Source organism: Mytilus trossulus, chromosome 5, assembly GCF_036588685.1.
Source record: "Mytilus trossulus isolate FHL-02 chromosome 5, PNRI_Mtr1.1.1.hap1, whole genome shotgun sequence".
In the NCBI taxonomy this organism is placed as follows: Eukaryota; Metazoa; Mollusca; class Bivalvia; order Mytilida; family Mytilidae; genus Mytilus; species Mytilus trossulus.
Genome location: NC_086377.1, coordinates 63,132,475 through 63,254,388, shown reverse-complemented (window position 1 = coordinate 63,254,388; position 121,914 = coordinate 63,132,475). Strand labels below are relative to the sequence as shown.

General features: G+C 31.9%; 4 protein-coding genes across 6 annotated transcripts in view; all 4 read right to left on the bottom strand.

Moving 5' to 3' along the window:
* Positions 1–21,484: 21,484 nt before the first annotated feature.
* On the bottom strand, positions 21,485–50,641 carry LOC134719790 (uncharacterized). Its single transcript, XM_063582751.1, has 2 exons — positions 50,543–50,641; positions 21,485–21,958 (listed from the first exon to the last, which is right to left on the bottom strand). Exons 1-2 carry the CDS (start codon positions 50,562–50,564, stop codon positions 21,666–21,668), a joined length of 315 nt encoding a protein of 104 aa, XP_063438821.1. The 5' UTR covers positions 50,565–50,641; the 3' UTR covers positions 21,485–21,665.
* LOC134719032 (uncharacterized) lies at positions 24,321–35,365 on the bottom strand. Of its 3 annotated transcripts, none has more exons than XM_063581957.1 (5): positions 35,351–35,365; positions 29,064–30,849; positions 27,890–28,087; positions 26,026–26,187; positions 24,321–24,997 (listed from the first exon to the last, which is right to left on the bottom strand). In XM_063581957.1, coding segments are annotated over exons 1-5 (2,727 nt in total). In that variant the 5' UTR covers positions 35,353–35,365; the 3' UTR covers positions 24,321–24,418. The 3 variants fall into 3 exon arrangements, with proteins under 3 accessions (XP_063438027.1, XP_063438030.1, XP_063438029.1); XM_063581960.1 differs by having other exon boundaries at positions 35,269–35,361; XM_063581959.1 differs by lacking the exon at positions 35,351–35,365 and having other exon boundaries at positions 29,064–31,250.
* Positions 50,642–52,751: 2,110 nt separating the features above from the next.
* On the bottom strand, positions 52,752–106,620 carry LOC134718174 (uncharacterized). The gene is made up of 13 exons (XM_063580664.1): positions 106,590–106,620; positions 94,117–94,160; positions 91,257–91,341; positions 78,527–78,654; positions 71,304–71,394; positions 65,248–65,393; positions 64,786–65,034; positions 60,021–60,176; positions 55,794–56,106; positions 55,226–55,405; positions 54,341–54,621; positions 53,525–53,631; positions 52,752–52,768 (listed from the first exon to the last, which is right to left on the bottom strand). Exons 2-13 carry the CDS (start codon positions 94,134–94,136, stop codon positions 52,752–52,754), a joined length of 1,773 nt encoding a protein of 590 aa, XP_063436734.1. The 5' UTR covers positions 94,137–94,160; positions 106,590–106,620.
* Positions 106,621–116,746: 10,126 nt separating this feature from the next.
* The window catches only part of LOC134718173 (uncharacterized), an 11,041-nt gene continuing 5,873 nt past the window's right edge, over positions 116,747–121,914 (bottom strand). Inside the window, exon 2 of the mRNA XM_063580663.1 lies at positions 116,747–121,914. This exon is cut by the window's right edge and continues 1,347 nt beyond it. Coding sequence (XP_063436733.1) covers positions 117,905–121,914 — 4,010 coding nt within the window. The 3' untranslated portion in view covers positions 116,747–117,904.

Below are 121,914 nucleotides of genomic sequence, written 5' to 3'. Positions count from 1 at the left end.
TATATATATATTTTTGGAGAGCCCAGGTGGTTGTGTGGTCTAGCGGGACGGCTGCAGTGCAGGCGATTTGGTGTCACGATATCACAGTAGCATGGGTTCGAATCCCGGCGAGGGAAGACCAAAAATTTGCGAAAGCAAATTTACAGATCTAACATTGTTTGGTTGATGTTTAGACGAGTTGTATATATATATATATATATATACTGTATATAATAATACTATTTGTTTTGAATCAATCAATCGCAGTGTACAATAAAATGCAAAAAATTATTTAAAAGACATTTACAAACCAGGATAGCTGTATGCGCCTGATCAAGCTAATTGTTAGCGTGAATAAATAAACTGAATATCAACACAGCAATGTTCTTCTCTCTCATGATTCGAACTAATGTTATTGGGATATCGATAAAACATCACCTGCATTGTGTCAATCGCTCTACATCTATCGACCACCTAGACTGAACTAATAATTCAGTGTTCAGTGGCCTAGTGTTACCTTTCCTCTTAGGTAAAATCTAGAGTTGATACATAGAACATAGTATTTTAAGCATCAAAATGAAATTGATTGTAGATAAATTATCTGTCCTCAATTATCGTATGATGCAGTCATTGAAATAAATATTTAGATAAGTACGTCTAAACAAGTGAAATTTCTACGACGGATCCATCCATTTACACATCAGTGAAGGTGAAACGTGGTTGTAAAACACTACTCTCACTATCAGCACAACAATGCGAAAACAAATTTTTGTCCTTCCCTCTCCTGGATCCAAACTCATTCTAACGGGATATCGAGACAATACCGCCTGCCTTATGTCCATACGCTCTTAACCACTTGGTCGCATAGACTGAACTTATAAGGTATCCGATGGGCTGTTATTACCGTTTAGTTGAATTACATTACTGTCTCAGTTGCGTAGTATTTTATGCTTATTCGTGACATACACATTTGCAATGCAATAGAAAAAAAGACCTGCAGTATTTGTATAGGATATTGTTTATTTTGAAAAAAACTCAAAAACATAATTATGTGTTTACTGTCAATTTTATTTTAAGAAAACATAAAATGTGTTGCTAGCATTCCATGCATTAGTTTTGTTTGCATCTACATAAATGTGTTTTTAAAAGTCAGCATAAAACTTCCTCCTAGTATGTTTTTGATGATAAGATCCGTTTAGCTATTTGAAGTGTTGTCTCGTTTTTAGTTGTAACAAAAATTTCACAACAACTCTTTTGTAAACCAACCAAAGCTATCTTGGTTACTTAGTAATACATTTACAGAGCTTTTAAAAGATTTTCGTTTCTATCTATATATTTATCTATCCATCTATCAATTTCGTAAATTAAGATAACTAGTTCAGGTTGATTTTAGCGACCAAAGCTTAACAAGTTATCAGTCGAAGAATAGATTTGTCAAAACCGATGGTTATAGTTATCAAAGGACATAAGGCTTATAATTTTACACCACAGACGCGTGTTTCGTCTACATAAGACTCATCAGTAAGCTCAGATAACAAATTTTGAAAGCCAAAAACAAGTACAAAGTTGAAGAGCATTAAGGACCAACAATTCAAAAAAGTTGTGCCATACGGCTAAGGTAATCTATTCCTGCGATAAGAAAATCCTTAGTATTTCGAATAAATAATACTTTTGCAAACAGTAAAGTTATAAAAATGACCATATAATTGATATGCATGTCAACAACGAAGTGCTGACTACTGGGCTGGTGAAACCCTCGGGAACGAAACTTTCACAATCAGAGTCTTAAATTATATGTAAATACACATAACATTTACCGAGTTAAGTTTGATTATAACATTTCTAAATTAATTCATAATTTGCACTTGTGTGACATGTTTTTGAAATAATTCCAGAACGTGATTTCAAGGAGACTGAAACACAAGGAGAAACATACTTTACACGCCATTCCGCAGGCAAAAATATGCATTTATTATAAACATATGTCATAAACGCATAAATTATTTTTTTGCTAAAACAAAGACAAAGAAATAATACAGAAAGAACGTGAAGGACAAATTGGAGATACATATCAGAAGTAAACAAACCCAAGCTTCTTTAATTTAGAATGAAATTAAACGAGATCCTGTTACCCCCCCCCCCCCCCAGTCACAAAAAGCCATGTGCAAAGAGAAACCTGTTAACTAATGGAAGGGGTACAGAATAATGTCAGCAAAAACAGAGTAAACATAAACTACTTAATATAAATAGGTAGAAAGCAAATAAATAGAAATGTTGAAGGTTTGTTTTAAATGGATGGGCAAGTCACGCACTTATACACCAGATTTGATTTTTATTACCGAAAAGCAAGATTTTGTCATCAAATCTGATTAAAGGGATTTATGTCGTTCTTCATGTGAGAACCATTTAGATTTCATATGCAGATGAGTATTTTATATTAAACAAGGACATTGTGATTAATGGCATAAAACACAGCTACAATTTTTGTACCAGTTCAGTCATTGACAAAAAGCTGCAAGTGGTTTAAACGCAAATGTAACAGTTTTCAATGAATACATCTTGTTGTCAGGTAATTTATTATTATGAACATATTAATGATACTTCATATGAACACAGAAGTCATTAGTATTGGGCTGGTGATTGGTAATTAATGGACATAATTGAAATAGTAGTCTTGAGATAGAATATCATAATAACTATCGCCAGTCTGTTATCTCGTGTGAGTTATTCGTTTTTTTTGTTAAGGCTAGAATGAATATTGTAGCATAACCCTTCATTTACCTTTACGTGAAAGATAACTATCTATTATTGACAGATGTTAACCCACTTGTTTAACGTCAATCTTTTGTTTTACTGTTTGTTTTCAGTTTCATTATCTTTCAAATTTAGAGTATATTCAACGTATTACTTTTAATAACTGAAAATACAAATGAAAGGTTTGGGGTTCAAACATGTTAGCGTGTTCTTGAATTGTTACATTATTCTTCGGTCCGTGCATGCAAATACTCGACTTCCTTTGCTGATAAAGAATTAATAAGAAATTATATTCTGAAAGTGCTTTATTGACATATCTTTACAATGGATATCCTCCTTTACTTGCACTTTAAAACAAAATTAAGACTGTAAATGACTAAATTTTCTTAATCTTGCCGATTTCCGTATATTTAATGCGACATTATTCTTTACTTATATTATTTCTCGTATTTACTAGTAATATATAAATGATTATGTGATTCGCTACCGTGGAGTTGACCAGTACGTCGAATAAGGTCGCTCAGTCATTTTGAAATTAAAATTCCAACTTACAGTAACACATTGCTAAGGCTAAATAGAGGGATGTGACCGGAATGTCTGTTCGCCAAACGGTTAACTAAGGACCGACTGCAACCATCCTGTCGGGTGTTGCCTTTATATATCCATTTCTCGATTGTCATTCAAATCTGCATTGTCATTTCAGAATTATTCATAGCTTTTTGATTGATTTAGAACCACTCACTTTTCAACCAAACATATTTTTTTGTATAATTTCGTGTCGGTCGTATTGCAAATTTCATTGAATAGCCATATACCTTGTTTACAGATTTGGATACATCCAATCAATTTTTAAAATAGACAGTAAAAAGAATATGGCATAAAAAATACAAACTTTTAACTATTAAATATACAAGTTCTACGTCAGACATCGTTAATTTAGTGCATTTAAAAGTTTATTAGCCAAAAATGGTCCCAAAATTTCTTTTCACCCCCTCCCCGTTATTACATGTTTAAATATTTAAACAATCTTTACAAACTATACCTTGAAATCAATCTGTTTGCTATTGGTCACTGAATTTGGTGGAAATTTGACCTGTATTCGTTTATCTTTTGAGTTTACAAACTGCATTCCTTCTACTAATATCTCAGTCGTTTCCTTGATTGCCTGAGTAAAAATGCACAACGATTCGATTTTGTTCGTTTCGAATCGACCTTTTTTTCCATTCTACAAAAAATAATACTTTTCTATTATTTAAAGTCATCACGACTAATAACCACGTGAAATGATGTATGTAAACAAACGCTGTAGGTACGTATTCATGAACCAACAAGTTTTTTTTTAAAGGCACTACTGTTCAAAATACAAACTGTATATGATGCTTGAAAAAAACCTTAATGTTGTCTTTTTTGTTGTTCCTTATCGTCATGTTGCTAGTAGCATTTAGACTAAACACCTCAGAGTTTAAATTTTGGGTTTGGGCGTTACTGATGAAAGTACATCTAAAAAAGAGCTTCGGTCATGCAATTTATTCAGACATTTGTTAAATAATGTAACTGTTCTGTGGGATGTGAAAATTCCCAATCATTGCATTCTTTTTAATGTTCGAATTTAAAAAAATATAGTATTACGACAAGTGTATTACGATATTTCTCCACTCGAGACAGTTAAATTTTATTATTTAAAGCGCGAGGCTTGCCGAGCCCTTTAAATAATAAAATTTAACTGTCGAGAGTGGAGAAATATCGTAAAAAACGAGTTATAGTGTCGGAATCTGTTTCTCTAATGCCTTTTATCGTTCTTTTTCAAAGATTTTCAGAAAATTGTGCTCTTTATATGCGACGTCATCAGACAAGGTCGCCTTTTTTCATGACGTCACAATAGGAAAATTGAGAAGAAAAACAAAACATTTTGACGTCATAATCAAATTTCGACTAATCATTTGCAGAGAACAGATTTTTCACTAGTGAGGAGAAATATTTTTCCCACACCGGTCAGGAAATGTGAAAATAACACAAAAAATAGAGAATTGATGTGTAAAAACGCATGCAGTCAATTTGAATTGCTGTTGTATGAAAACACTTTTAAGGTAGATCATCAGTATGATTTTTTTTAAGACAGAGTTTCTTATACTTTGCCAAAATTAAGATTTTACTTCACTTTAATAAAAAGTATAATAAAAAGTATGGGTCACCGTGCTATTTTTCAAGCTATGAGTCGTTGAAAATTGCCTGAATTTGGTTAGATTGGTCATGAAAAAACACATTTGCGTGTATAAAAAAAATTCTACAAGATAGAATTTTAAAATAAATTGTGAGAAGATAGGTTTTATCATATGTTTTAAGAAAATAAAAAGAAAAAATGGTGTCACCGAACTTGTTTTCATGCTACAAGTAAAAATCAAAAAAAAAATCCCTATTAGTCAAGAACTACCGACCTCCGACTGTTATACAGACATTCCTAGTCAACTAATGTGATAACGCTACTGGAGTTCAATACACCTGCCACGTTTTGAATGTAAAGTCACATAATCTTGGTGACCTGATAGTGATACTGTAACAGTACTTGGTATTAAACCCCTAGACTACCATGCACCCCATTAAATTCCATAATGATTGATGAAAGTATTAGGCGAGTCTTTCTAAAGGACCGTCTGTATGAATAAATTAATAATTAACATGTATTCACGGTTTAAAGTTAGTTATTCTTTACAAAAACATACCGCTGCAACGTGAATGTCATAGAATTTCCATTGGTTTTGAAATCTGACTCCTGCTTTGTACTGGAAATATTCATGACCAATGTCTTTAACGGGCGGAAGCACCACTTCAACTATCATACTTCCTCTCTCGGACCACAAGCTGCAATCTAATGGACTGTTTGGGGTTCCGTGTTGATGGATGTGTAATATGTGCGTTGCCAGCATAAATTGCTCCGGAAAGATATTGTTGTTTAATACACCAATCCGTTCATCCATTTCCCATTGTGTAACTTGAAAATTGATCCCTCGCGGGATATACCCAATGAGTGTTATGTTATATTCAGTCTCAATTCTGTACAAAATATGAATGCAAACATGTTTTTAATCATGTTAGAGCTTGTTCAAGATATTTGTTTTTCTTAAGCATGATCGTCTTTGGCACACCTTTTTGAAATTGTGGGTCCTCATTGCTCCCCATTTTTGTACTTGGTTGGGTTTATAACGATTTTAATCTGAGCCTCATCGATGAGTCTTATGCCGACTAAATGCTCGTCTGGCGTATTATTTTATTATCTTGGTACCTTTGACAACTATTCACTATGTTTTTAATATTATTTTTAAATCGGTACTGTAATCGAAAATGTTGCACAAACTTGATACATAAGTTAAAATCTATATGCATAACCTTTCAAAATATCGCAGTAGAAATTTTTTGTTGCTCCTTCGCCAGGAATCGAGTCAGGCTACAGTGATATCGAGACAATACCGCCTGAACTGTACCCAGCGCTATAGAAAATCTCTACCCCAAGACTGCACAGAAACTCAGCTTTTGGTGGTCTAGTGTTACCTGCCATCGTCAGTGACCAGGCTTGGGGTCAATTACATTTAAAATGTAATTAACTAAATTACACATAACATTGCAAAAATGGTCAATTACTCTAATTACACATTACTTTTACTTTACAATTACTTTACTAAATTAATTCATTAAACTACACATTACACTTCTTCATAACTGTTTTTTTTAACATTATAATTCGTTTTATCATTAGAGTCTGGATAATTATCTTTATTTTTATTTTGTATTACCAGTTTTCTTTATTCTTTATATTTTAGCACCCCAATATTACCTATTCTTTTTCTTTTTTGCCTTTTATTCTGCAATATTTACCCGTTATTCTGTATTCCGTAAAACACCAAAAAGACCATCCATTACGGACAAGTATTTTAAAGAAAATTAAACGTTGTAAAAAAATAATTTGTTCATTATCAATATGTACATGTTTAAGACAAATACTAATTTAGAGAAAAAACTTTGTTAGTACATGAACGCAAAAATTGTAAAAACATAAAGATAGAAATCATCCTATTATGTCTTGAAAAGAGATAAAATTGAAACAATATTTGTTTTAAAACTGAAAGTTTAAGGGCATATTGTGTTACCGTTGTCCGTCTGTCCGTCCCATTATGGATATATATATTTTTCCGCATAACTCCTCATACAGTTTGAATCCTAGGTAGTTTTCACTTTGCTGTATGTTTAATAGTACAAATAATAGAGGTGTGCTTGTGTTCAGGGGTTTGCTCTTATGAGTGATAGTTAAACTTTGTATTGTTTTTTGGGAACCAATTCGTATATCTCTCCAACTATCTTGCATGTCATCTGTTTGCATAATTTCTCCGTTCCGATATATGATTTAGCCACTTTTTAAAAAACAGATAGATTTACTATCGCGTTCATTTCCGCGTTAACGCGAAAGAATGCGCATCTTCTATTTTCGTCAATAGCAAACGCAGATTGTCATCGTATTCTGGATACACTGACCTAAAATATTAATTGATAAGGTACATCAAAATTAAATGAACAACTGGTCATTTTCGATTGACATATTGCCTCGTACCCTATGGATATTTCTAACTCTCTATGGATCTGTATGGGGTTAGTAGCGAACCATATACATTATAATAACGGAGGAAACACGATTTTTATTCATAATTACTCAGCACCAAAATTTGCTTGGAAAATGTGGAAGCCCTCCCCGGGATTAGATGTAATTCTACAGTCTTTTTTAATTTAATATGGTTTAGTAACGTTCATCAATAAATGGTGAAACAGAGGTATTCAAATTAGTTGAACAAGAGGCCCGACGTAACAACCTTTGTCTTATTTGAATTATACCAAAAATCACTTTTAGCATAAATTTATGACAAAACATATTCATTGTGTAATCATCGTATTTATGCCTCTCAATAGTTTATTTCAATAATAGCAAGGAACATGAATTTGAAAATGTGATACAAATAACGAAGAAATGTTCTGCTGACTTAAGAATGAGGTTGTGATTGCGTATATCAAAGGGTGAAGATTGTTGTTATTAGGACAATATTCAGAAACCTTTAATTTTAGATAACCCTGGTGTATAAATTATATTTTGTTTAATATGTTATTTCAAAGTTATCATATCAGTATATTTTATACATATACCACACATTATCGTGTATACAATTTGCGTACAGTAATATGAAAAAAAAAACAAAAAAACAATGAATCGTTTAGTTTACCTTCGCCCTACTGTTTGTGCAAATCTAAAATCTTCTCCTTGCATTTCTGCCTCTTCCTCAATCTGTTTTTAGTTGGTGTTAAAAACACGTTACCTGCATTTGAGATAAAATAGAATATGTGTTGATGGAATAAAGTTGTTGATTCGATAAGATAAAAGAAATGGAGAAGGAATATGCAATTTTTATACATCACTTTTACATTTGCATCTTCCTAATTCGAAAACTCAAATTCTTATTTGTAACCAATGAAATATCTACGACTGAATAATGCGTTTGCATTATAACAAGAGATTAAGAGAAAGAAAAGGAACATATTGTTCCTTCTTGAAAAAAAATCTTACTTCAGCTCCCTTCTTTTCAATTCGTATTATGGAATCTGTTGAAAAACAAGTATTGAATTTGAACACAAAAGTACTTCTTACAAACATGTGAGAAGAATCAATTGATCCTTTAACTTATGACATAACTTAAAATATTCTAATTTCAATTTATGTTACATCAATTTCAGTTTAAATTGTTTTCGACAATTTGAAGGAACTTTGTTCCTGAGTTTTGAAATCTGAAAATTCGGTTAAATCCGTCTTTTTTATTTTTTATGACAGAAAAAAAAATATTCAACATGTTAATTCAACTTTTTCACAGGTTAATAAACTTTTTTAATATGTGTTTTTTGTAACGATTTATATTGAATTATAAACAGGAACAGTGATACAAAGAGTCGATGAAACACCATAAAACAGATGAGCATGACCTTATTACTAACTAAACAGACAAGGAGACTAATATCACTTTGCGAAACCCTAAAATGAAAACATTTTACCAATCCAATATGTACTAAATGTGCACGTTTTTCACTATGCTTATAATGTAAAAAAAACCTGTAATCTTTCACAGATGACACATTGACAGTGGTTTGATGTTTCCTTCCTTCCTGAAACTAGATAAGTGCACCTACGATGTACTTTTTACCATTTTGACTACGTTTTTGATCAGGAATATTGGTCATATTGATGTTACGGTAAGAAAAGTGAATATTCAAACTTATGGCACAATGTATAAATTGATGCGAATATTTTGAATTTCGCGAGGACATATCTGACTCGCAAAGGTTATCACTTTATGCACATATCATGCTGTGCTGTAAGAAACCAATACATCGAAGAATTCTTTTTTTCCAAACATAGTTTAATTATTTTTTCTCACTGAGGAAGTATTAAAAAATAGAGTTCAAAATCAAATATCTTTAAACAAGGTTATATAAGAAGAGAAAAGAAAAAAAAACGAGAAGAAAGATTCAAGCCGATAAAAGAACCCCAAAAAAACATTTTACGGGTGTTCTTAGGTGAGGTTTTGGAAATTGGTGTCAAATGTTCGGACTAATCGGTATTTTTCCATCAATACAAGGTGAAATATTTTGTCCCATAACACCAATTTCTCTTTGTATAAAAGACTTTAATAGCTCATAAAAAGCCTTTTTCCTAAATCGAAGCAATTTCTTAATTTTTGTCCTTTGTATTTGATACCCAAATAATACCAATACCAGTAAGGTAAAAGTCCGAGTCAGCCTTTTCCCGCTTTTTTAAAAACTCAAATATCTCGAAAATGAGTTCTATGACCTATCAATATTTTTAACTTATTTTGTTCCTTAACTCATGCTCTTTCAATGTTTAGTATCAATTTTAATTTCTTGATTTTTTAAATTTCACATAAGTACATCCTTAATTTCATAATATTGTAGCCTTTCTATCTTCCACTAGGTTTTAAAGGACAATAACTCTATATTTTACAGGAAGTTGAAATGCGCAATGCAATCACAACCTTTTTTCCCATACACAGTCAATACTTGCTTATTTTCACCTTTAATTCTGTTTTTTGCATCTATTTGTTATATGAGGTACAATCATTGTATTGAACACAATAATTTCTCTTGGCCGCATAAATTATTTATAATGCACAGTGATGCACGTTGACTGAATATGAAAGTGCATATGTAGTTGTCTCCCTTACTAGTATAATCAGTTTCAAAATGTTCATTTCTGACCTCTTGATAGAAAATATTTAATTTTAGTTTACAACTATAATTTTTATCTTTTTATTTAAATATTTATATGGTGCTTATTCAGTACATATTTGTGAAATTTAATAGATATTGGTATTTTGTAATCATTGGTTAATAATATTTATCAATGCTCTTAAGTTTAGTATTTGCATCGTTGCAAACTATTTATGACCTCCTTTGAGAAACTTATAAGGCCTTTACATTAGATATTATATATATGACTATTCATATGTTAAATTGTATGAGGGCTTTACCACATGATAAAATGTGTACTTGAATAAGTTATATATTGAAATAACTGGTTTTTGGTTTTAATTTACTTAGATAAAAGATAGGAAATGCGACCCTTACCATTTTTTTAAAATGGAAATATTATAGTCTTAAGGAAAAATAGAATGACATATCCCCCCCCCCCCCCAATAAAAAAAACGAAAAAAATCTCCTACCCCCAATTTTGTTTAATTTGAAATCTCAAAAATTATAAATCCACAATAAAAATATGACATGATAGAAAGTTTTGTGGTCCTATAAAAATATTACTAGAAAATGATTTTGTTCTTTGCTAGATAATTGATGTCAAAGAAAAACTTTGTTGTTCCCCTTGTATTCATTTGTTATTTATAAAAAGAATGAATACTGTTTCTCAGGTGTGCATGAATATATAGTCAAATATTTTGCTCTAATTGTAGATATCTGTTTTAAAAAACAAATTTCATTGTTTTATATTCATACTTACAAAATTAAGTAGAAAGGCTACATATTGATACTAAAAATGTCGTGATGTTTACATCATATACATGTACCTAATTGAAGTTATTTACTTTCATAACAATATTTATTGTATTAAAGCGACAACCCGTAAAATACGAAGTTTCTTAGAAATGTGCATCAAGGCATACAATAAAGGCCTATGGATATGTGTAACGTTTTACATGCAAAGTACATTTATCAAAACATTAAACAGTATACATGTGTTGTTGCCAATTGAGATTTATTGTACAATATTCCTTATCTAACAATCCTGTCCGCCATTTGTTTATGTTACAGGTTGCATTTCTGTAAATATTGACAATGCATTTTCCCATTGGAACTCCTTTTATGGCTAAAACTGTACCACTTTTACTATGAAGGTTTGAAAAAAATCTTATTCTAGAATTGAAAGTTCACATATGCACTACAATTTTTTTCAAAGGTCAAAATATTGGGTTGTGCGGCATATTTTCAACGTTTATATGCCCTGAACTTTTCAGAGTTTAAACTAACACTTATTTTCTTAACTACCCCTACCTCGAATGAAGGGTTACCAAAGATTTTAATATAAACAATATGCACATGTATATTTACTGGTAACATTCCCAAGTTATGTCTCTGTGAGATGGAACACAGAGAGCATAACTTGGAACCAGTATGAAACAAAATTATTTTCCTAAGTATATGCTAGATCTCACCAATAGAGGCGTGGTTTACAAAACAGCTGTATTTACAAAGTGTAATCTACTTAATGTTGTATTGAAAAAGCATTAAAAGTGAATTGAAACATGAGAAAAACAAAACAAGCACATTTGCTTACACACTCATGATGAAATACTCGCCAAGAGATTTAATTTTGAATGCAACATAGCAATTATGTTTTATCTTGCTTCATGTGTTGCTATTTGTCAGTATTTGGGCAATGATTATTCAAGTTTGTATCTCTATCAGTGAAATATATTATGATAAAGTCGTTCTGGTATTTCCCACTTTATTATGATCGTTATAATTTGGTATATGTTGACGGTATATCTGTAACTTATATTTAAAGGTTTTTAATTGAAGGAGGTAAGATAAGCTTGTTGTATGATACATACTATGATTAAACGATGTAATGTGATTTCCATCCTTTTTCAAGTCAATATGTACATTGGTTGTATACGAATTATAATTTGATAAAACTGCTGGGTTAAAACTCAAACCAAAAGTTAGAACAGCTAAAGCTGTTACAAAAACTCTTGAAACAATATGATGTATCACTTGTCAAAAAATTGCCATTTATAAATATGTTTCAAATATTTATAAATATGTTTTAAATATTTTTCAGTGATGTCATGCCATGGCTTTGTTTGAATTTGTTTGTTAGCTTTTTGGTCATGAATGTTTGTCTCTAATATTTAATTAACTGTGCATTTGTATTCAGATATCGCAGACCAAATTTATTCCTTCATTGTGTAATCATACGTTTTTAGCTCACCTGGCCTAAAAGGCCATGTGAGCTTTTCTCATCACTTGGCGTCCGTCGTCGTCGTCGTCGTCGTCGTCTGTCGTCGTTAATAATTTTTCAAACATCTTCTCCTCTTAAACAACTGAATGGATTTGAATGAAACTTAGCATGATTGTTCCTTAGATTATCCTGCACAAAGTGTGTGCTTCGATTTTTGATCCGTCAAAAAACATGGCCGCTGTTACTTAAAATAGAACATAGGGGTCAAATGCAGTTTTTGGCTTATATCTCAAAAACAAAAGCATTTAGAGCAAATCTGATATGGGGTAAAAATGTTCATTAGGTCAAGATCTATCAGCCCTGAAATTTTCAGATGAATCAAACAAACCATTGTTGGGTTGCTGCCACTTAATTGGTAATTTTTGGGAAATTTTGCAGTTTTTGGTCATTATCTTGAATATTATTATAGATAAAGATAAACTATAAACAGCAAAAATGATCAGCAAAGTAAGATCTACAAATAAGTTAATATGACCAAAATTGTCAATTGACCCCTTAAGGGGTAATTGTCCTTTAATGACAATTTTTCACAATTTGTTCATCATATTTGCTAACTTTAAAAAATCTGCTCCTCTGAAACTACTGAATGGATTTGGATGAAACTTAGCATGATTGTTCCTTATATTATCCTGCACAAAGTGTGTGCTTTTATTTTTGATCCTTCAAAAAACATGGTCGGCGTTACTTAAAATAGAACATAGGGGTCAAATGCAGTTTTTGGCTTATATCTCAAAAACGAAAGCATTGAGAGCAAATCTGACTGGGTGAAAATGTTCATTAGGTCAATATCTATCAGCCCTGAAATTTCAGATGAATCAAACAACCCATTGTTGGGTTGCTGCCACTTAATCGGTAATTTTAAGGAAATTTTGCAGTTTTTGGTCATTATCTTGAATATTATTATAGATAAAGATAAACTGTAAACAGCAAAAATGATCAGCAAAGTAAGATCTACAAATACGTTAATATGACCAAAATTGTCAATTGACCTCTTAAGGGGTTATTGTCCTTTAATGACTTAACGTGAAATTTTTTCACAATTTGTTCATCATATTTGCTTTAAAAAACTTTAAAAAATCTCCTCTCTAAAACTACTCAACCAAATTCAACCAAACTTCAACTGAATGATCAGTAGGGTGTATAAAATAAAGTTTGTGCTTTTTTTTTTATTTCGTCAAAAAACATGGCTGTCATGGCTAAAAATAGAACACAGGGTAAAATGCAGTTTTTGGCTTATATCTCAAAAACTCCAGCATTTATAGCAAATAAGACAAGAAGTTAAAGTATTTATAAGGTCATGGTCTACCTGTCCTGAAATTTTCAGCCGAATTGGGTAACTGGTTCTTCAGGTATAATGCCCCTGAATTGATGATTTTAAAGAAATTTTGCAGTTTATGGTTATTATCTTGAATATTATTATAGATACAGATAAACTGTTAAATCAAAAATGTTAAGCAAAGGAAGATCTAAAAATAAGTCAATTTGACCAAAATTGTCAATTGAGCCCTTAAGGAGTTATTGCCCTTTAAAGACTTCTTTCACAATTTGTTCATCATGTTGACTTACTTTCAAAAATCTTCTCCTTTGAAACTGCTGTATCAATTTCAGCCAAATTTAGGCTAAATGAGTTTCAGAGTATCAAGTAGGGTGTATAAAATAAAGTTTGTGCTTTATTTTTTATTTTGTCAAAAAACATGGCCGTCATGGCTAAAAATAGAACACAGGGTAAACTGCAGGTTTTGGCTTAAATCTCAAAAACTCCAGCATTTATAGCAAATAAGACAAGAAGTTAATGTATTTATTAGGTCAAGGTCTACCTGTCCTGAAATTTTCAGCCGAATTGGGTTACTGGTTTTTCAGGTATAATGCCCCTGAATTGATGATTTTAAAGAAATTTTGCAGTTTTTGGTTATTATCTTGAATATTATTATAGATACAGATAAACTGTTATAGCAAAAATGTTAAGCAAAGAAAGATCTACAAATAAGTCAATTTGACCAAAATTGTCAATTGACCCCTTAAGGAGTTATTGCCATTTAAAGACTTTTTCACAATTTGTTCATCATGTTGACTTACTTTAAAAAATCTTCTCCTTTAAAACTGCTGTATCAATTTCAGCCAAACTTAGGCTAAATGAGTTTCAGAGTATCTAGTATAAATTTTATATTTCATTTCCTTGTATGTCAAGAAAAATAGCTCCTATGGCTAAAATAGAACATAGGCGAAAATGATTTTTTTTTTGCTTTTGAAGAAAATAGGACGATTCAAAGAACATTTGAATAAATTGAAAAGCCAAAATAATCATTGATGAGAGATTTAACCAAAAAAAATTCAGGTGAGCGATTCAGGCTCTTGAGAGCCTCTTGTTTGATTGAGTTAAGGTTGCCAATTGATATTTTATATTGTGTTTTTCTATGTTGTGATGTTATGCTATTGTTTCAGAAAAAGGGAGAAGGTTTGGATCCATTAAAACGTTTAATCCCGCTGCAAATGTTTGCACCTGTCCTAAGTCAGGAATCTGATGTACAGCAGTTGTCGTTTGTTTATGTAATTTATACGTGTTCCTCGTTTCTCGTTTTATTTATATAGATTAGACCGTTGGTTTTCCCGTTTGAATGGTTTTACAGTGTAGTAATTTTGGGGCCCTTTATAGCTTGTTGTTCGGTGAGAGCCAAGGCTCCGTGTTGAAGGCCGTACTTTAACCTATAATGGTTTACTTTTTAAATTGTTATTTGGATGGAGAGTTGTCTCATTGGCACTCACACCAAATCTTCCTATATCTATTCAAGATTTGATTTTGATACTAAAACTGTTTAAAGTATTTCAAATTAGTGGTTTTCATTAAAAGCTGTTATCTTTAATCACGATGAAAATATGAAAACAATATTAAACGCTGATTTATCTGTTGAATGGGGTGGCACATCCAAACGGATACAATTCATTAATATATACTTCTTTTTAAAATTAAGCTTTACTGACCTGAACATGAGGATTATGCTTATTTCTGTATTATGTCATGTTCTTATTAATATTTTTTGTCTCTTCATTATGTCTGTGCGTTTTATATATAAGTCTACTTACCCGTATTTCTAGCGATGTTATAACGCCAGGTTGTATATAATGCTAATATAAGTCGAATCATTGATTTGTATTCTTTATTTAAATTATATAAGGAGATAATTTTATTGGTTTTTGCAACACTCTTACCACTTTATTAATAAACCTGAATTTTATTCCTCTTACAAGTTGGTAAAAAGTAAAGCTACACCATTCTCAGTCACATTTGGCCACTCCAAGTCAAATACTTTAAACCGCGTCTCAAATTTTTATGTGTTTATTGATACATAAAATAAAAGGTATAAAACTTTAATTTGAGATTTTAAAGGTTTTTTTTGTGAGTTTATGCAGTGTTTACACAAGGCGATGTTGTCTGCCAAATACTTAGTATAACGCAATGATATAAGGGATCCAAAAATCAATAAATTCATTAAATCTTTATGATGACAATTCATTGGGGGTAGTAAACAGCCTATGTTATAATATTTAACACCACGGGAACAACTTACTGTTCATTTATCACAGTTTAGGACATTTTATTTATATGAAAGCATATTGTCAGGGTGGAAAAAGCTAAAAAAGCACAAACCCAGGTTTAAATCTCTAAATTTGCAAAAGTTGACTTTTTGTCCCGAAAAGATTGAAACGTGACTACTTTCATTTGATTTGATCAGTTGATACAAAACAATCAATTTGTAATGGAATTTCACCACATTGCTCTTACCGAGACAAAAATAAAAGTTTATTAGAAATCTTTTGTTTTGTTTTATTCTGAATCCTTAGTCAATTTGAAGTTTAAAACAGCCTATCTGAGCACAATAAGATTTTTTTTTACACATATAACAGCCGAATTTAAACTGACTGTAAAGCATGACTTTGATTGAAAATACTTGAAAATTTCATTTTGGACTACATGAACATGATGAACATAAATTTTCAGTATCAAGATAAGGTTTTGTTGATTTTTCTGTGTTTGGTCTACTATTTTAACATTCCACAATTTTCATTATGAGTCTAGTAAAAAATCCAAGGCATTGAAGAGTCAAACAATATTGACCCACCATTTTCACCCGGTTTCATAAATTGATCAAAAGTGTAGTCATAGTCATTTAACTGTTTTTATTTACTATTAATCAATAAAATATAAGGTATAAACCTTTCATTTGTGATTTTAAAGGTCGATTATTGTGAGTTTATGCAGTGTTTACATCAGGCTATGTTTTCTGCCAAATACATTAAATCTTTAAGATTACAATTCATTTGGGGTAGTAAACAGCCTATGTTATAATATTTAACACCACGGGAACAACTTACTGTTCATTTATCACAGTTTATGACATTTTTTTTTTATATGAAAGCATATTGTCGAGGTGTTAAAAGCTAAAAATAGCACAAATTCAGGTTTGCGGCTCTAAATTTGCATAATCTGACCTTTTGTCCCAAAACGATTGAAATGTGGAAACTTCATTTGATTTGATCAGTTCAGACAAAACAATCAATTGTTTTCTGATTTTCGGGTTTCACCACATTTCTCTTAAAATATCCTTATTTGTTCAACCAAATTGTTCAATTTTCACAGCATTCTAAATATTTTACCTTAAGTTCAACTTTATAGAAACCAGGTATATCCTGAAATCGACATTTTATTCATGCCAATTTTCAATAAAATCAACGGTACCAATTTTGTTGCACCAGATGCATCTAAAACCTTCTAAGAAAAAAATGACCTTCGAAAAGAGGTACTCCAAATATAATCCATGCTTTTCTGGAAATCTTAAATTAGTATACTGTGGAACGCATTAATCTCTAATTTTACATGCAAACTCAGAGACAAGTAAAATTTGGCTCAAAATAGTCTAAATAAATTACTCTTTCGCCAAAAGTTTCATATCTGCAAATGTGTTGGTAAGTTTAAGTAATTAAGGATATCAAACAAACTATTTTGTTTAAAAGTAGAGCAACTTTTTAAATTTGAGGGAGTAATTGGTGGTCTGACACCTAAACTCATTGCAGGTGCGGTAAACAAATTCTTCAACGGGCCTTTACTGGACGATTAACAGATAAAAAAGACGATAAATAGATGTAAAACGGACATGAATTGGGGCGATAACGGATACGGTCTGAATATTTATATAAGGTTTTGATTATTGAAATCAGTAACAATCAGTAACGGTAAAAAGAGATTAACGGAAAGTATGTTTTTTGAGAACTTATATGATCATTATGTTTTTGTTAAAGGGCGAGACACACTATATATAACAAAAGAAACAAACCATGAGTACACTTATACTTCTTCGGAGTTTAACCTAAATAAACTGTCAAAGATATCAATTTATATATGTACATACACTGAAAAAACTTGTTTAAAACGACTTGCATAAAAAAGTACAAAAAAAACTATAATTTTACTAAATTACTAACCTCGATTTATAGTATATCCATGTAACTAAAGTTGATAATCTATTATTGAATTTGAAAAGGATATTCCCTGAACTATGTAATGTTTAATCGGATAATATGATTGGTAAGTTAAAATACATTAAATCTGTTTGAAAAAAACCACCAATTGATATACAGTAAAATTTATCACACTTATAAATTGCTTATTCATACAAGCGGATCATAATTGTATTTTCTTCATTAATTTTAAAAGTGAACATACGTTTATAAAGTAATAATAACTAAAATAGTTTGACTTCAGAAAATCACAGTTGGAACTTACACTAGCTATAAGATCAAGATTCATTGTTTTTATGGTGTTAATATATAATTCAATGTCTTTTTTCTAAATAGCTATAAAAAGAATAATTAGCGAATTTTAATTAGCAATGTACCTCAAATTGGCATTGGCTACCATGGAAAAATGATTTGTATGTCTTTGATGAGTTCAACATTTTACAACAACTGAAAAATAAATAAAAATGAACTGTTATAGGCCAATAGAGTATATTTGTCATAATTTTCGAAACTAATTGCTGATAATTAGTGTCTTGTAGGATATTAATATAACCTTGTTAAAAAACGTACACATGAATTAAGTCTTTGGACTTGTTTTCACCATGCTAGTAACACATGTCGCTACAATGATTGTACATAATCTAATTTTCTAAACTACGCAGCTTGCGATTTGGTATAATGTCTGAGGGAGTAGTAACATATGCTTCTAAATTATCGATAATGTTTCCATCAGATTAAACTTTCACTTATACAATGATGTGTTGTTTTACAAAAGAGTTTCGAACACGAGACATATATTAGCCTTAACTTGATATATGTGACGTGTAAAGCTGTTATCGAATATAAATGGTGATTTGTGTTTTTCTATTGAAAAATAGATTTAAATTATGTACTTGGATTTCTACATACATAAAAGTTTAGTGTTCTAAAAGTTGGTGGGGTTCGTGTTGTTTATTCTTTAGTTTTCTATGTGGTGTCATGTGTACTATTGTTTTTCTGTTTGTCTTTTTCATTTTTAGCCATGGCGTTGTCAGTTTGTTTTAGATTTACGAGTTTGACTGTCCCTTTGGTATCTTTCGTCCCTCTTTTCAAACGTTTCCAACGCATTCGAAATAAATTTCAAATTTGTTTATAATTGACAAGATATTTGTTTTGATATTCTTATACATCTAAAATCTTGTAAGAAACTATTGATAGTGTTCTATCACTGAATATCCTCATTTTAGTCAATACTTGCATCTCATATATCAAAGTGAACTACTAACTAGAAAGCCTGCTTCATACTTTTATATTTTACTTAATATTGACACAGAGGTAAGGTTTCATACTGAAATTGATGACAAGGACACTTAACCAATCGGATGGGGTTAACACATCTAAGTTGATACATGATGCTCGTGTATGTTTACACTACCCGGACTTCATACATAAGAGTGTGCTCCTTATGAAGAAACTACTCAAACAGTATTATGAGCCGGACAACTAAAATTGACATTGAGTTATTTCTATGTATACCATCACTAGATCTAGACGATGGGTCTGTGTCTAAACAATTTGTTGACCACGTCTCTGATTGTTCACTGTTCAATAGTCACACGTCCATTTAGCGAAAGAAAAATAATCTAGATCACAAACAAAACTACAGGAAACACATCATCTATAAGAGTAAAACAATGAAAGAATAGAAACAATGAACTGGTACAAAACAAACGCAAACATACACGGAAAACGAACTATTTGATAATATCTGCCAAATTCCTGACTTCATAACAGGACATTTCAAGACAAAATGGTTGATTGAAAAAAATGGTCAAGAACACTCTAATAATATATTAATAGAGCATAACGTTTTAACCAAAAAAAAAACAACAGACAACTTCCCATTTATTTTCGACAATACGCCACTACATTACAATATACTTATAAACTGTGCGTCACACTGATGTATCAAAGCAACAAAACGTCATTAGTAAGAAATTATTACAGTATGCTTTATCCTGAAAAGTGGTATGAATTTAAAATGACATAGTGAGAGGTTATCTGTTGCTTTTTGTTTAAAGTTGACTCAACTTGCATAAAAGCTGATGACATAGTATATTCTGTGTTGCTGTATCACATAAAAGAGGGACGAAAGATGCCAGTCAAACTCATAAATCGAAACCTTGAGAGCCGTGGTGTTGTGGATAATGCATCGGACTACTAACACAAAGGTTCCTGGTTCGATTCCCGTTCGGGATGAAAATTTCAGGAACTCAATTTTCGACTCTCCCTTGACACCATTTGCGAGTATGGTCTTGAGAATACAATGATAGTCCGTCGGAAGGGGACGATAAATGGCTGACCCGTGTTAAGAGAGAGCCATATCTCTTGCACGTTAAAGACACCCTTGTAGATTTCGAAAAAGAGTAGGCTAATGCCGCTACAAGGCAGCACTCGCACCCGCAAAGTGGAGAGGGAATACTATAAGTTGCAAAACTTGTTTCCAAATCCACTATAAATAAATATGATTAAACTAAATCGAAAATAAATCGACAACGCCTGGCTAAAAATGAAAGAAGATAAACAGACAAACAATAGAACACATGACACACCACAAAAAACTAAAGAATAAGCAACACGAACACTACCAAAAAATATTCCAATTCATATGCAATTTGAAGAGTAACATGAAAAATGGCTGCCATACTTTTTTTTTGATGTACGGAGTCATTAAAAAAGTCTTCAACAATAATATAACATCGCTTGAATTAAAACTCTGTTTATGCATTTATTACCGACTACTCATTTTTTTGTTAACAATGATGTACATTTTTTTCTATATACACTTTATTGAGTAACAAAACATCGTCAATATATTTCAAAGTGAAATAAAAGAACTAGGCAGGATGCTATTTCTTATTCTTTAAAACTGCTGGTTCTAAGAAATGCTGTCTCATATGACAAATATGACTTGTCCTGTATACGTGAACATAAGATTGATAGTCTATCAGTCTTCTGTCAAGTTGTTTTCTTATATTGCAATTTATATTAGATAACAATGTCTGCATGGATTAAATTAGGTAGTGTATATAGAAAACTATTATTAATTCCTAAAAGTAACGGTGAGTGTTGAATATATTATAGGAATGGGTTAGATGTTGACTAAAAATTTGGATTGATAACAAGTCTGATATGAAAGGGATGTTATTGTTGCACAAGGAAATACATAAAAACTGACTGTTTTGCAAAAACGTTGACTTATGTTTTCAATTATTACTTTTGAAGTGTTGATTAATTCATAGCCCCGCTAGTGCGTATCTAAAGTATAAAACTGCAGTTGTGAACTCAGACTCTTTTATCATTTTTTATTACTGGACCCGCTAAAAGATGTTGGCTTTTGTTCTGTGTTACAAATGTGTGTAAATTGTTCACATTTCGAATAAGATTGTAAGGTGAATTCGTTTCAATCTTAGAGAGCAGATAACAATATAGGAAAACCGCCGAAACGAATTATTTATTTCTAATAACTTTAAAGTAATACAGACAAAACATTTAAAAAATGTAAGATATTTAATAGTTTTTTAGGAATCCGAAGAAAATAAATGTTATCTATTAATAAAATTAAGTCCTACTCAAATGAGTACAATGATTTGTTTGAGTATAAATCTCATCACTGCCTTTGTCGTAACAAACATTGGTTAAGTTAAATTGAATATGTAATGGCTATTATCTACACTAAATAATGGAACACAAAATGTTCTTCAAATTGTTGACACAAATGATAATTGTTTCTCTCTTTAATAAATCGTTCTTTGTTCCATTGAAATTCACATGTGCTGATTGGTTGATTTGTTAAATGTGATTAAATTGTGTGCAAAGGCTGTTTGTTGGAATGTAAGTATTCCACTTTCTCAGCAAGCTCTTCTTCTCCAGCTTCCTTCAGCGCCTCGAGAATAAGACGTAACTTGCTGTTCTGTGATTGTTGATCAAGTGCAGTTTGCAATATTTTAAGATTTCCTAACGTTGTATTTCCATATGTCTGTCGCAATGTTTCGTACTGTGATACTGGGATATTCATGTGAACCCAGACTGAAAGCATTGTGTCAGGACTCATTTGTTTAGATAATGATAATAGACCCTTTTCTGTGAAGAAATCTGAAATCAAAAGAAGACAACTTTAAGTTTTACAGGCAAGGTATACACATTTGATATTGATGTTATACAGTAGTGCTGCTAGTTCTTGCTTAAACGATGTGTACATTATGTATATACAACTCGTCTAAACTCGTTGTTGGGTTGATGTATAGACGAGTTGTATATATATATATATGGCCACCGAAAGCTCTTTTTTTGAGAGCCCAGGTAGTCGTGTGGTCTAGCGGGACGGCTGCAGTGCAGGCGATTTGGTGTCACGATATCATAGTAGCATGGGTTCGAATCCCGGCGAGGGAAGAACCAACAATTTGCGAAAGCAAATTTACAGATTTAACATTGTTGGGTTGATGTTTAGACGAGTTGTATACACTACAAAATTCCAAAAGTCTGAAAAGACCAGTTTTTGTCTCGATTTGCATGAACTTTTACTCGACATTCTCGTTTTGTATGAAATTTTTGTAAAAATTCTCGACAAAGTCTTAATTTGTCTGAAATATGTATTTATATTCTCGACATTGTTCTCGACTATCTGTATTGTTTCTCGATTTTTCTCGACACTTTCTAGACAGTCTAAAATGTGTCTTGATTTGTCTTGACCTATTCTCGACTGTCTTGAATTTGTCTCGATAAGTCTTGACATATTCTCGACATTCTTAATGATGTCTGAATATGTCTCGACGCATTCTCGACATTCTTAATGATGTCTGAATATGTCTCGACACATTCTCGACATTCTTAATGATGTCTGATTATGTCTCGACACATTCTCGACATTCTTAATGATGTATGAATATGTCTCGACACAATCTCGACATTCTTAATGATGGCTTAATATGTCTAGACTCATTCTCAACTATAAATTTCATCTGAATTGTGTATCGACGCAGTCTTACAGTCATAAACACTTTTTTGAGCTGATTTGTTTTCATTTCTATTATGGCTTAACTAGACTTAAAGAATTAGAATACAATATCACAATGCAATTTATAAAAACAACAATTTGGTCAATAATTGTTTATTAGCCATATAAACATTGAATATTATGCATGTAAAATGAAATATGTCTACAGTATGAGTGATTTCAATCATTAAGCACTTATTTATCATATGTATAAATTAACATTTGTAACCCATATTTAAATAGGTTTATATTTAACCATACTCACATTTGTATTTGTAACATTTTCATACCAATATTAATTTTTGTTCTTATCAAAATATTTACATATAAACATTTTAATACAAAATATTTAATTGCCAAAATTTTGTTTCAGTAGTAATAATTTAAGTGTAACTTGAAAAAGAACAGTAAATTCTAGAAAGAGAAATAAAGCAGAATAAATATCCTGTACAATGTTTGTAATTTGAAAGCTCGGAACTTTTTTTTTTCAATTACAGAAAAAAGAAGGATGTGAAATGTGTGTTTTGGTTTCCACATTTTGACACTACGTTTCTGAATTTTTATAGAAGTCGTTATCCTCATTGCTTTTTAAATTGATAATACTGACCGAAACCAAATCAGGACATAAAATTGAGTGTCCAAAAAATAAATCAAACATATGCAAATTTATATAAAAGATATAACAAAAAACTGAATTCATCAAATATGGGTCCACTTTCTACATGATAACTTTTAAAAAGTACTCACAATGTTAAGGCAGATCATATGTAAGTTTCCTGAGATTCATTTTTTTATACTTTGCTAAATTGAAGATTTTTATATGCTCTTTTAAAAAATATAATAGAAAGAATCGGCCTCTGTGCTATTTTTAAAACTATGAGTCATTGAAAAATTGTAGGATCATGCAAAAACACATTTTTGTGCAAAAAAAAAATCTATGAGATAGAACTTTCATTGAAAGAAATTGTGAGAAGATAGGTTTTATAATATGTATAAAGAAAAAAAAAGAAAAAGTGGTGTCACTGAACTGCTTTCTTGATACAAGTAAAATTAAAAAAAAACTCTCAATCAGACCAGTAACTTTTTTTTTACTAACGGAGTTATCTCCCCTTAAATGGCTCAGTTGAAAAAAAATGTCTCTAAAACACAAAATGTATGGTATTTGTTTAAATATTTTGGATAATGCAATAATTATCTACCTATTGAAGGAACTCATTAATTACAAATTACTAAGAAATACTATAATAATATTAAGTCTTATATATTATTATTACCATTTTTTACAGGTGAAATACAGGTAAATGCGTTAAGGTGCAATGATTATTTTGGAAAAGTAATGCAAAAAATGTTGGAAACGTAATACACCCTTTGAAAGGAATATCTCATAGAAAATAGCAAAGTTGACTTCCATTTAAAAAATCTCTTTTTATCCACTTATTTTTTTCTTTTGAAAAACTCGTTCTATATACATCAAGAAAATACATAACAATGTACCTTTCCAAGTATATAAACTATTTATCTACTTCATACAAAATACATGTACATGTATAAATGCATATCTAAACATTTAAAAACCATATTTTATTGTCTTCTGAAGCAAATACAACTGGATTGCTTATTTTATCAAAGCTAAATATATGTGTGTCAATCTTTCTGTCATCGGTGACCAAGAATAGTCCAGATTGTTCGGGAATGGGAAACATCTCCAATTTTACCCACATGGTAGCTTTATCTAGATGGTTGTGTTTGAAAATCTTAGAAATTGTGCCAAAGCGACGGTTTGTCCTATGCGAAACACTAACACAATAGTCATGTGAGCGTGATGCTGTCGTCTGATGCTCTGTTGTTGAGAAGAAAATTTGTCTTTTTAACTCGGCATCCTGTCTTTGGCTGAACTTAAGATATGTGACCACTGGGTCTATGTCAAATAACTCATAATTTTGGTCATATATATTATTGTAATTGTCTTTTAGAATTGATAGATCCTCACTTTGCAATATGAATCTTTTCGTAGATGCTCTAGATATATCTTGATGGTGAATGGAGTTTACTTTTTCTGCCAAGCGACACAGACTTGTTTGTCTGCTGTAATTTATAATTTCACCACTCAAAATATTGTGAGAGCTCCAATCGTATATCTGAAATATGAATTAAGGAAATTAATTTATGCATACTAGAGTAAGTGAATGAGATGTGATAAATTGTATCTTAACAAGGCTGTATTCCTTAACTCTTGAAAGCCAAATCAGCAAATTGTATATAGATAATGTTAAATGCTGAAAACCATCACACATAGGGTGCTCATGTGAACCCTCATATGCAGTATCTCAAGAAAAATGCGACAACCATATAAATCATGTCTGTCTTGTGTTAGACTAAATACATATGTGTTGACTTTTAAACCTGAAGCATTTGTTTACAACTGTCTTAAATAAGGTACCTGGTGTTCAGTTGTTGTCGTTTGTTGATGTGGTTCATTTTTCTTTTCATTTCTCGTTTTTTTATAAAAATTAGACTGTTATTTTCCTATTTTAATGGTTTTACACTAGTCATTTTTTGGGGCCCTTAGTAGAAGTTGTTTGGTATGAGCTAAGGATTTTTGTGGAAAACCGTTCTTTGGTCTTTAATGGTTTAATTTTAGTGATAATTATGAAAATGCAACACACAATATATCTTGCTAATATGAACCTTGATTCAAATTTCACCAAGCATTTTTAGCGTATTGTAAGGCAAAACATAGATCCCTACTTATAAAATTTCATTACACTGCAACAAAATGCTTTGACTATCACTTGTCAAGGTGTAAAGTACAAACAAATATCAAGTCAAAATCTTAAAGAAGATAAAAAAAAGGTAGAAAGTAATGATTTGAGTGAATTTTCAAAGTCCAAGGACCATAACTCTGCACATATTGTTTTCATAGAATTATTCATCTTTCGCAGTACATTTTTAATCCCAAAATGAAAATTTGATGCAACTCAAAACGCCTTCATTTTATAACCTATCATCTTTATATAAGATGTTGTGGTCTGCTCGTTGTGGCTCATTATTGAAGGTCATACAGTGATTTATAGTTTTTAATGTTTTCGTCTCTGGTGGACAGTTGTCTCATTGGCAATCATACCACATCTTCTTTTTTATGTTATTCAATTCTGTTTTAACTTACCCGGTATGTCTGCATCACTGTTGATTCTTCATGTCCATGTTGTAAAATTTGTCTGGTCACCCAACTGTTTGCTCGTTCCAAAGGATAAAGCCATCTATCATACAATGGTCCATAGTCTTCATAACCCTCTGGGATATGATGTAGCAGGTGTGTTGTGATATTCTACAAATAAAAATATTTTAAACAAATGAAAAATTATAAATTCATACAGTATTATATAGTACTACATCTGAAAAGAAAATTATATAAACCTTAATTCTGACTACAGTACTGACACTGGTTTAGTGTCTGTCTGTTATGATGTTACTGATGAAACTTAACACATCAGCTATACACAACTCCAGGATGTGTGTGAAGGAAATTATTGCAAGGGAAATAATTGAATGTGCTTATTTTAATTGATATTGCAACAAGCATCATGTTTAATTATTAACATCAAAGTCAAGTGTATCCCAAACTCTGTCTGAACGACAAAATGGCAGATAAAAAATCATTCGGACAGACAGAAATTTTGAAATATTTTGTTTGAATATATGTACAAAAACCCAGATTTCTCTTTCGGTCAGACAAACCCTAAAACAGTTTGGCACAGACTGAAAGTCCATTAATTGGTCACTGAGAGAGTTGGCTTTTTGAAATTATGTGACATCTTCTTACGTTGCATTTTTATATCATTCCGCAATTTATCTGCCCTTTAATCGTTTTTTTTTTAAATTATGTATACATTTATAAGGGTGCTACTGCTATAAACAGTTTCATATAAACAACAGGGGTTATTCCCTGACTAAAAATAACCATGGAGGGAAACCCCTGTTTATTTACTAAATTAATGCTAAAGTATCATGTTTTTGTATTAAAAAAAGATAATTAGCTTTCAATTAAAAAAGGTTGAATATTGAAATAATTTTAAAAATTATATTAAATATACATGTTTTGAAGGCAGGCAACACTGTAAACATCCTGTTTTTAGGCAGTGAAAAATTAAAACATATTTGCAGCCACTGTAGCTGTTTTCGGAGCAGGAGACCGTACTTTTCAAAGGCCTGGTTAAAACCTATAAATTTCATACAGTTTTGATTATATAAAATGTGCACGTCTGTATGGGTATGAACATAACCTGATTTCAGGTTTTTTATGTTCAAATTAGGCTTTTTTTTAATATGATAAAAGTACACTTTATATCAAGGTTATAAGAAGCTAGAGAACATTCTGATTCCAGTGATATCTAGTTTTATACAGGTATCTTTATAAATCAGTCCACCACTAAGGGTCACTTATGCATGGCCCCTCAAAATATGACATCATAGAAAAAACTGTTGATAGCACCCCAAGTACTTAAAATAAATAGTGCCTGATATTATTTGTTTAATTCAGCTCTCTAAGCATACTTTTGGAAAATTAGATCATAAAAATATACTAATTCTTATGAGGCAAAAATCTACAATCTGATTGAACAATTACAATTAAGGCTGTAAATAAAACTCCATATACCTTAGCAGCTAGTACATGTAGTAGTAAGCAATCTTTAATTATGTGCAGAATTTTTTTTTAAACTGTTAAATTAATTTAAATGGTTAAAACAATCATGCGTTTTTTAATCAATAAACAAAATATCTTGTTTCAATTCGTTGTTTTTTTATCATTTACATTTCCTAGGAGAGGCATCAACAAAATGTTTTGAAATCTTATAAGAATTAACTTTATTTTGGTTGATCAGGGGTGTACGGATATTAACTGTAAGCCTCCTGCTGTAAATTGTGTGAGATAATTAAAATGATAAAGTAGATTATTATTGTTTACTTGATTCTTTCAATTGCAAATACGGATGAATATAGAACTCATACATCTAAGTAGATAAACTAACCTGCAAGGTCAAAGGAAAATCCCTTTCAAGTAACACCACTGCTGTACTTGTGTCTTCAATAAGTCCTTGAAGCTGCTCAGTTGTGTAGGATGGTTGTGTAAGTCTTTTGATCACTTCAAATAAATTGAATAAGGTTTCTTCTTGTGGCTTTGCTAGGAGGCCTCTGATACACCATGCTGCAATATTCTTGGTTACGAACTGAAATAAAGTATTTTTCTATATGAATATGAATAAAAGGAGAATATTCACTATTATTTGAGTTTGAATTAACAAATGTTCTAAAAAAAAATACTTATATCATACAAGTATCTGTCATGACTGAATTAACTGTACTCTAATAAACCCAATACAATATTTACACATTTGACTTTTATCAAAAGTTCAAAATAATTTTTTATCTTTAATGACATTTATAATTGTCATAATTGATATTTTCAATAATTCTCAGTTTAGGGAACTTGACATATTTGTAATTGGTTTCCTTTAAATTCTATCTTCAAGTTAATCATTTTTTTTAGATCACTTTATTGAATATTTCATAGCATTTGTGCATGGTAACTGCATTTTGTTAAAATACAAAGATTCAAAGCATTTGGATGAAATGATATATATTACTAGATATATAGGGCATACTTTCAGTATATATATATATATATATATATATATTGTTTGACATGCACACGTATAAAAATTGCGGTTTTTATCCAACGCAGTCATAGGTTTGAACGTAGTTTTCAATTTAGACTCGTTTATATATATATATATATATATCAGAAATAAACAAAAGTTATACTTTTTTCCAGCTTTCAAATAATTATAATATTATCTAAAATTATCATTAATTATGAGTTATTATTCCCTCCCCTGAATGGTTGCTTTGACAAACACTAATTTTGATCATTGAGAAGCTCAATATTCCTTTAACAACACAACACTCTAAAATGTTTCGTCGATTTAAAAGAGTTATCTCCCTGTAGTGTAAGGTACCACCTTAACCTTGCATTTTGGAAATTTTGTATATATATGAATTAAACAGGATTTTTCTAAATATTGCTAAAATCTAAATTGCATTTTAGTCCCCAAAAAAAGGTGCAATAATAATTGCAAGCAATAATTTCTGAACTTACAGTATTCATATCTAATTCATTAAATAAAATATTTTTATAATCAATACCTGTTGTTTGCCATGCATTGTACGCAGTGTCCATGCTCTGGTAAAATGGTCAGCAGGAGTATAATCAAAGCCTTTAGGGTATTTAACACTCTTTGCTCTGTTGTCAGCTAATTTAACATCCTGTTTTGTTAGTAACCAAGGAGCTGCTGGTAAAGGAGGCGCTTTTGGTGTTGGTTCAGGAACAGCTGTATTTACAGATGATTTCTTTGCCTGTTTGGATGGTCTCTCACATTCGGTTGTTGATGATGATGGTCTTTTTGGCCAGGTTTCTTTAAATCGATTATAATCTTTTTCGCACTGGCGAACTTTAGGTCCATCAGATTTGCCTGTTATCAGATCAAGAATGTTGCTGATGACATCTGCTAATGTGTGCATGCCATCTGGTTGCATCTGATGCACCCTGTCAAAATATGGTAGGCGATGAAGTGGATGTATCCCTTTAAATCCAGTTTCTTTTTGTAGTTTACATTTTTGGTTATTGTTTTTTTTTTTGTCATATTCTTTTCTTATTTCCATTTCTTCTTCCCTTGAATATGCTTGTGGTTTGGGAGCAACCTCTTCAGTTTTCTTGGCAAATAATGTCTTGTCTTTCCGAAATGGCGAATCTGTGGGTAAAAACTCTCTGTTCGATATGTGCAATACTTTATTCACGGAACTGCTATGGACACCTGTATCTTTGCAGAAAAAACAAGCACGAATAGCTGCTTGACCAGAACAGTGTAAAAGTTTAGAAAAAGCTGGTATATCACATAAATACTGTAATAAAGCAATCTTTACATTTACTGGTGCATCTGTGTAGGCGTCATACAAGTTACATTCAATGTTTGATAAAAGTTCATCAACTAAAACGTTAATATAAGGGTCCAGTGATTTTGGTTCTTTTCTACCATAGCCTGGAACAATACCTGCCAACATCATTGGTCCTAAAATATATCGCATTTCTTGTGGGAGTGTTATCCAGGTGATGATGAGAGGCCATATTGACTTCTGGACTGTTTGGTTCTTATTTGGATTCACACCATCAGCAAAAAGAGCCAATGGCACACAGTTCTGCTGTTGCTGATCTTTGAAGACTCCATCTGTCATCTGTTGTCGAAATATATTGCCATCTGTGTAGCTGCTTAGCCGGCCAGTTGTGTTAAGCTTGTTGGCATAAAGAATCTTTGCCAGGTTCCTAGTTCCATACCAACGAACTATGCGTGGTACTATAGGCATATATTGGAATGTTTTTTTGTTCCTGTTGTTTGAAAACACCAAACTTTCATTACAGTCTGGACAGGCAAGAATGGTACTGCTGATGGGAAAAATTTTACAGTCATTTGTACAGCATTTAAATTTTTCTATTGGCATCAGGTATGGTTGAATAATAGTGACAGCTTCACAATAAGTGGATGGCAGGTTGTTTGGTTGTGGTAGAACACACTTTTCGTGGTGAAGATACTGTGACAAAGCTGTCTTTGACATTCCGTTATTAGATGAAAATATGAATAAATGTTCGGCTATGGCATCTTTTACAGTTCTATTAGTTCCTTCATGAAGTAACTGATTTAAAATTAAAGTTTTTTTTAAAAGTTCCTTAGACTCTCTTACAATCTCAGGTTGTTCACTATGAGTGTCTGATATTTCAGCATGGGTGTTATGGATTTTCTTTGAATGAGCTCGGAAAGTCTTAATGTTGACAAATTTTCCATTACACTTTGAACATGTGCATTGTCTCTTCAAGTTATCCATTAAGGTGATGGTATGGCTGTATACTTCATATGACAAAGATGTTGATGATGTCATCCTGCAATAGAGAGAAAAAATGACTGTAACTACTGCAGTGGTATATGGATCATGCAAATGACTTGAGAATAAAATAGAGAATTTAAATGGAAAATGTGTCCAGGTGACAACAACCCGATCAAAAATAACAATTTAGTCCAGTAAATCTAGCATAAATTTGACCCAAACCTGAAAGTAATTGCAACAGAAGATTCTAAAGTTTTAATCTTTAGTATTATACCCCAAATATAAACAGAAAAATTCCCATAAATTTTACTCAAGGAAGACTTAAAAAACTCTTACAAAAATGGTAGAAATATCAATAAAAATTGATACAAAATGATAATTTTTCCGCTTCTATTCATCAGAATGTATTGATTCTAGATTTTTTAGCGGTCTTTAGAGTATAACAAACAACTCTAAAGGTGTTTTCATATCTTTTATCAAGCTATTACCTAGATTTTTGTAATTCATTTTTTTACCATTTATTGAATTTTTCAACATGTCAAGTGGTCCGAGTACACAGTTATTTCGTAGTGCATTTCTTTTAGATAATAAATGAAAATGAAAAAATCCCACCTGCGCTTTCTCAATGATATTTTACAGTGTGCTGTTCTACTTTTGGGACAAATTATATCAAAATTATAGAAAACTTCATCAGCTCTTACTCAAAATATGGACAATTTTATGTTAAGGGGGTCTTGAAATGTTTTGACAGCTTCTGAAGTGCTGATTTTTCACCTTTTTCAGCTGAACCTTATCACTACTTAACATTAATATTTATGACCCAATTTTTTTTACAGTGTCATTTCATCCCCCAACTTGCTATATAAGGCATAAAGCATGGAGAAATAAATTTGGAAGGGGTATAACAAAAATTGACAAGTAACACACTGTCCACAACAAGGACTACATTCGTGGACAACGAAAAATCAAAGGACGATAACTGTGTACTCGGACCTAAGTTAAAGATTCTCAAATTTAATAATAAGAATTAAGTATGTTGTCTTCTTTTTGTGGTTTAAAGTTTCTTTAGACAAGTAAGATGCTGAAAAAATATAATGTACAGATGTAAATAATACCAAATTTTCACATTATTTTGTCAAAATGGTCAAAGCTTCAAATTTGCAATTTCTTCAATGAAAAATGCACCAAAAATATAAAACTACCCATACCACTTTGGTTTTGTACATTTCATGAGCAGAAGATTATATAATTAGTCAAATATCAACTTATAACCCCATCAAAGTATCATACTTTACATAAATTTCAAGAAAATCAACCAAAAACTGACAAAAAAAAACTCATTTTTGCAGAGTTAATCCCTTTCTAATAAAAATGCTGATTTTGAGTTTTCCTCAAGTTAGATTTTATAGGACTTTTTTCTGTGTATATTTGGGACATATAAAGATTAGAATTAAAAAAAATCTGTTGCAATTAGTTTGAGGTTAAAATTTAGTTTGACTGGACTAATTGAACCAAAATTATAAACTGAACTTTAACCATTAAATTCCAGTGGATAGGATTCACGTTTTTATACAAGTTATAAACAAAGTTTATAATTTAAAAACACATTTGGATCAAGACCACAGTGTATCAGTTTTTAAACAATCTTAATCTTCTTGTCAATTATTTTAATTGAAAAACAAAAATTATATCAAAAGATTTTTTTGTTGATGCATGCAAGGATTTGTATAGTTAGTCTAACTATCAAATCCTTGATGCATGAGATCTGAGTGTTTCTTGAGAAGACAACTAGCCCATATTTTCCTGTTTTTCATTAAAAATGTGGAAAAATTTGTAATATGGCCTTAATCTAAATTTTTTTCAAACATTTACATATTTTTTCTTTAGTGGCTGTTATGTATACATACGGTTACCAATTAATGAGCTTTTAAATTTTAAGTTTATAATTTAAAAAACATTTGTGAAAAAAAATTGGAACTTTTTTGTAAATTATTAATTATGAAGGATTGAAGTGTTATGTTTAATAATACATGTACTGGTTTGTTTAATATAGAGTAGAAACATAAACAAAAAAAAGTCACAAAACCTCAAGGAAAAAAAGTCATTTTGATAAGATATAAAAAAAAATAATTATGAAACAAAATTAAAAAAATCAACCTACTAAATTGCTATACTAGTTCTGGTGCTCTTGTCATGGTTATGTGCCATATGAATATAACAAGGTAAAAATCATGGAAATATGCTTTCTAAAGGTTAAGCTTAAATTTGATACTTTTTTAATTTTGTGTAGAATTTGAAAGTAAAATTTAAGTTATAATCTAGCTTTTCTTGGACATAATGAAATTAAGTGAATCTCATCATCCACAGACTGACTGTGGATTTTCATAGATTACCAAGTCTTTTGATTCTGTTGAATTAATTTTTATTTGACAAATTTTGCAAATAAATTGTTTCACATAATCATATATTAAAGAATATTACTGGTTAATAGGACTATAAACTTTAAATTTAATAGTACTATTTAAAAATGTAAACACAAAACCGCTTTACATATAATGCACAAGGATGCAGGAAAATAAATAATTTACATTTATATATTTATTCAAAAACACTTTAATTATAAATATAAATGTATTATAAACATAAAACTTCTGATTGTTATTAATGCATATCATTAACATTGCAAATATATTTGTACACAACATTTCAAATGTATTATACATAGTAAAATAATTAAAATGTTGTTTTGATAGCAATTAGGAAAAACAATCCAAACATTTAATGAATTTGCAAAAAAACTTTCATCATTTGAAGTTTCCTATCAGGATATATTCGAATGGCTTCACAAACCCAATCATAATATTAAAAACACAATAGAAATGGCATTTTCAATTTACAAGAGCCATATACATGTCAGCTTGGCATTGAAGCCATGTTCATCGTTATTATAACACCTGTAAAACTTCAAATAGAAAACACAAGTAGATGTTTAACCAATCAATTATCATCTTTTTAACCTTATATAAAAAGTAAAACTGAACACTTGCACATTATTGTTTGCTTGTCAACATGGAATATCAACGTCACTACCAGCCAACCTTTACACATCTTAACAATGTGAGAAGTAACAACCAGATAATGCATCAATACCAGCCAACTTATTCTCTGCCAACTAGTAGTAGATCAACAAGTCAGATGTCATACCAGCAAAATACGGTGAGTTGCAAATACACTATAGTAATTAGTTTAAATAATTAACATGTGAACAATTAATATAAGGCATCAAAATCTGTCTAGTAAAGTTATTTCGGTTTTTTACTAACTTTCTTAAACTTTACTTGATTTTTATCAAACTTGGACAGAAGTTTGGCCCGAGAACACAGTTATTTCATAGTGCATTTCTTTGAGACAATAAATTCAAATTAAAAAATCGCACCTGTTCTTTCTCAAAAATATTTTTACAGTGTAGGGTTACTACCAGTGAAACAAATAATATCAAAATTATAGAAACTTCTCCCAGCTCTAACTCAAAATATTGACAATTCTGTATTAAGGGTGTGTAAAATTCAGTTTGACAGCTTCAGACGTGATAAAATTTGACCTTTTAGAACTGGTCCAATTCACTACTTATCAAAAAGTTTCAGCACCAAATTTTTTTTGACATGAATTACATCCCCCTACTTAATATTTCATGCATTTAATATAAAGAAATAAATGCAGTCCCCTTGATAATACTAGAGCAAGGAAAATTCACATAATTTAGATTAATTTAAACTTTAGAGATAAATTTGTGATCAATCCTACAGTAGATACAATAAATTTTACAATTTTAATGCATCTTTGGAATTGCAAGTTTGAAAATGATGAGTCTAAACTGATTTTGATGAGTCTGGGACTCATTCACTTGCCTTAGAGAGAACCCTGATAAGATATGCACTACAAGTATAAATAAAAAAAATCATTGAAAAGCAGGGGTGGATTAAGCGGGTTTTACATAGGGCACCCCCCTTTTTGTGGGAAAAATTTATTGCTTATATAAATCACTGAAGCATGACTGATGCAGGGACCCTCTTAGTTAGTCAGTGGACCCCCTCTTGTGAACATTTCTAGATCTGCTACTGAAATGGACACTTTTCTTTTCACTATAAATATTGACTAAATAAATAACTATGCTGTGTTTTGTGAGGCTGCAACCTTTTGATTATCGGGAGGGGGGATTTCAATTCAAGACAAACATCTTTTTTCTTTGGCAAAAACAATCTATATTTTTGGGGACTAGTCCAAAATCAATTTGTTTTCTTTCAATTTTAGCATCATATTACACATAGTCATAGTGGCAGCTGCATGAGGATGCAACATACATATCCTATTTACTGGTCTAAAACAAATATGTTTTTCTCTCCAAAACATGTAAACAAACTTATAACCACCACCCCCCTCCTAATCAAATGGTTTGTCTTAAGTGCAACATTACCATTTCTATTTTCACCTGGATAAGGAGGTTAAGTTAGAAAAGGCTTTGAAAAACAAATGAAGAAAATCTCTAAAAATCCTACATTTATCCATCTGTCCAGAGACATTGTATTATATGTCTCTGATCTGTCTAATCAATCTGTCTGTTTGTCAATGTTCACGAGATTGGCAAACACAGAAAAAATGTCACATGATACAACGTTTCAACCTTCACCTTGAATCAGCTTCTAGCTCTGTCGTCTAAACGACATGCAGCTAAGATGTCAGACAAAATTTCCTGTTTATTAACCTTTTTGCATAATAAGATGGGACTCAGTTATTTCAAAAAAGGTAGACAATATTCAATTGTTATAGTCACTGATAATTATGTGAGGGACTATCCACTAGGATGGGGGAGGGGGATGATTTTTCTTTAAAAAATTATCATGGTCAAGCAGATGACAAAAAAATATATATATTTATGAGAATATATTCTTAAGCCAGTTTGTCCCATGCCGTTAATATACAATGTAAGTGTTGAATATAGAAAATAAATTTGAATAAAGCGCCTATAAGGGACTGTGCAATATTTATATGAGGGTTGGGCTAGTGCAAACATGGACGGGCACATATTTTTTTTAGGCGAATAATGAGTGGGGTGAAAAGTTGATTAACTAACATATGGGGGGTGCACACTTTTGAGGGCCCTCATGGGGTTTTTGATTATGTGATTACTTGGCCGTTTTTTTAATGATTATTTGATTATTAAGCCAAATATTTCATGATTATTTGATTACCTAGGACTGTATTTTTAGTTTATGATTATTTGATTACTAAAGATAAGCAAATATTTAATGATTATGGGATTATATTGGCAAAAAAATGGTGATTATGTGATTACTAGGACCCTCCCCCCCCATGAGGGGCTCAACTTTTTTAAAAACCCTTTCATGTGTGCATTTTAATAAAACAATTAAATCAATTCAATTCTATTCAATTCTTTATAACTTTAAGCACATTATGCTTATCAGAGCAATAAATACAAATACATTTCTATAACACAATATGACATAAATCAAGAGTGTAAAAGATTATATTTTTTTAAATCAAATTGAATAACAGCACTTTAACAAATCAATGAAGTGAAGATGATTGTTAGTCCATATACTTATACATTATCTGAATGCATTATGTTTATAGGTCTAAATGTTCTTATTTATTATACACATATTTGTTATTTCTGTGAAAAAAATGAAAGAAAAAAAAGCACAATTGAATGTAAACCAATAAAACCTAATACAGAGCTTCAATACATTTTTGTGTGTTTTTGTGTCTTCAACTTCAACAAAAACTACCTTGACCAAAAACTTAAACCTTAAACTCCCACTTTCATTTTCTCTGAAAAGTTGACCATGAAATTGTGATCAAAAGTTTAATTTGGCTTTGAAATTGGAAAGATAATATCATAAACAACAAGTGTACTAAGTATCAAGTTCAGCTTCCTTAAAAAACTACCTTGCCCAAAACTTTGACCTGAAGTGGTGCGAGCAAACTCACAGACGTACTAACTGACGGACAAAGGAACGGAGGCACAGACCAGAAAACAAAATGCCTCTCTTCTATTGTAGGTGGGGCATAAAAAATATTAAATTGCTTATAGTACATTATTATTAAGCATTGTCTGTAATAAATAAAATATCTGAAAACTAAAAATGATGTAAATTAAACATAGCATAACGTATGGTAAACAAATGCTTAAACAGAAAATAATTTCAATTGTATTATAAACAAGCATTAGCCTTTCAAAAAGGGCTAAGTGCTCTCGCTTAGTAGATTAATTCATTTACTAGAATAGCCACATGCATCAATCAACAAATTTTACTACACACGTGAGGTCAAAAGTTATGAAGTAGTATTTATCATTTAAAGTTGTTGTTTACTCCAGAAGATTTACCTATTTTAGATAAAGTTACCTGTGTAAAATTAAATTCTTGAGCATTAAAAGAATGTCAACGTAATCTATGGTACAGCTGAATTATGTCCCTTGGGAGTATTAATTTCCAACAAAAGTCCTTGCAAACAGTTGAAATGAAAAAAATGTATATATGCCTGATATAAAAAAAAAAGATAGAAACTACTAAATGAAGCGATATTGAAATATTTGCTGAATGAATTGCCAAGAATGTGAACAATTCTTTACACAGGAGAATATTAATTCTATCCAAATTAAGCCTCAACTCAGGTTGGTCTCTATTTTTCTTAGATGGACAATTTAACATTTCTTATTTTAATAGATTATGGCTATAGAGAAATATCCAAGTGATACATTTAGGGAATTACAAAGCAAATATAAGGCAAATAACCCAGTTAAAATATTTGTTTCTCGAAACAGTATTAATGTTCTCAGTGAAACATTTCTATACTTTGTGATAAAAATCAAATGTACTTAGCTTCAAAAAAGTAAAAACATAACTGAAGTCTGATGCCCACGTCATTTAACACCAAATTAATGAATATTTATATAATATTTCAAAAGGTTTCAAAATTGAATTTGGAAATATACACACTGCAGATGACTCATAGATAGATAAAAAAAAATATTGTACCCTTGGATCCAATCACAGTGTTCCTAAGTTGACTTCCTTCACAAATATTAAATCTTTATAATATTGAAATATATGCATTTTAGTTGAAATATCAACTCTGATATGTACATGTATTATTGATTTCGTAAAAAAATATCATATGTGTACTTAAGTTTTTTTAAGCAGGGCAAGGACTTTTTTCCCATTAATTAAAGCCAAGCGAGAACTTTTTTTAATAATAAATATTGACAGGCATAATTTTCTTTATATTTGCTCCCAGCAAAATCACACTAGTGTTTCAAAAAGTAGTATCTACATTGTATTATCATATGGTGGAATTAAGTCGACAATTAAACATGAAATTCAGAAGTGGCATTATAGTAGACAAATATAGTGTTGCAAAATCTAGTACTTTTTATATCTTTTTAACAGAGATTATCCCATCTGTACCATCTCCCTTTTTCCAAAGATCTTTCTCAAAAGTCATAATTATTTATTAGCTTTCTCTTTTAACAATACATACATGTAAACATGTTGTGCTACTTTTTTCTTTCACAAATATTTTTTTTACTCTTTGGTCGGGTTGTTTTTCTGTGACATTCCTTGTTTCCATCTGTAATTTTATTGTTATTGACCTCATCCTATTTCTTTATATAAATCTGATTTTTTTAAATTTTCAAACAATGTATTATGATAATTTGTGTTGATAATTACTTAATACAAACAACTAACAAGAATGAAATTAAAACTCTGAGATGGGGAAATATGAACTTTTTGTTTAAAGAGTATATTTATATATATATAGTTAATTACCTAAATAAACATGATAAATAAACTTAAAACTATTTTGTCCAGGGTAAAACAGTTAAGATGGTTACACTAAAGACTGGTGTCTGTGTAAAAGGTGAGAGATGAGGGTCTATAGATATAGGAAGATGTGGTGTAAATGCCAATGAGACAACTCTCCATCCAAATAACAATTTAAAAATTAAACCATTATTGTAAAGTACGACCTTCAACACGGAGCCTTGGCTCACACCGAACAACAAGCTATAAAGGGCCCCAAAATTACTAGTGTAAAACCATTCAAACGGGAAAACCAACGGTCTAATCTATCATTGATATTAACCATTTATATCTAAAATTAATAAGGCATTTTGCAATAATATGTCATTATAAAAACAACCATTTTTTTTCAAGAAACCAGTCATGGTTACTTCTAGTACAGGGGTACTTCTAGTACAAGTTATTTGTGTCTACTTATAAGTAAATTTTGTTAGATTTAAATTTCATTGTCGATGAAATTAAACATACATGTTGAATAATGACATCTGTAAACATATGGTAAAGGACAGACACTCATGTTTGATAAAAAAATCTTAAAGAAATTAAGATAGTTTGACTTTTTTTTACTTGTATAAGTTCAAAAATTTAATGTCTATGGTACATACATGTAACTAAATTAGCCAATAAAATAATATATTAGAAAAATTAAATAAAATACACTTGTATCAAAGTTGTATGTATATTTTTAAAAGTACACGTATCTTACTAATTAACTTCTTTAAATAAATAAAATAAAAGTAACTTGTACATGTATGTAGTACTCTTGACTGTGATATTTCTGTACATTTCCACATCTTTGGCAAATAACAATTTCTTAGTTAATTATTATTGTTCTATTACAAAGGCAAAATACTCAAATAATTGCTATGACTAAGATAATAAAATAGTCTATCAAAAAGGATGTCTATGCTCAAGTCTTAATTTACTGAATCTTTTAAGAGTTCACTGAAATTATTATCATGTTTCCATATTTTATTATGCATACAAAAGTGATTTAATTTACATTGCAAATTTCTTATTTAATTTTCAGATGCTAAATCCTTCCTCTCAAGACATAACTATGGCCACACTACAGAACTTTAATACACAATCTGACAGAGGAGATCAGCCACCAAAATGTGATCTAAGATGCAAGTGCTGTGCTGTACAAATGGCTTTTGGACTAGTGTGTGCCTGTAATCTGACCAAAGAAAGTGTTGGTACACAGACTGATATTTTAGTTCTCAACATGACTACTGAAGACTACTTCAAACCAAAGACAACTGCCTTTAAGCTATTACAGGTAAGACAATTATGTATTTTATATTTTACTAGACCTTTATTGAAGAGTATCAGTTGAACATAATAAAAGTAATATTGCATTCTTGTATAGACATGATAGATGTAGTAATACTATCATACTTAGAAAAAATATAAAAAATTAAGGGTCTGTTCTAAAAAAAAAGTACTTTTCTTTTCTAAACTAAATTCTAACCAATATCTTAAAAAGGAAATTTGTATTAAAGACATTTATAATCAAAAGAATGTTGGATTAGATATTGTCAGATGTGATCTTAATATTATTTATTTCTATTAGAAAGTAAAACAAGTCTTATCATATCAGAAATATCCTCTCATACATTTAGAAGTGATATTTTCAAACTAATGAGTTATCAGTATGATTGATAATGGTCTATGCATTCGTTATAGAGAGTGTTCAATGAAAGAAAGTAACATATTATTATACTGTATTAGTCTGGTGCTAATTTAGCATGATCAAAACTACCATTCAGAAGCATACTACAATTTGTACATTGTATATCAACAGAAACAACACATTTAAAGTTGAAAAGATGATGATCAGCCTGAATTAACCATAATCAGAAAATCTTAACATTCAGCAATTATAAATATATCAATTTATTAATGTTTTCCCCCCATTTTCTAGCATTTAAAAAAGTATAATTTAAGTTTTAAAGTTATCCAATAAGTGTCAAATTATAGATTAGCTTTAAACATTCAGTGGTAGTTCAGATACATATTCAGGACAAGCCATGAAAATGAGAAATTTATCAATTAGAATTATTCTTATAGGGAAGGTAAATGTGACTGACATTGCCTAGCCTTCAACAATAATCAAATACTTCATCAGTTGTTCGACCTGTTAGTCAAATGCGTTTTGTTTAAGTATACATTTTCATTTTTTTGGTCTTTTGGAAAATGTTGTTTGTGCTGTTTTTAGACCCTTCTACAACGAAATTTGTTTTACATGCACACATATACGAATTGCGGTTCTTATCCAACGCAATCATAGGTTTGAACGTAGTTTTCAATTTAGACTCGTTTATATTTTTTCGTTTGAGCTTGTATCATATTTTCCCACCGGTTTATATGATCCGTTCATCCATTATTGACTCTTACAATTCAAGAGTCGATCTAAAAATGAGGATACTTTTTTTTTAAATGAGGGTACTTTTTTATGGTCTTTTTAATACCGTTTCGATCCCTAACATCACTGAAGAGACAATAATTGTCGAAATCCGGATCTGGTGTACTAAAAAAATATTGACACCGTATGTTTGTGGCATAACATTGTGGCCACAAGTTAAATTGTTTTTCTGTTTAGTATTAAAGGACGATGTATGATAAGTGCAGTATTTGGCCCCTTTGTATGCAAAAAAATGAATAACAATATCTGGGGCAAAAATGACCACAAACAGTTACTGAAGTTTTATATTTTGTTGAAATAAACTTATTTTTCAAGTTTTTGTAGGAAATCGATTATAAATTATACTATGAATAAATTATAAACGGGTGTCTATACGGAAAATCGTACTTTTCTGACTCTACTTTGAGTGATTAAAATATGAGCGCAAGTGAGAACATGTAAAATACTTTTTCACTTTTTTGGTCTTTTGGAAAATGTTGTTTGTGCTGTTTTTAGACCCTTCTACAACGAAATTTGTTTTACATGCAAACGTATAAAAATTGCGGTTTTTATCCAACGCAATCATAGGTTTGAACAACTCGTCTAAACATCAACCTAACAATGTTAGATCTGTAAATTTGCTTTCGCAAATTTTTTGGTTCTTACCTCGCCGGGATTCGAACCCATGCTACTGTGATATCGTGACACCAAATCGCCTGCACTGCAGCCGTCCCGCTAGACCACACGACCACCTGGGCTCTTAAAAAAAGAGCTTTCGGTGGGCATGTGTTACCTTTCCACGTCAGTTTTAATCTAGCGGCGTACTACAGTACATGTATATATATAAAAGACATACATATTTTGTATGCAAAAATGTGAGAGCAGTTAGTCTTTCAATATTTTTCATTTCTTAAAATATTGTATGTATTTTTTGATTTCGAAAATGCATTAATGTATTTTTCTTAAACAGTTTTAGTCTTTATTACACAATGTTATTTTATGAATTTATGAGTATCAAGACGTATATTGTAACGACAGTTTAGTTAAAGGCATTTTTAGTTACGTTGCATCTTTTCTGTAACTGTAACCTTAAAGTAAACGTTGCAAAATTCGGTGCTTAAGTGACATACAAAAAGTAACTGTTCTAAAGTGTATAATTCAACTTTAAAGAAGCATTATTTACAAAAGTCATGAAACAATAAAAGCCATGAAAATGCTGTATTTTTATAGATTCCAACGACAACTATAAATATAACTACTATGTTAGGACGTTCTACAGTTAATTAACTCTTCACAAAATGACAAGACATATATTTTGCATGAACGTATAAAAAGTTCACGAGCAATAATCTAAATAACATGGTATGACATATGAAAGGATATGATGTAGAACTGAATGTATTTCATTTGTCTGAAAAAATAAATTAAAATCACTAAAAATACGGAACTCTGAGGAAATTCTAATCGGAAAGTCCATATTCAAATGGCAAAATCAAAAGCACATCAATCAAATGGATAACAACTGTCATATTCAGGACTAGGTATAGTCATTTTTTATATGATATAGTCTTTTCTAAATAGTTTTATTATTATTCTGTAGAAGAAATTTACTTTGAAAAGTACCAATGTAAGGATATATATTTATGATGAGGCATTCCATGTGTGACGGTTATTAAAGAACCTTTAGAAATTTGTCCCAAATTTGCAATGTTATCGACTGAAGTCTCATTATACATGTTATAAATAAATGGATACTTGATTGTTTGAAAATACAATTATTGCAATAATAACAGTACATTTTATAGTCCCTTTGTAGCATTTTCAATTTTATCATTTTATTTTGTCTTTTGTTTCCTTTTCCTTTATTGGACCTCTCGTCTAAACGTATATGTGATTTATTCTGAGTCCCAGATAATTTCATTTACCCCTTTTACCCTATGATTTGGATTGTATATTGTTTAATCCTTAATATGACTACTTCTTCACGTTCGTGTATCATTTATATCATCGTGTATCATTTGTAACGTACATTGAAGGTTGCATTTCTGTAAATATTGACAATGCAATGTCCCATAGGAACTCCTTTTACGGCTAAAACTGTACCACGTTTACTATGAAGTTTAAAAAAAATCTTATCTTAGAATTGAAAGTTCATATGCACCACAATTGTTTTCAAAGGTCAAAATATAGGGCTGTGCGGCATATTTTCAATGTTTATATGCCCTGAACTTCTCAGAGTATAAACCAACACTAGTTTTCTTAACTACCCCTACCTGGAATGAAAGGTTACCACATATTTCAATGTAAACAATATGCATATGTATATTTACTGGTAACATTCCCAAGTTATGTCTCTGTGAGATGGAACACATAGAGCATACATGGAACCAATATGTAAAACAACATTAATTTTGTATGAATATTCAAGATCTCACATCTAAAAAATTTTAAATGGGATACCATAAAAAGTGAAATAAGAGGCGCAATCGTCAAATATTCGAAATATAAAAACATGAAATTACGGGAAAGAGAGTCCAATTTAAAAAAAAACACAATACGAAATTCAGAAAACTCTCTCTTGTACGTATTTAGATAAAGATATAAATAATCTTTTGATTGAATTAGACACTGTTAAAGAAGATTTAGAGCAAATAGTAAATAATCAAACAAGGGTGGCTACCATAATCACCATACGATCACACGCACAGCACTGCGATGGCAATGAAAGAAATTCAAAATATTTCTTATCATTACAAAAACGCAATTATAAAAAATAAATGTATAAACAAATTAGTTGTAAACGACATTGAAATTGTCTCACAAGAAAAATTCTAAACGAAGAGAGACATTTCTATGAAAATTTGTACTCATCAAAAGAAGACCCTGATAAATATTCAGGTGATTCTAATTCTTTTTTATTAAATTTTATTCCTAAGCTTACAGATCTAATAAAGAATATATGCGATGTAGATATTTCAGAATCTGAGTGCGTTAAAGTTTTAAAAACATTTAAAAATGATAAGAGCCCTGGTATAGACGGACTTACTGCTGAGTTTTACAATTTTTTTCTGGATTGATATAAAAAAAAATATGTTTTAGAAAGCTATGAATATTCCTTCGAAACCGGAACCCTCTCAATAAACCAAAGACGGGGTCTTCTTTCTCTTATTCCAAAAGAAAAATAAAGATAGAACACTCTTGTCGAACTGGCGTCTCCTTTCTCTCTTAAATTTAGATTATGAATTGTTAGCCAAAATTATTGCGGAAAGAATAGATACATTGGTGAAAATCTACGACTCATTGCTGATATTATATTGTTTATTACTTTAAAGAAATATCCAGGGCTTATATTAAAGGGCGATTTCGAAAAGGCGTGTGATACTCTAAAATGGAAATTTATTAAAAAAGCATTGGTTTGTTTTAATTTTGGTAGCAATTTCCGGAAATGGGTCTTAACTTTATACTCAAATATATCTAGTCTTGTCGTTAAAAATGGATTTAGTTCTAGTCCATTCACAATTGAGAGAGGTGTTCCACAAGTGTGTCCTTTGTCTCCTTTTTTATTATTTATTTTGGCCGTTGAACTGTTGGCAATAAGTATTCGTAAAAACAATCAGATATCTGGTACACAAATTGGGGATACTGAAATTAAAATTTCACAGTTGGCTGATGATACCACTTGTTTTTTTAAAAGATGTAATTTCCGCGCAAATTTTATTAGATTTTTTTAATGGTTTTAAGAAGTGTTTAGGATTAAAAGTATTTTTTTCTAAAACCGAAGCAACATGGATTGGAAGAAATAAATTTAACAAAGAAGGTTCCCTTCCTATTAAAAGAGGGACGAAAGATACCAAAGGGACAGTCAAACTCATAAATCTAAAACAAACTGACAACGCCATGGCTTAAAAATGAAAAAGACAAACAGAAAAACAATAGTACACGTGACACAACACAGAAAACTAAAGAATAAACAACACGAACCCAACCAAAAACTAGGTGTGATCTCAGGTGCTCCGGAAGGGTAAGCAGATCCTGCTCCACATGCGGCACCCGTCGTGTTGCTTATGTGATTACAAATCCGGTAAATAGTCTAATTCGGTAGGTAAAATTCATGAAAGGGAAGGGGATTGTAGTTACGACGTAAGGAACATATCCGATATCATTTGTGAAACGGTTATTCCATAACGATCAACCAACTCGTGATTGCGTCCGTAAAATTTACGAAGGGATGATTTCAACTTCACCATTTGGAACTCTTGGTTTAAAAGCTTCCTTGTGAGCAGTAACCCTCTATCAAGAAAATCATGATAGGAAATGCAAGCACGGGAATATCGTATCAATTGGGAGATATATACCCCGTATGCAGGTGCTGCTGGAATGTTGCTACTTAGAAATGGAAAGTTCACAATTGCATGGAAAGCTGAAATCATCTCTTTTGTCGTAAAGTTTTGTCTTCAACCGACCCTCATTAAATGGACAGATGGTTTTAAAACCTAAGGTTTAAAAATTAATGCTTTTGAAGATATGGTTTGTTCTAATTTAGATACATGCATGCATAGAAAAAATGGAATCAATAATTAAACTGTGGAAGATCAGAAACCTTTCCTTGATCGGTAAAATTGTAATTCTCAAATCACTTGCAATATCGAAGCTTATTTATGTTATTTTATCTACTCATGTACCAAAATCGTATTTAATTAAAATACAACGGGACATTCATAGCTTTTTATGGAATGGTAGTACTCCGAAAGTTAAATCGGCAGTTATTCAAAAGTCATAACGAGGGGGGGGACTGAAAGCCTCAAATTTTGAAGTACAGCTGTTATTCATTCGTATTATGTGGGTAAACAGATTTCTGTGAGAACATGACTCCAAATGGAAACATGTTTCCATAGCATTTTGCTCCCTTTTTGATTTAGAAAATTTGTTTATGAGCAGAGGTGAATTTGAGTTTTTAAATTAAAAAGCACCTCTTTTTCTATATTGAAGAGCTATCTGCTTGGAAACGTTTCAAGGGTATTTTCATCCCGTTAAATGCATTTCATGTTAGAAAAGAATTTATTTGATTTTTACAGATCTTGGTACATGAAAGGCATACGGTTCATCAATGATATTGTAGATGATAAAGGCGAATTTTTGTCTCATGACGCTATAAACAAAAAATATAACATGAATGCCATGCGCGTAGCTACGTTTACGTCCAAACTCCCGGGCGTACACTTGATTTTTGGTTAAAAAAATATTTTAATCTCAATGATTCAAAAAGATCTGGTTTAAAGCACATCAGTCTTGTAAATCTTTCCTCAAAATCTTGTAACTGCGAACAAAAGCTGACGAAATTTACTTTTCAATCAGATGGTACCGTATATATTATGTTTTTATTTTCTGTCAGTCAAAGTCTTATTCTACTTGGAATTCTTCTGACTTTCCTTTTGTTTAAAGCAATTAATAATCAACTGAGATTCGATGAATGCTTTGAATTTTATCCAAGTATGTGACATCTATTCTATGTCGCGAAATCAAGAAATAGCGATCCTAGATTTTGTAGATGGCGTCAACATTAAGGTTTAGTATGTGGTCAACTTTTTTTGTAAAACATCATGAAGTGTATCAAGAACATAATGAGGAATTCAAATTTTTAATGTTCCCCCTATTTTAATGATAAAAAGAATTTATCGGTAATTAGTATATTTTCCCTTTGATTTTACTGCCGTATATTTTCGAGTATCAACGTACTGGCTGTATCACTAAAAAGATTAGGCAATACATTGTGACACGTCATAACTAACGATAAACAGAATAATAGGTAGTTTCGTTTTTGATACTGACTATATCATATGGAATATCTCAACTCGCCCTTACGGGCTCGTCTAGATATTCCACATGATATATCAGTCAGTATCAAAAACGAAACTACCTATTATTCTATATTTCTTTTTGCAGTTAACAAGTAGATAGAATATGTGGTTAAAGTTTGTTACACTTTAATCATTTTGTCAAAACCTTATCGATTTTTATGAAATCTGGTAGAAGCGTTGTCTTTTGAAAATTTACATGTGGCCTCACGCCCTGTTGTTAATATTTTATACATGATTAATTTAAAACCTTCAAATATTGACGTGAAACTTAGACAGAGGATAATATTCAAGATCAAGAAAAAAAATCTGAAGCGGTAATCCCAGCCTCGAGAACCACGGTTAATCGGAACTCTTTATGAATTTTCATAATGCACCTTAATATCTGTTCCGAGAACACAGTTACATGTATGTCGTAGTGTATTTCTTTTAGATAATAAACGAAAATAAAAAAAATCCAACCTGCCCTTGTGCGCTTTCTCAATATTTTTTTTACAGTGTGTAGTACTATTTTTGGACAAATTATATTCAAAATAATAATAAACTTCGTCGGCTCTAACTAAAAATATGAAATCTTGTTTACAGCTTCCGAAATGTTAATTTTTAACCTTTTTTAGCTGGACCAAATCTCTACTTTACTTTGAAATGCATGAAACAATTTGTTTTACAGTGTAATTTCATCCTCTTTCTTGTTATTTAGTCATTAAACATGAAGAAATAAATTTGAAAGTAGTATAAAAAGATTGTCAAGTAACCAGGTAACACATTGTTCACACTATGGGCTACTTTCAAAGGACGATAACTGTGTTCCCGGACCAATAGTCTATGTTTAACTTGCTATTGACTAATTTGTAATGACCCCCATCACGCACCCAATTCTGGTAGATTTTATTATCTGGATCCGATTGGTGTCTTTAACCAACTCTCCGAGGTTAGGGCGTACACTTAAAAATAGTCTCGCTACGCCACTGAATGTCACTTTTGTAGACATTCTATCTATTTTAAAAGCTTGCTATCCCACGTAACTAGAAAGATTTGTTATTACACCAACACATGTTACCTAACAGCAACTCATTTGGATTCGTTTTTGAGCATGAGAATGTAAAAAAATGCCTTTCAGTAAATTATTTGCTAAAGATATATATTCACTTATTATCGATCGGGGAAGTGTTTCTCCTATTTCACAATAAAGATGGGAAGAAAGTTTTAATATAGAAATTAGTGACGAACAATAGAAAAATATTTATTCACTAACTTTCAACTGTACTACAGAAAGCAAACTAAAAGCTTTCCAATATAAACTACTACGCAGAATAGTCTCATATAATTATTTTCTTGAAAAATATAAACTTTCTTTAACTTACGAATGTGCAAGTTGTAAAGAAATAGAAACTATAGAGCCTAATTTTTTTGAATGTACAGAAATAAAACAATTTTGGAGAGTTTTCAAATTGGTGGTATTCAGTTTTTGGAGTAAAACTATTTTTGAATAAAGACAGTGTCATTTTTGGTGAATTGAATTCACAACTTAGTTTTAAATTGTTGCATTCTACAGGCAAAGTATTACATTAATTATGTAAAGAACACACCATTACACAAACTGTTCATATCTGTGCAAGCTTTTCTTAAATTTTCGCAAAAACGTCTAGAGATATTAGAATATTTATTAATTTAATTTTAATATGGTTATATTATAATGTATTCCAAAGTATTCTTAAGAAGTATGATATACTGAGTATTCACACCACTTACTTGTAATTTTTTACTATGTCTTACTTTCATGATATCGATAGTATAACAAAGCCATAGATGCCATGTCATTCACTTATGTCTTGCAAAAATGTATGTATGCACTGTAGTTTGAACACCAAAAAGATCAATAAGAAAATGAAAAAAAAGGTCAAGGTACGTCCAATTTTGCATACAGTAGCTGTATTAAGTTGTCTGATGCCCTCAATTACCGTTTAAATTTACTGTGATATACAGTCTGTCAAAGTTAAAGATCTGAGCAGTCAGATGAATACCTATCTAAAGACATTTCACTGGATCATTCAATTGAAATTATGCCACCTGCTTTAAAAAACATTTCTGTATTGTCTTTTGGATGATGACACATACGCGGCAGTTAATAAAAAGTACGATATACCTATTAAAGATACTGATTACATACATATGCACATGTACAACACAAACAAATAGGTTAATGTATTAGAAATCTAGGAATAGGAGATGATTAAACATTTTTGTGGCTCATTTTTAATTTTACTTTTTAACTGTGGAGTGCTACCTAATTATACTAGTAGCACATTTCAGTATAGTTAGTCAGTACTCTTATCATATTTGATTTAGTGATGTAAATGAAATTTGCTGTATGATCCAGACCCAAAATATTGCGCTACAATAATAAAAAAAAAAAGATCTGCCCTATGGTTGTCTGATCTTGATGCGGTTAGCAGACTTTCAAACTAACAGGATACCATACGTTTTTATGTACAGTTTATCATTGGACTTTTCTATGAAATTAAAAATACGTCAGGTGTTATATTTTCCCCTTACTTCAAATATTTTGTTACGGATCATTTATATCATATTTGCAGATATATGTTTGTAAATACGTGCAATCAGTTAATACGGAGGTAATATTATAAGATGATGACTGATGTACCCATATTTTGATTATTTTATTTATTGTGTCTGTTTAGTTAACGCATCAATGTAAATATAACGGCATTTAATGAGACTGTCATCAAAGTGAGAGGGTTAGAGCTATAAAACCAGGTTTAATCCACCATTTTCTACATTTGAAAATGCCTGTTCCAAGTCAGGAATATAACAGTTCTTGTCTATTCGTTTTTGATGCGTTTTGTTATATGATTTTGTCATGTTATTATGGACTTTCCGAATTGATTTTCCTCTAAGTTCAGTATTTTTGTGATTTTACTTTTTATAAGATTTAAATAATGCAAGGGCGTCTACAAATATATTTGTGTGACTTAATGGTTGATTTTCAAAGACTCCGAGAGAAGACGTTACGTAACATGCATTACCGTTTAAATTTTAATAATACTATGATAGAAATCATTTTTCACGACAGTAATAAAGTATTCCTATATTCCTATTGTTTCGTTTTTGAATTTGTTTTGATTCGATTTTTTTACTGGAAGTATCCGTCATTTGAAATTGCACCTTAACCTTTGACCACGATTTTAAAAAAAAATGCACAATAATTTCTTTTGACGACTGGGATATTTAGAAAGTACACATTCTAATCTTTCCAGTGAATTATAATGTAAGGTAGGTGCATTAAAAATGTAAATCCGGCTCTCAAATCACTGGCCTATAATATACAACACATGCATTGTATTTCTATGTTTTATTTACCATGCTTGTTAGCCGACAAGGTCATTTTACACGTTTTGATAAACAATATACTCTAATCATTATAGTTGCCAAGTGTATCAAACTAGGTCAAGTAGTTCCAGAGGCAAATATTTTAAATCATTGAATGCGAAAGAAGACGGGCACAGAGGTATAAAAAAATATGCGCAATTAATGATTTGGTATGCGTGAGTTAAAAGAATAGATACGATTTTAGTTTCTTACTTGGCGTGATGTTTACTTGCATCCCTTTGTATTCTTCTTCCCCTTCCTTTTTGGTAGACGATTCTTTGACAACAGATTCTTTATAACCGTATGGTTGATTTTGAAATTAGAAATACATAATATATATCAAACCAAACAAATTCGACAAGACAAACTGATTAACACTTAATCTATTCTTCTTTAAGTAATGAGTTTTTGTTGCCTGTGTATTAAAGAATGGAGATGTAACATTATAATCAAAATATATTTATTGTCTATTCTGTTACAGGGACCAAATGCGGAAGTTATTTAGTATGCATAATTCATTTCAAGAGAAATAAAATACTTCATTTAAATTTTCTTGGCGGACTTTAGTCAAATTGGTTTTATAAATACGACGAAGGGTCTACACAATCTTTATCAACTTTTTAATCATCTTTTGATTTATACCTAAAATATCATAAATGTTTATTGAAGCATTTTAATTTCTGCCATTAAAATGTTGATATGAAAACCTGGCATATTGAAAGAGGACAGTAAGATTTTAAGGTAATTTCGTTATGATACGTTGAAGAAAGCATTTTGAAACTACAAATCATGTTATCCTTTCCTTCAATTCTATTGGGAAAGCTACTTTGTCAAGTTTGACAGAGTAAAAAATACAAAATACTCAAAACTTGACAATTCTTGTTTCTCAGTTTAATTTTCTCAGTTACCAAAACATTTCTTTTCACTCCAATAATAGTGAAGATAAATATTAATAATCTTCTTAACTTCAACCTTTAACTTTTAACTAAGAGGTGAAATATTTCAACTAGAAAATGAGAAACTCAATTTTTTAAAAGTATGAGTTTAACGTTATATTGACTTTAAAAACTAGGAATATCTGTTGAGAAGAGAAATTCATCAGCTAGAAAATAAGAAAAACTATTATTTGAAAAATAATATAATAAGATTTGTTTCTCACTTGCCTGTAAAAGAATACAATTTTACTAGAAAAATCTTAAACCACAGATTCTAAACAATTTTGCAGTTAAAAACTTGTTCTTAAACATTTTTTCAGTTTGACACGTTTTTATTTAACAATTTAATAGTTGGAAGCGTTTTTATTATGCCTTGTATTAGTCAAAATAGATATATACTTTTAAAAATTATTCGGGCCAAGAAATAACCATTGTTTTGTATACAATACACCTAATCGCTATTTATTCCATTCCGGTTCTAAAATTACACAACTTTTTCATCACGATAAAGCTATCTGGTACCCTGTTTAAATAATGCACCATACATAATACTTTTTAATGAGACCTGTTTAAACTACCTTAAATACTTAAAAAAAAATGTTTTTACTTCAATTTTAATTTCGAAAAAGTGGATCATACTCTATCAAAAGTTTCGTAATGGTCACTTTTTAAAGTTTATCCTCTCTCAGCTCACTACTGATCACCTCCATTTTCAACGGCATGACCCAAACAGAAAGTTGTGTAAATGACTGTTTTCCAGGATTGGACTACATAGCGATAAGGTGTATAGCAGTGACATATTGAAATTTGCAACAATTGTTTTCTCTTGAGTTTGAATTCATGTGATTCTCTTAATTTATTTTTGGTATTTCTCGATTTATATCACTTGACTGGGCGGGGTTTAACTGGTTCGCTTATCAAAAGACCAGTCCATATATAGATAAGTGTTTTGGGATAAACTCATTAATGAAGTGTCCAGCTATGGCCATTGGTCTTGTTAAAATATGTAAACACTATATGTGTATTCGCAAAGTAAATAGCGAGACACAGTCGTTGATTATCACGGAGTTAAAAATAATGTAATGATTGTCACATTTTAGAAGTTGTGGATATTAAAGTATCACAATGGCGATGGCAGTTGCAAATTTTGCATACATCGTAATTCCTGTAAAAAACGTTTTGATATAGTTTCCTTTCTTCCTTTTATTCCGAATGGTTTTTTTGTTATGGTGAGGGAGAGGGCTGGAGGATAAGTTGCAAATGGTACTTCGACCTTTTTTGAATACCTTTATTGAACAGCAAAAAACATGTGTTTAAAGACTTTCCTTAAAGATTTTACTTGATGCATATTATAAATTTAACATAAGGAATTTTAAAGTTTTAAGTAACAGATACAAATAAATCACCACCAGAATTATCAAAATAACTTCCGATTTAAACCATTTTGTTTTTATACGATAACTTTAAAATAAACTCAGTTCTTGTGTCTATCCGTTTGATGACACTGAAAGATAATAAGACATCAATAATAATTAGTAATAGCAATTATCCTTATCACACACATCTTCAAATAGACTGTCCGTATGCAAATTAAAACGTTAGCTCCGCCCGATCAGTTGAAATAGCATTGGTTATAGGTATATCACCCTACGTTTTTGATGAGGTTCATGTTAATCAGTTCTTGGTTTTCTATGTTGGGTTTATATTTTCAAATCACTCTCTGAGTCTGTTTTATCAAACAGAAGACGCGATTATTATTATTATTCAGAGAACAGATGCTCTAATTTACTTGATATGAGAAAGTTAAAAAGAAGTAATACTATTTTATATAGCATGCACACATACTCATATTACCTTTTACTTTTGGAGTTCGACCGTTTTTCAACGGATTGACAGCTTGTTTATACCTTTCAGGATCATAATAAATCTCATACAGAACGTTCCTGTCTACTCGAAGGGATAATATGCCATAGGGTACTCCACCTCCTCTCAATTCAACTAAGAAATGAGAAAAAGTTGTCCCTCGCAACTGGGTTAAAAGACAGCCTTGGAATTCTTATGCGACTCTCTTTTGGTATTTTAAACCTCCCTTTTACTTCTACTGTAATTATAGTACTATTTGGAGTTAGGAAAAGGTCTCTGCTGCTCCATTCTGAGACTAAATGGTATCCATTATTTTTTCTTTTTTCACAAACTTCTGAAACTCGTTGTATTTCAACACACTCGAGCATGATTGGAATATTATAATTTGAGATTTTACCAACAAAAAACAAAATTTTGCACCATTTTCTGAACCCATAAATCTCTGGAACAAAATATTCTAAGCTTGAGGAGATTTGTGGTCTTGTTGTTCCTACACAGCCATATCTGAAAAATTATAAATAGAAAAACACAGAAATAAATATGTTGAATGTATTCAAAGATATATTCAAGGATCCTTTATAATTGTGATGGAATAACAGAAGTTTTACCTACGAGATGTATAGTTTCCAATTTCGTGTTAGAAAATTGAACGATTTGTTGTTATATTTTGGAGTATAAAAATATTGACCTAAGATGATTTTTATCGAAGCGGGTACTACTAAAATGTATACACGTTCAACGGTTTCGCAACCACATAAAATTATAGGAAGAAGGATAAGAACAAAAAACACTTTAACACTACACCAATTAGATTGTTGGTTTGTTAGTGCATTGTTTGTTTTAGTATTGTCACAGATGCACGGACAATCATAGCTGTTGCATTAAGTAGTTTTGGGATATAACTGAATACAAACATTTGTTTTTTAATATATCAAACATCGGCTTCTGTCAAATTTGTGATTTTTGTTGCTTTCTTATCCACAACGTCTAACATTTACTGCACATTCTTGAATTTAAATGCCAAAAATGTTACAAATGTGTTGTTCGTCTTTAAATGAAATAATATTAAAAAAAAACAATGCGTTCTCTAAAAATTGATAACAATCATAATTTTATATCTTTTGGGTAATACATAATGTGTACATACCTATTTCGTTTGTGACAATTTACAAATTTGTACCGTTGGCTATATCGAATATTGATAAAATCTTACCCACTGAACGAATTGGTTTCAAAGCAAACTAAACCGTTGCTTATAACAGGCTGTATATCTGTTACTTGAAACAATCCATTATCATTCCACTTTAAAATTTTGTAGTTGATATACTCAGGCTCATGACATAAATCGGAGATGATGAAGAGAGGTAGTTGAACCTTGAACATCTTCTTAAACTCCATATGCACTGTCGATAGACCAGACGTAATTGCATATACTTCTTCATTTGGTGAATCGGTTATTCTCTCTAATATGAAGTTGGTAATTACTGGGTGTATCTTTTCAAAGAAAAAAAATTCCATATTTGTAAATTGGTGTCATATATAAGATTTGACTGATCAATTTTATAGTGTGATGTTTTGTTTTGTTTTTAGGCAGTTCATTTTTTGAAGAATTTCTTTTTTGTTAATTGTTTTCAGCAATTTGATTGTTGGTTGGTCAATTAAGATTGAACACACGTGCCATGTCACAGAATAAAACTCACAACCTCAGTATTGACAGACTAGTGTTCTAGTACTTCGACTACTTAGACAATTCGGTATCTTATATAAAATATATTTCATTATAGAACCAATCATCAACCTTGTTTGAACATCTCAAGAAGAAGTCATTACAACACACAAACGGTAATTTGATAGCCAACTTTATGTTTTGTCATGTTATCAACAAGTAATATCATAGAAACATTTAACACTGATATTCGTATGACATAAATAAATAATTTGGTCAAAGGAGCATCATATGGAAAGAGCTATTGTGATGTAGAACATTTAAGTAGCTCTTTAATGACCATACATACCGATTATTTATGGAAAAAAGGTTTAAAGAAAACAAAAAGTACGTATACGATTTAGGCGAATAAATCTAGTATTTAACAGTTACCTTGAACGACAATTGTTCTTCTTTACTGACAGCATTAGGGGGAAATGTGACTTGTATCCGGTTGTCTATTTCACTGATGAATTGACTACCGGTTGATAAAACGGTACTTTTTTCTTGACGTACAAAGGATAACACACAAAATGATTCAACTTCCTTGACTTTAAAAACCATATACATATCCTACAAGTGAATATACATATAAAATATATAAAATCATTTGAAAAAGAGAGGCAAAGTTGCAGTTTCTATGCTTGACCTTTCGATAATATCAGCATATTTAGACATTCAAAACGGCAATATAAAAATCCCTTACAGATCAACGCTAACAAAATGGAAACAACTGTCATATACCTGAAATGGTTGATTTCTGAAGCATTATTGTAAGATTTTATTTGCATTCGGTGGTATATTGCAGCAGATGAATTAACATGTTTAACTATCGGTTGAATATCTCTTATTCGAATGTATGTCTGATTCATAAAGAAATCATAACATTTTCCAAACATTTACCTACCCTACAATTTCAGTAAAAGAACTCTTATTGGGTTAACCTTGGTGTATGAATTACCTGACAAATGCAGTCGATAAGCCTCCAAGCGTTTCCAAATTTAACTGCTCCTTTGTATTCGTAATATGAATTATATTCCATCGGGCGCAATACTTTCAGCAACACATCATTCACGACTCTTTTTTCATTCCCATGAGAATTTCCAGCAGTAGATTCTTTTATGTAGAAGATATCGGTGTCTAACTTAAAACCATCAGGAAAAACTTTACTCTCTACCACTTTCAACCGTTCATCTGAATCCCAGACTTCAACGTCATAAGACAAATTCGTTTGAGACATGCTTTCAATGATTATTCCGTATTCATTTTGAAATCTTAAAAAAAACAACATATGGGGGTCAATTAATTTGTATGGTCTATTCAAATTTCAATTTCAGAAGGTATTTTTTTATTTTTTAATGTGTTTTGATTTCAACTTAAGGTTGAACAGTAGATGGGCTATGTCACAGTTTTTTATAAAATTGTGTATACAACCATGGCTTTACTATAGCTGAAAATCGAAAAAAAATTAGTTTATAGCTTATATCATCTGACATTTTAATGATTGAATTCTATCAAAAAAGGTGAACATTTTATAGAAAGCACATAAAATCGTCAAATAAGTCTATTTAAATATGTGTTAAAATCAGCAAATTTCTATTTTCTACGACATAAACTTTTCTTAAAATACTATATGTTGTTGATTCGTCAATTTCCGTTTCAATGATATAAAATAATCATATGATCACCGACTTCGTGTTTTATCTTATAATCAATCTTTGACCTAGTGGTAGCGAAAAACGTAAAAAAATAACGTTTTACGACCCGCAACGAGATGAGGTTACGATTATTTCGACGTTTTAACGTATTTTTCATAGATAACATCACTTTGAAAGAGGAATACCGTCAAAAAGAGGTCAGTAGAACTATCATTATTTCACATCATTAAAAAGGAGATTTCTATATCAACAACATATGTTTTTTGTCGTTTTGTCATAAATCAAAGCGATATAACACTAGTTTCTGTATATTCATATCAGTTATAATTCCACCTTATGTTATAATGCTGTATTTTGATTGGATAAGAAACATGGTATTTTTCACCAATTTCTATATATTGAGATTTTCTTTTCTCTGCCGGGGTATTTGCCATTAGGGAATTCCATGTGCCGGGGTATTTGCTAGCAAATACCATGGTAAATGGGAAATACCCTAGCAAATACCATGGCAGATGGGGAATACCATGTCTAAAAATAACTCAATGAATTATTTCTATTCTAATATGACAAATTCATGGTCATTCTAAATATATGGTTGCAGATGAAATATTTAGGATAAAAAGTATCATTATTGAATTTGGAGCGAATGACGTAAAAATTCCGGGAATGACGTCATAAAAAAAATTCAACGGAAATGAATCGTCAACCGGTCACATAAAACTGGAATCCACTTGTTTTACGCTTCACTGAAACTGATGAACAAAGTGAAGTAGTCAGCCGAGAACCAGCTTATTATCATAAAAAGGGAGATATATATATATATATATATACAGTCAGTTGACTGTACATTCAAAAAATGATAAGAAATGATTATACAGTCAATGCAATTTGACTGCGCAAATAGCACAGCTACAGCGTATACAAAAATTATACATTCAAGTCGAAATTTCATATGATACCTGATTATAATAAACTTTCTGAGGTGGAACATTCGGTGGAATTAAACAATTATATCATGCTTACAAGGGGTATTTGCCAAAAATGCCGGTTTCGAGGTAATCAAATTTCCCTCGCCTAACAGCTCTGGAAATTTGTACCTTTCAACCGGTATTTTTGGCAAATACCCCTTGTAAGAATGATATATTTGTATAAAATTGCACGCCAAATTACAAAAACGCACATCTAGATCTATCACATTAAACTATATCGACGAACAGTACAATACAAAAAATGGCAAATCTCAAGAATATTGACGAATTCAAGTCTAAACCTCCAGAGTCCCAAAGCATATACTATCTGTCTGGCCGCGTTAAAATTTGTGACCTAAATGTTGCCAAAAACATTTTCTTGCAAAATATGAGTCGAAATCCATCCATTGGAAAAAAATGTTGGATACTGAAATTCAAAATATTGATGGATTTGGTCGAGGATATTGCCAGGCGAAGAGTTAAGCCTCGGTCACACCTCACCGGATAAGACGAACGGACGTCTAACGGATGAAAATAAAAGTTGTCCGTTTACAAAATTGTTATCCGTTGGGAGTTCGTTGATGTACTGACCAACTAAAAAGAACGCCTAACGAATGCATAACGGACGTGCAACGGACGAGAAACGGAGACGTACCGAATAAAACGGATGTCGAAAGTACATCCAACGGATGAGTACCGAATAAAACGGACACCTTACGAAAACGTAACGGATAAAACGGATAAACAAGATATACGAAAAAATTATAGGCGACAATGATAATACATGTAAATCGCAATAGTATTAAAAATGTTCTGTGTAACTGGTTTTGTATTATTTTTTGTCTGATGAGTTGAGCCTTTTTGAACTGATTTTTATAGTTCGTCCTTATGTTGTACTGATACACCACTGTCCCAGGTTAGGGGGAGGGTTGGGACCCCGCTAACATGTTTCACCCCGCCACATTATTTATGTGTGTGTCTGTCCCAAGTCGGGAACCTTTATTTCAGTGGTTGTCGTTTGTTTATGTGTTACATATTTGTTTTTCGTTCATTTTTTTTTTACATAAATAAGCCCGTTAGTTTTCTCGTTTGAAATGTTTTACATTGTCTTATCGGGGCCTTTTATAGCTGACTATGCGGTATGGGCTTTGCTCATTGTTGAAGGCCGTACGGTTACCTGTAGTTGTAAATATTTGTGTCATTTTGGTCTTTTGTGGATAGTTGTCTCATTGGCAATAATACCACATCTTCTTTTTTATATTTGGATTGTTCTTCAAAATGCCCTTAAAGGGCAGTATCTGACCTGAATAACAGCTGCTTGATTGTGAAGATGTGCCCTTATTCTAAGATCGAATTCATGAACCTTACGAAATCTAATTGGAATTTCTTACGAGAAATTTTCAATTGGCATTTACCCGTTTCAAATCTGTTCATCATCCGTTTTATTCGTTATACGTCCAGTAGAAGTCCGTTTCACATTCGTTCAACATCAGTTTTATCCGTTAGAAGTCCGTTGGTGAATTTATCTGCCAGACCTCCAACGGATGTATAAAGGACACGTAACGGATACAAAACGGAAACGAAACGGACGAGTACCGTAAAGAACGGACGCATAACGGACTTCCAACGGACATTTTATCCGTTGGACGTCCGTCCAAAGTTTTGAACATGCTCAAAATTTTCCACCGGACAAAACGGACGTCGACGGATAAAACCGACGCTTAACGGACATGCAACGGATATGGACGGACGCCTAACGGATAAGAACGAACGTCTCACGGACATGAACGAATTGAAAAAAAGTTATCCGTTAAGCGTCCATTCGAGCTATCCGGTAAGGTGTGACCGAGGCTTTAAACGCGATTATAAAGACTAGATACGTTTCCCAAATACTTAAAACCTGGGGTTCATGTGGGTATGTCATTAGCTTTCTATATTTTGCCTTATATGCTATTGCTGTCTGTTGGTCAGTATATTTTCGACTTGTTAGTTTTAATGTTACTTAGCCTTTGGTATCTTTCGGCTCTCTTTTACCAATATTGGCAGATATACATGTAAATGGATTCAAATATTGTGGTTGAGTGCCAAGCAATTGTAGTAGGTAACCGTACAAATGTAATCATTGGTTAATGATGTAGCTAATATGACGAATCTGAGAAATGCGTTATATTGATATAAGAAGATGCATGTATAACGACAGACCTACAGTTCTTTGAGTTTATTATGACGTCAGGACGGCAAGTATGCAATATAACAATGCATCAGCTTCTAAATATCAGAGGATACATATATATAAATTCATACATGACAAAGTGAGAATGTGTTTTCTATAAACAATAAGAATGGTTTGGAAGACTCATATACAAAGCGATACTGGAATAATTTTCCACAGAAAAAAAATAAAGAAAGGCGTTTATATTTTAAAACCGAATAGAAGAATTATATAACATCCAGAACATATAGGTTTGAATAATCCAAAAACAAAAGTCTGTTTTTTTCTTTATGTTTTGACCAACCTTTTGCAACCACTACTATTTTCGTTAAATTCGTAATTGTTCTTACTTTTCTTTTAGGGCGAAAACATTTTCTGTGTCATTATCATTTTTCTTTTCAGTTATAATTCCCTCATTGTGTAATAGCTGAAATGCTGGATCATTGTCTTTATGGCTTCTTCCATCTGCTTGATGTGCCTCTTCATTGTTGTCAATAACTTTTGCGCTGTTGTTTAAAATATTAGGGAATAATGAACAACAGATTAGTTATAATGATACTTTTATCCATAAGCAAAACACTACATGCAACTAAAACTCATTTACCATTGTGGGTACCAACGAAAACTTATGAATCGGTTACGTAACGTAATAGCACTAACAATCGGCTAATAGTCGAGTTAAACTAAGATTTAACCTCAGACTAATTGCAACTGCTAATGTTTTTGTTCTAATCTATAGCTTTATGCCCTTTATATACAGAGAAAAATGTCCCATATATTTCTAATTTAAGAAAAACTCAAAATCAGCATTTGTAATTTCCTATGGAAATTAACATCGGAAGGGGAGATAACTCTTGCAAAAATGAGTCTTTTTTGTCAGTGTTTGGTTGTTTTTCTTGAAAATTATGTAAAATATGATACTTTGATTGGGTAGTAAGTTTGTATTTGACTAAATAATATAATCTTCTGCTCATAAAATGTACAAAACCGAAGTGTCATGGGCAGTTTAATTTTTTTGGTGCATTTCTCATTAAAGAAATAGCAAATTTAAAGCTTCGTAACCATTTGGAAAAATAATGTGAACATTTTGTAATGTTTATATCTGCATATTTTTTCAGCAACTAACTTATCTAAAAGGATTTTAAACCACAAAAAGAAGAATACATGCTCTTTTTTTTTTTATTAAATTTGAGATTCTTTACATTGACATATAGTTGTTAATGTTTGTGTCATTTTGGTATTTTTGTGGGTAGTTGTCGCATTGGCAGTCATACCACATCTTCTTTTTTATATGTTGAAAAATTCAATAAATGGTCAACTAATGAATTACGAAATTTAGATTATAGCTTGATAAAATATATGAAAACACATTAAGAGTTGTTTGTTATAGTCTAAAGACCGCTAACAAATCAAGAATTAATACATTCGCAAAAATAGAAGCGGTAAAATCATAATTTTGCATCAATTTTTATTGGTATTTCTGTCTTTTTGCAAGACCTATCTCCCTTTTCAATGCAAATCTTCATAGGAATTTTGAATGATGATCTTGTTAGTCTTCCTTAAGTTAGATTGTATGGGACTTTTTTCTGTGTATATTTGGGGTAAAATGCTAAAGATAAAAATTTAAATTACTTTCGGGTTAGGGTAAAATTTATGCTAGATTAACTGGAATATACGCAACAGGGGACATAATTCCGCTAAATCGATGAGAAAAACAATTTCTTTGTGAATTCAATCAACAACTGAGTTCTTTAAATTGAGCATATTGAGGAGGAATTGATGTTTGGTTTTTTTTTTAGAATCGATATAAGAATTATCATCCGTATGGCAGGATTACATCCCCTATGGCTAAACCGATTGTTATTACTATAACACTACTATATCAATAGCAACGACATTCTTTTTACAGTCAACCATAGAGTGAAACTGGTTAGAGAAACATTGTTAAATTGGCATTCGTTTTTTTTGTGAGGTCACTCCTGTGGCCATTAAGGCGTTGAAGAGTGACCTCACAAAAAAAACGTATATTCCTGTCAGCCAACACTTCAGGTTACCAGATCACAATCTGAAAGATTTTGATCACATGAAGATCCTTAAGCTTGTGATCGAACAGGATTGTACATGGCAAAATAGGCAAATCAACCAAAACTTACCTGTGTCATTACTGATCTATGTTTACACCTTATACATTATATATCAGTATTGTTAAAACTTTCGTCACCGACGAAGACCATTTGTTGAGCCAAAATATTTGCCATTATCGTATAATTTATATCATCTGTTCAGTTTTTCAATCTTTGTGCGATGATATTCAACACTTTTTAGTGTTTTGTTTTCCATCTTTTTATCGGTATTGTAATACAATCTTTGAGACTCATATAATTTTTCCTTTTTGTGTAGTATTGTCAATTTTGAAGATCAAATACCTATTAAGTTTACTGGTTGATAGATTATAATAGACTCTCTCTCTCTATTTATATATATATATATATATATAAGTCTGACAACTACTCCAAACAGTGTTAGAATTAGATTTTCTACTGACAAATTTTTGTTCGTCCCTCAGCGGGATTCGAACTCGCACCTTTGATACACAATGTATTTTTTCAGACTTATATAAATATTTGTATTAACCATGTATCTCTATCACTCTGAGATCCAGTGGGCATATATATTGTATGGTTTATCACTTGTTTAGACTTGTTAGTATGATATACTTATTTCTAGTGACTGTATAATAAAATGCATCATGATCCCATATGATATATAAAAATTGTTGAGTTAGATTACTGACAAATGAAAAATACATTGTGTATAAAAATAATAATATAACATCTACACACGCTTAAAAACACGTGTCTCATGTCTATCTGTAGATTAGCCTTCCGTGAAAAGGTAACACTACGACTATTGAAGTTATATTTTTATAGTGGATGTGGTCGAGTGGTCTAGAGCGCTGGACATGAGGCTAAGCGATTGGTGCTGTAGTGTATCAAAGGTGTGAGTTTGAATCCCGCTGAGGGACGAAAAAAAAATTGTCAGTAGAAAATCTAACTCTAACACTGTTTGGAGTAATTTACAGACTTATATAGATATTTGTACTAACCATGTATCTCTATCAATCTGAGATTCAGTGGGCATATATATTGTATGATTTGTCACTTGTTTAGACTTGTTAGTATGATATATATATGATGGATAAATCTGTTGTAGATACTAGTGCTCGGAAACAACAATTTTGTATTTTACTTGCAGGTTGACGATACCAGTATATGAACCAAAATGCCACCTTCTTTTGCCAACATTTTCATTGGGAGTCTCGAAGAACGCATCCTTCAGAATGAACCATACAAACCCTTGTCTTGGCTCCGTTATATTGATGACATCGAAATCAAATGGAACGAAACTGCAGAACGTCTGCAAGGATTTCTCGATTTCTGTCACAACTTTCATCAATCGATAAAGTTCACATCTGAAGTTTCAAATGAGAAAATTGCGTTTCTCGACACCACCATAACTTTAGAAAACAGAGTCATGACAACCGACCTTCACGCAAAAAAAACTGATTGACACCAATTTCTCTCTCCGAAGAGTTGTCACCCGAAACACTGCTCCTGGAGCAATCCGTACAGCCAAGCCATCAGGTTAAAACGGATTTGTTCATCGGAATCAAAGTTAAACCATCGGCAGCTCAGACAGCAACTCAAGTCAAGAGGTTATAAGAACAAAAATATTTCAGAAGCTTTCGGTAAAGCAAAAGAAAAAGTCCGAACAAACCTACTTGCATACAAAGAAAAGACGGCCCAGACAAATAAAATCCCGTTTGTTGTTAGCTTTCATCCTCACCTGACAAATATTTTTTCAATTGTCCACAAACACTGGCGTCTTATTGAAAATAATCCTTCCTTAAAAGAGATTTTCCCATCACCTCCCATAATGGCTTACCGTAGACCCAAAAACCTCAAAGATATTCTAGTAGCATCCAAAGTATCTTAACAGGAAATATCAACAAGCACAGTCACAAAGAAAAAATACAACATATTTATAACATCAAATTGCAAAACGCAAAATTGCATAATGTTCTAACGTGTGGAACTTGAAAATAACAATATGTTGGTGAAACAGAAACACCATTTAACATCCGACTAAATAACCATCGGTCATTTTATTCAAAAGAAAGGAACTGTCCGATTACAAGACACTTTTTAAGAGCTGGACATGATTTTGAAAACGTCACATTTCGAATCATTTAGTAAAATCAAAATTGGGATACACAAGGAAGACAAAAAAGAGAGAGATTTTGGATGCACCAGTTACGAACTCTTGAACCTGATGGATTCAATGAGAGAGACGAAAACAGATTTAAAAGCAAATCAAAACCATAATTGTCTTGAAATAATACAAATTGATATATAGAAATTCATACAATTAATCGAACATCTATAAATGTGTTAAACTTTTATTCCAACTTCATGTAGCTGTAGCTACAAACAAATGTTATGCAACATCAATCAATATGTTACACTTTCCTTCTACTCTTGCATAGATTAAGCTTCAAAAATATGCTTTGTCATGCATCCGATTTCACCTTGAGAGATGCACATGTCTGATGAAGCTAATTTGTTTAGCAAAATATTGCGTATTTCTTTTTTAACATCTAATAGAACTTTTTAATGCGAGGATTTTGAAATATGTGATTTAACTTTCGAGATTGGATAATTCCGATAATTCACGAGTATCTATGTAAGAATCTGTTTCCTAAATGATTGAAAAAAATCTATTTTTTGTTAAACGACAATCCCCAAATTTGTCATTTTCGTTAACATTTATAAGCATATTCTAATTCATCCAGTGATCAACGGTTAGGACACTTAAACTCATCCAATTATCTTCTGAGATCACCGGCAACCACACATTGATTATTTTATTTGTATACAACGGGTGCAGACAGAGATACATTGTCCAAGAATTAGAGAATTTTGTATACACGTATTAGATGATAGAAAAACAGCAGGTTAACATAAACATCGTGGCCATAGAGCACAGTGACTATAGCTATATTATAGTTAATCTAAATCACATGTCATTTCATCCTGTCTAATTGCTTTTACAAACCTTTCATCAGCCGTATTGAAATTCTCATATTTGCTTTGATTATCTTCTAGATTTCCATCCACTTCACTCAGATTTTTGTTTTTCAATTTTTCTACATTTAACTCTTTTTCATCATTGTCCAATTCTGTGTCATTAACATTTGAACTTTTCCTAATATTTTCCCTCTCGTTTATACTTTGGGTTGACTGGTCTAATGGTTCTTCATTCTTGTATTCATAAGGTCTACTTTTATTCTCGACTTCGTTAAAACTGAATGAATGAAAACACACATTTGTATTCAATTTATAGATGATAACCTTTAGCAATGAACGTGTGATAAACGTCAATATTTTTAATAAAAAAATGTAAACAGGATAAATTTAGGAATAAGGATGAGACTAGCAGTTTTTTATTGCATATTCAACAATTGTGCTGTAACAGTTACTAACAACTTTTCTATGTAATTTTGATATTTAAACCTACATGCTTTGATTTAATTTGGATAGCATAGATTCAAAAACACGAATCTCTTTCAATTCTTTTTCTAGTCTCTTCTTTAAATCTTTAATGTTCTCCTCAATATGCTCTTTTGTCTGTTTTTCTTCATTTAGTGATAAAACTGGGAGGTCCTATAGAAAAATATAATGCATCTGATTTTTAATAAATGCAGTTAAAACGACAATTAATTAACAATGACAAAAAATACATGTGACACTTTAGATGTTTTAGATTTATGTGAGCAAAACTACTATAAAACTACTATTATGTAACGTCAATAACTAACAACTCTACAGATTATTCACTGCGCATGTTTCACAAAGAGTCAAATTTGATAACGGGACAGAATTTTCTATCAAAGCCAAAACGTATCCAACGATCAAATCTAAGAAATTAAAGATCATATATATACCCCACATAATTGAAATATTAATGGCAGTGTTCAGATAAAAAATAAATAGTTGTTTAGCTCTTTAATTGTTAAATTCGCTAGATATTTATCCCAACAATATGTAATCTGTGTTATAAAATATTGTTCTACACATTATTCGAACTCTTTACTCTTGGACATTGTTGCAATATCGCCTGACCTACTAGGCTATATGAGAAGATCGAAACACAGTACATTTGAGTTATTTATTAGAAACTTTAAAGTGTTCAATAGATATTTTCAAATAAAACGCTGCTGACACAAGGGATCAAACCTGTATATTCTCGAACTAACTATGTATTGACTAAAAATGAAAACAACACGTTATTAATTTTATGTGCTTTTCTGGATTTTACCTTCATCAGGAACGCTCACAACCTAATATTTAAAAAAAAACAAGGATGTATAAGAATCGAAACAGTTGAAAAGTCAAAGAGGACCTTACAAATAACCAAATATGTCAACTAAGAACAAGAATCGAATTTATGTCTTGGTAAAATATTCCTTGAAATTTGAAAAAAAAAACGTTTGATTCTTTTTTTCTTTCTTTATAAAGTAGAGATTCTGTTTTAACCATGATTTTTCATTTCCCAAAAACAAGATATAGATAATGAATGGGATCCTTTAAAATAATAGCTCTGCTACGACATCCTTTTCTTAACAAGTAAAAAAATCTGAGTTTTAATTTTAACTACCATCTCAAACGTTGTATATTTTTCGATAAGTGTCTTTATTCAATTAGATAATTCAATCACGGATTTTACCTTCTTTTTCAAACGCCATCTTGTTATCTCTGAAGTAAAATGTCTCGATGTCTGTATAACATAATCCCAATGCCATGCTACACTGTGGGTTTAATAAGAATATTTGTTTTGTAAAAAGTATTATTCAATATTAACAAAAACTACACGTAATGGCCTACTATGACCACCATGAATCATCATTTCATAATAATTACTAAGTAATAAAAGATATCAGCTTTATATATCAACGAGTATGCAATTCATACAAATAGATCTTCAAAACAAGCTCATCAGCTAGATAACCAGAGCCTTTCAAGAGTCTGAATCGCTCACCTGTAGTGTTTTATTCAAGATTGTTCCTGGTATTCATATGATGAAATCATAATCTTTCAGTCAGTTTAACTGAAGTTTGGAGCTGACATGTCAGTTAACTGCTAGTAGTCGGTTGTTATCTATGTATTATTGTCATTTTGTTTATTTTCTTTGGCTCCATCTTCTGACATCAGACTCAAACTTCTCTTGAATGGAGTTTTAAATGTGCATATTGTTATGCATTTACTTTTCTACATTGGCTAGAGGTATAGGGGGCGGGTTGAGATCTCATAAACATGTTTAACCCCGCCGCATTTTTGCGCTTGTCCCAAGTCAGGAGCTTCTGGCCTTTGTTAGTCTTGTATTTTTATTAAATTTTAGTTTCTTGTGTACAATATAGAAATTAGTATGGCGTTCATTATCACTGAACAAGTATATATTTGCATAGGGGCCAGCTGAAGGACGCCTCCGGCTGCGGGAATTTCTCGCTACATTGAAGACCTGTTGGTGACCTTCTGCTGTTGTTGTTTATATGGTGGGGTTGTTGTCTCTTTGACACATTTCCCATTTCCATTCTCAATTTAATTATCATTCATGGCAATTAGGAAAGGTCAGATAAAAAATAAATGAAAAGCAAATACCATGAATATGAAACAGAATAACAAATGAAAACCACTAGCAGGAATAAAATTTGTGTAAATAGATTTCCTATATGTATCAGTGTGTTTTTTTATTCCACATTAGCTAGAGGTTCAACATTAATTGGTGATAGGTGTATATCTCACAAAACTGGTTTAACTTTATATAGATACTTTGTGCATGTTCTAATTCAGGATCATTTACGTAGCTTTTGTTAGCCTATTATGCATTTTCTTAGTTCCTATCTGCTTTGAAGTGTAGTGACGTCCACTTTTGTTGGTACTAGTATACATTAATGACTAAGGCCTTGATCAAGCCTGCTTCTGTTTGTTTGATTATCATAACTATAGTTTGTGTCAAAGGCCCATTGATGGCTTTAAGCTATTGTTGTTTTATTTTCGGGTTACTGTCTCTTTGACATATTTCCAGTTTTACAAATTGTGTAAACATGCCTTTTAAATGCAACAACTCGTTAATGGGTCAATTGACAATTTTGAACATTTGACTCATTTGTAGATCTCACTTTGCAGAATTTGTTTTACTGTTTATAGTTTATCTATGCTCGAAATGCCTTATTTTTTGAGATATAATGCAAACACTGTATTTTACCTCTGCGTTCCAATTTTACATGATTTTTGTCGAGCCTTCGACTTTAGTCGAAAAAGCGAGATTAAGCGATCCTACACAAATATTCACTCTGTGGTTAAAGTTATTGAAATTTTAATAACTTTCATAAACTATACTGGATTTCTACCAAACTTGGACAGAAGCTTGTTTATGATCATAAGATTGTATCCAGAAGTATTTTTTGTAAAAATAAAATTCCATTTTTCCGTATTGTACTTATAAATAGACTTAGTTTTTTCTGCGTGTAACATAACATTCACTCTGTGGTTATAGTTTTTGGAATTTAAATAACTTTCTTAAACTATCCTGGGTTTGTACCAAACTTGGACAGAAGCTTATTTATGATCATAAGATAGTATCCAGAAGTAAATTTTGTAAAAATAAAATTCCAATTTTTCTGTTGTTAACTTAGTATCCAGAAGTAAATTTTGTAAAAAAAATGATCCATTTTTTTTCGTATTTTACTTTCAAATGGACTTAGTTTTTCTGCCGGAAAACATTACATTCACTCTCTGATTAAAGTTTTTAAAATTTTAATAACTTTCTTAAACTATCCTGGGTTTGTACCAAACTTGGACAGAAGCTTATTTATGATCATAAGATAGTATCCAGAAGTAAATTTTGTAAAAATAAAGTTCAATTTTTTCTGTATTTTACTTATAAATGGACTTAGTTTTTCTGCAGGGAAACATTACATCCACTCTGTGGTTAAAGTTTTTAAAACTTTTATTAATTTCTTAAACTACCCTGGGTTTGTACCGAACATGGAAAGAAGCTTGTTTCTGTTAAAAAGATAAGATTCCGTATATCGTCAAGTTATAGGAATTCTAATGGGGACTAACTGTGCACCACTTATTGCGGACCTGTTTTTGTATTGTTATGAGTTACAATTTATGACTAAAATTAGCAAAGACCCATCAAAACAACATTTGATACAAACATTTAACAATACTTTTAGATATTTGGATGATATATTGGCTCTCAATAATGACGACTTCAATATGTATACTAAAGAAATTTATCCTGTAGAACTTATTTTAAATAAAGCTAATGAAAACAATGACCACTGCCCTTTCCTCGATCTTGATATCTATATCATAAACGGGAAGCTTAATACAAAAAATTATGATAAAAGTGATGTTTTTTTCATTTCCTATCGTTAATCATCCAGTTTTAGATGGTGACGTTCCCTTGTCATCATCTTATGGTGTTTATATATCTCAACTTGTACGATTCGCTCGTGTATGTAACAACGTATTAAATTTTAGCGAGAGAAATTTATGTATTACTAAAAAATTATTACATCAGGGTTTTCGATATCACAAAACTGGTCAAAACATTTACTAAATTTTATCACCTGTATAAGGAAATAATTCGTAAATATAACTCAACATGCAGACATATTATACGTTCAGATATTTCACATCAAAATTTAATGGAAATATTCTTTATAAAGCACAAAAATGTCAGTATTCTCCTCAGAAACTAACAAAACCTTTAAATAGACTTATTAAAAGGGGATATAGTTACGATACTGTTGTCAGGTCATTAAAGATTGCATATTTTGGCTTTAACATTGATTCACTGATAGGGTCTTTGCATCGGTACTAAAGACATTTATTTAAAAAAAAAACAGTTGTTGGCATGACACGGGTTATGTTCTTCTCATTTATTTTATGATAGTATGATACTAAACCTCTAACGGGAGGGATTGTACCTGATATTCATATGATGAAGACATAATCTTTCGATCAGTTTAATTGAGGTCTGGAGCTGGCATGTCAGTTAACTGCTAGTAGTCTGTTGTTATTTATGTATTATTGTGATTTTATTTATTTTCTTTTGTTACATCTTTTGACATCGGACTCGGACTTCTCTTGAACTGAATTTTAATGTGCGTATTGTTATTCTTTTACTTATCTACATTGGCTAGAGGTATAGGGGGAGGGTTGAGATCTCATAAACATGTTTAACCCCGCCGCAATGTTGCGCCTGTCCCAAGTCAGGAGCCTCTGGCCTTTGTTAGTCTTGTATGATTTTAAATTTTAGTTTCTTGTGTATAATTCGGAGTTTAGTATGACGTCCATTATCACTGTACTATTATGCATATTTTAGGGGCCAGCTGAAGGACACCTACGGGTGCGGGAATTCTCGCTACATTGAAGACCCATTGGTTGCCTTCGGCTGTTGTTTGCTCTATGGTCGGGTGGTTGTCGCTATGACATATTCACCATTTCCTTTCTCAATTTTATTTAAAGTAAATTTTGTAAAAAAATAAATCCGTATTTTACTTTTAAATGGACTGAGATTCTCTGCCAGGAAACAACACATTCACTCTGTGGTTAAAATTTAAAAAAATAAATAACAACTTTCTTATACTACTTTTAATTTGTACAGAACTTAGACAGAAGCTTGTTTATGATCAAAAGCTAGTATTTAGAAGGACATTTTGTTAATATTTTGTACCTGTGTATCTGTATTTTACTTATGAATGGACTTAGTTTTTCTTCCAGTTAACATTACATAGTCTGCAGTTAAAGGTTTTAAACATTTATTAGATTCATAAACTATACAGGAGTTTTACCAAATTTGGACAGAAGCTTCTCAATCTCCAATTCCAAATCCATATTTCTAACTTCAGGCTAAAATATAGAATAGCGACGACTAGAGATTATTAATGCCTCAATGTACTGTTTATGTACATGTATATGTCTATGGTCAGAAAGAGATATTCCATTATTTCTGTATGAACGGCTGAAACCAGAATGCATTAAAAAAAGTTTCTATCAAAATTTTAAAGTTTGTTTAGTGCTAACTATAGATTGATTTTTTGATCAAATATCAACATGAAACACTATAAAAGTAATATAAAACAATATAAGACATGTTTACATACTAAAATCATAAAATTTTAAAACAATTGCTGATACCTAATCAGTATTGCCTTTAACAGCCATACGGCTCCCTTCCAGAAGGGTTATGTATGTTATATTTCTCAAAAACATTAAATATAGATATACGAAATCATGATGTTGTCAGGCTGAGTACTAACCTTTAAAAGCCTAACGTAATCGAAAGAAAACCTTGTTCAGCCGTGTTTATATATGTGTAGGCCGCATTATACACATTTAGCATTATAAAGTTATCTTATTGAGGTCTGTCCTTGTGAAGCATCATTTGCACTGATAGATATGTTTGACTTGTATGTGTATACTAAATTAATAAAAAAAAATATGTTAGAAGGAAACATGCGTTCTCACGATTAATGGTGGTGACTGCAAACTACAAACCTTTGTCAAAGCTGCCTTCTTCTCGCTTTGATCTAACAAACATTGTAAACCTGCCATCTTCCTTGTGTTATGATGCCATATCATTTCTGTACTGTAAATATTATAAAAATACGTTTTAGTCCAAGTTTCGTACGCTATTTAACTCTGGACAAGAATATTATGACAACCTGCAAAACAGCCAACATTTATCATTTTATTCGTGTTTTTCCGCCTGCAATCCCGACATTCACATCGCTGTTTATGTATCATTTTATTATCGTATCGCCTGAACAAAGGTATACACACATAGTATTTTACATTACATTGCTTTGTACGTTTGCTGAGGAAACAAAAATATGTTACAGAGACATTCGCATTTTCAAAATGTAAGTATTGTAGTAGAATTGGTTGATATATAAAGAGGTCTTGAAACAAATTCAGCTTTTCAAAACAAAATCACGATCTGTAGAAAAAATAAGATACACAAACAAGAACTTCATAGAAAGAATGAAAAGAAATTAGGCTAGCATTATCCTTTAATAACACTAACGGTACCTATGTTCCTGTACCAGATTTACATTTCGACAATACATGTCTCTTCGGTGATCTAACTTTCCTTTCCGCTAAATGATGATGTTCTCTCACAAAATAATTCAAAATTCTGCGACTCTATTGAACGCATTTATCCAATCGAACTTGAGATAAAGGATACAACAGATATAATAAAGTCTGCCTCATATCTTGACTTAATAAATAAACACATTGATTCTTAAACCAGTTGTTGGAATTATACGGGTTATTTTCTTCTCATATATTTTATGATGGTATGAGACTTATCCCTTAACGGGAGGGATTGTGTTTGATATTCACATGAGTCTTAATATTTTTTTTAATTTTAGTCATAAACTGTGATTCGTATCAGTACAAAACCAAGTCTGCTATTAAAAGAGCACAATAAGTGCCCATGGGGATACCTACAACCTGTCGATAAACTTTGTTGCCGAAACGTACATAAATATTATCAAGGAGAAAATTAACAGCTTCAATCATCTCATCACAGTAAGTATATCTGGCATATTTACCTTTCTCATTAGAGAAGAAGGCTTTAAATGAGTTGCAGCAAATATATCTACATTCAGCTTTACCAAACGACCATTTAATTAAATAGGAAAACTTTTGTTTAATAAGATAGTGTGGAAGTGTAGTGTAAAGAGTAGAAAAATCAAAACTGTAAACAGAATCAAAAGTACCATCAAAAGCACGTAATGTATCTAAAACATCCAAAGATTTTTTTACACTCCAAAAATAGTTTATACCATTATGTTCATATATTTTATTACAATAGTTTATGATATACTCTTTTAAGTAGTTAATGAACTGGTTAAGAGCACTGTAAGATTAGTTGTAGAACACTTACTAGAGGCCAAGATGAAACGATATTTAAATGGTTTTCTGTGTAGTTTAGGTAGCCAATACATAGTAGGGACCTTCAAATGTTCAGAAGAAGCCTTAAGCTTTGATATGGTTGTGATATGCTTGTTTACTATATGACTCTCTGTGGAGCGGATGGACTTGAATGTAGATGAATTTAAAATGTCATTCTTAAGAACGTCCGTGTAGTGTTTACGGCATACCACCACAGTATTGGCTGCTTTTTCGGCCGGTACAAACACAAACCGCTTTGAAAGTATTTGAAGTGTGTTTCTTAGATCTGGAAATAGGTGTATTACGTACTCTATTATTTTCTTCTAAATTTTTTTCAAATGTGATATTCTCTTACCTACCACATTCATACATTTATTTAAATAAGAATCAAGAGATTTTTTATCAGATTTTTCGCGTTTTCACCATTTTTTACAAAACGAGGAAAGAGCATCTTTGGTAACTTGATGACACTCTGTCCAATCTATTTTAGATGGAGGACGATATTGTGGTCTTTTTTTTTTTAAAGTTTTTAACCTCTCTGTCCTGGGCGATATTGAGGTCCCCTGTAATAACATGACACTATTTCCAATATATCTAAGATGGAGGACGATATTTTGGTCCTTTTTTCAAAAAGTTTTTATCCTCTCTGTCCTGGACAATATTTAGGACCCCTGTAATATCATGGCCATAGGGAACATATCTAAACTTCGACGATTCACAGTATCAAGTTAAGGGAGTATTACTCTCTATATTCACGTTTGATGTAACCGACGTATAATTAAAAATTAAACTTCTGCTGGTTCTTTTTTGTATGTGTATGAAATTATAGGTGGTTCTATATTATCAAAATAGGGAGGTATAAAGTTTTGAACGGTATAGAGTCATTAAATATACTAGATAAGTTGATAAAATCAATACCTTTGCTAATATATTTAATTTTCAAAAAATGACGTTTATGATCTTCAGGTTTGTCTATACGCGGGAACAGCCTATGGTGGCAAAAATCTGTAATTATACGGGAATATTCATACAGTGGGCTGAAGAATTAGATGGTGTCACACTCTTTAAAAATATCGTGTAATTTACTAATGGGTATTTGACCCAGTTTACATAATAATTGATGCCTACCATTATTTTTAAATATAGATAGGAGATTATCAAGTGTATAATTTATACGATGTTTAACTCGTTGATTTTGATTGATACGTTTCCCATGAGACCTATTATTTCGTTGTTTGTTTTCCAATAATATTCATGATATCAATAGAGGAAGTTGTAGATATGTTCCCTTGTCCAAGTATATTGTCATTTAAACCAAGGGGATAAGCTGTTTGAAGTCGTTTAATCCAAGACAGTTTTATTGACTTTGATCTTTTAGAAGAACATCTTTGAAATAGTTCCCGAATTACGAGGAATATGTTAGACCATTATGTCCATGATAATGGCGGTTACTAATGTTTTTGTTTACATCATCCATAACAATATGTCAATATGGCCTTATTGCTAACATTTTTGTAAAGTTTGTCTTACTGACCATTCTTGCTCTCGAAATTTTACTAGAAATTATCATGAATATGTATGAATGCAAATGAAATCGATAATCATAGGCATTTTAGGGTAACAACTTCTATAACAAATTTTGGTTATAATTTGTAGAGGTAATAAAAGACGGATATGAAAACTAAGTTTTACTTCCCTTAGAAGTATCCAATTATGTCGGTTGTTTTACATTTTTGTAAACTTTGCTCTTCTGATTTTGTTTGCAGTTTGCAGCTTCTATTGAATTTGTGAATTGTGATTTGCAGGGATATAACGCTTTAAAAGAAGTCATTGATTTTCATATGGTGAAGACATAATCTTTCAATCAGTTTAATTGAGGTCTTGAGCTGGCGAGTAGTCCTTTGTTGATTTATGTATCATTGTCATTTTGCTTAGTTTCTTTTGATACCTTTTCTTACATCGGACTCGGACTTCTTTAAAACTGAGTTTTACTGTGCGTACTGTTGTGTGTTTCTTAATTCAACATTAGCTAGAGGTATAGGTGTAGGGTTGAGATCTCACAAAACATATTTAATCCCGCCGCATTTTTGCGCCTGTCCTCACTCTCTGACCTTTGTTAGGCTCAATATGTTTTTTTAATTTTAGTTCATTTATATGTTTTGTACCATTCTCATTGAAAAAGTACACAATTTGTTTAAGGGGGCAGCTGAGGAACACCTCCAGTTGCGGGATTTTCTCTTTGCGTTGAAGACCCAATGGTGGCCTTCGGCTGTTGTCTGCTTTTCGGTCGGGTTGTTGTGACATAATCCCAATTTCCATTCTCAATTTAATCTGGCTAGGTTAACGAACATAGAAAGAAGGTCGATCTTGATATTCTAGACATTTCTGTCCTTTTAGATTATTTTTAGGATTTATGGTTTTCAAAATCTAAGGCAAATACTAGAGTTTGTCCTCATTTTTATCATTTTTAGCTACTTAAATCACATTTGTGTACTGATCGATAAAAACACAAACTTATACAAGATATCCGCAAATCTTTATTTTTTTTTCAAAACATCGATTGATTTATGTTTAACGCCACTTTCAGCACAATAAATAAAGGCAACAGTAGTATACCGCTGTTCAAAACTCATAAATCCATGGACAAAAACCAAAATCGGGGTAACAAACCAAAACCGAGCGAAACGCATTAAATATAGGAGGAGAACAATGACACAACACCGAAACACAACACACACAGAAACAGACCAATCATCAGACAAAACACCAAGATAATAACAAATGTAACATGAAAACCAAATACATGAATTTGGGATAGACAAGTACCGTGCCACGTCTTATCTCAATATCTCAAAAATAAGAGAAAACACAAACGACTCAACGTTAAAATGCAACACAAAGAGAAACGAACAATATTATAACAATGACCATCTTCCTGACTTGGTACAGGACACTTTTAAAGGGGAATAAAAGTGGTGGGTTGAACCTGGTTTTAAGGCATGCCAAACCTCGCACTTTAATGGCAAAGTTAAATATGAAATGACAACATAATATTACAGGACTACAATACAAATAAATAGGAGAACATATTAGACACAGAAAAACATGATTAATAGATAACAAAAAGCATCAGGTTTAAAATTCAATACGCCAAAAACGCGCCTTGTCCACACAAGACTCACCAGTGACGCCCAGATATAAAAGATCGAAAGTGAAAAAAGTACAAAGTTGTACAGCACTGAAGATCAAAAGTTGAAAAGGTTTCGTAAAATACGGCATTGTTTTTATGCCCGGGATAAGAACATTCTTATTATATAGAACAATTCATGCTATTGCAAACAGTAAATTTTATCAAATGAATATGAAAGAGATATACACAAAGAAACTAAAGTATTAACTAATTACAGAAAACTAAACCTGAATACATAACGCCTAGATATAAAAGATCGAACGTGAAAAAGGTACAAAGTTGTACAACACTGAAGATCAAAAGTTGAAAAGGTTTTGACAAATACGGCATTGTTTTTATGCACGGGATAAGAACATCCTGTTTAAGCTTTTCATAACGGTCCATTTTTGTTGAAGGAGGAAGATAGGATATCCAGAAAAAACCACCGATGTTCGATGAATATTCTGACCATCCTGGTCAATAAGTATTGGAGTCGAACATGTTGAATGCACCTTCGAACCTGTCAGGCTTGTGAAACAGTGGACAACTTAGGTCACTCGCCTACCAACAAAAAATGCAAATAAAAAAAATCACAAAGGACACCGCAAAGTTTTTACCGGAAAGTACAGTGACATAACAACTGACATTGTCAAACAGATACGCAAACCATTCTACGAAAGGATTTTATTTCTCTGTAATATAATATATTAATTTGTTCATTTATGTCATTGTTATCAGCCTCTTTTAATTGTGGAACTGATTTGCGAAAAACACGAGCCCTAGAGTTACGTATATTTCTTTACGATAATACATTGATTGATTGATTGTTGGTTGCTTAACGTCCAGTGGCAAATGTTTCATGCATATTCAGGACGAGAACAAGTTCACAATAGATACAATAGGTAGGTTGATACAATAGAGGCCATCTGGGATGATGGTTGGGGAAATTTGGACTGCCATTGGAAAATTTGAGTATATTGGATAGGGACAGAAATTTTGCCTTGAACCTGGCCACCTACGGACCCCTCAAAGAGTTGTTGCAAGAGTTCTTAACGTGCAAAGAGCGTGGCACTCTCTTTAAACGAGGCATCGGATTTAACGGCCCCCTTCTGACCGGACGTGACTGCGTACGTGATACATTCCGCACAGCCAAACGGACGCCCCACTTCGCCAAGCGTTTTACTGCCGGTCGGGAGAAGTTCTATACCCCAGTCACCCTTAATACAAATGCTCTTCTGGAAGAGGATGTTAGAAGTAAGAACTGGTGATTTTTTTTGTTAAATGAATTTTCTTTATTGTAACAAATAGACTAGCATTTGCCCAGTTTTATAATAGACTCTTGAACCACCAATTTTAAAGTTTTCTACCTCCCATAAAGAATACGATAGAATTTCATCAATAAATCTTGGTTTTCTAATTTGATTAAGGGTTTTTCAAGCATCAAAAATCTCTTGCAAAAATTATTTGATGACCTGTTAATAGGTCCAAGATAACTTATTTCAGTAAAATTTATTTGCTCCACAATAGAGACTAATCTCACCCACTTTGAATTCGAATTATATAAACGTCTCACCCATGTAAGTTTAAGTCCCTGTAGTCATGCTTTTAAATTGAGCATTTTTAAACCACCCTTATAATAATCTTGACATAAAAGATCTCGCTTGAACTTATCTGGTTTATTATCCCAGATAAAAGCATACATTTTATTTGTTAAATTAAGTAACATATTCTCATCTGGATAGATAGAAACAGATGATTTAATTTAGCTATGACCAAAGTTTTTAAAATGGTAATCTTTCCAAAGGGGTGAGATACTGTTTTGGCAATTTTTTCAAAGTGTTGTCTCTATTATCTAAAACAGGCCTATAATTTAAATTAATCATTCTATCTAGGTCGACTGAAAACGTAATTCCAAGTAGTTTATATGTACTGGAGCCCCATTTCAATCCCCACTCAACTGTTTTGATCCTGTCTATGTGTTTTGCTTCCTATCCAAATGACACTTGTTTTTTCTATATTATCTTAAGTCCCGAGATTTCAGCATACAATTTGAGAACACGAAGAGATGCATCGAGCGATTCTGGTGAGCCATCTAATATCAAGGATGTATCATCTGAATATTGAGAAAGTACAAACTCTGTATCATCTATAGTAATACCCTTTATCTCCTTACTATTTCTTACCAAAATGCCTAATATTTCTGCACATAGCAGGAAAATATAGGGGGATAAAGGATCTCCCTGTCTACAGCCTCTCTCTATAGTAAAGAGAACTGTTGATCTTAACAATAAGGACAAGCGGAATATGGCGAAGAAAATTAATTTTTAATTGGAATCATTCCTTTTTTTATTGTAAAAGGATACCGAGGATGTGCATCACCTAATTGTGCATTTCAAGGTCCAGTGATGATATCAGTTCAATTTTCAAATCATTCTTTAAGGTTCGGGAGTATTGCTAGTAATCCTTTTTCCCTTGTTTTTTTTTATTATCGGCGTGTAAGTTTGAAAAACTATCCTTCTATGTATTTATTGTCTTCAATTGTTTTCATGTTAGAGAACAATTGTACTAGTATTGCATGCACAAACTTTCGTCAACTACAAAATAGAAAAAAAGGTTACGTTGTAGATGGGTGCATAACGTTTCAACTTACCTGGCATCACTAAATACTTCTTTAGATAAGCATATCTGTGCATTTCTTTCCCGATCCGACACTCGTTCAATTTGTTTCTGTAAAGTTCTTATTTCTAACTCTAAGAATTTGATTCGGCTTTCACTACACTTAAGATAAAAAAGAGGAATTCATTTTAATAAAACAAAAATATTCAATGAGGCTCTCTAGATACAATTTAAATATAGGTGAATGACAATCTACCGATACACAATGAATCTGAATTCAAAACAGTTGGAGATCTTTAATTCTAAATAGTAAATGTTATTTTTGTAACCTCTTCAATTAAAACCAGATTTGTAAAATAATGTATATTATTTAGGGACAATCAAAGAAACTGACGTTAAAAGTCGAGTAAGTTTTGAATTTGAATTATTTTTGATAAATATTTGGGTGTTAATTCATTTTGACTATACGTTACTAATGACGTGTGGAATCGGAGTCTCTTAGAAACGGGAATGATTTCGGATTTTATAAATAGCTCAATGGATTCTGGTATTTGTTAAAATCTAGCTGCTTTCTTTCAATTTACTTTTAACTATCATTGACAAAATAGCTTCCGTTTCCTCATACCAATCAAGAGAAATCCAGGAATACAATCACTGTAATACAAAATTTCTAACTAGGAAGTATATTTTTTGTATTGTTTTCAGTAACGGTAACATTTGGAGAAAATGTACCTGAGTCAGCTATGCTTCAATATGAAAGATATTTTGTTTTTCCAAATTAAAATAACCTGACGAAAAAATGCAAGTGACGATTGAGGTTGCAAAGAATCATTGTCCCCCTGGGAAACTCTGTACGTATATTTCATGTGGCTAGGGTGACAACGAAATTATCAGAAGTGAAACGAAATTAAGACATCGATCACATCGAAAACTTTTTCATATACTATACGAGTTAAACCATTGTCATGACGTCAGCCTATTCAGTTACAGTAGATTCGTTTTCTAGAATTTACGCTTTCTAATTCTGTCATTCAAATGGTCTCAACAAATGGTATTCAGTTGCTTCATTTATGTTTCGTGTTGCGTCTGAAATGATGAGTTCACTCACTTCTGTTCACTAATTGAATTAATCTAAAATTTACTTTTGATTTTTGTAATTTATGTATGCCTTCACTGGGAATCAACCTCCTTTTTGAAATGTGTTATGTGTGACTGACATCAGCACTTCGACGAATCCTCTCTGCCATGAATTGGTTGCATCTTAAATGTTTATTTTCATATATATAAATGACATATGTTACACATCGGCACAACGGTCACACAAAGTTTCTCCATTTATGTATACATACAATAACTCTCTTTCATGTTGTAATATTACAACATGAAAGAGAGTTGTATATATAAATGGAGGAACTCTGTGTGACCGTTGTGCCGATGTGTAAAATATGATATTTATATATATATATATATATAAATAAACATTTAAGATGCAACCAATTCATGGCAGAGAGGATTCGTTTTAAAACATTTGACTTTTCTACTTTTTCATAAGTATTCCATATTCCAAACTAAAAGGCAAAAAAAACAAAAACTATTGGCATTACAATGGGAACCAACTGTGCCCCTCTACTTGCCGACTTGTTTCTTTATTATTATGAGGCTGACTTTATGCAAGAACTTCTTAGGATGAAAGATAATAAGCTAGCAATATCCTTTTACTCTTCTTTTCGCTACATAGATGATGTTCGTTCACTTAATAATTCAAAATTTAATGACTATGTGGAACGCATCTATCCCATCGAACTAGAGACAAGGTATACTACAGATACAGTTGAGTCGGCCTCGTATCTTGACGTACATATAGAAATTGACAATGAGGGTCGGTTGAAAACAAAACTTTACGAAAAAAGAGATGATTTCAGTTTTCCGATTGTGAACTTTCCATTTCTAAGTAGCAACATTCCAGCAGCACCAGCATAAGGAGTATATATCTCCCAATTAATGCAATATTCCCGTGCTTGCATTTCCTATCATGATTTTCTTGATAGAGGGTTGCTACTCACAAGGAAGCTATTAAACCAAGAGTTCTAAATGATGAAGTTGAAATCATCCCTTCGTTAATTTTATGGACGCCATCACGAGTTGGTTGACCGGTATGGAATAACTGTCAACCAACTAAAATATCGGATATGTTTCTTACGTCGTAACTACAATCTCCTTTCCTTTCATGAATGTGACCTCCCGGATTACACTATTTACCGGATTTGTTATCACATAAGCAACACAACGGGTGCAAAATCTGGAGCAGGATCTACTTACCCTCCCGAAGCACCTGAGATCATCCCTAGTTTTTGGTGGAGGTTGTGTTGTTTATTTTTTATTTTTTTATGTAGTGTTTTTGAATTTTGAATTGATTAGTTTCAATGTCCCTTTGGTATCTTTTGTCCCTCTTTTAATATCCAATCGTAAAATATAAGTTTGTAGCCTCGAAGTTGACATGGTAAAGATCAATGCGTTAAAGAGTCGAGCTAAAGGTAAAGAATTGTTAGTTTAGGTTCCAATCCCGGTATTCTCTTTGTTGTCCCTCTTCACTAGTTGTTTTTTTCATATTTTGTATGTTATTGTGGATACTTTTGTAATAGCCCTCATAGTTTCTGTTTCAAGAATCAACGCTTATTCATTGTATCTAGTATACTAAAGAGTACATGTCTCGGTAGTCTTCACCAGCTGTTGTTTCTGGTAAGATGTTTGTTTAACAAAAATACCGAAACAACAAGCTGCATTTTTAAAAAGGAGAAAGTCCCTAAAATTTGCCAAAATCAAGACCATACGAAAACAGTAGTATACCGCTGTTCAAAACTCATAAATCCATGGACAAAAAACAAAATTTGGGTAACAAACTAAATCCCAGAGAAATGCATTAATACTGGTTCTCTGTAACCATTTCAACTCTTACATAGGGAGTGTGGCACGCATGGTCATGGATTTTCTTCAAACTTCACACATTTACTAGTTTTGATGAAACAAACAAAAAACGGCAAAATTTTGGTTGCTAAGCACATTGGTTGCCATAGCAACCGATGACCGGTTTTACCTCTTCTCAATATCTATGAATTTAAGCGCAAAAAGGCTATTTTCAACATAATTTTTCATAATAAATGATTAAGAGAAAGAATTTTTTTTATGATTTTATTAGATATATGCATTTTATTAATGTAATCAATTAACTGATATTTTCATATTCATTTTCAATCATAATCACATACACCCCCCTTTTTATGTGGTTTGCATTAGGTAAAAAATACCCTTTTGAGGTCATTTTTAAATGCTCACAAAAAAAATTTGCGGACACCTGAGTTAGAGTCAACCATCAATTCATTAAAACCAAAGTCTTATCTGATCAATGATGTGAAAAAGTCATTGGGAAGAATATCTCATTTTTTTGTTACCATGGATACAAAATGCCTAGTTTTCATTTTTTCAGAAAAAAAAAATTTGAAAAATTTTGAAAAAAAATGTTTTAAAACCTTATTTTGCAAGTCAAAATAAATAAATAAATATCAAATTTGTAGAAATTATTGTAATCATCTAAATTTTAAACATATTCATAAATAATGGTATTATATTTTTAACTGTGTTGCTATTGCAACAATTTGATAATGATACACAAGTTTCTAACAATTTTGAAAAAAGTTTCAGTTTCTTAAATTTGCACAAAAGTAGGAAAACTAAAAGTTCTTAAACTCTTATTTAGTTTTACTGTATACACACATGTGTACATATAAATGAGTATGCAAGAATATTAAATCCATAAAGGTGTAACCACTTGGAGGAAACAAACACATTTTCTCTAATCTGGTTAAAAGTGCTGATTGTGAACAAATTTCAGTATGTTTTCATCATCATGAAAAGTGTACAAGAAAAACAATTATTCTCTCTTAAAAAAAAATTAATACAATCATTCAAAAAATTATATATATTCAATTGTGCAATATTTGCCATTGAATTCGTTGCCAGGGAACATGCAGTCCATTTTCAAAATTATTGATGAGTGCTGATTTTTGCAAATTCGTTTTAATGATCCTCGATACATATATATCAATGAATATATATACTTTTTTGTTTACATTATCCAGGTCTTCTTGTATATGGGAATTATCAATAATATTCCATGCATGATTAGTGATAGTGTTGCAATAGAAACAATAAATTATATGCATAAACTTGGAAAACACTTTAAAATAGAGTAAATCTCTCATACACAATCTCTCTTCTGTAAGTTTTTTAATTAAATGCAGTGTCAAAGGACAATGGTTTTTACAAGTTAGTTCCTTAAACTATAATTATTCAAATGCTGTAGTGAAGTTGAAATAAAAAAAAGTCAGAAAGATCCTGCAATAGGGGTACTAGGCTGGAATAAAGGCGGAATATTTGAAATATCACTGCTATGAAAATGGGGATCAATTAGACAAGGACAGAAGTTTCAACTGGTCAACTAGGGAGCCCATAAAAAAAATCAACGCAATGGTTCTTTAGCAAACTAATAGCGTAACCATCCAGGGTGAGTAAAGTCGGCCGTTGACCCGATGGTCCCTGCTATCCATCTGGCATATTTCTTGTTAGCCGTTCTGGAGGGGAGGAATTTTCGAGATTTTCCAAAAAGTTTCTTTTCCCTACATGGACCAAAGGAAACTCTATCAACGGGTGGCCTCGGGTCTTATGACGAGCCGCAGGGGGTATAACATCCAGACAAATTTCAAATAAGGGGTGCCACTGACTGCCTCAAGAGAGGGCCCGCTACATACATGCTTCAGTGATTCCATATGTAATCAACCAAATGTTTCCAAAGAAAAGAGAGGGTAGGCCCTCAGGGCCCCCTGGATCTGACTTAGGTAGCACTCTCTTAAGTTTAACATTAGTAATAGGTATTGGATTATTGAAATTTGAGAAAATCACGATTATCTTTATGGATTTTTAGCAGCAAATAAAAAATATTGACAATATAACTTTACACAGGGTAACGTTTAAATAATTATAAACATGTACATATAATTTGATTTCCACTGAAAGCCCATTACTGAAAGATGTTTCTCAAAATAAGTATACTGTCTTCCTTTTAACAAACAAAAATAAGCTTTTTCTATGAAACAGGACTCAATGTTTATACATGTCACTATTTGTCTGTGACTTTCTGTCCTACATTTTGACAGTTATCACGATCAGGAAAAATTACTTTATACCTAATTTTATGTAATAGGCTATCAAATTGCATTACATTTATAGAAACACTTAGATTGAACCATTGATTTATAAATAAAAAGAAAATATCAAATGATATTTAAACATAATAGTTAACGACTTTCGGGAACATTTAAACTAACACAAGGCTCTGCCTCTCTGGCATAATTCAAGTTAAATCCGCGAATATGTTTACTTATACTTGATGAAAACGTTCAAAACTACCAAGATATTGCCATTGTGCATACAGGGGGTCAGGCATACCTCAAGTAGTCCACAAAATGTTTATTTGTGTGTTATGAAAATATTAAACTAACAAGATATCCTGCACAAGGCTCGGGCATGCCTTCAGTAGGACGTGGAAATAATTATATTGGATTGATCAACTTATATGTATTTATGGCCTTCTTCGATCAATCTATGATCAAATGTGTCAAATTATAACCGGTAATATACGACATAATTTACAACACAGTAAAATACAATATAATACTCAATATTATAAAAAGTTTAGATAACCCATGCTCGTCACAGAACCATAAACTGTTTTTATTATTATTTGATAAAGACTTTACCATTTAATCTTACGTTTTTTTTGATAAATTGTAAGCAAATTCTATAAGATATACATACCATACCGTATTAGGAAGTACAACAAACAGGACACAGTCAACGTTGGTAAGGTCAAGTGTTTTACCCAAAAACATATATTTTTCCTGTTTTTTTTTTTTTTTAATAATATACCGTGAATTAACACAGAAAGCTTCATTGGTTAGGTCATTGTCAACCGTTAGAAAGTCACTTTTTGGGAATTGTTTTATAATTTTTCCAATATTTATATATTAAATAATAAAATTTCATTATAATTTCAAGTTTAACATAAATCTTTTAAGAAAGAAAAAAGTTCTTAGAATTTTCATTTAGTCCTAACATTGTCAGTGTTGGTCAGGTCAAGTTTTATGAATATTTAAAAAAGTTTTCAAATATTTTTTTCTTATATTTATGTTTTAAATGGTCTAAATTTATTACAATTCAAATTTGACATGAAACCTTTGAGAAATAAAACAGTTATTAGCATTTTTATTTTGGTCCAGTAATTAGTGTAAACCACCAAAGGGAGATAATTCGTATTGTGAGGAATACTGCACGATGACCATTTTTTAGAAATTAATTTCACATGTTTCTAGATAGATTACCCATAACTTTTTTTGATTTTTGACTAAAACAAGAATGAAATTAATTGTTTTTGTGTTTCTTTTTAATAGATGTAGCCGCATGGTTTCACAGCACTACACCAAATATTGTATTTTTCTCCAAAATCGGTACTTTCTCCGCTGTTACCATGGTTACCAACCAATATAAATATCGGTTGGCATTATTTTTCTGACTAGTCTAATAGGATCTACATATCAGCCAACTTTTAGAAAGATCGGTGACTATGCGTGCCGAAAAAGTTTAAGTGGTTACAGAGAATGAGTATTAAATACAGGAGGAGAACAACAACACAACACCAAAACGCAACACACACAGAAACGGGCCAAGCATCAGAAAAAATACCACGAGAATAATAAATATAACAGCAAATCAAATACATGAATTAGGGATAGACAAGTACCGTGCCACGTCTTACCTTAATATCTCAAAAATAAGAGAAAACAAACGACACAACGTTAAAATGCAACACACACAGAAACGAACAATAATATAACAATGGCCATCTTCCTGACTTGGTACAGGGCATTTTTAAAGGGGAATAAAAATGGTTTGTTGAACCTGGTTTTGTGGCAAGCCAAACCTCACACTTTAATGGCAAAGTTGAATATAACATTGAAATGACAACATAATATTACAAGCCTACAATACAAATAAATAGGAGAACATATAAGACAAAGAAACACATGATTAATAGATAACAAAAAAGCATAAGGTTTAAAATTCAATACGCAAAAAACGCGCCTCGTCCCCACAAGACTCACAAGTGACGCCCAGATATAAAAGATTGAACTTGACAAAAAGTACAAAGTTGTACAGCACTGAAGATCAAAACTTGAAAAAGGTTGTGCCAAATACGGCGTAGTGAAAGCGGGCAATAATCATCCCTAACGTAGTTATAAAAAAAGTTTGGAGTAAACACGGACACATTCCTATTCTGGTTGTTGTCACGAGATACACTGATCACTTGGAGCGATATTTTTCCAGCGGTTAAGTGTATTAACGATCCGTTTCAAATAATAGCAACGGTGGCATGCTCTTAATCAAGTAATGAATAACAAAACCTGAAGATTGAGATCAACCCCAATCCGATGAGACAGCAAGCGATCGGTTATGAGGATCAAACAAATCAACAGAAAACAACTTATTAGGACACACGTTGTCTCAATTAAACAGTTCAAAAATCGAAATATGTTTTCAACTGTCAATGTTCAATGTTGCGTACATCTATTCATTACATTATTGAGTTTTCCCTATTACACAAAAAGGGCATGGTAATTTAATTGAAAAAGGTCATCTTGAGCGCACAAAAATTTATAAAAAGAGCACCTAGAGTGTATTGAAAATCAACAAAAGGGCACCTTTAGTAAGCTGCATAAAACAAAAACGCGAACAGGTAACCAGTTCAATAATCATTATGTGGAGCATTAGTTGTATTCTAACCTAATTCTATTAAGAGACCCCAAAGTGCTCCAACGAATGAGTTTTTAAAATATAACAGATGTATCAGGAGATGATAAATTGATGCAATGATACATTGCATACATTGCAGAATGTATTAACAGTTACTCTTTTACTCCATATCTGTTAAAAATAAAACCATTTGCTAAGTGCCCCTATATAAGGAGGATTTTAAATACAAGTAAAACAGGAAGTGCATGGTGCAAATTTGTTTATGTTAAAGTACGAAATCCTTTTAAAATACTCAGGGTTATGAAACAAATATCTTTTTGCATAGACCCCTCCGCAATTTATTGGCGAGTTTTGGATGTGTCTAAGGGCTTCTCGTTATCTCTCGGCCGAAGGTTGTTATCTACGCCTTTTTTAAATATGGTCCCTAAATGGCAATAATTTTGTTTTCAAACAACCACGGTACACTGTGTGTATCTGGGTCAATCATAACGTGGTATTGTCTATTTTCTCGATAACATGTTAACTAATTATGTTTGAAGATTTAACTTCTTGAGGATGTGTATTTTCATCATAATCTTATGGGCTGAGAGAACATTGTGATTATGATATTAATTGAAGATCGGAAAACAGAAAGATAATATTCTAATTATCAAAAGTATTTAATTTAATTAATTCAATCGGAATTAATGAAACTTATACAAAATATATACTGTATTTATTTTTCTGAAGAAACTAACAATGATTGAAATCAGAATATTTTCAGGGTTGCTTTAAAGAGTTTAATATTTTATTTGACAATATACTCGGCTTTTGGTATTCATATGTAAAGAAACATAATAATTCAATCTAAAAAAACATGACTAATTCTTGCATCCTACAAAACATTGTTTATAAACAATAATCATTATATTTCTACGTTAATTATTTCATACCATTTTAGTATTTTGGTTGATTGTTATTTATTTTTTTGGTATTTTAATATATGCATTAAACGGAAAGAGAGATAAATTATTTAAGTATTTAATTTTCAAACGGTCGTGAATAAAAATACTTGTGTGTTTTCAATTCACATAGCAAGAAAAGACAAGACAAGACATTTAATTAAGGTTCATGTGGACACTTTCACTAAAATGGACGTATTTTCACCTCAAAAGTTACTCTACAGACAAACCTGATCTGTAAAAAAAATAAATTAGTGTTATAAATACATTTTAAATATGTTTCATGCTTTAGAAAAATAAAAAATTATCAAGATTTTGCAGTGAATTTTTTTTTCATTTTTCCAGAAGATGTCAAAATAAACAAAGTTGGGAAACAGATTTTAGAACTTCCCCACAACAAATTGAAGTGAGGTGTATTGATTGACATGGACAATAGACACCATAATAATTGGTGATTTAAAATGTGTACCTTGGTGGACCATATCAAGGGAAATTCAACTGTTTGTAAATCTTTTGCAGGGACGAACAAAAGTGCATGGCAAAATCCAATTAAGTTATACATTTTCTAAATCATACAATGCTTTTGGATTCTATTTATCTATGGCATGCCATGCCTTGAAACATTTTCAGATGCACAGGTTTGTCTGTACTGTAAATTTTGAAGTGAAAATACCGCCAATTTAGTCAAAAGGTGCAATTGAACCTTAAGTCTCTCCTTTCATTATATTAAACATAGAAATAGTTAATAAAACAACATCATAAAGCATACAAGAGCCACTCTAAATGAAGTTATGAGAGACTAATAAGCATGATTTTAAATCCTTGCAACTCACAACATTCGTAATAATAATTCAATTTACAATAATCACAACAAAATCAAATTACTTCCAAAATGTTGATTATGTTATACTGTTTAAGTATGGATTTAGAAAAAAGTAAAATCACAAAAATACTGAACTTAGAGGAAAATCAATTCGGAAAGTTCATAATCACATGGCAACATCAAATAACAAAACGCCTAAAAACGTATGGACGAGAACTGTCATGTTCCTGACTTGTTTGCTTCTATTTTGTATAGTAATATATTCACATAGAGGAGTATTTTAATTTAAAGATTATAGATTCATTAGAAATAAATATAAATAAAATGTCGATCCGTAAATGCTTGACGTTCGAGTTTATTGATATTCATATATTCAAAAGAATTTGGAGAACATTATAGATCACATTTTAAAAGGACACTATCGGTGTGCATTCTTAAATATGCCGGATAAAATGTCGAAATGCGTATTCTTTCCCCAAGTATCAGTGAGATACTTTCTATTTACTATTTCGTGCGCTCAAATACAGCTTGCATGCAATACTATTAAAAGGGTAAAATATACGATATACGTCATCAGGGACCGCCCATTTAGGGGAGCTTTCTGTATAACACTGAAGTTATATGCTCTTCTGATTGGCAAATAATATTTGTAATAAATATTTTTTGATTGATGGATCAAAACTAGAGTTGAAAAAAAAATATATGCTGAACGTACTATTTTTTTCTCCCAACAGGGTCAGTATAGGAATTTAGTGCGAATCTACATTGTTTGTAAACAAGGCCATGTGAATGCCGCATGACTCTATGTTTTTATTGTTGCAAAAGATAGGGCTACATTTGTACTTTCATGAATGATATATGAAAGATTTTAATTTCTAAAGGTAAATCAGGTATAAATTTATTTTCACACATAGATTAGCATTAAAGTCAATCGGAGATTTTTTACTAAATTTACCCCTAAATACACTCGTGAAAGCGTGTTACCGTTTTATTATCTAAATTCAGGACACGACAGAAAGAAGTTTACATATGACTTTTAAGCACGGTCATCATTACTTGAGCTATACTAACCTCGAGTTGTTTCTCTTTTTTTTTTGTTGAGTCAATTTCGTATAATACTTTGAGCTTTTGGAAAAGCTAACAATTGTCTACCCAAGGAATAGATTCCTTAACTTTGTAATATATTTTGCCTTTCATTTTTATTCATTTGAGCGTCACTGATGATTTATTTGTAGACTAAACTCGTGTCTTGCGTACATCAGTTTAATTCTGGTATCTTTTGATGTCTACACACCTTTTCATATAAATGGGTTATTTTGAAAGTGTGTATTCGTTAACTTCTGAATTAAGAATTTCTCCGGCAAAAACAAGTAACCCTATAGAATGATTGAATTGATTTGGAAACCTTTAATTTGAGCTGTTTTATGCGACCAAAATAAGTTTCTTCAGATGCATGCCACAGGTTTTACCGCATACAACATCTACCATGAGTAAAGACAGCTTCAAATACGAGTTGAGAATATAAATGCATGCTTGTAGGAAACAAAATATAAAGATATCATAGACAAAGTGAATGCATCCAGAATTCAAGATTATAAAGCAAACTGAGTGCATAAATTTATAGTGCGATAGGTAAGTGCAATTTGCATAAATCATCCGGTTAGTTAATTAAGAATAGCCAAAGGGTAGAATCGGTGAAAATATGTACATTCCCAGGTAATAAATAAAATAGTCGCGTTATAAAATAACTATTCAAATAGAAGCGGTAAATATACAATTTCATCTGGCGTCTTATATTCACAGTCAATTATTTCAATTCAAAAGCAAACACAAATTCATCAACAATCTTTTGGTAACCCGGCAGTCAGCGGTCTTAGGTTTATGCATAGATTGTTTATAAAGAAAGCAACTTGTTTATCAATTTAGTCAAACTATGTTTATTTTTAACTTTAACATTTTTTTACAATTCATTTTAATTTTATAATCTATGCCTATTTAAATAAAGTTTTGCAGGTGTATATGCTGTACATAAAGAAATTGTCTCAATTTAACAGTTCAAACATCGAGATATTTATTCAAATGTCAATGTTCAATGTTGTGTAGACCTATTCATTGCATTATGATCAGCACAGCGGTAAAGATACTTAATAATTTTAGCGATTTTCCAACTTGTTTAAAAACATTTTAACGTCATTTTAAAACAATTTTTTTAAATGCAGATTGATGTCGACAGGTGAATATCTGGCTCCACAGTTATCAAAACTGCTGGACGGCGCATTACATCACATGACGTTGAAAACGTTGACAGACGTGCAAGTTATTATTTTATTTGAAAGTAAAACTCCACACCTCTTATACCAGTATCAGCAGATTTATAAATCCATTTATGTCAACTGCATGTTTATTATTAAAACTAATTCCATCTTCATCCTCTTATGAAGAGGGATATTCTTAAAACATGGGTGTCATACTGTTGCTGGTAGAATATCAGTCTCTGAGGGTATCATCAGCTTATTTGTTAGCACTTCGGTACTGACATGATTTATTAAAATATTTTCTTAAAATGTCCTTTGACAAACTATAATTAAAAATGCGGCAACTCTCCATCAATATGATGACCGTTTCAGATGTAATAGCGAAAATGCTTTAAATAGATATAAGAATATGTGGTATGAGTACAATGAAACAACTTTACATCCAAGTCATCATTTGTTAAAGTAAACCATTAATAAGTAAAGATACGGTCCTCAACACGGAGTCTTGGCTCACATCAAACGGCAAGCTATAAAGGGCCCCAAATAGACTAGTGTAAAATCATTCAAACATGGAAAAAAAAAACCAGTCTAATCTATATTAACATGATTAAAAACGAGAAACAAGAAACACTATATGTTAAACTACAATCCCATTCCTCCTCGAATGTGACCAATGGATTTAGACTGGTTAATAAGTTTGTACTAACATGAGCGACACGACGAGTGAAACCTGTGGAGCAGCATCTAATTACCTTTCAAGAGCAGTTGAAATCACAACTTAAATTGATAAGACTCACTAAATGCTGTTAGTCACCGAACCTATATTAGTCCTTCCATTTTTTTTTACATATGTTTCTGTACTCTTCTCTTAACGTATATTACCAGTTGTTTTTCTTTCTTTTTCCATTTTAACTCCAATCGTAAAGTGTCCATCTCCATCGTAATAAGTTCCCACGTACTTAAAACTCTGTAAAATATTATAATATTGTAATAGGTAGCTAAACCAAAAATGAAGGATCTTAACCAAACTAAGAGCAAAGATGCTTGAAATAGCACACTATCAACTTAGGCACCAAGTCTTGCACGTTTTAGTTTAGACCTTGATTGGTGTATGATTTTTGTTGAATCAAGAAGGTAAAGAATTGAAATATTCGAAATGCAGATAACACATAAGAATTTGGCTGCGTACGAAGCGCTTTTCCAGATTAACCTATACCTGGACAACACAAAGCTAAAAATTTTAAAACCAGGGTCTTAAATTGTTAGTTAAAAATTTGAGGAAAAAAGTTACATGGACTTTATAAAAAAAACGTATTGTAACATTCAGAAACTTTTGAGAACTAGTTTTAGTTGCTGTCATATGAAAACATGGTAGTAACTGCTGGCAGGTCATTTTTTATCAATATTTCATTGTCATAATTTCTGCTGTTACTTATTCTGATATCTTACTCGGACTCCTTTTAAACTTAGTTTTACTGTGCGTATTGATGTGTGCTTGATTACATAGATAGATGATTACATAGATTAGAAGTAAAGGGGAGGGTTTAGATCTCAGAAAAACCATTTTAACCCGCCGCAGTTTGATTCACGTCAGAATCCTCTTGCCTTTGTAAGTCTTGGTTTTTTTTTTAATTTTGATTCATTTATGTGTTAAGCGGGAACTAATACTCATCTTTTCCTATGGGTCAACTGAAATCTGCCTCTGGTTGCGGTATTTTTAGCTGTGTCGAAGACCAATTGATGGCCTCGGTCTGTTTTCTGTCTCTTTGACACATTCCCTATTTCAAATCTCAATTTTAGCGTAATGTTTTGTATGTCAATGGTCCAGTCATTTTTACTAGGTTTTATTAAAACCACACTGCAATTTTCACGATAATATTTTTTGTGACAATGGATAACATTTTCTCTTGCAAGTTTGAATTTCATATTTAGACATGTATGTTATAGGGCAATACGAATGTTTGATTTGGATGTTATATCATAATCATGAAAACTTTAGACTTTTTGATAACTTAGCCAAAATGTGTTACAACAAACAAAAAATTATCAGCGGAACATTTGAAAAAAAAATTCTGAAATCATTTGCCAGACCTTTCTAAAACTATCTGAGTGATGCTCGCTTGCGTTTGTTAAACATCTTGACTTATACTTATAAATTACGCTTAAATCTATTAATTTGGTTAAAAAAAATAAACAAATAGTGATTTAGCAGATGTATGAAATTAGGCAAGCCGTTTAAATCCTACGAAAGTAACCTACCATTGAGATTAAAGCCGAATATACTTCAACATTAACATGGCTTTGAAATTGATTTCAGCTGCTAACTGTACTATAAACAAGTTTTAGTCTGCTTATGACCAATCACTGTAATGCTTTTGACATATTTCCAAAATTACAGTTGGAAGATTTAGATCACAACTTCCTTTAACAGGTTTCATAGGCATACACATTGTTATCCACTGGCAAATCTTCTTTTTTCAAAACCCGTTTTATCCTAATTTCATCCACCAACATATTATATAAATTGTTTTATTGTTTACTTCCTTTCGGGTACAATGTAGTATCAATCAAATATTTTCTTTATTCGACTGAACAAATTCATTTGAAGGGTATTTAATCTTTTTTGCTAATATATTTGAAATAGATGTTCCGATTTTTCTATTTTGATTGTAATATATACAGCTATCAAATGTGTGCAATGATAAAAAGGTCTGACTTTTAACTAGAATTTGGTAAGTTAAATGGTTACTGTGTGTATATTGTCTTTGTGAGTTTGTTTGTTTTCTTTACGTCGAAATGATAAGAAAATCTAGTTAACGCTTTGTTTATTTATCGAGCGTGTACACCTCCTTCACGGTATAGAGGGAAGTATATACAATTTTGTACGGCAAAAACATGTAAAATAATCTAACCACGATGAGATACATGTACACTCCTAAAAAATGTAACGATTGTATAACGAGTTCCAATTTATATATAAAGTCATGAAATTCAACAATGTTGTTGCGAAATATTTTGTTCAAAATTTTAGAATATGTAAAACATATTTGGATTTGATCAGAATAATAACCACCAAGTAGCTCAGTGTTTCGATATAGTGTTTGTTCAAAAGTGTATTTTGTAAAACTTAGAATAGTATTTATTTAAACTTTTAACGATACGATCTCCCTCATAGATTAAACTGATTCCATGTACAGGGTTGACACTACGTAAGGTCTTTTTTAACGTCAATTTATAAGTAAATGAAATGTAGTCACAACCATTGAAAAGAAAATGTGGTTTAATTGCCAATGAGACAAATCTTCACAAGAGACCAAATGACTCAGAAATTAACAATTATATGTACCCGTACGGCGTTCAACAATGCGCAAAATCCATACCTGCATAGTCAGTTATAAATGGCTTCAGAATGACAAATGTAAAATGATTTAAACGAGAACACTAGCAGCTTAATTTATGTACAAAAAATGAACGAAAAACAAATATGTAACACAGCAACACACGACAACCACTGAATTATAAGTTCCTGACTTCTTGGGACAAGCACATCCAGAATGTGCCTCAGTGTATAAGTCTTGAAAATTGACTTCAAAATATATGTGTTCAGTCTTTTAAGAGCTGTTTAGATAGACATGATAGACGATAGACACAACGAAAGAACAAATGTTCCTATCCCTACAAGTTGCCTTGAATCCAATAAAAGATATACATATATTACGAAATCTGTTATGTATACACTTACTCTGGATACGTATGTTCCATCTTCTTGCATACGAAGGATTGCTTCTGAAACGAGACAAAGTTCTATAACAGTTTGACATGATACAAATTCTTGCAAGCGTTCAGCAGAGTTAAAATATGTTCTTTAAAACCAAAAAAGAGGTACTATGGTATAAGAATGCTTAAATTTTAGAATTAGAATAGTCAATGGATGTTAATGTAAATTCCGAGATAACTGCCTGAACTCCAAATGGGTCAAGGACAGACTGTATGGGTATTTTCCCTTATGTTTGGATCTGTTATCCCTATGTGATTTGCTTTTATCATTATATGATGTGCAAATATACTTATATGATTTGCAAATTTACTTAATATATGATGTGCAATTATTCTTATATGATGTGCAAATATCCTTATATGATGTGCAATGTACTTATATGATGTGTAAAGATCCTGATATGATGTGCGTTTTCCCTTTTATTATGCGCAAACATCTTGATTTGATGTGGTTGTGGTTGTTTTTTATTTTTCTTCCTATGTTTGCGTTTAACGCAAACCTTTGCGTTTAACGCATATCTTTTAAAAATAAGAAATAAGATAAAACAAATCTTTGCGTTATGACGCAAACCTTTGCGATATAACGCAAACCTTTGCGTTAAAACGCAAACATTTGTTGTATCTTTTTTCTTATTTAAGATTCAAAGGAAACAGTAGTTATTAATGGAGGAGGCTGTATATATTAAAATTTATCACCTTTGTAGTCTTTGCAAAGTAAAATACTTGAATAATTAGATCATATCAATGACTAATAATGAGCAGAATATTATAAGAAGATGTGGTATGAGTGCCAATAAGAAAACTCTCCATCTAAGTCACTATTCGTAAAAGTAAACCATCATAGGCCGAATTACGGTCTTCAACACGGCTCACACTGAACAACAAACTATAAAGGTCCCCAAAAACAATATCCATGTTACTACTAGTATATATTTTACAAAGAAAATTGAGAAAATTGAGGTTTTACTTAAGAAAAAAATCAACCCTGCTAATATAGCTATAACCGAATATGAATATACTTCCAAAGTAAGCTCTCGTTTGGTTTGTGAACTGTGTAAAGAAGGGTGGATTCAAACAAGCTACCCTGCGGCAATAAATGTATAGAATGAAGATGTTTTATTAATAAAATTATGTTCTCTCTATTCAAATTGCTACCCAAGCATCTTAAAAATACTTCATTATATTGAAATGAAATTCAATGACTTTCTATCAAAGAATCTTATTCATATTCTGAGATTTAAAAAAATAAAGTAGAAAGATCATTTTGTCTATTTGACTTGGAGGTTTCACAATTGTTTGACATTATTTTTTATCTTTCAATTTAAATATGACTACATACTAAACTATATCTATTTTCTTGTTAAATTATATACTTTTCTAATGCACAAATCAGTCTTAATTTATGTATAATTCCACTTCAAGTATTCCATTATTCCTATGCATATTTATTATAATGATTTGGTCTTGCATGTATGTTTCTTTTTTTATCTACTAGTAAATCACATCCGAAATAAATGACAAGATATTTGCGTTATAACGCAAACATAGGAAGAAAAATAGGAAAAATGTGTGTCGCTAATACGCTTCCGTATAAATGTCCAATTTGAACTTTTTTAAATTTTAGAACACATTCATAAAGTGTCACAAACATATCGATGTGGCAGATATTGAATTAAAGCTGTACGAAGCTTGAATGATGTGTCCATTCTTGCCCTTATTGCTCTGGGTTCGACCCTCGTCGTACACTCCCCCTACAGTAAATAGTGATATTTTGATTCGAAAGACATAAACTTTTACGCCCCACTCCGCTAGCTTCAACTGTTAAAACCTAAATATTTATTTTAAACAAATTCTTCCATTAGAGGTTTTTCATCTGAAGCTAATACTGAATGAAGGTGTGGTAAATAGCAATGGGACATAACTGGCATATCCATATTAAACAACTTCCACACTTGAAGTTCTAGATCAACTATTGACGCAATATTTTAAACTTACTTACAATGCAATAGCAATTTCATGCGTTTTTTTTTGTTTTGTTATTACTAACAAAAGTATTGAGAATTGTGTGTATAATTGTTGTTTTTTGTATCGTTTTCTTGTTTATTTTGTCGGTTGTTTTTTTTAAAGGGGGAGGGGTGAAATGTTTATTTCTTTGAAAGGGGGTCTTGGTTGTTTTTGTCCTATTTTAAGGTGTTCAAAGAAATTCACATGTTTCCTGCCACGTCCCCACCCCCAATTAAAGAAAATGACAGTAATTATAATTTATTTATTTTTAGATCACTTCTTGTTTTTACCATTATGCAAAGAAAATGTATCTCTATAGATTATTTATCAAGATAATATACAATAATACAACAAAACTCATAAGAGCTCAAATGGCGCAAATGAGACTTGTGCTTAAGAATATGCAATATGATTTTTTTTTAAATCTATTATAGTTTTCCAGATAAACGCAAATATTACAAGCCACCTCTGTAAATCTTCACTAAAATATTTTAAAACACAACTGAAATTGCATTGGCTGATGAAATATTTACCAGATCAGATAATAAAATGAAATTATTACATTGGCTGCAATGAACTACGTTGATTTCCCAGCTAAATAAAAACCGATAATTTCACATGTGAAATAAACGTTGTTATTTCACTCCCTGACGTCATATAACAATAGGCGTTGTCAAGACGTCGATAACGTCGGATCAAAACAAATTGTAAATGCGTAGGAAAAACATATAGATCCTTACATTTTCTGCATTAATTCCATAAAACAAAGCCATTTGCCAAATGAATGTAATAAAAATAAGAACTAATTGCCGTATTTGAGTTTGCTGCGCACTGGTTTAATACATGCGTCGTTCGGTCACGCGATGTCTTATTTTTTATATTCAAAAACGGCGATTAGTTATACTATAATGAATCAAAGCTAAAACAAATAATCTACACATTGTATCTCGATAAGATTGTTTAGGCACCGACCCGTGTCAAGTGTTGGCAGGAGCACGTGTATTTCCTTATGCTCAGGACAAACATATTTTTCGACTTTTATGAAAAATAAACTTTTTTTCAATAACATGGTTTATTTTGAGTCGTTTTTTTTTTATTTCATTATCATTTTATTTTTTTAGATTAACAAATTGTGTTGCTTTCCTTCCTGAAACAGATAAAATCTCTTTTAAGAACTTTGGAATCAAACATTTACACTTACCAAAACAATCAATGATCGGTACGATAGCCCTAATTACTTGAGTCTGATAGTATATATGAGCAGTTGTCTACGAAACCTTTTATTACTACGAGTTACTGTCTAGTGGTGGTGTTTTCATGGCAGCATGGTCGCCTTGAGTGCGTGAGGTCGTGGGTTCGAACCCTAACCGGTTCAAAACCAAAGACTTTAAAATTTGTGTTTGGTGCTTCCCTGCTAAGCACGCGAAATTAAGGAGTAAGAGCAAAGACTGGTCCGCTCGGAATCAGAATAATGTGTCCGGGTAAGTTCACATCTCTTACTGTGAACTAGCATGTAAAAATCCGTCTCAATGGGTCGGTCTAGTACAAAGCAGGGTTAATATTCATACCTCATTGGCATGTTCTCATACGAATATGCATATCAATTTGACGCTTGACGTCAAGCTTCCATCCATAATCATCTAATTGAAATTGTGAAATAATTATAAATGCATGAACACATTATAAAAAGGTGCACGCAAATGTAATGCACTGAGTTGAAGTTTATCATATCTCCTTAAATCCATTTTTATTTTAGGGCTCTGTAGATGAATGGTCTCAGTAGTCGAACTACTGTATCACTTGGCTGTCAAAACTAAGTTATGTTGTGAGTTCGAATCCGCACCTGAGAGATTAGTTCGACTCCAATCTTTATTGAATAGCGTTATTATTTTTCCTACCAAGAATCGGTGATTCACTACGGGCACTTCGGCTTCTTCTAACGATATAAACACACGTACCGCCACGAAATAGCATGATAATGTTAAAAGTGGTATTCAACATCAATCAATCAACAAAAAAATCAATCGATCAAACTACCAATCCTCCCTGCCGGTATAATTATGCAAGAGCCGATAATTTTGTAGCTTTCGTTATGAAATGTTTTTCAAACTGAATTTGATTTCATTGATGTTATTTGCAATGAATAGAAATAAGAAGATGTGGTATGCATGCCAATGAGACAACTCTACATCCCAGTCACAACGTGTTAAACGTAAACAATTATAGGTCAACGTACGGTCTTCAACGCGGAGCCTTTCACTAAACTGAACAGCAAGCTACAAAGGGTACAAAAATTTGTTTTATCGTATTTTCGCCGCACCCGGAAATTCTTCAACAAGCTCCTGTCATAATTGATCTTTATCTTCCTTCGAAACGTTTGAAGAGTTAATTTTCATTAAATTTCACTGTCTTACCTTTTCTTTAAAATGCACGTTAGCTATGGATAGCTACATATTTGCTTATAGTATCTCCGTAGAAGGTGATCGGATTCAGTTATGACGTAGAAAAATAATCACTCTAATTGTATTCATGTTCATTTACTATAACAACGATGAAAGAACACCATAATTAGGATGACGTTTCGACATCATACAATGATGTAAACCGAACCACATCATATAAGATTACAAGCGCATGCTATAATTACACAAACACATCATATGAAGAGGTTTGTACATAATATAAGGGAAAATGCACATCATACAAGTATATTTGCACATTATATAAGGTTTCTTGCACATCATATAAGGTTTCTTGCACATCATATAAGGTTTCTTGCACATCGTATAAGGATATTTGCACATCATATGAGAATATTTGCACATCATATAATTACATTTGCACGTCATATAAGTATATATGCACATCATATAATGATGTTTGCACATTATATAAGAATAGTTGCACATCATATAAGGACATTTGAGCATCATATAAAGGTGTTTGTTCATCATATAATGACAAGTGCACATCATATAAAAGTAAATGCACATCATAGAATGGAGATGGGCATAACAAGACATTTTTTAGCGTTTCATAGGTATCATTCAAACCTTTATAATGACACACAAGAGTCAAAACTGCTAATAGGGAATAATGAAAATACTTCGCCTCTAAATATTGTATTAATTTTTTCAAGGACTTCCCGACTACCATAAAAACAAATATATATAGCGTTACTACTTCGTCGCAGGATTTGATAATTTGAAATTTCTGAAAGGTTGATATTACAGGCGCAAGCAAAAGAAGATATAGACACATGAATATATACTTTATAAACAGATTGGACCCTATTCCACATTTACAATACACCATTAAGTAATGTATTTCGATTGTCATACGACTCCCCTTCTTTTGTTACCTCATTTTTATTTGTCAACCTATTTTCTTTCTAGTGGAACATTGCAGCATATTTGTCTCATAAATATTTTCTACATATTTAAATAGTCTATATCGTTATAAAGAAACAAATAAGACTAATATTTCTATTCTATATATCGGCTTGTATATATACTTCAAAGGAAATGAAATTTATATTTGACTTTTTAAATCAGGAACAGTTAAAGGTGCATATAGTAAAATGATCCAGTGACTTGAATATCTTTAAAATATTCATTACTTATCATTTAAAAAGAGATTTTTTGTCCACTAATTTTTTTCTATTTGAAAATAAAAATAAAAATAAATGAAAATAAAAATCTGGCTATAAATAATATCTTGTGTTAAGAGTAACTGAGTGTAGTCACTGCTGAGAAAATTATACGAAACATTTTATTTTTAGTTCTTTAAATTATTTGGATATAAAGTTGTCAAATATATGTAGAATAGCTACAGATTCAGAGGTTAGATGTGGATCCTTTTTTGGGGGATAGGAATTGCCACGTTAAGAGTTATACGAGTAAAACGTAGGCATATACCATATATAATGGTATATTAAAAAGTGTGTCAAGTTATAAATATGTACATTTTTCATGTTTTATATGTTCATCATTTTATCAGATACTGATTTTAAATGAATTTCAGATATTTTTCTTGTTATGGTTGGCGTTTCTTTAATATCCTACCTTTTATACGGTTCATTGTTTAAATTCAATGTAAAAACCCAAAACTATATTTAAAACAGGAGCGGTAAAACAGATATGGAGTATCCACTTGGAAACAATAAATTCATAAAACCTTTTGAAAATCTCACTTCTGTGACATATGTCATTCTACAACATAATTAATCAAACCATATATTAAATAATTATAATACTTTGTATTGATTAGTTTCTTGGCCATAACTATCAAATGTTTGTACTTTTTTTTTACAATCAGCTGATAAGTGATGTTTTGCCAGGATCGCATTGCTTGGCCAATTCAAATTTTAAAAAAAAACAAGTTCCGACTGATGAGAAAAAAGTCCGAGACACTCAAAATAATACAGCAGAAGAGCAACCGTTTCAATGTTCTCAAACTTGTCTGCAAAATAATAATGTTTTTATTTACCTCAATTTCATTTACAGCCAGTGGACGAAATACGACGAACAACATAACACAACAGTGAAGACTAGCGTTCTTGAATGTTTGACCAAAATAGAAAAAAATCGCTTAATGCAAATAGTATTGTTGCTATGATAAGATATTATTTTTCTTTTTAATTGCAGTATAATTTTACTATATTTCTTTCAGAATTGAAGTGTCTTGAGTAAAGAAAGATTTAAATTTTATATATGTATACCGGGACGGCTGCAGTGCAGGCGATTTGGTGTCACGATATCACAGTAGCATGGGTTCGAATCCCGGCGAGGGAAGAACCAAAAATTTGCGAAAGCAAATTTACAGATCTAACATTGTTGGGTTGATGTTTAGACGAGTTGTATATACATTATGTACACAGCCATGTATCACCATCATTGATGGCGATCCGATGGATACATCTGTTGTAGGGTTGTCACTGACTCAGACGTACTTATGAATATAATTATTTTCTGTGACTGTATCTTACATTAATTTGTAGGATCCTTTACTATAGATAATTTAGCTGATCTGTAACAATAACATCTTCATGCCTTATATATCATGTACTGTAGTACGCCGCTAGATTAAAACTGACGTGGAAAGGTAACATATGGCCACCGTCAGCTCTTTTTTTGAGAGCCCAGGTGGTCGTGTGGTCTAGCGGGACGGCTGCAGTGCAGGCGATTTGGTGTCACGATATCACAGTAGCATGGGTTCGAATCCCGGCGAGGGAAGAACCAAAAATTTGCGAAAGCAAATTTACAGATCTAACATTGTTGGGTTGATGTTTAGACGAGTTGTATATACATTATGTACACAGCCATGTATCACCATCATTGATGGCGATCCGATGGATACATCTGTTGTAGGGTTGTCACTGACTCAGACGTACTTATGAATATAATTATTTTCTGTGACTGTATCTTACATTAATTTGTAGGATCCTTTACTATAGATAATTTAGCTGATCTGTAACAATAACATCTTCATGCCTTATATATCATGTACTGTAGTACGCCGCTAGATTAAAACTGACGTGGAAAGGTAACATATGGCCACCGAAAGCTCTTTTTTTGAGAGCCCAGGTGGTCGTGTGGTCTAGCGGGACGGCTGCAGTGCAGGCGATTTGGTGTCACGATATCACAGTAGCATGGGTTCGAATCCCGGCGAGGGAAGAACCAAAAATTTGCGAAAGCAAATTTACAGATCTAACATTGTTGGGTTGATGTTTAGACGAGTTGTATATACATTATGTACACAGCCATGTATCACCATCATTGATGGCGATCCGATGGATACATCTGTTGTAGGGTTGTCACTGACTCAGACGTACTTATGAATATAATTATTTTCTGTGACTGTATCTTACATTAATTTGTAGGATCCTTTACTATAGATAATTTAGCTGATCTGTAACAATAACATCTTCATGCCTTATATATCATGTACTGTAGTACGCCGCTAGATTAAAACTGACGTGGAAAGGTAACATATGGCCACCGAAAGCTCTTTTTTTGAGAGCCCAGGTGGTCGTGTGGTCTAGCGGGACGGCTGCAGTGCAGGCGATTTGGTGTCACGATATCACAGTAGCATGGGTTCGAATCCCGGCGAGGGAAGAACCAAAAATTTGCGAAAGCAAATTTACAGATCTAACATTGTTGGGTTGATGTTTAGACGAGTTGTATATACATTATGTACACAGCCATGTATCACCATCATTGATGGCGATCCGATGGATACATCTGTTGTAGGGTTGTCACTGACTCAGACGTACTTATGAATATAATTATTTTCTGTGACTGTATCTTACATTAATTTGTAGGATCCTTTACTATAGATAATTTAGCTGATCTGTAACAATAACATCTTCATGCCTTATATATCATGTACTGTAGTACGCCGCTAGATTAAAACTGACGTGGAAAGGTAACATATGGCCACCGAAAGCTCTTTTTTTGAGAGCCCAGGTGGTCGTGTGGTCTAGCGGGACGGCTGCAGTGCAGGCGATTTGGTGTCACGATATCACAGTAGCATGGGTTCGAATCCCGGCGAGGGAAGAACCAAAAATTTGCGAAAGCAAATTTACAGATCTAACATTGTTGGGTTGATGTTTAGACGAGTTGTATATACATTATGTACACAGCCATGTATCACCATCACTGATGGCGATCCGATGGATACATCTGTTGTAGGGTTGTCACTGACTCAGACGTACTTATGAATATAATTATTTTCTGTGACTGTATCTTACATTAATTTGTAGGATCCTTTACTATAGATAATTTAGCTGATCTGTAACAATAACATCTTCATGCCTTATATATCATGTACTGTAGTACGCCGCTAGATTAAAACTGACGTGGAAAGGTAACATATGGCCACCGAAAGCTCTATTTTTGAGAGCCCAGGTGGTCGTGTGGTCTAGCGGGACGGCTGCAGTGCAGGCGATTTGGTGTCACGATATCACAGTAGCATGGGTTCGAATCCCGGCGAGGGAAGAACCAAACATTTGCGAAAGCAAATTTACAGATCTAACATTGTTGGGTTGATGTTTAGACGAGTTGTATATACATTATGTACACAGCCATGTATCACCATCATTGATGGCGATCCGATGGATACATCTGTTGTAGGGTTGTCACTGACTCAGACGTACTTATGAATATAATTATTTTCTGTGACTGTATCTTACATTAATTTGTAGGATCCTTTACTATAGATAATTTAGCTGATCTGTAACAATAACATCTTCATGCCTTATATATCATGTACTGTAGTACGCCGCTAGATTAAAACTGACGTGGAAAGGTAACATATGGCCACCGAAAGCTCTTTTTTTGAGAGCCTAGGTGGTCGTGTGGTCTAGCGGGACGGCTGCAGTGCAGGCGATTTGGTGTCACGATATCACAGTAGCATGGGTTCGAATCCCGGCGAGGGAAGAACCAAAAATTTGCGAAAGCAAATTTACAGATCTAACATTGTTGGGTTGATGTTTAGACGAGTTGTATATACATTATGTACACAGCCATGTATCACCATCATTGATGGCGATCCGATGGATACATCTGTTGTAGGGTTGTCACTGACTCAGACGTACTTATGAATATAATTATTTTCTGTGACTGTATCTTACATTAATTTGTAGGATCCTTTACTATAGATAATTTAGCTGATCTGTAACAATAACATCTTCATGCCTTATATATCATGTACTGTAGTACGCCGCTAGATTAAAACTGACGTGGAAAGGTAACATATGGCCACCGAAAGCTCTTTTTTTGAGAGCCCAGGTGGTCGTGTGGTCTAGCGGGACGGCTGCAGTGCAGGCGATTTGGTGTCACGATATCACAGTAGCATGGGTTCGAATCCCGGCGAGGGAAGAACCAAAAATTTGCGAAAGCAAATTTACAGATCTAACATTGTTGGGTTGATGTTTAGACGAGTTGTATATACATTATGTACACAGCCATGTATCACCATCATTGATGGCGATCCGATGGATACATCTGTTGTAGGGTTGTCACTGACTCAGACGTACTTATGAATATAATTATTTTCTGTGACTGTATCTTACATTAATTTGTAGGATCCTTTACTATAGATAATTTAGCTGATCTGTAACAATAACATCTTCATGCCTTATATATCATGTACTGTAGTACGCCGCTAGATTAAAACTGACGTGGAAAGGTAACATATGGCCACCGAAAGCTCTATTTTTGAGAGCCCAGGTGGTCGTGTGGTCTAGCGGGACGGCTGCAGTGCAGGCGATTTGGTGTCACGATATCACAGTAGCATGGGTTCGAATCCCGGCGAGGGAAGAACCAAAAATTTGCGAAAGCAAATTTACAGATCTAACATTGTTGGGTTGATGTTTAGACGAGTTGTATATACATTATGTACACAGCCATGTATCACCATCATTGATGGCGATCCGATGGATACATCTGTTGTAGGGTTGTCACTGACTCAGACGTACTTATATATACACATATATACATACACAGGTATTGATATTCTTCTAACTTGATAGTTCTCCTTAGCTATTTAAAACAATTTATTATTGAAAATAATTAAATGTCTTTATTACAAGGACATTATGACTATGTTGTTATCTAAAGAAGTCTGTCACAATCTGTATTTTTATTTGGCATTTTAAAACACAATTCAATGTCTCATGTCACATTGAAAACAAGATATTAAAAACAAATTAACCTTCAAAATATGTAAGCAGTTTGAATAATTGTAGTTTATAACGTTTGAAATCTGCGACCTGTATGATCCTGACATTGCCAAAACAATTATAATAAGTTGTTAAATATATCAAGTTGTTAATTTTAAAATAGTTTCGATATTATGTAGGCAAGAAGATGTGCGTAAAAGGAACTGGAAATCAAAAAGGCATCTAAACGTTAGTCTACATCCTCTAACGATATCTATTCGGTTTTACATTCGTCCAGCTGTAAATTTGATGCATATCGTAAACATTATATAAATGAAACGGAAAGCTGCCATCAAACCCATATTTTGTCAAGGACAAGCACATACAGATAAAACTCAGAGGTTTCTGAATTCAAACATGCTCATAAATAGATGTTCAGTTTAATTGAGTTGTTGAGTATACATTCTTCATTTATTTTAATCGCCGTCATTTAAACAACAACATTTGCATATAAGCTTGTAGTATAGAGCCCTAACGGTTGATAAGACATATGAAATCGTTAATAGAAATCAGAAGTAACAAAACCGTTGTCCAACATTTTTTAATCCAAGAAAACATACCAATTACGTATGTAAACTATTCAGTTCATCATGGCGGCATCTATCAATGGTTAAGAACCAAACTCCGTAGGATAAACGCGCAAATGCTATTAAAATATTTTGGCCTAAGTATTTTTGAATAAAGACAATAGTAGTGAATAAAAGCAAACGTAAAAAAACGCTGTTCAAAAGACATCAATCGATTGAGAGAAATCAAATACGGTATACAAACTAAAACACATCAACCATAAGAGGAAAACAATGAAGCAACAGTAACACCGAAGGGCAATAAAAAAACAAGCACCAATATATATTTAAAAACAGGCTATTTTTTAACAACTGTCATATCCTGACAATTTGGTACATAATATTTAAGACACAAATGGTGGATTTAACATGAGTTATGGCTATCCAAACCTCCCGCTTATATGGAAATGATTACAAATATCGGGAAAATGACAACACTTCTTGACAGGAATACTAAACAAACAAACGCAATAACACTGAGCACAGAGAAACGCATGCATAAAAAATATAGTAGTATATTACAAAAGGTACACTGAAGAATAACAACGGACATCTTTCATTAACGACAGCACATGACACCACAAGCATGGACGTATTTTTGTAGCGTTAATATAATCTTGAAATACAAATATATAAAATAAAATTCAAAAATTCACAATTATTTTTAAAATACTTGTCCGAATAATCGTCATGATTTTTGTCTTCTGGAAAGGCGATTTTGAATCAATGCTATGACGACTTCATAATTATTTAGACTAACACATTACTGTATCCGTGGAAAATGAAAAATTAACTCACCTACACTAAATAACAAGACATAATTCAAACCACAAAAGATAAGATATAGCACAATATTCAACCGAATCATCAAAGAAGCACCTTTCGTCAAAATGCGCATCTGGTGCAGAAAAGCTACTCCGTATACACACGAAACAAAAAGCGTTGTAAAACACTATCTTTGTTTTTCCGATATGAGTCAATGTTTGTGTTTGTTCATGTAATTGTTTCTGTCTTTAAAATCAAGCCTTTTCTATATGCAAATAATCTGATATTTGTTCATACACCGAACTTCTATCCGGTATAAAATATATGTTTAGCATGCTTACTTTGCATTGATCTTATTAAAAAAATATAATTACAACTCACCTTAATTATATTCACGTACGCAATTGAACAAATGAATCATCACTGCGTATGTGTTAAGTTTCAAAATGTATGAACAAAATATGTGTTACAGGCACAGATCGTAACCTTTGCTATTTCAACATTTAAACCGTTTTATTTTAATCGAGTAAATGTTTATGGATACAGTATAAACAAGGTAACAAATCAATTTAATAAACGATAATTTAGTTGTCCTAAAAGTTTGAAGGAAATTTGTATAGGTAGAAAGTGTTTTTCTGATTCAACAAGGATAACCTTATACCTATTATTTCCGCTGTATTAATGTTTGTTGTTAATGTATGAATTCTTTGGCAATTTAAAGTAATACGTACACGAAAGTCAAACTATCTGATAAAGACTTTTCGATTGGGATAGGAAAAGAACATACAGCTTCTTTAAGCTTATATAATAAAAAGTATTTCCATGTGCCTATCGCATTATATTATCATCTTATTTATGAAATATCATCGAATGTCTTAATTTTTGAAGAATAGGAATGATTCCAAAACAAATACACCGAGGTTGATGTTTTCAAAAGTTGGACTTTTGATCAGTAAATTAACTCATCATAGATACCAGGATTAAAATTTAATATTACGCCAGACGCGCGTTTCGTCTACAAAAGACTCATAAGTGACGCTCGAATCAAAAAATGTTTAAAACTTATCTTCTGAGGATGGGTGGTTGATATTTAAAAAATATGCATTCACTCAACTATGTAATTCTACCGGCCGATGGGGTTGAGTATTCATATGAAGCAGAATTAATACCAAAACTTCTCGAAAACCAGAAGGAACAAAGAAAAATCATCTGGCTGAATTCTTTGATTTCACTTTTAGATAAATTAATGTTGTCCTGTCTGGCAATAGCCATCATTTCAATAAGTGCTAGCATCTCATTTATTCCAATGGTCTAGGAGATGCAGTAACTGAATACTACTAAAAATAAATTTGAGTGGGACAATATGAGTTGTTGTCATGATAATGAACACTCTATTCGGTTGTTAAGCGTGGTAAAATCGTTAAAAAATTAGCTAAATCATTACAATGCAGAGCCTGGTTATGAATAGAATCAAACTTCTTTCATTAATTTTCATATAAAACATTGACAAAACTTGGTTTGAGCTTCATTTCAGTTCAGACTGCATGTCAACCAAATTTGTATTTTTTTTTTAAATTCCAAAAAAAACATATTTTCAACTTTTTTTAATTGTGGATTTTAGCGAAATTATCAAATTTTCTCATGTGTTTTTCAGTAAGGTGCAAATGTGTACATCAAAGTTAGCACTGTAGTAATTAAGTTTGGATACTACTTTACCAAATTACTTTCTTTAGTTATATCACCAAAGCAACCGTATTTTCTCTGGAAACAGAGTTTAATATGTAGAATATTGCAGTTTAAGATTTTAAATGTCCTGAATTGTTTCATAACCGCTAAAAAAAATACATTAAAGCTTACCCTTACTTTAAAGTACCACCATCACGTGTTGTTTACCTCAATAGTTACCATGGAAACAAATATTATCCATAGCATCATCCATTCAAAAAGTGTATAAAGGGAAATTTATGTTACAAAATACTATTATATATATATATATATATATATACTTTTTCACTATTTTGGTCTTTTGGAAAATGTTGTTTGTGCTGTATTTAGACCCTTCTACAACGAAATTTGTTTTACATGCACACGTATAATAATTGCGGTTATTATCCAACGCAATCATAGGTTTGAACGTAGTTTTCAATTTAGACTTGTTTATATTTTTTCGTTTGGGCTTGTATCATATTTTCCCTCCGGTTTATATGATCCGTTCATCCTATATTGACTCTTAAAGTTCAAGAGTCTATCTAAAATTTAGGATACTTTTTATATGGCCTTCCAAATACCGTTTCGATCCCTAACATCACGGAAGAGACATTTATTGTCGAAATCCGGATCTGGTGTACTAAAAAAATATTGACACCTTATGTTTATGGCATAAAATCGTGGCCACAAGTAAAAAATTTTATGTTTAGTATCAAATTAATATTAAGATCCATTTTGTTACATCTTGTGATCAATTTTATTTGGCAATCGTCAATGGCAGTCAGCAGGGTTAAGGAACATCAGTTGTTCGACCTGTTAGTCAAATGCGTTTTGTTTAAATATACTTTTTCACTTTTTTGGTCTTTAGGAAAATGTTGTTTGTGCTGTTTTTAGACCCTTCTACAACGTAATTTGTTTTACATGCACATGTATAAAAATTGCGGTTTTTATCCAGCGCAATCATAGGTTTGAACGTAGTTTTCAATTTAAACTCTTTTATAAAATTGAGAATGGAAATGGGGAATGTATCAAAGAGACAAACCGACCAAATAAAAAAACAACAGCAGAAGGTCACCAACAGGTCTTCAATGTAGCGAGAATTTCCCGCACCCGGAGGCGTCCTTCAGCTGACCCCTAAACATATATATATATATATACTAGTTCAGTGATAATGAACGCCATACTAATTTCCAAATTGTACACAAGAAAATTAAATTAAAATAATACAAGACTAACAAAGGCCAGAGGCTCCTGACTTGGGACAGGCGCAAAAATGCGGCGGGGTTAATCATGTTTGTGAGATCTCAACTCTCCCCCTATACCTCTAACCAATGTAGAAAAGTAAACGCATAACAATACGCACATTAAAATTCAGTTCAAGAGAAGTCCGAGTCTGATGTCAGAAGATGTAACCAAAGAAAATTAACAAAATGACAAATATACATAAATAACAACAGACTACTAGCAGTTACCTGACATGCCAGCTCCAGACTTCAATTAAACTGACTGAAAGAATATGATTTCATCATATGAACATCAGGCACAATCCTTCCCGTTAGGGGTTTAGTATCATACCATCATAACATATATGAGAAGAACATAACCCGTGTCATGCCAACAACTGTTTTAAGAATAAATGTGGTTAGGTCCGACGCAAACCCCTTATCAGTGACTCAATATTAACGCCAAAATAAGCAATCTGTAATGACTTGACAACAGTATCGTAATTATATCCCTTCTTAATAAGTCTATTCAAAGGTTTTGTAAGTTTCTGAGGTGAATACTGACACCTTTGTGCTTTATAAAGAATATTTCCATAAAAAAATGGATGTGAAATACCTGAACGTATAAGAAGTCTGCATGTTGAGCTATATTTACGAATGATGTCTTTATACCGATGATAAAATTTGGTAAATGTTTTGACTAGTTTGTGATATCGAAAACCCTGGTGTAATAATTTTCAGTAATACATAAATTTCTCTCGTTTAAATCTAAAACATTGTTACATACACGAGCGAATCGTACAAGTTGAGATATATAAACACCGTAAGATGGTGACAAGGGAACGTCACCATCTAAAAACGGATAATTAACGATAGGAAATGAAAAATCATCCCTTTTATCATAAATTTTAGTATTCAGCTTTCCGTTGGTGATATAGATATCAAGATCGAGGAAAGGGCAGTGGTCATTGTTAGTATTAGCTTTATTTAAAGTAAGTTCAGCAGGATAAATTTCATTAATATACATACTGAAGTCGCCATTATTGAGAGCCAAAATATCATCCAAATATCTAAAAGTATTATTAAATTTGTTTATCAGATGTTGTTTTGATGGGTCTTTGCTTATTTTTGTCATAAATTGTAACTCATAACATTGGAATTCCGATAATCTGACGATATACGGAATCCCCAAAGCGAACAAAAATGTTATCTAGTAAAAATTCAAGGGCATATATAGTATCACAGCATGTCCAATTAACATAGTTTTTTTGTTTATTGCTACTAAAAAATGACCTAAAAGAGTTTGAACATATATATTCACATTCTGATTTTTTTGAATGCCCATTTAATTAGGTGTGTGATTTTTTTCTTAATGAGAATGTGAGGCAATGTGGTATACAGGGTAGAAAAATCAAAACTTTGAACAGATTCAAAATCACCAATATAAGCATACAATTTATCAAGTACTTCCAACGAGTTTTTGACACTCCAAAAGTAATTTATTCCACAATTTTCGAAGGCTTTATTTGAACAATTTATTATAAGGTTTTTAATCGTACCAAGTGTGCTGGTAAAAAGAATAGACAATTTAGTAGTTGAACAATGGCTTGAAGACGAAATAAATCTATATTTGTAAGGGGTTTTCTGTAGCTTCGGAAGCCAATACATAGTTGGGAATTCATTGTTTTTGGCTCTGCTTGTAAAGCGGTGGCTAAAAATTTATGTTTGTAACAGATTTCGTTTTCTGAAAATGGAGTCAGTTGGAATGTTGGTGAATTGGTGATTTCCTTTTTCAGAACCTCAATGTAAAATTTACGTCAAACAATAATAATATTATTAGCAGCTTTATCGACCGGGACAAAACAAATTCCTTGGCTAGTTCTGTTAGTTTATGTTTGATACGAGAAATAGGTTTATTGTGGTTATTGTTAATAGTAAAATGTTCTTTAAAATGTTGAATACGTATATTAACTATCTTCATTACTGAATTAAAAAAAGAGTCCAAAGATTTTTTGTCAGCTTTTTTCCCGTTTTATCCATTTCATACAGTAAGTATGGAGTGAGTCGTGGATGATATTACGACACTCATTCCAATTAATAATTGACGGGGGACGATACTTAGGTCCTTTACTGAGGAATGATTTTAACTCTCGGTCTTGAACGATGTTAAGATCTCCTGTTATAACATGGGAAATGGGTCCATAAATATATTCGGAATTACTGCAATTACATGAAGTAGGTGTATTTTCACTGATATTAACATCTTTACACAATTGACTATAATTAAACACAAATTTCCGGGTAGATTTCTTGTAAATATAACAAATAAGAGGTGGCTCAGTACTGTCAAAATATCCAGGAATTTGTTCTTTAACCGAATGGTCGTTAAATATACCGGCAATATTTACAAAATCAAAGCCTTTATTGACATACTTAATTTTAATAAAATGTTTTTTATGATCTTCAGGGCGATCAATTTTGGGAAATAATTTAGAATAACAATATGCCATAATAATTTGAACAATTTCATACTTAGGACTGCTATATGAAATTGTGTCGCAATCCTCCAAAATTTTATTTAACGAACAGAGTTTTGTTAACAGATAATGTCTGCCGTTGTTTTTTGAAATAGAAATTAGGTCCGAAATATTGGTATGATTGGCCCGAAATTTTCTTTGATTGCGATTTGTTCTCCGACCGTGAGAACGGTTTTTACGAACAGTTTTAGAAACTATATCCAAAATGTTAACGGAATTGGTTCTAGATATATTACCAATTCCCATGATATTATCACTTAGACCGAGAGGGTAAACTGTCTGTAATATTTTAATCCAATTTAATTCAATTATTTTCCGTGATCGTACAAACTTTGAATGCGATTCACCAGGCTGCTTATTTACTACTTCTAAAGGTTGAACTGCTAAATATTTAAAAGGATGGTTGTGCTTCTTAAGGTGTTGGTAAATGATACTTTTGAATTTATTTGGTCTTTTAAAACGATACAGATGTTCTTGGGTGCGTTTAGATAAATTTCGTCCAGTTTCTCCTACGTACTGAAAACCACACCCCGGTTTGTTTCATGTGAGTAAATAAATAATACTGTTTGTTTTTCAAGTTATATCAGTTTCAAAATTTAAAGAAAATGTGCGACCATTAAACGTGGACCTTACCGTATTGTTGGTGGAAAGACGGGGACATATAAGTCATTTATTGGCATGACACTTATCGATAGAAGGGTAACCACGATTTTTATTGTTAAAAATGTTAGCGATCGTAGTATTTTTAGATAACCTATTTTGAAGATTGAGACGTGTAGATACCCTTTGAACAAGTTTAGTATTTAGTATTTTTCCATTTCTAAGCTTCATAATTGTTTTGTTAGTGAACTACATAATAAAGGATCAAAGATTGGCGTCCAGAATATGAACCAGCATACAATAATTTAAGTTATGTAAAATTGATAAATTTGTTCGGCTGAAAATGTCAAACGCTATCAGTATAAATTACCCGAAAAAGATAGTGTATATCAGGGTAGGACTGATGGCTGACTTAATAGTAGAATGGGGCTGAATATTGAAATACTAGTTTTTGATAAATATTCCTAAAGTAATGAACTAGAGCAGTTCTCGCTCGGACACACACTCCATAATCTAGTATATTGTAAGAGCATATATATATATATATATATAACTCGTCTAAACATCAACCCAACAATGTTAGATCTGTAAATTTGCTTTCGCAAATTTTTGGTTCTTCATCAACCCAACAATGTTAGAATCTAGATTTAAACTGACGAGGAAAGGTAACACACGGCCACCGAAAGCTTTATAATTGTGAAGCCCAGGTGGTCGTGTGGTCTAGCTGGACGGCTACAGTGCAGGCGATTTGGTGTCAGTCACGATGTATCAGTAGCATGGGTTCGAATCCAGGCGAGGGAAGAACAAAAAATTTGCGAAAGCAAATTTACAGATCCAACATTGTTGGGTTGATATTTAGACGAGTTGTATATACATAATGTACACAGCCATGCATCACCATCATTGCTGGTGATCCGATGGATAAATCTGTTGTAGAGTTGGCACTGACTCAGACGTACTTATGTATATATGTGATCCGATGGATACATTTGTTGTAGAGTTGTCACTGACTCAGACGTACTTATAAATTTAATTATTTTCTGTGACTGTATCTTGCATTAATTTGTAGGATCCTTTACTATAGATAATTGAGCTGATCTGTAACAATAACATCTCCATGCCTTATATATCATGTACTGTAGTACGCCGCTAGATTAAAACTGACGAGGAAAGGTAACACACAGCAACCGTAAGCTTTACTTTAGTGAAGCCCCGGTGGTCGTGTGGTCTAGCGGGACGGCTGCAGTGCAGGCGATTTGGTGTCACAATATCTCAGTAGCATGGGTTCGAATCCCGGCGAGGGAAGAACAAAAAATTTGCAAAAGCAAATTTACAGATCTAACATTGTTGGGTTGATGTTTAGACGAGTTGTATATATATACAGTGTAGCAAATTTACCTGACCATATCGGGAAATAGGTATTTAGTCGGATCTTAACACGTACTTGTGATTTGTTTAAACTGGTTTTGATTTAAATAAACGAAAAAATGTCAAAATGTTCAGGACTTAATTCAATCCGTATTTCGGTCAGATGGTGCAAGCATACGATTTTTATTGCGTCTTACACTTTGAGAAGCGAATAATCTTTATCTACTTTATTCAAATATTGTGTAAAAACGTTATTTTTGAGCTATGAAAGTCAAGTGGCTCGAGCATTTTTCTGAGGAAGTTTCAAAAAATTGCAAAGAAATATTTTTACAGTGGGTTAGCTTTCATTAGTCTTCACTATCTATAGATTAACAACTTTTGGTTATATTTATAATTTAGAATCATCATTGAAGGTGGAGCACGATTGCACAGTTACTTAATTATATTGATGTGCCATTTGTATGCAAGAGTGACATTCCGTTGTATTATGTGCCAATTCAAAAAAGTTTAGCTAGTATTGTCTCGCCTAAACAGGTTCATTTTTATATAATTAAGTTTAGGTTTCTGATATAATTTTGAATAATTACAAAATGTATCAATTCAATATATTTCAGTTTATGTTATTGGTGTAACAAAAACAATGATGTACGAATATAATTTCATAAATTTGAAACGTTTAAAATGATTGCATACCAATATAAAGAACCGTTCATCATTTTTGAAAAAGACTGAATGAAAATCGAATCATTTTTCTTCCCTTGATGATTGATTGATTGGGAAATGAACCAGAGTTATCTAATGGTAATCACAGAGAGGGACTAGCAAGCAATTTTTAATTGTAGCTTATTCAACGTTAAAACAATATTCCACTATAAACGAATGTTACTTTCTACAAATATAAGGACTTTGTTAGCTAAATCTACAAATTTTATTAGATATTATGATTTTTTATTGCAATAACTTAATATGCTATTAATAGTGTCTAAAAATACCAACAATCAACATTCAATCTATCTAGGTGTGGATCAGTTTGTAAATAAACTGATGCAGTTACTAAATTAAATTATATAAGTGTCTAAGAATGTAACTTTAACACACTAATACGTGTTATAAAATTAGTTGTTATATTTTATTTATTATTCACGCAATATTTCGCTAAACAATAAGCTTCATCGGGCGTGTGCATCTATCTAGATGAAATCGGATGCATGACAACAAATATCTTTGTAGCCTTTGCTACACAAAATTTGTAAAGTTTAACATCTCAATTTATTGATGGTCTATATAAAACATATTTTTGCCGTTTATTGTACATAACCATTTTCAAATCTAAACAAATAGTTGTTTTAGTTAAATAGAATAAAACTCATGATTTATTCCTTTGGTTTGGGGTAAAACTGTTTTTCATCCCTCTCATTAAGTGTATCAGGTTCAAGAGTACGTAGCTGATGCATCCAGAACCGTTCTCTCCGTTTTCTCCATTCGGAGTCCCAATCTTGGTTTACCTCAATTATTTGTTGTATATAAAACTCGTCTTAACATCAACCCAACAATGTTAGATCTGTAAATTTGCTTTCGAAAATTTTTTGTTCTTCCCTCGCTGGGATTCGAACCCATGCTACTGAGATATCGTGACACCCAATCGCCTGTACTGTAACCGTCCCGCTAGAATACACGACCACCTGGGCTTCATAAAAATGGCCGGGTGTTACCTTTCCACGTCAGTTTTAATCTAGCGTCGTACTACAGTACATGATATATAAGGCATGGAGATGTTAATTTTTACAGATCAGCTAAATTATCTATAGTAAAGGATCCTACAAATTAATGTAAGATACAGTCACAGAAAATAATTATATTTATAAGTACGTCTGAGCCAGTGACAACTCTACAACAGATTTATCCATCGGATCACCAGCAGTGATGGTAATACATGGCTTTGTACATTATATATACACAACTCGTCTAAACATCAACCCAACAATGTTAGATCCATAACTTTGCTTTCGCAAATTTTTATGTTCTTCCCTCATTGGGATTCGAAACCCATGCTACTGAGATATCGTGACACCAAACCGTCTGCACTGTAGTCGTCCCGCTAGACCACACGACCACCTGGGCTTCATGAAAATTAAGGGCCGGGTGTTACCTTTCCACGTCAGTTTTAATTTAGCGTTGTTTTTCATGATTTTTACGGTTTAAAATGGAATTTAGAATTAAACTTTAAGAAATGACTGTAATATTTTTTTTCTGTCTATTCGAAATAACATAAAAAATGTGGTGCACACTGTTAAGTAACCCGCAACGCGCGTTGTTCAGTATGCACCAAATTTTTTATGTTATTTCTTCATAGAAAGAAAAAATATTACAATCGTTCCTTAAATAAATTTGTCGTAATGTTGTTTTCTTGACACAACCATATTAACAATTTTAATAGTTAATACGATTATTGTTTAGGATTATAGTTAAGCATATTTTTATAACTCTACATGCGGCCAAAACACTCATCGTGTTAACATTCTACATGCGGCCAAAACACTCATCGTGTTAACATACCTGATATCTCTCCGTAGTGGTGTACTCTCGATAATTTCGTGGTGTCATATTACAATTAATATTTACGATTTAAAATGAACGTTGCACTACTGTTTCTTTTATCTAGATTGGAGCGATTTGAATACTCTGTAGAAGTTCTAAAATTATCACCACCATTTACAAGAACTTATTATATGTAGTTTTAGTTTTAATATGCTGTTCCTATGTTTTCTCATATGACTTCATATGTATGCAACATTAGTTATCGTTGTTTATATCCGAGTGATTCACTGGAGTAAGCATTATCTCTTATGCAAGTATAACCCACAAGTACATTAGATACGACTTTTTGATTTTTTTATGTGATTCTGGTGTAAGAATAATGCTTTTCCTATATGCTTTGTTTCTTGTTTGAACTAAAACGAGCTTTTCAAACAAACATTTATTTGTTATTAGTATTATTATATCAATACAACACGTATGTATACACTTTTTCTTGTACAATGTATAAATATCAGCATGTTTTTCGTTCATTTTTTTTTTACATAAATAAGGCCGTTAGTTTTCTCGTTTGAATTGTTTTACATTGTCTTATCGGGGCCTTTTATAGCTGACTATGCGATATGAGCTTTGCTCATTGTTGAAGGCCGTACGGTGACCTATAGTTGTTAATGTTTGTGTCATTTTGGTCTTTTGTGGATAGTTGTCTCATTGGCAATCATACCACATCTTCTTTTTTTTATGGCCATGAAAATAACTGTGACTTCAGATATCATTATGTCGGGAAAATAGTACAGATTTTGGAATATTGGGTAGTAGAGATCACATGCCAAGAGATCACATACAAGTAAGTAATATAAAAAAAGACATTTTCATGCCTAAAAAATGTTTGTAAACAGTCTTTGATGACAGTCAAAAAGTTAAAGTCCTATGAAACGAGTGACCGGTGAAAAATGATTTTAATCCAATTCTTGAACCAATGCATACACATATCATAAACTTAGTCTTCTGTGCACGTTTTTATCATTCCTTCCGCATAAATTTCGTATAATTGTCAAAAAATATTTCAATCGATCCAAGTTGTTGTGAAAATATGGAAGCTATTTAATGGTCATATTTTGAAGCCAAAGATAAACGATTGTTAGCCGTTTGTAAACAATCAACAAACAAGCACGGATATTCAGGTAAGCACGTGTATAACATGTACAATAAGAAAAAAATGATTTTGATGACGGAGCGATGTTTACGTTTGGCTTTCCATTCGCACTTGCGTATTATGGACACCGGAATTTTACGAGAAAGGTCACGCAGCATGCGGAAAACATATCGGAAAATTGTTTGCTGGAAGCAAGCAATTAAAAAAGTAAATTTCTTCTAAATTTGGACAAATTATAGAAATTTCTTGAGATAAAGTATATGTACATAAGTTTCATAATTAAAACTAGCAATTTAGTTGTAAAAAAACATATGCATATTTGTTTTTTAACTTGAAGTTTCATATGACTTTAAACTGAAAAATTACCGACTACACCTTTCTTTATAAATTGGTATTGAAAACTCTGTCCGAAAAACTTAATGTAAGAAACAAGCATATGGAACCTTAATATTCAAATAGGTTTATCATTGTATTGTTCCTTTCTGAAAATAACCTCATAAGATTGCATATCAGAAATATTAAAATTGACTGCATTGACATTTTCTGACTAAAACAAAACATCCTTGCTTTTTAATGTGTGGCTTCATCCACTCTCATTATCTTGGTTGCTCGTTCATAGATGACCTCATCACCAGTTTGGTTTATAGATCTTTTACGATTGTTGTCGAATATTTTTGATTTGTATAGGTGTTTACTAAGAAAGTTTTCAATTCGACGATCATTGTTTTCAATTGCAAACATCAATGACGTTTTCCCATTTTTAGCCGCTAAGAGAACATCAGCTCCGTTCATTGTCAATTCTTCAACTATTTCGAAAAACCCACTTTTGGAAGCATATAGCAAAGCAGTCATTCCATCAATATCACACAAGTTAATCTCTGCTCCTTTTTCTAAAAATAATCGGACTATATCAATATTGTCATGTTTACATGACCATATAAGAGGGGTTACTTTTCTTTTATCAGATAAATTAACGTCTGCTCCATTTTCTATCAATAATCGGATAATATAAGTGTTGTCTTTGTGACATGCAAATATTAGAGAGTTGTGTCCATCGTCATTACATACATTAACGTCTGCTCCTTTTTCTATCAATAATCGGACAATATCAGTGTTGTCTTTATTACATGCCAATATTAGAGGGGATTCTCCAAACATATTAGATACATTAACGTTTGCTCCTTTTCCTATCAATAATCGGACAACATCAATGTTGTCTTTGTGACATGCCAATATAAGAGGTGTATCTTCTTCTTTATCAGATACATTAACGTTTGCTCCTTTTTCTATCAATAATCGGACAATATCACTGTTGTTTTTGTAACATGACAATATAAGAGGGGTTTCTCTGTCTTCGTTGGATTCATTAACATCTGCTCCTTTTTCTATCAATAATCGGATCATATCGCTGTTGTCTCTTTTACATGACAATATTAGAGGGGTATCTCCATCTTTATCAGATACATTAACGTTTGCTCCTTTTTCTATCAATAATCGGATAATATCAGTGTTGTCTTTGTTACATGACCATATAAGAGGGGATTCTCCAAACATATTAGATACATTGACGTTTGCTCCTTTTTCTATTAATAATCGGATAATATCAGTGTTGTCTTTGGGACATGCCAATATAAGAGGTGTATCTTCTTCTTTATCAGATACATTAACGTTTGCTCCTTTTTCTATCAATAATCGGACAATATCACTGTTGTTATTGTAACATGACAATATAAGAGGGGTTTCTCTGTCTTCGTTTGATTCATTAACATCTGCTCCTTTTTCTATTAATAATCGGATCAATTCGCTGTTGTCTATTTTACATGACAATATTAGAGGGGTATCTCCATCTTCGTTGGATTCATTAACATCTGCTCCTTTTTCTATCAATAATCGGATCATATCGCTGTTGTCTCTTTTACATGACAATATTAGAGGGGTATCTCCATCCATATCAGATACATTAACGTTTGCTCCTTTTTCTATCAATAATCGGACAATATCAGTGTTGTTATTGTAACATGACCATATTAGAGGGGTATCTCCATCCTTATTAGATACATTGACGTTTGCTCCTTTTTCTATCAATAATCGGATAATATCAGTGTTGTCTTTGTTACATGACCATATAAGAGGGGTTTCTCCTTTTCTATTTGATACATTAACGTTTGCTCCTTTATCTATCAATAATCGGAAAATATCAGTGTTGTCTTTATGAAATGCCAATATTAGAGGGGATTCTCCATCTTCGTTGGATTCATTAACATCTGCTCCTTTTTCTATCAATAATCGGATCATATCGCTGTTGTCTCTTTTACATGACAATATTAGAGGGGTATCTCCATCCATATCAGATACATTAACGTTTGCTCCTTTTTCTATCAATAATCGGACAATATCAGTGTTGTTATTGTAACATGACCATATTAGAGGGGTATCTCCATCCTTATCAGATACATTGACGTTTGCTCCTTTTTCTATCAATAATCGGATAATATCAGTGTTGTCTTTGTTACATGACCATATAAGAGGGGTTTCTCCTTTTCTATTTGATACATTAACGTTTGCTCCTTTATCTATCAATAATCGGAAAATATCAGTGTTGTCTTTATGAAATGCCAATATTAGAGGGGATTCTCCATCTTCGTTGGATTCATTAACATCTGCTCCTTTTTCTATTAATAATCGGATAATATCAGTGTTGTCTTTGTGACATGCCAATATAAGAGGTGTATCTTCTTCTTTATCAGATACATTAACGTTTGCTCCTTTTTCTATCAATAATCGGACAATATCACTGTTGTTATTGTAACATGACAATATAAGAGGGGTTTCTCTGTCTTCGTTTGATTCATTAACATCTGCTCCTTTTTCTATTAATAATCGGATCAATTCGCTGTTGTCTTTGTTACATGACAATATTAGAGGGGTATCTCCATCCTTATCAGATACATTAACGTCTGCTCCTTTTTCTATCAAAAATCGGACAATATCAGTGTTTTCTTTGTAACATGACAATATTAGAGGGGTATCTCCATCCTTATCAGATACATTAACATCTGCTCCTTTTTCTATCAATAATTGGACAATATCACTGTTGTTATTGTAACATGACCATATAATAGGGTTTTCCACATCGGCATCCGGTACATTAACGTTTGCTCCTTTTTCTATCAATAATCGGATACTAGCAGTGTTGTCTTTGTTACATGACAATATAAGAGGTGTTTCTCCTTTTTTATTTGATACATTAACGTTTACTCCTTTTTCTATCAATAATCGGACAATATCAGTGTTGTCTTTATGACATGCCAATATTAGAGGGGATTCTCCAAACATATTAGATACATTAACGTTTGCTCCTTTTCCTATCAATAATCGGACAACATCAATGTTGTCTTTGTGACATGCCAATATAAGAGGTGTATCTTCTTCTTTATCAAATACATTAACGTCTGCTCCTTTTTCTATCAATAATTGGATAATATCCCTGTTGCCATTTTTACAAGCGGAAAGGAGAGGTGCATCTCCTTTGTCATCGAAAGAATTAACTTCTGTTACTATTTTAAGCAGTAATTGAACTATATCAATATTATTGTTCTGGCATGCATATATAAGAGGTGTTTTTCTCAAGTAATCTGAGGAATTCGGATTTGCTTTTTCTGATATAAGTACTTTGGTTATTTCGAAATGACCCAATTTACACGCCCAAGAGAGCGGAGTAATACCATCTGTATCTGATATATTGACGTTTGCCCCTTGACTTATTAACAATTTAACAAGAGTATCTTGTTTTTCTATGGTAGCAGCTATTAACGGAATCCATCCACATTTACTACCTTCAGATTCATCTCGACAATTTTTCAAAATGGTAATGACGTCTTGATTTCCACCATAGAATGCCCATTTAATCAAGATAGATATGTTTTCACGAATACCATAAACAATTGAACCGGATGCCAATAGTATCATCACAATCTGTTTGTAGCAATGTTTAGCTGCAGCTAATAAAGGTGTCATCCCATAAATATCAACCGTATTTACGTCTGCACCGCGATTTATAAGCAGTTCAACTATATTTTTCCACCCATTGTCACAAGCACATATTAATGGTGATTTTGCCTTATTGTCGATCTCGTATTTTGTAATCTTATTCAACAGAAGCTCTATGGTATTATGATGACCATTTTCAATTGCCAACATGAAAGGTGTTTGTCCATATTTATCTTTTTGATTAATTTTTATTCCACTTTCTATTAATAGTTTTATTACATCTGCATGACCCTTTCCGCATGCTCTCATAAATGGCGTCCATCCATAGTTATCAGCTTGTCTTACATTTGCTTTAGATTTAAGTAACAATTCTAATATACTTTTATGACCATGTTCACAGGCTGCCATTGAAGGAGTCCATCCATTTGTATCTCTGAAATCAATATTCGAACCCTTGTCTATTAGTACCCTGACAATATCTGTTAGCCCTAAACAGCAGGCTTTCATAAGTAAAAAAGAAAATGATTCTCCTTTAGTGTTCTTAATGAAATCTAATATATATCTCACAAAATCGGAAAAATTTCTTTTAA

What these genes read in the sequence shown, in the direction of transcription:
- LOC134719032 (XM_063581957.1), bottom strand. An exon ending in ATTTTCCTTTGACCTTGCAG is followed by an intron (nt 26,188 to 27,889) that starts GTTAGTTTATCT and finishes TTTTATTTGTAG; the next exon opens with AATATCACAACACACCTGCT. An exon ending in CAGTGATGCAGACATACCGG is followed by an intron (nt 24,998 to 26,025) that starts GTAAGTTAAAAC and finishes TTCATATTTCAG; the next exon opens with ATATACGATTGGAGCTCTCA.
- LOC134718174 (XM_063580664.1), bottom strand. Translation starts at nt 94,136, where the DNA reads ATGGAACATACGTATCCAGA. An exon ending in AGAAGGCAGCTTTGACAAAG is followed by an intron (nt 65,394 to 71,303) that starts GTTTGTAGTTTG and finishes ATTTTTCTATAG; the next exon opens with GACCTCCCAGTTTTATCACT. An exon ending in GTTTTCGCCCTAAAAGAAAA is followed by an intron (nt 56,107 to 60,020) that starts GTAAGAACAATT and finishes GTTTTTTTTAAG; the next exon opens with ATTTCAAAATGAATACGGAA.
- LOC134719790 (XM_063582751.1), bottom strand. Translation starts at nt 50,564, where the DNA reads ATGCAAGTAAACATCACGCCAA. An exon ending in GCAAGTAAACATCACGCCAA is followed by an intron (nt 21,959 to 50,542) that starts GTAAGAAACTAA and finishes TTTTGATTTCAG; the next exon opens with ATTTCTTCACAGAAAAGGGT.